Source organism: Coregonus lavaretus (assembly GCF_964263955.1).
Source record: "Coregonus lavaretus genome assembly, chromosome: 2".
Lineage (NCBI taxonomy): Eukaryota > Metazoa > Chordata > Actinopteri > Salmoniformes > Salmonidae > Coregonus > Coregonus lavaretus.
The window spans coordinates 46504829-46646022 of NC_139989.1; the positions used below are offsets into that span (position 1 = coordinate 46504829).

The window sequence follows — 141194 nt, forward strand, 5'->3', positions numbered from 1 at the left end:
GTATGACCTTGACAACTTTATCTTGGCTGCCGTCAAAATTAGCACATTTTATGGAAATCTCAAAAGAAGTGTGTGTAATTATTAATTATAAATTTTGTGAGTTTGACATTAAAATTGTTTCTAGTAAGTGAATATCTCAGGAATAGTTAAGTGAGTTGGCAGGACTGTAATAATTTTGTCACATTAAATAAGAGCTAAATAAGAGCTTATCAAGAAATGTCCTCTGTAGTGGACATCCGGATGCAGCAACTATGTTTTTCACCTACTGTACCCATTGACTGTAATGTTCATATTTACGTCCTAATGACCACTACAGAAGACAATTTAGCATTTACAATCAAAGATAAATAACTATATATATAGTTCTTGGTAACGTTTTTTTTCACCCCAAACACTTATGTTATGTAAAAATAAATACATACATAATAATAATAAAGGAGGGTCTCAGGAGGATATTGAAAGCAGGTGCTTCCACACAGGTGTGGTTCCTGAGTTATTTAAGCAATTAACATCCCATCATGCTTATCGTGTACGGTACCAGTCAAGAGTTTGGACACACCTACTCATTCAAGGGTTTGTCTTTATTTTTACTATTTTATACATTGTAGAATAATTGTGAAGACATCAAAACTATGAAATAACACATCTGGAATCATGTAGCAACCAAATAATTGTTAAACAAATCAAAATATATGTTATATTTGAGATTCTTCAAATAGCCACCCTTTGCCTTGATGACAGCTTTGCACACTCTTGGCATTCTTTCAACCAGCTTCACCTGGAATGCTTTTCCAACAGTCTTGAAGGAGTTCCCACATATGCTGAGCACTTCTTGGCTGCTTTTCATTCACTCTGCCGTCCGACTCATCCCAAACCATCTCAATTGGGTTGAGGTCGGGGGATTGTGGAGGCCAGGTCATCTGATGTAGCACTCCATCACTCTCCTTCTTGGTAAAATAGCCCTTACACAGCCTGGAGGTGTGTTGGGTTATTGTCCTGTTGAAAAACAAACGATAGTCCCACTAAGCCCAAACCAGATGGGATGGCGTATCGTTGCAGTGTGCCTTGAATTCTAAATAAATCACAGTGTCACCAGCAAAGCACCCCTTACCATGCTTTATGGTAGGAACTACACATGCGGAGATCATCCGTTCACCCACACCGCGTCTCACAAAGACACGGCGGTTGGAACCAAAAATCTAAAATTTGGACTCCAGACCAAAGGACACATTTCCACCGGTCTAATGTCCATTGCTCGTGTTTCTTGGCCCAAGCAGGTCTCTTCTTCTTATTGGTGTCCTTTAGTAGTGGTTTCTTTGCAGCAATTCGACCATGAAGGCCTGATTCACACAGTCCCTTCTGAACAGTTGTGTCTGTGACTTCAACTTTTGAAGCATTTATTTGGGCTGCAATTTCTGAGGCTGGTAACTCTAATTAACTTATCCACTGCAGCAGAGGTAACTCTGGGTCTTCCATTCCTGTGGCGGTCCTCATGAGAGACAGTTTCATCATAGCACTTGATGTTCTTTGCGACTGCACTCCGTATTGACTGACCTTCATGTCTTAAAGTAATGATGGCTGTCATTTCTCTTTGCTTATTTGAGCTGTTCTTGCCATAATATGGACTTGGTATTTTACCAAATAGGGCTATCTTCTGTATACCCCCCTACCTTGTCACAACACAACTGATTGGCTCAAACGCATTAAGAAGGAAAGAAATTCCACAAATTAACTTTTAAGAAGGCACACCTGTTAATTTAAATGTATTCCAGGTGACTACCTTTTTATTTATTTTACATTTAGCAGACACTCTTATCCAGAGCAACTTACAGGAGCAATTAGGGTTAAGTGCCTTGCTTAAGGGCACATCGACAGATTTTTCACCTAGTCGGCTCGGGGATTAGAACCAGCGACCTTTCGGTTACTGGCACAACGCTCTTACCCACTAAGCTACCTGCCGCCACTACCTCATGAAGCTGGTTGAGAGAATGAGAAGTGTGCACACACACACACACACACAAACATACATTTACACAAGGCAAAGGGTGGCTACTTTGAAAGAATCTCAAATATAAAATATGTTTTGATTTGTTTAACACTTTTTGGGTTACTACATGATTCCATATGTGTTATTTCATAGTTTTGATGTCTTCACTATTGTTCTACAATGTAAACAATACTAAAAATAAAGAAAAACCCTTGAGTAGGTGTGTCCAAACTTTTGACTGGTAGTGTATAAAAATGTCGCCCAGTTGCCCATTATTTTGGCTACCATGGCTAGAAGAAGAGATTTCAGTGACGTTGAAAGAGGGGTCTCAAAGGAGCATAGGGGACTTAATAAAGGGTGAGTGCGCATGTGTGTGTGTGTCTCAGTCACCAGAGACACTTGTAGAATCATTGAAGCTGTTCTGGCAGCTCGTGGTGGCCCAATGCCCTATTAAGACACTTTACGTTGGTGTTTACTTTATTTTGTCAGTTACCTGCATATAAGGATAGAGATGAATTGGACATGAATGTAGATGCACTGCAGAAAACCTGCTTATCAGATGAGGCAGAATAAGCTATAAAATCCACCTCTGTCTCTTTCAGCTGCGATTCACACTGTCATGAGATTTTCTCTCTCTCTCGAGTTCACACATCCCTTTCACATCCGCACTGGTTCCCATCACTGCAAGGTTGCACCCATCCAGTCCCAGCGTAAGCTTTTCTAACCTCTCTAGGCCATCACGAATAGACATACACACTAAGAAACACACAGCTGTGTTCAATAGGCTACATCATTTTGGCGATCTCCCTCCATTTAGTTACTGTAAGCGTTCTAAAACTCCACCTGACCCAGATACCACACACACACACCTACAAAATGGAACAAATAGAAGTTCAATAACATAAAACAAATGGCAAATCCAATAACCCAATCACATGCTATTACTGCACAGTACCCTATATCTGACCACCAGAACAAGACAATGGACCAATAAATAAATTTCCTCCCACAATAATTTAGTGACTCTTCAACATAGTTAGAAGCCTATAGTGGTGGTGATTGACACGCTGGTAGTCTTTGCCTTATCATCAATGACCCCTGGTGGATATGGAGCATCAATGCATCTTATTATTCATCTTATCGTGTGTCAATACTATATTTGTGAGTTTGTACGCATTAAATCACCCCAGATTCGACCAAATAGAGAGATTTTATTTAGATTGATATCTTTGCTAGAGGCTAAATATACGCTCCGTTATGGAAAATAAGATATTCTTGGGTTGTGGTGCATGACATACACACACACACACACACTGGGGTTGTGGTACAGCGGATCTGTCTCACACAGAAGGCATCTTGCCGTGAACCCGGAAGCGATACACACATGTGTATTCCTGGTGACCCCAGTTGCTGAGGATGCGAAGCTCCACATAGCGATACACACTGTTAGGGTTCTGAGAGAGAGAAGTCCAATGTTAGAATCGTTTTGACACTTTTATCATTTCAGCCCGCCTGTTGCATAAACAATCACCCCAAAAGTTAAACTGCTTAAATCCAAATTAAATTGGAATAATCTGAGTCATGGTCTGGAATCATGTTATCTGTCTCTCTACCACGTGTATCTCTACTATGTGTATCCCCACTGGGCACAGACGTCAATTCAACGTCTTTTCCACTTTGGTTCAATGTAATTTTATTGAAATGAGGTGGAAACAACGTTGATTCAACCAGTGTGTGCCCAGTGGGTCTCTACCATGTGTATCTCTAATATCTCTTTGTTAGTATCTGACTCACAGGCAATTTAAATGTCTGGACAGGATCCCCAGCCTGGTTATCCATGAAAGTCCCGAGCAGGGTTCCCTCTTCTCTGTCAGTAGTCATGCCCTACACACACAGAGAGAGAGAGAAAGAGATAGAGAGTTAATTAAAGGTACTCAGCATAACACTCCAAAAACATCCCTGTGTGGTTCTGATCAAATATACAGGGGTCAGAGGTGACTCACGTAGACGGCGAAGTCCTTGGGAGCGCTGTCGATGCGTCCGGTGGGAGAGACGGTGGCGGAGATATGCTCCACAGTAACGTGGGTGACGTGGACAGGGTGAGACAGGGCCACGGTCATGGTGCCCTGGGCCCCGTGGAACGGCCAACACTTACCAGGCTGCACCAGCTGGCCCTTTCGAGAGGAGAGAAGGGGAAGAGTAGGGCGAAGCAAGGCAGAGCAGTGTCAGGTTCAGTGGCGGCTCCTGAAAAAATTCTCAGGGGGGGCAATTTTTCTGATGATTTAGGTGACCTACACACATTTTCAAAAAGATGCATCTTATGCATCTTATGTCCAGCAACAACATGAAGACAGGGGCAGCATATAAGTCAATGCCAGAAGCATTTATTGACTGATCTCAAAAGTGTTGGCTTACAAAAGCAAAATAAGTTATCACAGTAAAAATAATCAAGGGTGTTCTTTCACATTCCTCAACACTGCATAAACAATATTCATTTCCATAAACAAATGAAATATCAGCTGAAAATACAGCATCTTGGTATTTGTTCAGATTGCAGGATCAACAAGAGCTTTTACCACATTTTTTGCCTCATGGTTGAATTGGAAATATGTGCACCTGAGCATAATTCACAACAAGCAAGCAGGAGCTTTTGATAGAGGCTACTGAAAACATTGATGCAAGTTATTGGTAATAAGAAATTTTTATAGACTTCCATATTCTGCCCTCTTGTATATATTTGTGAAAATGAACAGTGATAGACATTTTGCCTGAAAACAGAATTTGAAAATAATTTCTAGAAAAGGTAAACACAGCTATCTGTATGGCTTTGTAAAAATGAACAACCATATTCTGGCCAATTGTATAGATTTGTAAATATGAACAACCATATTCTGGCCAATTGTATAGATTTGTAAAAATGAACATGAACAGATTATTTTTTTTTTTTTACTTTTTTTAAAATGAAAAATAACTATTTTAAACAACATCAACTGTGAACTGATTTGGGCGTGTGTGTGTTAAAGAGACAGACAGGGAGGGACAAAGAGAGAGAGAGGCTACATTACTTGTACTGAAACTGTTCTCTTCTCTCTTTCAATGCAGCAAAGCGGTCAATGACTTTCTCATTGAAATCAGGCATGCTGAGGACTAGTTCCCTCTCCATGGAAAGCATGGCCAGTGCATTCAGACGTTCCTGGCCCATTGAATTTCGCAGGAATGTCTTAACTCGTGTCAAAGTTGAGAAACATCTCTCAGCTTCAGCTGTTGTCATTGGAGTAGTTATGAGGATGTTCAACAGAGTCACAGTCTCAGAGACCGTCTCCTGGAGGTTGTAGCTCATGAGAACCTGGTACAGTGCCAGTGCACCACAGTTTGACTTTCTCGTCGTCGGCAAAAATACTGTTCAGTCTCTCCAAAAGCACACTGGCGATTGAGACTGAGGTTGATTCCGAGATGGGAAGGAACTCAAAAAAGCGCTCCTGCACTTTGTGGTTGCTATCTATGTACCTCAGCACAAGCACCAGCTGTGTCTGTGTAGAAACGTCCGTGGTCTCGTCAGCTTGGATAGCTACGAAGTTCGCCGACTTCACCTCCTCCACAATATGTTCCCTCATGACCGCTAGCATACACTCCAGTAGCTCGTTTTGAATGGTCTTTGATGTGAACTTCTTTCAAAGAGACAATCGAGTTGCACTGAACGTTAGCCATCTTGATAGTAGTACGTGAATTGATTGACGCTGCTACCCGCTCTTTTCTTAGTTACGTTCATGGTTATGTTACGTATGACGAAAGCGCGTAAGTGCAAGCCCTCAGAAACCCATAGAGATTGTATTGAAAGCTCTGATATTAAAATTTTTTTTTTTTTACATGAGAGTCTATGAGAGACTTCTGGGGCGATTTTCAACCTGACTGAAATCGCCCCAAAAGGGGGGGGGGGGGGGGGGGGGGGCATTTGAAGCACGACTTTAGCCTGATCGGACATTTAGTGGCAGATCAGACGTCTAGATTAGAACACTGATAACTACTGTTGCCGTGATATAATTGATTAGAAAAAAATCCCTTCCTTTTCCCGTTTGGCAGTGCGTCGCCCATATCGCCCTAATGAACACACCGCCCCTGGTCAGGTTGATAGTGATCTTTAAAGTGCATTCAATCATGGCCACATTACATTACAGTTTAACAAACAAGGCACAAGCAGAGAGAAAAGCTAACGCTCAGCTAATGCTAACAAACAAACTACGAGCATAGAGACCAGGTGTCTCTAATGTTGTCTCTCATTCACAAACACACACACACTGCACTCACTGCAGCTAGCACCGGTCCTTGTGCTGATGCCACTAGAGAAGCTCCTGCTGGAGCGTGTCCTAAGCCTTGGTGGCTCTTCAGAGCAGTAGCCAGAGCTGTAGCTCATGCTGGAGAAGCTCAGGCTGGGCTCCAGGGCCACACTGGGGGCCACACTAGAAGGAGACAGGAAGGTCTGCCTTCTCTGGGTGGCCCTCAATGTCGGAGCCAAGCCTGACATAGGGAGGGAGAGGGGGAGAGGCAGAGAGAGAAGGGAGGTTGAGTATTTTAGACATTTACAGTATATTGTGTATACATATCCAATTATTTCCGATCGACAAGTGTCGGGGATAGGGGGTTGGGGCTTAGCCTGGTCCCAGATCTATTTGTGCTATCTTGCCAACTCCTATGGCCATTGCCATGGCGTGACAATGACCACAGGAGCTGGAAGGACAGAACAAACAGATCTCAGACCAGGCTACTAGTCGGCACAAGGGGCTAATAGAGGTTGTCAATGTGAACACCAACTAGCTAGGACAGGAAGTGATGTCTGCAGTACCAATGTCATCGGCATTGATGTTTCACTCATTGGTGACGTTGGTGGCACTGACAGTGCCGCTGGCCTGACTGGATCGGGAAGAACCGCCCTTACGCCCCCCAGTTCTCTTCTTATTGAAAACCCTGAGAGGGACACACACAGTTTTAACATTGTTCTAACACTACCGTACGATACAAAAAAGATCACACACAAGATGAACTCATAATCACCTGACGGGGCTCTCCCTATAGGAGATGCTGGAGGAAGACTCATCATCGGAGGACTGGTTATAGTACCCTCCGGTTACCAGCCTCAAGCTTCTCCTAGGCATGACAGAGAGAGAGAGAGAGAGAGAGAGAGAGAGAGAGAGAGAGAGAGAGAGAGAGAGAGAGAGAGAGTGAATGTCAACTTCAATGGGGTTTGTCCCAAGGATCCCAGATAGCGCGGGCCCTTGATTGACAGCGGTCCTCCCGCTCATTCGTCTCCAAATTGATTGTTCGAATAAGTAACCCCATGAGTTTATTTTATTTATTTATTACGTTTATTAAAAAGGGACCATCTACAATTAATACAAATCTCACAAGAAATGTGATGCATTGTAATTTGTATTAGATTTAGCCTAGCTAAACAGCTCATTTAGGTTTCATCTCTAGTCCCTGGCCCGGGCAGCTGAACGATAGCCTTCATATGTTAGGTCTATTGGAGTCTCATGATACAAACTGTAAGCCTATAAACTACTGTAAGAGGGAACTTGTGCCAGCCAAGGTGAAATAAATAAGCACAATAGATATTGTATATCTTTGTAATAATACTTTTTTAGGGGGGTAGGCCTAGGCTGCAGGCAGAGCCTTCTATTGCAATAAAAGGCTTTGGCTACGGACTGTGCTGAAATGAATTAGATTTCTTCTCGACTTCGTCATGACAACCGTTAAAGAGCCAAAACCCTGTGTTTGTCACCACTGCGGCGGCGCTCCACTCGCAACACCAGTCACCGCCCGCAATAGAAAAGTTTTTCATGAAGTTTCATTCTTGAGAGAACCGGACCGCACCGGACTAGTCACCCCAGAGCGATGCACCGCGCAATTCACTGTTGTTTTTCTAGACACCGCTTGAGCAGCATACTGATAAGAAAACGTTTTTGTGAAAGAAAAAGCTGTCTGACAAACGTGCTGTGATTGCAGGTACGTTTTATTATTTTTGCATTGTGCTATTTAACAACTCTTGAGAATACTTAACGCATCTGATTTAATAATTGATCAACTTTAAATGTAAATCTTAGCCTAAATATATGCTACTGAAATACTGCAGTCCAATGTCACACTCACATAAAGATGTAACACAATGCGAATGACACTTCCAATATTCTGTTGTCCACTTTTCCTCTAGCCTACCCTACTTGTCATAACCAGGGAACACTGGTATACTGACTAGTCTACTGCCTCATATCTGTATATGGCAGTGTCAATTAAATCTGCAGTCAACAAGATGTCACATATTACTCGGAACCATAGTAGCTCAGTTGGTAGAGCATGGCGCTTGCAACGCCGGAGTTGTGGGTTCGATTCCCACGGGGGACCAGTACGAAAATGTATGCCCTCACCACTGTAAGGCGCACTGAATAAGAGCGTCTTCTAAAATGTAAACTATTTTAGGCAAGTGTTTTTTACGCATATTATCTTTCAGCAGGGTAGGGTAAGCACTTTAAGTTTGTTTAACAAAGCTCTCTGGAACAGTTCTACACCACAATACTTGCTGGTTGGGGAAAAAACATACTGGGTTGAACAGGAGACCAGTCTTATAAATGAGTCTGTCTCCTATATAGTGCTATTTTTCCTCTCACTTCCTTTTCTGAATATTTTGTCACTTTCCCTACAGTCAAATATTTTACACCAATGTTTGGTCTGATCCCACTGAAGGGCTGCAACTGATTCCTTTCAGGTCTGCAATTAAGTCAGGATCCTGGCACAAGAAGCAGTGGAGTTGGTGACAGCAGAATCACGATTCCACCATTTTGTTAGCCAGCCCTTCACCCAGCATAAGCCATGTTCAGCCTGTCAGAGCTGGCCTCTCTGAGTGAGCGGCAGGGCAGCTCCAAGCTGCTGAAGCCCTGGTGGGAGGTCTTCATGGAGTACCTGGTAGTGCTGATGCTCATGGTGTCTGTGTTGTCAGGCACCCTGTTGCTGTCTCGAGACAGGGTGGTGTGTCTCCCCCTGGACCTCGCTACCACCCCCACTAACCAGAGCACCTCCTCCAGCAGTGGTGCCGTCCCTCAACCCCACCCACCTAACAGGCCCCCCACCAAGCCATCCCCCCTACCAGCCAACCCCTGGAGCCCTGCTAGGGGCAGGCGCACCCACCTGGACTACCAGCAGTACGTCTACATTAGCCAGGTGTGCTACCACGAGGCCCTGCCCTGGTACTCCCGCTTCTTCCCCTATGTGGCTCTACTCCAGTCCCTGGTGCTATTGGCCAGCGGATGCTTCTGGTTCCACTTCCCCCTCACCTCTGCCCGCATAGAGCACTTCCTGGCCATCCTGGCCAAGTGCTGTGAGTCGCCCTGGACCTCCCGTGCCCTGTCCCATGCCGCCCGCCAGGAGGAGGGAGGGGAGGAGACAGGCCCCCAGGATCTCCAAATGCCTCCTCCTACTCTCCTGTCTTCACCCTCCATACCCCGCAACCGCCAGTCCAGCCTGGACTCGGGCACAGACAGCCCCCTGCTGGTGAGATCGGATAGCACGTCCACTGCCACCCCTCCCTCGCCCTGCCCCTCCACTCTCTCCCGGACCTCCTCCCTGTCCTCCGTGTCTCTGTCCCGGGCCCGTGTCCCGGCTTCCAAATCCCCTGTGGTGCTGGATGGTTCACGGCGGGTTGCCAGTTTGGACCGGAGTGACGGGGAACAGGCCAGGGCACTGTTCGAGAGGGTGCGCCGCTTCCGCTCCCACTGTGAGAATTCTGAAGTAATCTACAAGGTCAGGGGTCATTTACTGAATGTCTCTGAATTATTTTTTTATGTATCTGTTTATCATACCACACCTCCACATTCACTATCCCTATTTCCTCCTCTCTCCTGCTGTAGGTGTACTTGGCCCAGACGGTGTTCAAGCTGCTGCTGGTGGTGCTGATAGTGGGCTACACCACCCCTCTGATGGGCTCGATCTCGTTCACCCACACCTGCCTGCCCCAGGCCCATGCCCTGACTGGCTACAGTGCCTTTGAGTGTACCCATGCCCTGGCCTCAGTCCTCCACAAGTTGCTGTTGGCCTACATTAGCCTGGTGGGGCTCTTTGGCCTGCTGAGCCTCTACACCCTCAGCTGGATCCTCCACAGGTCTGGATAGCAGATTAGTGTCATGAATTTTATGAGTCTTGTGTCTGTAATTTGCATTTTATTTTCCCATCTGTTTTAATTGGCTTTGCTCTGCAGCCAGTGGTGTAAAGTACTTAAGTAAACATACTTTAAAGTACTACATAAGTAGTTTTTTGGGGTATCTGTACTTTACTTTACTATTTATATTTTTTACAACTTTTACTTTTACTTCACTACATTCCTAAGGAAAATAATGTACTTTTTACTCCATACATTTTCCCTGACACCCAAAAGTACTTGTTACATTTCTAATGCTTAGCATGACAGGAAAACAGTCAAATTCACGCACTTCTCAAAATAACATCTCTGGTTATCCCTACTGCCTCTGGTCTGGCGGACTCACTAAACACAAAATGTTGCATTTGTAAATGAAGTCTGAGTGTTGGAGTGTGCCCCTGGCTCTCCGTAAATTAAAAAAACAAGAAAATTGTGCTGTCTGGTTTGCTTGATATAAAGAATTTGTACTTTTTCCACCACTGTTTGTACCTTTGCTGTTAACTATACAGTGCTCTGTTTGTGGTTGTCCACCCCTCAGCTCCCTGCGTCAATACTCCTTTAACAAACTGAGGGAGCTGGGCTCCATGAGGGATGTCCCTGACCTGTGTAATGACCTGGCCTTCCTGTTACACATGGCTGACCAGTACGACCCCCTGCTGGCCCAGCGCCTTTCCGTCTTCCTGTCACCCGTCAGCGAGACACGCCTGCTGGAGGAGAGCCTGGAGAGGCGCTGGGGGGCCGAGAGGCTGCGCTCCATGACCACGGTCGACCCCGAGGGACGGCCCCTGCTGCAGCTGGTGGCCCTGCCACGCCTGCCCCCCGCCCTCTTCACCCTCAGCCAGTTGGTGGTACTCAAGCTGGAGCTCATCACGGACGCCAAGCTCCCAGCACAGGTGGCCAACATGACCTCACTCAGGTGAGCCATATAGCCAACAATGAAGCCACGAAATATTGAAATAATGTTCATGAAATATACACTTTATACAAGTGTTTGGCTTGGTGTGTTCTAGACAAGGATCTTCAACTGTTTTATTTGTCACAACAGGGAGCTTCATTTGTACCACTGTACTGCAGCCATACAGCCTGGTGCCCTGGTGTTTCTGCAGGAGCGTCTGGAGGCCCTGCACCTCACCTTCACCCAGGCTGCAGAGATCCCCAGCTGGGTCTACTCTCTTCGCGGCCTGCAGCAGCTGCACCTGTCTGGCCGGTTGGGCTGCGAGGGCGGGGTGGGCCGTGGCTGGGCCCTGGGAAACCTCCGGCAGCTCCGTCACCTCCGGGTGCTGGTCCTGAGGGGCATGCTGCAGCGTGTACCCGGGGAGCTGGGGGAGGTGGCGGGAAGCCTGGTGAGGCTGGAGATCCACAACGAGGGCTCCAGGCTGCTGGTGCTGACGGGGCTGCGGCGTGTGGCCGGCCTGACCGAGCTGCAGCTGCAGGACTGCCACCTCGAACGCCTACCCTCGGCCCTGCTGGCCCTCACCAGCCTGCGCACCCTGGACCTGCAGCACAACAGCCTGCGCACCTTGGAGGAGCTCCTGGGGCTGGCGCACCTCCGCCGCCTCTCCTGCCTCAGGCTGGCCCATAACCGTATTCTGGCCCTACCGGCTAGTGTTGGTGTGCTGCGTGCTCTGGAGCTCCTGGACCTGGGGTACAACCAGCTCCAGAGCCTTCCCCCGGCCCTCTTTAACCTCCACCACCTACGTCGCCTCCTACTGGCTGGCAACCTGCTGGACAAGCTGCCGGCAGAGGTAGGGGCGCTGACATTTCTTGCCGAGTTGGACCTGAGTGGGAACAGGCTGGAGAGCCTGCCTCCAGAGCTTTTCAGTCGCTGTTTGGAGCTGCGGAGCCTGAATGTATCCCACAACTCCCTAGGTTCCCTGCCTCCAGGGCTGAGCAACCTGAGCCAGCTGTCACGGCTGGACCTGCGCAGCAACAGTCTGGAGGAGCTGCCCATGGAGCTGGGCTTCTGTTCAGGATTGCACGGAGAAGGTCTGCTGGTGGAAGACTGGCTGCTCCATGCACTGCCACGCCATGTGAAGGAGTTCCTAACCCAGCCTGGCTCTCCTACAGGCAAATCCTTAGAATCACACTCCCGTCCAGACTCAGATAGCTTCCCCTACTTCTCAGCTACCCAGTGGAGCTTCTCCTCCGCTCTGGAATCACGGATATAGAACTGGAGATGAATATTGTCTAACCAGTCATTGAATACATTCAACATCTTGTAGTGTTTGTATTGTTTCGGACAATTCATATATTTTTTACTGCTTATTTCTGACCACTTCTTTTCTTTTTTACCACCTCTTTTTCTTCTTGACCACTCTTTTCTATGTTTATCACTTGTTGAGATTGTGAGGTACATCACTGCAGTGCTGACATCCACAATCTTCCTAGACAAAAAGTGATTTTACATGAAAGTTCATAGACTTTGCTGCAGTGAAATGTTCGATGCCTTATGTCCCTGTACTGTTTATATAACATCAATATACCGTATGTAACCCTATGGAAAAACGGAGAAGTCTTTGCTTCCACTATGAGAGTCCTCTATTCATTCACTCTCAAGGCAAAAACAGTATTTTGGAGGAGGCTGCATAAAACTGGATGAATGCATGTGCTGCTGCACTGGATTAGACATTGACATGGAACAATCGTTAGTATCCCCAAGGCAGAGCTCAGAGATCCCTCCACAGGCTTACTGAAACTTGTTTGTCTGAGGAGGACAATACCCTCAGGGCCTGAGCTCCAATGAGCTTATGAAGTTCAATGGCCTAAACTGCACATGTGGAAACAGACTGAAATTGGACAGACTGAAAGGATTTAAACGACCAATAAGATTAACATTAACATTTGTTTTGCACATATTTAATCTTCAAAAATCTCAAATTAATCTTACTAGCATTGGGTGCAACTTTTTGTGAAACTAATACTGATGTGAAACTAATACAATAGTATGCTTGTTCAGAGCATTAGCACTTTATTGTGACTACCGAAATGATTAAAACTTGTTAAACTTTTTTGTACGGCTAATAATAGTAATTACAGTACATGCCCTTATTGGTGCTGATTGGGACTATGTTATCATTAGACCTACAACGTAATACAAAACACATTCCAATTAATCATTGCAAAAACATTTGACCCTTGAGGACAAATAAAGTTTATTGAATAAATTAAGTGTGTGTGTTCTACTGTACACAAGACCATGGTCAATCTTAGTGACTGAATTAATTTAATATACTAGGAAAGTCCCGCCTACTTCCTGGATCATGTCCCATACTGTTTTTGAATGAGATTCAACATTATATCATAAAATTCATAAAAAAACGTGATCATTTAAGATATATGTCAAATTATATTCGTATTCGTGGATTACTTTACTTCTACCCAATATGTTTTATAAGGTATTAGATTACAAAATAGAAAACGCAATCGAAAATGTTCATGAAAGACATCAGGTAGAAGTATCATTGCTATGTGGATGACACTCAACTACTTTTGTCCTTCCTTCTTCTGACACCCAGGTGGCGACACACATCTCTGCGTGCCTGGCAGATATCTCAACTTGGATGTTGGCCCACCACCTCCATCTCAACCTCGACAAGACGGAACTGCTCTTCCTCCTGGGGAAGGCCTGCCCGCTCAAAGACCTCTCCATCCCGGTTGACAACTCCACAGCGTTGCCCTCCCAGAGTGCAAAGAACCTTGGCGTGACCCTGGACAACACCCTGTCGTTCTCTGCAAACATCAAAGCAGTGACCCGCTCCTGCGGGTTCATGCTCTACAACATCCGTAGAGTACGACCCTACCTCACACAGGAAGTGGCGCAGGTCCTAATCCAGGCACTTGTCCTCTCAGGTCTGGACTACTGCAACTCGCTGTTGGCTGGGCTCCCCGCTTGTGCCATCAAACCCCTGCAACAGCCCGCCTGGTTTTCAAGTTCTCTGATGTCACCCCGCTCCGCCGCACACTCCACTGGCTTCCAGTCGAAGCTCGCATCCACTACAAGACCATGGTGCTTACCTACGGAACAGCAAGACGAACTGCCCCTCCCTACCTTCAGGCTATGCTCAAACAACAACAGTGTTGGTCCCATGTTTCATGAACTGAAATACAAGATCCCAGAAATGTGCCATACTCATTTCTCTCAAATTTTGTGCACACATTTGTTTACATCCCTGTCAGTGACCATTTCTCATTTGCCAAGATAATCCATCCACCTGACATGGCATATCAATAATCTGATTAAACAGCATGATCATTACACAGGTGCACCTTGTGCTGGGGATAATAAAAGTCCACTCTAAAATGTTCAGTTTTGTCACACAACACAATGCCACAGATGTCTCAAGTTTTGAGAGAGTGCCGCAATTGGCATGCCGACTGCAGGAATGTCCACAAGAGCTGTTGCCAGAGAATGTAATGCTAATAAGCCGCCTCCATCTTCGCTTTAGAGAATTTGGCAGTACGTCCAACCGACCTCATAACCGCAGACCACGTGTATGGCGTCGTGTGAGTGAGCAGTTTGCTGACATCAACGTTGTGAAAAGAGTGCCCCATGGTGGCGGTGGGGTTATGGTATAGGCAGGGATAAGCTACGGACAACGAACACAATTGCATTTTATCGAGAATTGCTAAAAATATATATATGTGGAAAAAAAGGGTCACCTGGATTGGATGTTTTTGTTTATGTGAAAATAAATAGAGCCACAATAGAGTATTGTTGGACAGAGACTGCATTTAGTTGAGAGAAGAAAAAAAAGGGAAAGAAATGTGTGTTATTGAAAATTGCATGTTATGCAGGTTGAGTAAACAAATGTGATGTGACATGTTTAGTTACAGAGAAAAAGTAGTTTTCTTTCAAAGGAAGGAAGATGTGTTGTTATGTGTGAATAACATGAAGACTATGTTACACAGCAGGCTATGCAAGGGGGGGAAGTTGAAGTATGCCTTGCATGGCTACACAAGGAGATTGCTAGCTAAGGTATCAGTTTATTAAAAGTAGTTCAACCTACGCCCCGGTTTGTCATTATTCAAAGGAACAAACATAACAGTATCTGTGACCAACAGATGCATATCTGTATTCCCAGTCATGTGAAATCCATAGATTAGGGCCTAATTAATTTATTTCAATTGACTGATTTCCTTATATGAACTCAGTAAAATCAATGAAATTGTTGCATGTTGCATTTATATTTTTGTTCAGTATAATATAATTGTACATAGCTATATGACCGCGTGTTCATGAATTTGACGCCATTATCTGGAAATCTCATTGAAAAACATTATGGGACATATGCCACGTTCATGTGCTAGTCAGAACTAGGAAACTCAGAAATGTCAGACTTGCTAACTGGTTGAACATGGCACGTGTATAACTACAAACAGCAAATCTGAAATGTCTGAGTTTCCTAGTTCCGACTACCACGTTAGCTGTGTTTCGTGTAGGCTTACCCTGGCGTGGCGTTTTGATAACCATGCAAATCTCTCTAGGACAAGGTGACTTATCTATATATGCGCCTGTATTTACTCCCCACCAAAAAAAAGAACTACAAATGCCATGATGATCTGGATGAGACTGATGAATCGAGGCAAAGTTAATAAGCTCTGGATTAACTATCTCATGTTAGCTAAATGTAGTAATGAATCATTTGGCTATATTTCTTTAAATGGACAATTCTGTGAACTGTATTGTGCAAGTTTTAAATTGACACAATACCTGTTAGCAAAGGTGTCAGCTAGAGATGACGTGCAGGAGCTTGCAGGGATTTGTAGTTTTTCATGATGTCTGCTTTGATGCTAATTAGCATTTTCGAATCTGAGAGTAAATAGAGCCAAATATATTGAAAAATGTCACCTTGTCGGAGAGAGATTTACATGGTTATCAAAAAATCACGCCAGGGTAAGCCTACACGAAACACAGCCCTTATTTGAAGTGTTTCTAAAATCCCCTACAGGAAAAATTAATGGTGGAAAAACGATTGGAACCATTTCCCTGTTTGACCCTTAGGTTTTATGGGTATTATGACACCTCCACTGTGGGGCTCTATAGCAGGTGTAGAAAGACGAGAACTTCCCACTTCCGCTTACCAGGGGAAACTGTAGTTAGGTTGAAAATACTGGGCGTGTTTGAGTGGTAAGCCGAAAGTAGAGCACTGTAGAGGGAAGTTGACCAGTAAAGTCGGGGGATATGCATACAGTACGCACTGCTGTCTGACAACTTCTGCTGTTTCTAGGAAACGCGACAATAACCACGTTTCCATCCAACCATTTCATGCAGATGAATTACCTGACACATGAAAAAAGTCAAGACCGGGGTGATGGAAACATGAAATGCCGGTACAATTTTATAAATGCTGACAGACAATTTGTTCGTTTGACATGGTGTGATCTTTTTGCGTCAGTAAAATCCATTATGCGAGAAATGGTGGTGGAAATGCCTTTATGCTCAAATATTGATATAATAACCATCATATCGAAGTAAACTTGGAGTCACGCAAAGCTATGTTATTTGGTCCTCCCACTATGACTTGGGAATCAATGCAGTTTATTAGGCTACAGATTAAATGAACTTCACAGGGTGATGAATGTGGAAGGTGATGAGCTTGATGTTCCTTTCCAATAAATATTGAGGGTCTTATTCTGGTGTTTGACAAATAACATTGCTCTTATCCATAATAATCTCATAATGTAGGTAGCCTACCCACACTGTATCTGGGAGCACATGTGCCAAGACCAGAGTGGGTACATTTGCTATATAACACAACAGTTTTTGTGACAAAGCTATCAGTAGAGTTGATAATGCGACGGAAACCCATTTAACTTGTATTTTGCATTTGGTATATGGGAATTTAATGGTCAAAGTTATTTTTATGTGCGCTATGTCATCACGCACAGCCTTTTATCCGCAAAAAGTCAGTTTGATGGAAACACAGCTCTAAATAGTCATCCACCCAAAACAGTAAACATAATAACCAATGATAGGTGGCGACATCAACCATTTATGAGCATGTAGTGCCTTTTCCTTACAAAAAACTGAAGGTTGTCTCCCACAATTCTTTGGTTCCAATTCAAGTTGGTAAGTAGCAACTGCAGAAATGTCCAGCCTACTGCACTCGAAAGTTCATGCATGTGGCAGTGCTAGCTGTGCCACTAGAGATCCTGGTTCCAATCCAGGCTCTGTCGTAGCCGGCCACGACCGGGAGACCCATGGGGTGGCGCACAATTGGCCCAGCGTCGTCCAGGGTAGGGAATGGCCGGCAGGGATGTAGCTCAGTTGGTAGAGCATGGTGTTTGCAACGCCAGGGTTGTGGGTTTGATTCCCACGGGGGCCACTATGAAAAAAATGTATGCACTCACTAACTGTAAGTCGCTCTGGATAAGAGCGTCTGCTAAATGACAAAAATGTGGTTGTTCTAAAGGTCATGTGGCAAGTTGGACAATTTTTATACACATAATGCAACACACTTTGAAAGGTGGTGTCCAATGTTGGTCAACGTCTTGACAAAAGTGACATGCTGGAACGCGCCCACTGTTTTGCGCTTTCAAGACAACTTGGAACGCAGAAAAAAACAGGTCAAATCATGACGTCAGTAATCTTCAGGTCGGAAAGTCGGAGCTCTAGAAAGATGCCAACGTTTCGGACTTGCAATTCCGAGTTGGATGACAGTTCTAAACGATTTTCCCCAGTTGGAGCTCGTTTTTTTCCGAGTTCCCATTTATCTTGAACGCAATGAAGTCGGAAGTCAGAGATTTCCGAGTTCACAGTTCTCTGTTTTGAACGCCGCATAGTATCCCTGAAAACCAGACACATCCGCTTTCTTTCAACGCCACTAAGGGTGGCAGCGCTTATCGTCACTGATGATTGACAGGTTGACTTGGCCAATCGTGATAAGGTTAGGAGTAGTTTTGTCAAATTGACGCGTAAACCAACCAATGATATTTATATATTTAGTGGAGGCGGAAGTTCCGGCTAATCGTATAAACTGAGGCCTCCTCCCCATGTGGTTTGAGGAGCATTTTTCGGAGGTTGAATTGTAATATCACTGTAAGGTAAGACTGTAGATAATGTTGCTTATTTGTGTCATTTTGGAAATATTCCGGTTCTCGTAGTTGTATTAGAAATTACGAACTTATTTTGATGGTTTTCGGATGAGCAAGATATTTGTACATTAATTTTAAGCGGCGTTAGTTCTGAGAAGGCTAGTTTGCTAACTAGGGCTAATGTTAGTTAACCAAAACCGGTTCAAGTCGTGCAAAACATTGGAATTAGCCACATGTGAATGAACAGGTTGTGTAATTTGGACAATAGTCTGTTTAGTTCCATAGCTCGCTACATCGTTAGTTTTATTAGCTAACGTTAGCTACCAGAACTGCTAGTAATTGAGCGAACTAGGTTGGCCTGAACTGTGTGCGGCCAAAGAAGGCGGAGGCTATTCATAACATTGTTTGCATTACGGATTTAACGTTACCAGCGGTATCTCTGACTTTACTCGTTAGTTAGCTACCGAGCTAGCCAATCCCCGACTATTGTTGACGGAACCTTTATTGTAACTTGCTATCCATTTATTACAAATTGCTAGCAACCATGGCCCCTGGCTTTGTTTGTAATAAATAGTTGAGTGGTTTATTTTGCTGTCGAACGTGGATAGTTGGCAGGCTAACTAGCTACTTAACTGGATAGTCATGGCTTAGCTAGTTTGACACTGTCATCGTCATTATTTATTTAAATGTTATGATTACTTGGTGTTACTGAATGCTACTCGTTGTACACTTTTTTTTTTTATAGAGGGCTCTGATGTAGACTGTTACCAAAGATTAGCGGATGACCTCTTATTTCCACTGTAAATAGTTAGCTAGTGGCGATGTTAGTCTGTTAACCACCAAATCTCCTAATTGAATACATTTAGGTAGAAGGATTACTTTATCCTATCCCAGGTATTCCTTAAAGAGGTGGGGTTTCAAATGTCTCCGGAAGGTGGTGAGTGACTCCGCTGTCCTGGCGTCGTGAGGGAGCTTGTTCCACCATTGGGGTGCCAGAGCAGCGAACAGTTTTGACTGGGCTGAGCGGGAACTATGCTTCTGCAGAGGTAGGGGAGCCAGCAGGCCAGAGGTGGATGAATGCAGTGCCCTCGTTTGGGTGTAGGGACTGATCAGAGCCTGAAGGTACGGAGGTGCCGTTCCCCTCACAGCTCCGTAGGCAAGCACCATGGTCTTGTAGCAGATGCGAGCTTCAACTGGAAGCCAGTGGAGTGTGCGGAGGAGCGGGGTGACGTGAGAGAACTTGGGAAGGTTGAACACCAGACGGGCTGCGGCATTCTGGATGAGTTGTAGGGGTTTAATGGCACAGGCAGGGAGCCCAGCCAACAGCGAGTTGCAGTAATCCAGATGGGAGATGACAAGTGCCTGGATTAGGACCTGTGCCGCTTCCTGTGTAAGGCAGGGTCGTACTCTCCGAATGTTGTAGAGCATGAACCTACAGGATCGGGTCACCGCCTTGATGTTAGCGGAGAACGACAGGGTGTTGTCCAGGGTCACGCCAAGGCTCTTCGCACTCTGGGAGGAGGACACAACGGAGTTGTCAACCGTGATGGCGAGATCATGGAACGGGCAGTCCTTCCCCGGGAGGAAGAGCAGCTCCGTCTTGCCGAGGTTCAGCTTGAGGTGGTGATCCGTCATCCATACTGATATGTCTGCCAGACATGCAGAGATGCGATTCGCCACCTGGTTATCAGAAGGGGGAAAGGAGAAAATTAGTTGTGTGTCGTCAGCGTAGCAATGATAGGAGAGGCCATGTGAGGATATGACAGAGCCAAGTGACTTGGTGTATAGCGAGAATAGGAGAGGGCCTAGAACTGAGCCCTGGGGGACACCAGTGGTGAGAGCATGTGGTGCGGAGACAGCTTCTCGCCACGCCACTTGGTAGGAGCGACCGGTCAGGTAGGACGCAATCCAAGAGTGAGCCGCGCCGGAGATGCCCAGCTCGGAGAGGGTGGAGAGGAGGATCTGATGGTTCACAGTATCAACGGCAGCAGACAGGTCTAGAAGGACAAGAGGAGAGAGAGTTAGCTTTAGCAGTGCGGAGAGCCTCCGTGACACAGAGAAGAGCAGTCTCAGTTGAATGACCAGTCTTGAAACCTGACTGGTTTGGATCAAGAAGGTCATTCTGAGAGAGATAGCAAGAGAGTTGGCTAAAGACGGCACGCTCAATAGTTTTGGAGAGAAAAGAAAGAAGGGATACTGGTCTGTAGTTGTTGACATCAGAGGGATCGGGTGTTGGTTTTTTGAGAAGGGGTGCAACTCTCGCTCTCTTGAAGACGGGACATAGCCAGCGGTCAAGGATGAGTTGATCAGCGAGGTGAGGTAAGGGAGAAGGTCACCGGAGATGGTCTGGAGAAGAGGGAAGGGGATAGGGTCAAGCGGGCAGGTTGTTGGGCGGCCTGCCGTCACAAGTCGCAAGATTTTATCTGGAGAGAGCGGGGAGAACTGTGACAACTGGTGTGAATGACCAGTCATTATTTCCCCCCCCCCCCCCCCCCCACCCCCATTTTTTTAAATCTCTGTAGACAGAATGGCTGAGAATGACGTTGACAATGAGCTGCTGGACTATGAAGAGGACGAGGAGCCTCAGGGAGCCCCAGAGACCGTTGCCCCAGCAGGCAAGAAGGAGGTGAAGGGCTCCTATGTCTCCATCCACAGCTCTGGCTTCAGAGACTTCCTGCTCAAACCAGAGCTGCTCCGTGCCATCGTAGACTGTGGCTTTGAACATCCATCTGAAGGTGAGTGCAATGGGTGGATGAGTGCTGGGAGTGGCATAAATGAAGTCATGAATAGATGAGTGGCATGTCTGTGGATACAATGGAGTGCATGTCTAGGAAGACATAGAAGTATAAATGGTCATTGGGTGTTGATGGACCACTTGTCAATTACAATGCATGTGTTGTCCAAGGTGTGATGGCAAATAATGCCTCTTTTGTTCTGATAAAGATGGTGAAATTGCATTCAGGCACACTGACCAAATGTCTAATTGTTTTCCAGTTCAACATGAATGCATCCCTCAGGCCATCCTGGGCATGGACATCCTGTGCCAGGCCAAGTCTGGTATGGGCAAGACGGCAGTGTTCGTTCTTGCCACACTACAGCAGATTGAGCCCGTGGATGGACAGGTCAGTATCTGCACTCTGAAAATGTCTCTGGAATGCCAAGTTTCAAGTATGTGTTATGCATAACCCACAAGTGATCTATTAGCGTCAAATCCTCCTCTCTCCTCCAGGTGTCAGTTCTAGTAATGTGCCACACACGAGAGCTGGCCTTCCAGATCAGCAAAGAGTACGAGCGCTTCTCCAAGTACATGCCCACAGTCAAGGCAGCCGTGTTCTTCGGAGGCCTGTCCATCAAGAAGGATGAGGACGTGCTGAAGAAGAACTGCCCTCACATCGTGGTGGGAACCCCTGGCCGAATCCTGGCCCTCATCCGCAACAAGACCCTCAACCTAAAGAACGTAAAGCACTTCGTCCTGGATGAGTGTGACAAGATGCTGGAGCAGTTGGGTGAGTCCTGCTTATTATCCCTCTTCCTATATGGAGATGCTTTTCATCCAACCAATTTTTGTAATTTTACCCCCCCCCCCCCCCCACACTTGGCTGTTTGGGGGGTAGTTTGAAGCTGGGCCGTTTTATCCCTGGTCCCATTGCTCTCGTCTTTCAGACATGAGGCGTGACGTACAGGACATCTTCAGGCTCACACCCCATGAGAAGCAGTGCATGATGTTCAGTGCCACCCTCAGCAAGGAGATTCGACCGGTCTGCCGCAAGTTCATGCAGGATGTGAGTACAGGGCCAGCAGGGGGTAGCAATGCCACTTCATGAGGTTATGGACTGCAAATGCTGTTTTACAAACAACTATCTTTGCATTGACTTCATAGAAAAGTTGATTTTGTGGTTCTGAAGTGACGTTCTGTCTCCTGTAGCCCATGGAGGTGTTTGTAGATGATGAGACCAAGCTGACTCTGCATGGTCTGCAGCAATACTACTGCAAGCTGAAGGACAGCGAGAAGAACCGCAAGCTCTTTGACCTGCTTGATGTGCTGGAGTTCAACCAGGTAATCCCACAGACTAATGGTATCGTTTTTATCCCTGTAAAAAATAGTAGTATTTGTGCTGTTTGCTCTAGGTTTTAATGTCTTCTGTGTGCCTCTAGGTGGTGATCTTTGTCAAGTCAGTGCAGCGCTGTGTGGCGCTATCTCAGCTACTGGTGGAGCAGAACTTCCCTGCCATTGCCATCCACAGGGGCATGGCTCAGGAGGAGAGGTCTGTCGCTCACACGCACACCTTTCTCTCACACATCTCCAATTAAATGGAGCCCCAAATGCTGACTGTTTATGGAGCTGAAAGCCTCTTCAATTAACTCAACACATTGTTGCCTTCAAAGGGCAGCCTCTACATCCAGTAATACCTATAGCAGCTGTGTAAATCCTCTCTGGCTCGCTATCCCCAGGCTGTCCCGCTACCAGCAGTTCAAGGACTTCCAAAGGCGGATCCTGGTGGCCACCAACCTGTTTGGCCGAGGGATGGATATTGAGCGGGTCAATATTGTCTTCAATTACGACATGCCTGAGGACTCAGACACCTACTTACACAGGGTGAGTCACATAACTGAAGGAGCCTCAAACACCAGTATTCTGGTTGTAAATGGTATTTTCAAATACCCATTTCAATGATTGATGCATCTATGACTATTTCATTGACCTCTGTAGATCTCAGATATAGGCTCTGAGTTGTCACTCCCATCTGACCATCTTGCCCCTCAGGTGGCCCGTGCTGGCCGGTTTGGAACCAAGGGTCTGGCAGTGACCTTTGTGTCAGATGAGACAGACGCCAAGACTTTGAATGATGTGCAGGACCGCTTCGAGGTCAATGTGGCCGAGCTGCCAGAAGAGATCGACATCTCCACTTACAGTAAGGCTCTCTCGATCCTTATACATGCAGCCTCCCATGGAGTCTTTCTCTATTCAAACTGACATCACTTTTTATTCTTACAAGTTGAGTCATATTTAAGTATTTCTGTCACTGTCTGCTGATACTTGTTTAATTCAATTTAAAAGGGAATGTATGTAGAATGTAGTGAAGAGGGGCTAAAATTGACTTGGCTATCATAATAAACCTCAATGTGCCCTGTGTTGTGCCTGGGGCATGCCACCTCTGTTAATCATTAGTACTCTAATGCTGGGCCTGGAAGGCCAGGGGGATATTGTCAGCTCATGGTAACCCCCAAGATAATTGCCTGGTATAATAACTCCCTGAGTAATGGTGGTGACAAGAGACAATTGGATTGCCATGTAGGGCTGTCCTCCACACAAAAAAAATATTTGCCGCCTGAAAGTCGTCTCCTCTTTCCACCAATCAGTTGGTCAACATGTTATTTTTTTTAAGGTGTATTTTTCTATAGATACACCCTGTGTGTTTTAATAAAATCAACTATGCACTGCCCTTGTCTGATGCTTTAAGCCAGGGGTGTCAAACTCATTCCCTGGAGGGCCTAGTGTCTGCTGGGTTTTGGTTTCTCCTTTCAATTTAAGACCTACACAACCCAGGTGAGGAGAGTTCCTTACTAAACAGTGACCTTAATTCATCAATCAAGTCCAAGGGAGGAGCGAAAGCCCTTAGACACTCTGACCTCCAGGTAGCCTAGGAATGAGTTTGACACGTGCTTTAAGTGCACAATTTGATGAAATAAACAAATGATTCGGGAGCCAGAGATCAAGAAACTACCCGACCACCACGTCATCCTCCTGCTGGTCTTCACAGATTCTGCCGTTATGCTCCTGAAGTTGCCAATAATAGGCTACACCAGGGGTCGGTAAGTTTTTCATGTGGAATGCCAATTTAATCAATTTCTACCGATTTGGGTGCCAGTTATGGTTTTCATTTGCGCATTTTCGTGGAACAGTGGTAATAAATTATATGAAAATGAGTTATAAATCGAATAGTAACTTCTATTGCTATGTAAAAATAGCCTACATAAAGCCACCATTGCAGCCTGCAGATAGAAAATATCATGATTTAAAAATAAATATCCTATAAATCACATTGGCTACGCATAGCCTGTCTGCAACAAACTCGAAACATTATCAACTGGGTCCAGCCCGACGCTAGCAAACTTGCAACATTATATGAAATATTCTTGCCTCCGTTTCCTGCACCAGTGAGCTCCAAACAGACACAGCTGTAGGCTATTTGCGCAAGGGATAAGAAGTAATCGGGACAGCCTATTTTATGACGTTTCCACTGGATCAGAGCATTACATTTTTCCCTTTCACTCAGTGGTTATCAAAAGGGAGAGGGCTGGAAATATTTTTCAAATACATTAAGGAACTATTGTCAATCTCAATGTATGTAAACAGACTTTGTTTACTTGCTGTTTGAGGTGATGAAAAAGTTACTTTGAAGCTCTACACCTCATTAGTGGTGGTGAGTTAAGCCAATCAGAAATACTATCATGTCCCCAAATGGGCACGTTTTATAGGCCTACATTTGCGTGTAGGCCAGGTAGCCTAGGCCTACTTCTATACGTAGTCAGGTGAGCGTCTTTACTCAACATTGACAGGAGCGCTTTAAACCAAAGACAATTAATAAATTGACAACTAGTAAATGGAATTAAATGTCTCTAAAGTTGTTTCAAGTGTAGCATTGGTTGTGCACTCTGCAAATGTGTCCACTCTGACGATGAATGGTAAGACCGTTTTAATGTAATTTCTGTTAATGCATTCAATATTATTACAAACATTGTAGATGAGAAATTGTGAATCAATGGAAAATGTACTACTGGTGACGTAATGGGGAATTGATAGACACTAACAAAGGGCAAACAATTGACACAGTTATGGAACAATTAATTGACGGGAGAGCGCATTCTGGAGAGAGATGTGTGTTGTGCATCTTAGCCACGAATCAAAGGTTTCTCGTGCCATAAAGAGAAAAAATTGTACATATGACTGCTCAACCAAAAAAATATTGGTTGACCGACCAGTCGACTAAATGGGATCAGCCCTAAACTGGGTAGGTGTTAGCGAATGGAGACCCCTTACATATTTAACCCTGCGATGACAAGCTGGAATGCCCAGCTGTTGCTTATGGAGATGGTCTTCAGAAGTCTCTTCTCTCCTTCCTCACCCACCACTTTTTCTTTCTCTCTAGTTGAGCAGTCCAGATGAGTCCTCCATCCCAGAAGAAATGTCCCCTACCACTGAATCTGTCCTTGTTTGGATGAAAAAACCCTCCTTGCTGTTTTATTTTAAAGCTCTGTTCCTTGACTATGTTCACCGTGTTTTTTTATTTTTAATGTATCTCATTGGGGGTTGTCCAGTTTTTAATTGTTATTGTGGTTTGCTTTTGGTCAATGAAATTAAAACTTTTTATAAAACTCATTTTAACTGATTACTTACAATGACGTGCACATTATGCAATTCTTCGAATGACTTTAAATGGACCATCAATCCCCCCTCCGACCAGCATGCAAGCTTACAAAATGTTGGGCGAAATCTAAAACGCAACATCAGGAAAGTGTATAGAGCTTTTTGGAAATTACTCTTTACTGTGTGTCCCAAGCAAAATGATTGTACTTTGGCTCACTGTCAAAGCTGGGAAATCTAGGCACAACTTCATTCTCTGTAAGGGCTCGTAAAAGGAGGGACTATCCCAGCTAATTAGAAAGCCCCATAGTGTCTGCTGATGCATGACTGACATCAGTGATCATGGCTCTAATATGAGCGGGCATCTGCGGCATCCTTCCATTGGGTAATTGCCTAATGGAAAAAGTATTTATACAGGAATCAAAAGGTTATAAGCATCTGCTATCAAAGAAAACAATCCATTCATGCTAATTGGCCACAGCTTGGTGTAGTGTTTGAACCATACTTTCCCTGCTATCTTTAGTGAAAAAGGGTTGTGACTAAAGGGAGTATAGCCCTTAACCATGACCTGGTTTCATTACAGAAGTCATTGGACGAAGGTGTCTTCTGTAAGCGGGAGTTTTGTTAAGAGCCCTGACTCTGTCTGAACATTAACACGCATCGCTTGCGGTATGGTTTTGAGTGAAACAAATACTTTATTACAAATGCAGCATGAACTCAATAAGCCTGTAAATCAAAGTTAGGACAAAACAACCAGATGTTTGCCATTTTACAAGTTTTCATCAATCATTTGTTCAATAAAGCGCAGAGATTTCCAAATGGCAGTGTGTGCTGTGCTCACATCACAGAACCCAGACTTGCTCAGTGCTAGCTATACATGGTCTGGTTAATTGGTTATAACTCAAATGGATTGGCCTGTATACAGCAGCAACTCTACAAACAAAAGGATGCATCTGTACATAGCTGCTCTATAGTGTCTAGTTATAAAACCAAATACTTTTCTCAAACCACAATCTATATAGGCAGCAGTGATGGCAGTGTCTAACCAATCAGATAACGTCACTTTTTTCTTTTTACAAAGTCAATCACCCTAACAGGCTGTGTGAGGCAACTATCAAAGCCTGTCCCAATCTAGAAGTTGTACAAAGTTTAATCATAGAAGAATACAAATCAACACTTAAACAAATACAAATAAAACAAGGCAGGTTAAAAAATCTCATGGACTACAATGTAATATGGGCTTCAGTTCTTGAATCCTCTAATACTTTTCATGGAGTCAGAGGGAAAAGCATGTGAATTACACATCTTTTAGTCTGAGATATACCCCTCCGATTCAGTCATGAACAAAGCTGCTAAGGTGCATGAATTATTAACCTGTCCTAATAGGGAAGAATTTGGCATTTTAGTAATTCTAAAGAGGTCCATGTCTCACCAATACGGAATCTTAACCTCCATCTTCAGACAACTGTTATGCTTATCTCTTCGAGGTGCTATAACAGACTACTGACCCATGTCCTTGTAAAGGAGGCCATTTGTAACCCCACCCCTGACCCCTTTGTAGTGTCCTCATGTCCGCTTCAGTCGCTAATGAGCATGATGTAATCGTCGACATGTCAACCTTCAATGGCAGAGAGCAGAATTAGACTCCACATAAAACAACATGAGTAAGAGTATTGTGGATTAGTTGCTAGATTTCTTAAAATAACAAACCAGAGGGTGGCTGAGGCTCTTTCTACCCCTCAGTCAGGATTGTAATTTGCTTCGAATTAGCGACATTACTTCTCGATGCCAGAATCCTAGGCTTGTTCCGCTGGCGCTAGGTTAAATGTCTCACTGTTTCAGGGCTGAAGCATAGAGGAGTAAGAAATGGAGACTGGTCCAACTGTGTAAATGACCTTTGACCTATCACGCACACATAAAGCCTCTCTAACCATAACATCTCTCCTTGGGGAGTTGTCTTCGTCCACTATTGCTCAGGTAATGTTGCTGTTTGATTACAGTAAACACTTGTGTGACCAGGGGTCAGGTCCCAGACCTCCTGGAACTTCCCTCTCTGCTGACAGCTCTCAGCTGTTTTGTCTCTCTCAGGGCCCTCCGGTCATGCCTATCCAAACATAGCAGCATCGCTTCTCTCATTGGCAACCACTGTGTCATCGTCTCTGTCACAACAATAAATACCTTGGAATAAATATCATTACAAATAAAAAATGTCCCTTCCAGAGCATTCTGTGGAGGCTCCATCTTTTGTCCCACCAAAATGTTGTCTTTTAGTGTTTTCATGTGGTTACACAAATAGCAGGTATTGGAAATCTACTGGAGAAGTCATTCCGTTTTTTTGCGAGTCTGATTCTCCTTCCTCTCAAACCAAACCTGCTTGCCATTGACAGGCCTACTCTATGCTGGCAGTCACCATGAAATGTAACACCTTACCATCCCACGTCCACAAGTCTACTGGGTGTGTGCATCAGTTGGGTTGGAGTCTGCATTGGGTGAGTCCCACCTTTCTCTATCGTCCCCACAGTGCGGGTTCAGTCCCAGAGTACAGGAGTGCATGGTGAGTGACAAAATGGTGGCCGGTCAAATCCATGTTTGTCTATTTACACACTTTGGCGATTCCGGTTGGTGAACCACAATGGACCAGGTGTCTACTCTAAGGCCGGCACTAGTCACTCATCTCTGTCCAGAGTGCAGATCAACGTATCAGTTTCCTTCACCCAGGTCTCCCAAAACATGCTCCAGGAGGGTGGTGGGGGATTTGTGCATCTGGCTAGCGTCTACTCAAAGATACACTTAGGACTGCTACTCTATCAGGGACTTGTTTGGGGGGTAAAGTGATGGGGAGCGAGTGAGGGATTTGAGGGGGACGCTAGTCGGTGAACTTGTGTGTGTCTCCGTAGAGCCACTGCTGGGGCGGGAGGGCAGCCTCGTTCAGATGACTGCACTTATCACTGCACTTGCAGGACTGCACGAACATGGCGGAGCGGTCAAAGCGCTCGCCATCAGGGCAGGCGAAGGTCACGGAGACGGTGCGTGTGCGGCGGGGCGAGCAGCAGCGGCCGTCCACACACACGCCGCAGTAGTTGGGCCGGTAGAGACGCGTGCTGCGGCAGCCAGCATAGGACAGACGTAGGGGCTCTGGGGCCTTGTGGGTACGGGAGCACTTCCTCCCTTTCTGTGGAGAGTAAAAGAGAAAGACAGTGTGGGTTAGTCACTGTACAATCCCAGTGAACCACAACTGCAGTTATTATGCTGGCACAGGGAGAGAAACTCTGACGAAAGGTAAAAACAACAAGACTAGGGCTAGAGAGGGGCACGGTGATGGTATGGGTGGGTGGGCATCCAACACCAACAGTTATGAGGTGGCATAGTGTCACATTAACGCCCCAACAACTCTCAAAAGACAGGAAGAACATACTAAGACAGGTGCCTGACAACCAGACTCATCAGGGAATCACTGCTCTGGTGAGATGTAGAGGGGGAGAGCGTTTTCAAGGGTGTTACATGAAAGGAAAGAAAGCGAGGGAGTGGGAGAATAGAGAGCGCTTTGCGTCATACACACAAGGGCCTATTAACACCTCACGGAGACCTGGGCAGAGTGGGAGAGGTTGGTAGCATGGTGGATGTGGCTACATGTTAGCTACCACAGAACTCAGGGATAAGAGTCTCTACTTTCCACTGTCACCTGACACAACTATTTGGTGCCTTGTACTGTTGGTCTTTAGGTCTTACACTCCCTACACCCAAACGAGGGCACTGCGTTCATCCACCTCTGGCCTGCTGGCTCCCCTACCTCTGCGGAAGCATAGTTCCCGCTCAGCCCAGTCAAAACTGTTCGCTGCTCTGGCACCCCAATGGTGGAACAAGCTCCCTCACGACGCCAGGACAGCGGAGTCACTCACCACCTTCCGGAGACATTTGAAACCCCACCTCTTTAAGGAATACCTGGGATAGGATAAAGTAATCCTTCTACCCCCCCCCCAAAAAAAAAAAAAATACATTGTAAAGTGGTTAGCCCACTGGCTATAAGGTGAATGCACCTATTTGTAAGTCGCTCTGGATAAGAGCGTCTGCTAAATGACGTAAATGTAAATGTCTTCTAATGATGCCTTTTGCATTCACAGTTCAGTTGAACTTGTTCCACAGCAACAGTAATGTGAATAGAGTGGGCTCAGATCCACACTGGGTGAGCTTGCCAGAGGGAGGGGCACTTAATACCATGATGTTAATATCGATGTGACCTCTTGTGGGCGCACCCCTGTCCACACAGTCTCTTAAGGTTTAGACTGGGATGCAGGCATAGACCTAAATACATGTATCTGCAATGTATGAAGGCAGGGGGACCATAAAATGGTTGCCACACCAAAATGGTGACCACTTCCTTACAGGCGGGCTGAACTTCCTGAATTAGCCTCAGTTTCAATTCTCCTCATTAGGAAATGCGACTGAGAACAAGATTTGAGTCATGGAGGCATGCTTTGATGTGGGTGCCTCTTTGTGTGTGTAAGAATATGGGAAGCGTTTGTACTTTCACTCTGCCAAAACAGTACACAGTCACTCACTCTTCTAGATCAAGGGTTCCCAACCTTTTTTTCACGTAAAAAAAAATGTCAGGCCTCCCCTTTATTTTTTTGAATGATTGTTTAATGATATAGCCTATATTAACTACACAACCAGCTTGATTTGGTTTAATGTGAGGGATTTAGGAAAATGCTGTTCTTTGAAGCTCATTTCCTGCAATTCTACGTAGTTTAACAAGACTCTTGACATCTTTTGATGATAATAATAGATAAGGAAAATAAGTTCTAGACCCCATTTCCCCAAATGTTATTCCGCTACCAAATGTGTTTTATGATATTTATATGAACTCTCAATTGAATTATACATATTCTCTTTTACACAAAGTGAATAGATCAATTGATAGCGACAGAGTCACACATTGTATAAGATTACTTCTCAAGCAAAGTCCAATTTCTTTGACTCCTCGACTTTAGAAGGTCGTAGCTCTGCTTCTGAATGTCATAGAGCCAAACCAAATATATTCCCATGTGTATCATTCGAGTGTTCCTCTGGCATTTTACTACTTGTTTCTAGCCTAAAGCATCACAGATGTATGCGTCATCTCAAATCAAGGAATGTCCCACACCCCCCCACGAAATGTTGGCGCCCCCTTTTGGGGCCGTGACCCATAGGTTGGGAACCCCTGTTCTAGATAAGGTGAAACAGTCTAACCAGGTCTTGTCTGAAAGTAGCCTAGATTAGCTAGCAGGCTAGCCAACTTATTTCGCCGATTAGCTTCAGCCGGCCAGTGTGCGACCGTGGCAAAGTTGGTTTGACTTTGGATAGCCTATCTGTGTGGCTAGTTAGGGACAGTCAATAAATTACACAATGTAAATGGGACAATATTTTTATGTTACACATCTTTCAGTTGTCTCATTAAATGCTTTCAATATTTGTATATGAATTTCTACAGCTTATAATGAAATCAAATTTGGAGCGGTTGACATTTTTAAATATTGTCCTATGTACATTGTGTGATTTATTGATGGTCCTTAGCTAGCCCCATAGTGATATTGAATGTCAAACTAAATTTACCATGGGCATTACGATCGGGGATGCGTGCAGCTGGGTTCCGAATTGATGATTACTTGGGTGCTGTGGGCATGTGGGCAGGCTTGAAATAAACCCAACCCCAAAAACATGTTACGGTACCCTTCATTCCTTGACATACCATTTTTTTATTATCTCGCAAATCTCCATTTGGGAGGAGACTGACTTAATGACCCAAATGATCCTATTTACACTTTGTAGTCAATTTTGACCCTAGAGTACATGTTTCTGACTCATATTGATGCCACATAGGCCGATTACTACAAGATAAGTTGTTTATTACCTTCATTTGCTCTTTACGGTTTCTAGACCCTTCACACACACACTTTACCTTGACAGGGATGGACATGGAGCTGCAGGGCCGGATGTTGCACAGACGCGTCTCCTTCACTAGCTTACACTGGGCGTTGTCATTGGTGACACGAGAGGACACGGCCATCCCACAGCTGCGTGAGCACTGGGACCAACTTGTGGTCTGGACCACACACTGACCTCCAAACTGCCTCCACGCTGGACAGAAGGAGAGGAAGAGAAGGATAGAGTGGGGGGGAGAGGACCAGGGAGAGGCAGAGGCAGAGAGAGATGTAAGCACACTGGCCTCATTCACAGAACAGGCAACACTGACGCATAGAGAGGGTGATTACAGAGAAGGAAAAGCTGGACGACAGAGGTATATGCTGTGTGAGAGTGGTGTGTGTGTGTGCCTCTGGTGCGCAAGTAGTCAGTGGAAACCATGGCGCACTCAAACACTGACACACACACAGATGCAGGGGAAAGGGGTGCACAGTGGGTCTGTTTGAGTCGGGGGCTAAAAGGCTAAAACACAAACATGGCGTTTTACTGTGGGGAGGAAACAGACGGCGCTCTGAGGCGACATCAAGGCGCCCTCTCTTACCCGCCAGGTGCTTGTTCCCGCGCAGCTTGTCCCACTTCTTCTCTACCTCCAGTAGCTCATTTCCTATGGTATCCTTGGGCTTGTAGTGGTACGGCTTGGGGTATGGTTTGTAGGGGTAGGCAGGGTAGGGCATGAAGGGGAAAGGTGGAGAAGCTGGAGGCAGTGGGCGTCGGTGTACTGGGGGTACAACGGATGAGCCCTTGTGGCAGTCGATACTGAGGCAGCACTGCCCAGGCACCTTGACCAGGCGCGGGGCAGGGCAGGAGGGCGATGCCAGGGGCACGTGGCTGGGGCACAGGGGCACGCAGCCCACTGCCCCGTCGATGCACGTACACTGGTGTTTGCAGCCAGCCCGGAAATTCTCCCCATTCTGGTAGATCCGGCCGTTGTATTCGCAGGAGCGACCCTCGAGCTGCGCTGTTAGGGGAGACAGATAAAAAAGGATAGACTTAATGATGTCTGTATGTAGAGGGCTCTGAGGTATCACTAGCTAATGGCCATGCCTTTGGTTGTATTGCTTAAAACACAATGAGTTCAGGTTGAGTGAGGTAATAAACAAAGTGGAGGAGAGGGACAACAATAGAGACAAAGGAATAGAGAGAGAGAATGGGAACATCAACAAGAAAGGCCCAGAACTAATTGTGTATGAGAAGTAGGAAGTGAAATGACAGAAGAGGGGGTAGAGAGAGAAAGAGAGTGAGAGGGGAGCGAGACACTCTATCCCCAGTTTTATGAAGGAGCCTCTATTCTTAGTCCAGGGAGGAATTTTGACTTGTTTACAATGTCGTTCTGCTTCAGTCCCTCTGCGGGACTCCCATACAACACCCCCAAATACCCCCCTTTATATAGAACCCCCCCCCCCCCCCCACATAAAAAATACCCCTGTGTGTGTGCGCGCACACAGAGCTAGATAAATAAATCCTACCCCCTGCTCTCAGTAGTGTGGCTCATGAAGGTGCTCTCTCTTTTAAACATGGCACCAGTTTCAAACCCCAGATCCATATCAAAGACAACCAACATTCACTTTTCATTGAATCCATACAACCCCAGACTAAACTCAACCCTCATGAACCCTGACAACCCCGCTTGTATTGTGTACATACCCCTGCAGATGCCATGAGTGTGGCCCACGTCGTTGCCATAGTTACACTCCAGCCCCTTGTGGTGGTCACAGGGGCGTGAGTCGTAGCAGTCCTCGTTGAGCTGGGCAGCACACACCTTACAGCAGCCACAGCCGTCAGGTACAGAGCTGACCCCCGGGGGACAGGAGGGGGGGCCAGCCGGGCACTCACACACCACAGGGCAGCCAGCACTCACCTACAGGGGGCAGCATGGAGACAGACAGGTTTGAGGGAATGGCGCAATACAGAGGATTGAAAAAAGGATTTCAGTGAGGGCCGTTCATAGCCTAAACATTAATAGAATGAGAAACTGTTTGTTTCAAGTGGAGTCAGGCTACACAGAGCACAGAAGATCTTCAAAGTGTTTGGCTTAAATATTCACTAAATATCCAGCATCACCAACCCCCTGGGACATTTTCCCACCCTCTGTCGCTGTCACCTTCCTCTTGGCAGAGACGAGCAGGTATGAAAGATAAATTAAATGTGACCCCCTCCCCAAGTCCCAACACCACAGCCCCCCATAACCCTGCTAAAAAGGTTTTGGGTCTGCCTGTCGACAGTTGGATAAGATCGTTCAAAGGATCCCTCTCCTGCCATGCCATCCTGGGTTCAGGGGGATTGGGTGGTGGGGGCTAAATGGTTTCGGCACAGCGGGCTGCATCTATTTCCAGACCTGAATGTGTCACTTTTCATCTCTGTTTGGGAACCCTAACTGGGTCCTTGTGTGCCACTGGGGTTTAAAGGGCAGCAGTGGTCCAATATTCGAATGGTATTCAGGAACCCAGGTAAAATATGAGCACTTGAGCCAGGTTAACGTTATCTGTCATGTAATCAATGTCATGCATTGGAGTCAGATAACTGCACTGTTCCTTTCTGTCTCTATCTTAGTGTATAGAAGACACTGTGGTCAACATCACTTTCATTACAGAGTACAGTACCCTACTTTTCTTTTCTGGATTCTAGTAGTGGGGTGCCCCCATCTGGCCATAAATGTACACTGTAAAGGTAAAACGACTGCATTTCCTCAACTGTAACTTCAAATTCACAGTGCCTTCACATTAACGCAATATTCAGAGACCCAATGGTATTTATTTAACGGTGCAGACAGAGGACTAGTAAGCTTGTCGGTGGTGCAGTCTGTTGACTACCCGCCACTGTGCTGACAGGAGACCTACCCGACACGTGAACTTCTATTTTCAATGTTTACACAAGCTTGGCTGAAGCCAAGATAGTACAAAATCATTGCATACACTTACCAAGGAAATAGTCGCCATTTGAAACAGAACAAGCCATTTTAACGTCCTCATGTTGTCAAATGACAATTGAAAGAAAAAAGAAAATAAAGAAAATGTGAAATAATTGAAGGTAATTGTTGTTTTAATCCACGAACAAAACCCCACAAAGGGAACTGTCCAACAAGGCGCAGTAATTCCACAGTTAATGTATAGTGTTCTTCATAGAATATCAAAACCTGCACATTTTCATCTATTCATTTTTGCAGCTCGGTTATATATTGCCCCTGTGCTTTTTGTTGCAGCTCCGCCTACCACAGTCGGTCTAGCCAATTAAGAGGCGGGCATGAGGCCAGGGTATTCCAAAGGGGGAGGAGAAAGGCGGGCCTTGGATCTCCAAAACGGATAGCTGGGAATTGAGGCGTGGCCAACGATGAATGCGTTCATTCATAAACATTCAGAATTACTACATTCCAAAGAGGACCTGGCTTTTGGTGTTTATTTATTTATGTTTGAATTAAAATAATATTATTGATGCTTTTAAGTTGTTTTCACAGGCATACCTCTGTCCAGATGTTGCTTTGTGAAAGGCAAGATACATATACTCAGCTGGCTAGTGTGTGCTACATTAATACTGGAACAGCCATAGAAAACAGCTAGGAATTTCGTCCCCTTTATAAAAAAATACTTAACGAGGAGAGCGAGACATATAAAGTATACATATAGATGGGCGTGTAGACGTTTCAGCAGAATTAGCTCTGATATACCAAAATATTGCTCAAGTCTACGAAGGTGATGGTGGAAATGATAGCGATAACTCCCCTTTCAATCCATCACTCTCTCCTCCCATATCCTGTCTGTCGTCAACATCAATTTTACCTTCCTCATAGGTTCCCATGGTGCCCCTCATTCGCCGCTCTCTCTCTCACAGACATGTTTTGAAGGAGGGAGTGTGCTAAAGGTCCAGTGGTGGTGAGTGCAGACCAAAGCAGAGCGGAACGGAGGTGAGAACAGTCGGGCTAATCCAGGGCTCGCTGCCATTGACACGAACACAGGAAGCTATCGGTTTACCTGAGCTGGAACACACTTTGACCGCATAGTGTGCCCTGTTACACACTGATACTGTGCTAGGGGCAGACACACATACCACAATCCATTGACACACTGTTAAACTGTACAGTATATCATGCAAACACACTGACACGAACTGTGACCACAAAGTGTGCCGCATTACACGCTGTTTTAGTGAGTAAGACACGTAGACTGTACACACACACTCCTTTATCCTCTTCCCACTCAATCCATCTCTGTCTCTCCCTGACTGTGTAATGAGGTGATGTAATTGGTCAAGGTAAGAAGATCCCCACCAGCGAGAGAAAATGGAGGGGTAAGTAATAGATGGACACACTCACAGCCGTGTTGTTGTTTTCATATTTCCTCGAAGCTTAGGCTACCATGACTCATGAAAGGACATGTCCTTTCCACTGTAGTCTGTACTTGTCCCACCCAACGCACACATACACTATCCAATATATAACACCAACAGACACACACAAACACCTCTCTCTCTAATGAGATGGATATTCACACATGGACATTGGCATTGCAAGTAAGCAATGACCATTCTGTTGACCTTTGCATTCTATGTTGACACAAAAGTCAACTGGTAATAGCTAAAGTGACACTGGTTTGTCAGAACATTGACTACTTTAGTGGAAATCCCTCTATGTTGACAGCAAAAGTCAACTGGTAATAACTAAAGTGACACTGTTTTGTCAGAACTTTGACTACTTCAGTGGAAATCCCTCCCTGTTTATGATCAAATGGAATTGACTGCGGGAAGCTAAAGGGGGAGTGGAAGGAGCAGGGAAAAGGTGGGCGGTGGCAGCTGAGAAAGACATCAAACATGATACTTTCATAAACAAGTCTGTGGAAATCAGTGGAGGCTGCTGAGGGGAGCACAGCTCATAATAATGGCTGGAACGGAGCAAATGGAATGGCATCAAACCATGTGTTTAAAGTATTTGAAACCACACCACTCATCCTCCCCAATTAAGTTGCCACAAACTTCCTGTGGTGGAAATAGAAAAAGAGAGGGAGAGAGACTGAGAACAGAGAGAGAGTAAAGAAGGGAGGATAGTTCTGTGAGATCACTGAAAAGACAACGAGGTCTGCCATTTCATCACTGTCAGTTCAGACCTAATTCCTCCATTACCAACTTTTATTCCAAAACAACAAAACAAGTTGGTTCCATGAGAAACGTAAAAAAGAGACGGTCAGCTTAAAGGGAAGGCATGGGGTGTGTGAGAGGGATAGACAGTGTGTTTACACCACAGGAGGTTGGTGGTACCTTAATTGGGGAGGACCAGCTTGTGGTAATTTTTGGTGCGGAATTGGTGGAATGGTATCAAATACATCAAACACATGGTTTGATGCCATTCCATTTGCTCCATTACAGCCATTATTATGAGCCGTCCTCCCCTCAGCAGCCTCCACTGGTTTACACGTGCAAGGCTAAGGGGGAGGATTAGAAGATAGGGGGACAGGTGTGGAGTGTTTGTTAAAGTCAGGAGGGAGCTCTTGCTTGCCACACCTGTAAGCCACACCTTTGAGGTGCATTCTGTTACACAAACACATTTTTGTGCACTAAAACTGTATGGATATGGCCTGTGATTGCTGACATCGTATCAGCATTGGGTGTGTGTCTCAATGCTGGCACATGGGTAGGGTGACTGGGAGCGAGAGAAAGAACACAGCCTGTTCCAAAACAAGTGAAGAGAGAGAGGTTATGGGAGTGGGAGGGAGAAAAGAGGGAAGAGAGAGAGAGGAATTTAAGTCCCACAGTTATTTTAAAACCTAGAACAGGAACTCTTCTGTTGACTTCCACACAGATTGGTACAAGAGTAGAGCAGCACAGAGGAGAAGGAGGGCAGGAACACATACATATGTTCCTCATGCACTAACACACATGTGCACGCCTCTACTGCTACACACTATCAGGTTTAGCTCCCTCCATGCATTTACATCCTTATGCAGGTACACTTTACTACACTACAGTGTGCATGCACATAGTCACACTCACTCTCAAACACATGCGCACATTAACATTATACTGTACGTGTAAATATGCTTTCCTATATATCAACAGTCTGTGTACACTTTCATTCCTCACACTAAACATAGACCAAGTAGTCATTCATTTCAATCAAACAAAGCTCTTTTCAAATATATATGCATTTGAAATCAAACAATCTCCTAATTGACGATAATTGAAGATGTATTGAGGGAAAATAAAGAGCAGAGGTCTAAATTAGAGAGCTTGCATCTTGACAGAGAGAAAGGCTCTGAGTCTGTATACAGCACAGATGACAGAGCAGAAACAGTGCAAATGAAGAGACTGAAAAAAATAGGACTTTGGTTTCTGTTTCACTTTAATTTAAGTAAGTACAAGGCCAATTACTGTACTTGCCCTAACAACAGGAATTTTACTGTGCCATTTACTATATGTGTCACCAGGCCATTATGAGTAAGGACATTGGGGTTTGGCGAGGACGAGGCTAGGACAAAACCCAGATAGCACCCTGTGAACAAAAAGCATACACTTTCTCATTCATTATTCCTTTGTCTGGGGCTGACATAAAATCTCAGCCTCATCAATGGTTGTACTGGCCCCACTGTCCTGTCTGACCTGTGGAATGAATGGGCAAGGAGGGAGAAGGAATGAGAGGAAACAAGATGGACCAGTTAGCAGTCCAAAAAAGAGGTTGCTGCTACATGTGACACAGGCCTTATAACAGCTACGTCAATGGTTACCATTAGCCTAGCGCTTGGGTCAGCTTGGTGACGAGCAAGGTCAGGGGTGGCTCGCACTGTGGGCTCAAGGAACGTAACAAGGTCAAAGGGCATCGGCACCTGTGCCTGTTGATCAGCCGTGATGAAGCTTACTGACTCTCCCCACCCCCCTGCCACCCAGCCTCGGTCACACCCTCCCTTTTGGCCCACTACCCCCCCCCCCCACCCTACCTCACCTCCAAGATGTCACAGAAAGCACCCTTGTTCTCGACCTCGCCCCCTGTCCGCTGGGACCCCTCAAAAATCCCAGATATCCATGCAATTTCCGGTGCAATGTTTGTTTGGCGGCTAATGGGAGAGGGGCGAGTGGACTTTTTTTTTAAGAGCCTGACTCACAAACATTTTGGGCTGCGTTTGAGGGTAAACACATAAACGGCAGGCTGTGCGAGGCGAGCAGTGAGGAGGACTGAGACGCCGGTGTTCTGGCCCTGACACGCAGCTCCCACCACAGGCTGCACACAGAGCACAGCACTGTTCAGGCCCCAACCGACACCTCAAAAACATGGGCCTCCTCTCTGATCAGGGGAGGGGGCCCTCTGCGGGGGATATCTGGACACGGTCTATAGACAGAGAGGGCAGGGCACACACACTTACCTAAAGCTGAGGTTGGTTCACTTGTTGACCTGGGTCTTTCAAACTATACATGCTGAATTTAATGCAATTGAAATGTGACAGGACAACATATCCTTAGAAACTATTCCTGTGATTACTTGTAAAGGATATACAGTATAATAGGCTAGAGCAACATACATTATACCTGGATAAGCCTTGTTAAGGATGTGTATGCGTAAAGCGCTATATACAAATACATAAGCTAGGTGTCAGTCAGAATATGCCGAAGTAACAAGACAAAAAAACGCATATAGCATAAACACAAATGGCCTCGAGTTGAGAGACCCCTTTCCTTTGCTGGACAATATCACTTCCTCCTGAAGGGCAGAGGGTGGAGGAGGGGTACAGGCAGGGGGTGGAAGGGGGCATGTGGGGAGGTGCATGGCGAGGGTGGCGGGGAGTTTTCGGGAAGCAGCAGGGGTACATGTAGGAGGGAGCCAGACTGACAGATAGGCGGGAGGAAGTGGGGGCGTCTGTCTCTCCTGTGGTTGGCTGCTGGATGTGAATACCCCTCTCTGCGTCCAGCCATCCTCTCTCTGAACCCACTCTGCTGCTGTTTACTTCTGTTGGGGGAAATGGCCTCCTTCTCCCTATCTGTAATCCCCAGACTCTGTAACCACTGGCACAGTCCACCATCTCCCTCTGTCTCTGGGGTGAAGAACGGGGCCACATATCTGTCATTGGCATGGTCCTCTTCTTTACAGTCCACCCTCCTTCTTCTCCTCTTCCTCCTCTTCACCTTCTGCTTCTCTTTCAATCCTCCCTCTCCAGTCCCAAGATCCTCTCGCATTTTGAGAGGAGACTCTGCTCTGTCCCATCTTGCCATGCCTTTGATATCTGTCCTTAGGGGTGGGGAAATCTGAGAAAAAGGCTGTCCGCCCTGCTGTCTGCTTTCAGCACTGATTATGAATGAGAGTGTATCTTTGAGAGGTCCTGTTGGTGGTTCTAATACAGTGAGCCCATGTCTCTTGGGCTGTGTTTGTGTCTCTGAGACTGTGTTTATGTGAACGTCCTTCTCTGACACTACGTCATTGTGAGTCAGTGGATGTGGGAGCGTGTTGATGTGGGTGCCTGACAGTAAATCTTGGAGGGTGTGTGTTCCTGAAACCTCACCGGCGTGTGTATTTGCAGGCAGCACCGCTCTGGACCTGCGGAATATGGAGCGGAGACGTCGGTGGGGTGGCAGGCTGGCCGACAGCCCCGACGATCCGATGCTGCGGAACAAGGGTGGGGGGCGGAGGGTGACCGAGGGTCTAATCTCTTCACCTGTCCTCTGGAGCATTACATCTGCTCCTCTCTCCTCCTCCCACTCTTTGAGGTGCCTCCAGCAGTCATCAGATCTGTCCCCCCGTTCAAACTGCCAGTGTCGGGAAGGCTGGCACATTCTCCCTTGTTACAGGTGGAGGTAGATGGGAGTCTGTGTTTAATGGTATTGGATGGGGTAAAACATTTCACTTGGTAAGATGACCACCTCTGGTTGATATGCTCTGTGAAGACCTCTTGTTAGACTTTTCCTAAATGTACTTAGTATTTTAAAATCCTGAAGTCACTTCACCAATGTCCGGATAGGTCATAAACATCCCGTTCAACAAGGCACCCTATAAGTAGACAGTGGATACACATTTACAGAGTTAACACAGAGCACAAGAGGTTGGTGGCACCTTAATTGAGGACGGGCTCATGGTAATGGTTAGAGCGGAATTAGTGGAATGCTATCAAATACATCAAACATATGGTTTCCATGTGTTTGAAGCCATTCCATTTGCTCCGTTCAAGTCATTATTATGAGCCGTCCTCCCCTCAGCAGTCTCCACTGACAGTTATTCAGAGTTAAGTCATCAAAGCTATGGTATTGCACTGCAGCCAAAGAAAACAGTCCATGTCCAAGAAATCAACATGACATAATACAGTAGTTGTGAAACAGAGGAGGCTGGTGGGAGGAGCTATAGGAGGACAGGCTCATTGTAATGGCTGGAATGGAATAAATGAAACGGTATCAATCATATGGAAACCACATGTTTGACTCCGTTCTATTAATTCCATTCCAGCCATTACAATGAGCCTGTCCTCCTATAGCTCCTCCCACCAGCCTCCACTGTTGTGAAAAGACAGAATAATAAACACAGAAAGAGGAAAGGACAGTCAAAGAGAAAACAGTGAGTGCAGTGCAATGATTGTGTACAATAGCTAATTAATGGTAAGAAGTACTACACTTCTACAAAGAATATGTGAAAGCCACTCACAGGGTCAGCTGTACTCTCTGTGTTCTCCTCAGTCTTCAACTTCAGGAATGAGCTGGCTTTTATTGAATATCCATTCATTGTTAATGCAGCAGTCTGGTCCTCCTGTCCATCTGTCCACATCATAATCAGTAATGCCTTGCCCCCATTTCTGAATCCATTGTCTGTCTGTCTGCTGTCTACTCTACTCTACTCTCTCCTTATCTAGTCTGTCTCTGCACCCTTCACACCCACATCGCTCTACCTTTCATCTGGTGGCCCTCTGACATTAAAGGTGGTCGAGACTGCCTCACTTCTCTCTTTCATTTTAGTCTCCCCATCAATTATGAATGAATGGCTCTCTGAAGAGCAAGCGCAAGCATCGTACCCATATTGATAATTTAGCTTAGGTGAATTTATAGATGCCTGAGCTCAATGCAGTGACCTTTGTAGGCAGGTAGCCTATAGCGGTTAAGAGCGTTGGGGCAGTAACCGAAAGGTCGCTGGTCAGATTCGCCGAGCCGGCAAGGTTAAAAAATCTACGGTTCTGTCCTTGAGCAAGGCAGTTAACCCCCAACAACTGCTCCCCGGGCGCCGATGACGTAGACGTCGATTAAAGCAGCCGCCCGTACATCTCTGATTCAGAGGGGTTAAATGCGGAAGGCACATTTCGGTTGAATGCATTCAGTTGTGCAACTGACTAGGTATCCCCATTCCCTTTCCATCTGTTAAATCTTCAAGATTGAAAGCAGCTCCTTGGGGTAGATTTGTATTGGTATCCGCAGGTAGCTTAGTGGGTAAGAGCGTTGTGCCAGTAACCGAAAGGTCGCTGGTTCTAATCCCCGAGCTGACTAGGTGAAAAATCTGTCGATGTGCCCTTAAGCAAGGCACTTAACCCTAATTGCTCCTGTAAGTCGCTCTGGATAAGAGCGTCTGCTAAATGACAAAAAAATGTAAAAATCCGCAGTATTTTGCACCGTATGATTCATTGACAAAGGTAGAAAATAATATCTCCCTCTGTGTCAGATTCCATGTGGTGGGGTCTCCACGATTTGCAAATCCACCTCACCTCCTCTATCTCGAGGTCTCCCTATTGTTTTGCCAGATAACCTTTCATAACACTTCAAGCGCATTGGCGCCACTGTAGTTCTGAATTTGAACTCGTGGCGGCGCTACTCGCCCAAACGTAAACTTGAGACGCACAAATAATCTGTGCGGCCTCTTTTATATTAACTGTAAACGGAAGTACTTCATATAGAGACCAGAACGGTAAGTGTTTTGTGTCTCTATCACTACAATGATATTCTGGGTGACATTGGCACGTAATGGCAGTAGTTGTGCTCCGGTTTGTGGATGTGGGCGTTTTATAATGGGAGGACACAGGCGCGAGGAAGGTGAAGGGAGACGCGGGCAAAGTCACACGGAGGTTATTCGAAGAAAAAGCTGAGCCCAGTTCGTAAATACGCACACTGTGGTTGCGAAACACGACGCCGTTAGTGAAGTTCGCTAGCTAGCTAGGAATCTGTTTGAATCTAGTTCCTTGCTGTTCGTGTTATGCATAGCCACTAAGCCAGCCATCTCTCACACACCTACATGTTACTGTATGGTGGTAAACAAGAATGTCTTGTATAGGTGTCCTCCCCCTGATGTCACAGTCCAACCATAGTAGCTCTGCCTGAGTAGTGGCCCTGTTTTGATTATGGTGCCATGAAATTACATTTATTGATCAGACTTCTGTTCTCTTCCCCAATTATGTAATCTTTCAGATGGCTCACCGGCTGCTAGTCCGTAGAATTTGGACCCTCTCTGTAAAAGACCTCCGCTGTCTCCCGGCCTCCACCTCATTCTCTACCTCCCTGCGTTCCTCCACTGCCCCTCTATTCTTCCTTTCCCCCAAACGCACTCTGTCCCGCTCCCTGCCCCACACTTCCCGCAGAGAGGTCTCCTTCAACGTGCAGGACCATGAGGACTTCACAGAGAGAGTCATCAACAGTGAGCTGCCTGTGCTCATTGACTTCCATGCCCAGTGAGTAGCTAATAGATGAATGAATGAATATGCTTCATGGACCCGCAGAGGGGATATTAGGCTCCACTTATAGAATTTACAAACTACCCTCTAATGAGAAAGCAAAGGCCCTAAGAGACAATACATGGAGAAGCATCAATGTCTGCCTGTTGAAATTACACTACTGAGATAACAGCAGGAAACTTTATTTTACTTTATAGCTTTTTCAGCTATGTACCCAACAAGTGCATTTATTTATCAATCATATTGAATTGGCATAACATGCTCAACAGCTTTCCCATTGTAAGAAAAAAGCATAACAGTGAAAGTTTTGACTGAGTGCATATCATGTTTGATAACAACACCTTACCCATACTGTATGTGTCTGGCTGCATGGCTTGACATCTGATGGTGTTTCCTTTCGAGGTAGATAATTTGAGGTTACACAACAAGAGGCAATGCCAGGACAGCCACATTGGGTTCATGCTCTACAACACGTGTCAAACTCATTCCCCGTAGGGCAGAGTGTCTGCGGGTTTTCGCTCCTCCCTTGGACTTGATTGATGAATTAAGGTCACTGTTTAGTAAGGTACTCCCCTCACCTGGTTGTCTAGCTCTTAATTGAAAGGAAAAACCAAAACCCAGCAGACACTAGGCCCTCCATGGAATGAGTTTGACACCCCTGCTCTAGAAGATCACATACATAGCCTGGATATATACAGTAAACATGATCTTGATTTGCATAGTGGTCAGTGTTGCCCTGGTCATTGTCGGTTTATGTTTTTGCCAACTTGTTGACATTGTCTTGCTAGGCAACAATTTAATGTTATTATCCAGGTTCTATTCTGTACTCTATGCTTCACAGCTATACAGTGGGGAGAACAAGTATTTGATACACTGCCGATTTTGCAGGTTTTCCTACTTACAAAGCATGTAGAGGTCTGTAATTTTTTATCATAGGTACACTTCAACTGTGAGAGACGGAATCTAAAACAAAAATCCAGAAAATCACATTGTATGATTTTTAAGTAATTAATTTGCATTTTATTGCATGACATAAGTATTTGATACATCAGAAAAGCATAACTTAATATTTGGTACATAAACCTTTGTTTGCAATTACAGAGATCATAAGTTTCCTGTAGGTCTTGACCAGGTTTGCACACACTGCAGCAGGGATTTTGGCCCACTCCTCCATCCAGACCTTCTCCAGATCCTTCAGGTTTCGGGGCTGTCGCTGGACAATACGGACTTTCAGCTCCCTCCAAAGATTTTATATTGAGTTCAGGTCTGGAGACTGGCTAGGCCACTCCAGGACCTTGAGATGTTTCTTACGGAGCCACTCCTTAGTTGCCCTGGCTGTGTGTTTCGGGTCGTTGTCATGCTGGAAGACCCAGCCACGACCCATCTTCAATGCTCTTACTGAGGGAAGGAGGTTGTTGGCCAAGATCTCGCGATACATGGCCCCATCCATCCTCCCCTCAATACGGTGCAGTCGTCCTGTCCCCTTTGCAGAAAAGCATCCCCAAAGGATGTTTCCCACAAATGAATTACTTAAATCATCTAATAACTTAGATTCCATCTCTCACAGTCGAAGTGTACCTATGATAAAAATTACAGACCTCTACATGCTTTGTAAGTAGGAAAACCTGCAAAATCGGCAGTGTATCAAATACTTGTTCTCCCCACTGTATGTGGAGACTTTTGATTGAAATTTCACGGATACATTCAGTATTATTAGTTCTAACCAGACATCCCATGTTTGTTCTATAAAGGTGGTGTGGTCCCTGCAAGATACTGGGGCCAAGATTAGAGAAAGCTGTCGCCAAACAGAAAGGCAAAGTTGCCATGGCAAAGGTCGACATAGACGATCACACAGACTTGGCCATTGAATATGGGGTAAGTGGAAGCTGTTGACATTATTGATCGATATTGCAATTGTTAGGTCCTGTTAGAAAATGTGACCTTTCCTCCCTTCCTTGAAGTAATTGATGATCTAAAATGGTTGGATTTGTGAAAGCAGGGATTCCACTACATAGCTTACAGCAACCCAGTCATATCAGATCAGTGATTACTTTGAGGAAGGAAGGATGCATTTTGTACTGGAACAGTGCCTTTGACTGATGTCATTGCGGTTACTGACCTTTACCTCTCTCTACAGGTATCGGCGGTCCCCACGGTAATCGCCATGCGAGGAGGCGACGTCATCGACCAGTTTGTGGGAATCAAAGATGATGAGGCGTTGGACTCGTTTGTCAGAAAGCTCATTGGACAATGAACATGTCGATCACATCCCTGTGATCTAACCCCTTATGACCCCATTGTTATCTGAGCCTGGCCTGGTCCTCAGCACTACACGGCCATGTTGAACCTGTTAAAACAACAACCAACCACCCACCCACCCCCCCACCTGACCACAACCCCACCTGACAAACACGCACACGCTCACACCCATCCCTAAACTCTGCTCTGTATTATTCTGTCTGTCTCTGTCTGTCTGTGGTCTAGTTATGGGTGTGTGCTTGTGTGAACTTCAATTCCCCTCATTTACTCATATATCGCTCCCATCTTGCAGCGGTTCCCTCCCTCATCAACCTGTAATATAATGGCCCAACCCTGTGGAAACTGGAAGTGCAGCCTGAGCCAGTGTGTACCAGTTTACTACAATAGATTGTTCAGAGTGGGCAACTACACCGCTGTACTTTACTGCATAGTACAGGGACAAGTCGTTTTAGTATTAAGTGGGGAGAGACGTTAACAGGAAATGTGATATTGGTGAATGAGCGGTGATGTCGCTCTCTGCAGTTCCTGCTTTTGTCCACACGAGGGTGGCCTTCCCCTAGCATTGTAGGCTGCACAGTCATTTTACACCATTATGCCTAATAATGTGAGAGTGGAATGTGTCTCATGAGTGTGTCTGTATGGATGTATCTGTGTATAAGTTTCTCAGTCTGAATCGGTCTGTCTCTTGGTTTTGACTGAGAGATTTGAGATAAGCGGGAAACACAAATATGGTTATATGGGTTCGATTTAGATTTTATTTCTATAAACTATGTAATATGACCAAGCAAAGTAATAAATAAAGGATATTAAAGGTGTTCTATATTTGTGAATTGGTTTGTGGTATAATTCGAGTGTGAATTGGTTTGTGGTATAATATTACATGTGGTAAAGGTCAAGGAGAATCATGAGGAAGTGGTTTCATAGTAATATTGGAGGACTTTAGACCTATATGACTTTAGCAGTAAAATAATATTCTTTATAACTATCATTTTGTGTTCGGTGGTATGTAAACTATGAAGTTAACATCGAAATCAGTTGTGGTCATATTTCAGCCATGTGATTCCCTTGTGTTAATTATGTGGGCAGTCTAGTTAGCAGAGTGGTGATGGAATGTTGACGTAGGATGATGGTGTGATGTTTGTTTGCCTGGGAGGTAGGAGGCAGGGATGTTTTCTGTCACGCAGATTAATTTACATATTTCTTTCTAGTAGAATGAGTGTGATGTTCTCACCGTTACTGACAAACTTTGGTATAGACCTAATGAGCTGGAAGAGTCTTCTGTCTGTATCAATCCACCATGTTACATTATTTTCCATCTAATTTATCCCTCATTCAGTTTCTTCCTCTTTTCCCTTTCATGTCTCTACATCCTGTATTTTCTCTATCAGTTTTATCATCCTTTACCTCACTGTTTCTATTTAATCAGTATCTCGCTCTCTTTTTATTTCTCTCTGTTTCTCTGTCTGAACTTGTTTCACCCCCCGCTCATCAGTGTAATGGTGTGGAAGGCTGAAGCACGCCCCACGCCAGCTTCCCCTTAACACCTCTCTAAATTACCCCTCTCTCTACCTCCCCCCTATTTATTTCCACCCCCCTTCCCTCCATGTCAGTGGCTTCACACCAGTTCTCTCACCTACACCCTAACTCACCAAGCTGTCTAGGTAGGCACCTGGGCTCTGACTCCCCATCTCCAGTTATCATTCCGTCTCACATGACGACACACAGGGACATTCCCACACTGCATGCCTCACGATCATAGCGTGTTATTACAGAATCACCACTGACATAGTCATGGCACAGGCTTCCAAGCTACCCTTAAACAGCGTACATTTGACATGTTCCGTCTGTAGTTTTAATAGCCTTCGATTAGATCGTTGCCACACAAATAATGGCCCCCAAGAAATTGACTGAGTGTTGAGCTGTTCAGTAGCCAGTTATAGAGGATATAGACATCCAGGGATTTTCAACAAGGAATTCCATAGGTATTACATAAGCAGGTGTGAGTAAGCAGGAGGTACAGTTGGAATAGCTAATGGTCTCGATCTATAATCCAGACTGTTATTGTACTCAATGAAAGACATTCCTCTTTGGACTCTATCACATATTTGAAATGGCTGGAATAGTAGTTCAGCAGTACCTTTGTTAATCATCTATTTTTAACCAGTCCTCCCTCTCCCCTCATGTTCTCTCTCCTCCCCCTCCCTCTCTCTCTCTGTGTGTCCAGTGTCTAGACCACAGTGCTGATGATAGGTATAGACTTATGTAGGCGTACTTGTTGTCGCAGCTTCTTTAAAGGACCAGTGCAGTCAAAATTATTTCCTGATAGTTGCTGGTTGAAAATACAATCTACACAGGTCCTTCTAATCAGCAGGTTTGCAATAGGTGGGAGTTTCTGACATCGTTATGCAGTAAATTGGTTAATAGACTAATAACAAAGAGAGTTTAAATAAATCTATTACAGGGATTTGATATCGATATAAAAAAACGGCTACATTGGGCCTTTAACTACTCTTTGTCTGACTTATGCTACGTTTGTAACCAAGTGGGAAGTGAGAATTTACCACATAGGACTGGGAAAAATCCACTTGAACGCCCCTCCAACTGGTAATCACTAGTGGGAAATTTGTCTATCATCCTGAGCTCCCACTTCTCCCACATGCTGACCTCTGATGTAACCTACTAAGGAAATTACCTTGATAACAGCATTTTCGGCAGATAAATGCAATAATTGCAATAAAACATTATTTCTAAAAAGCAATCTACTAATATGGTTTTTGAACACTGTACTTTCTTTACAAGCATGATAGCTGTACTTTTAGTTTATGGTTTATGCAGCTTGTTGGTCATTAGCCAATCAGCGTTTCTCAACGAGTTCAACGCAAATGAATGCATCAAACTTGTATTTACTTCTTCACAACTGGCCAATTCCCACCTCCCACTTGGTTATGAACGCAGCATTAGTCATAGGAATGAGGTGAAGAGATGACGGAATGCTGGAAAGGTTCATGAGTAGCGTAACCCTACACCTCTTCCGCCAAAAACAATAGACCACACCTCCATCCTCGCTCCTGCTGTCTCTCTCTCTCTCTCAACCACTCTGTTACCATATAAGGCAAAAACGACTGGGGAAGCCAGTGACTGTTGAACAAACGGGCTGAGAAGGGAGAGTTGCAGAATTCCTCTGCCATCTCTCTCTCCCCATCTCTCTCTCTCTGCTTTTCTCAGACTCTAAAACTTGTAATGTTTGTTGTGTGATTATTTGACTGGCCCTGCCTGTGCCACATAGTCAAAATGCCTTTGGAATGTGTGTGGGTGATGCTGTAACAACAGCCATACCTGACACAGCCCAAGAGTATTGTGTTTATAGTAAATACATAGCTCTATCTATATTTCAAACACATACTGCCCTCCAGCTTGTTGAATCTCCATTCTGTTCCAGACAAATGTCAATTTAACATACACAAAGCAGACACTTTCTCTTTATCGCTCCCATCTTTTTCCCATCATGTACATACAGTATACATGATCTGAACGTATATTTTGGCTATGAGAGTTGATTACTGCTGAGTGGGAAAGAGAATATGAAAGAAAAGAAGGAACCCCCTCCCCCCTTTTCCCTTTTCTCTACATTCCAGACTTTTGTGAGTCAACATGGTTCTTATCACCCCTTCCTGTGTACTGATTACTAGGGGAGGGGGAGGTAAGAAGCGAGGGATGCTGAAAAGGACAAAAGAAGGAATAAATTGCCATGTGTTCTACTACTATAATTTCATTACAGCATATTTGGCATGCTGGAGCTGTTTTTAATTACTTTGCGGTTGTGTTTGGACATTGCTGTAAGGGATGCTCTATGCCATTTAAGGACATACAAAAATACTTTCACACAGCCATACTCTGTCATGTCAAGACAAGCTGGCTAAATCTAAGTGAGTTGCGTAAATAGTCTTGGCAGGGAGTTTGACATGATTGGTGAATGGTGTAGAACAACAGCAAGGTGCAGGATGCTGACAACCAAAACAATGTGTTTCTACTGATAGCCATTAGGCTCATATTCAAATGTGGTGTATGCTTAATATGTGTCACACCATGTTTAGATAGGGGTTTTATCTGGAATGAACAGGATACAGCACCCCAATCACTTACAGATCTGACACACATGCAGGCTGGCCCATACACATTACTCTCACATATACATGCACACACATGAAATCACAGAAGCTATTGGTGTGTAAAAGAGCTCAATGAACTCATACCAGCCTGTTCACATAGTGCGAGTCAGTGGGTCCCTTTCTTTCTGAGCAGATTATATGACTTTACACACCCAGAATTACAGACACACCCTGTTGCTATTACAACTGCAGGAGAGCGAGAAAGAGAGCGAGAGAGAGAGACTGTCATAGCAAGGGAGAAGGGACGGATTGAGGTCAGGAGTGTGTCTCCATATTTGGTAATCTACTCTTTTCCTCTGTTTTAATCCCTCGTCGCTGCCCTCTGGGCCCAAATAAATTTGTTGTGTCCTGTCACTACTGTTGTGACTATGATTGAGCGGAGTATGACGTACAACTCAGATTAGGTCTGGATGGGTGGCTTCACATATCTTTCCCAAATCCCTTCCTGTCTGCTACCTCAGCATCTGGTACTGCTCAGAGGTGACCCTTGACCCCTGGGCTAGATTCCTTGTATTTCCCAACCAGCCCTGACTGGGCGATGTATTGATTTTTCCAACTGCATGGCATGTTCGTCAGTGTCGTCGTGTGCTATATGTGATGCACAGTTGCTAAATATGCAGGAACAAACACAAACACATTCCACACATATTGACACAATGAACAGTATAACGTTATAATGTATTTCTGCTTTAAAAAATAATACAATTAGGGTGTAGATAAGCTTTAATATTGCAGATAGATTGTGGCTTCTATCAATGTAATTGTCTGCATAATTTCCAATCCCCTATATATATTTTCTGTAAATATATATATATATATATATATATATATTTTAAAATATATTTTCCTTCTTTATAATTTTTCCCCTTAAACACAGACACATTCCACACATACTGACACATTGAACAGTATAATGTTGAACATGTTGAACATTGAACATATTTTTCTGCTTGTTAACAGACATTATACATTAATTGGCTCATACTTTTAGTTAGTTATAGGCTATAACTATGGTCCTGAGTTTTTGCTGATCATATTGTGTGGTCTGGAAAAACTCATTTCCCTAAAAATCGTTATGTCATCTTACGGTTATGATAAAGCTGTTTACCCAGACTGCCTCTGTTAAGTGCACATGAGATATAGGTTGTGTATGTCAATATGTTGATGCCACCTGTGTCGAGGATGTTTTTGACAGTGTTGGTTGTGTTAACCCTTGTTTATCCGATGAGGTCACAACATCATCTGTTTCACGTTCAGGTCCTTTGGAACGCATACAGAGCCGGCGTCACCCCTAGGAGAGAGTGAAGATGAGAATGAGTGAGGTCAGGAGTGCAAAGTATTAAATGGCCTCATTCTTCCTCTTTCAGCTTTATTCTATCCCTTTTCTCCTTGTTCCACCATACTCATTTTCACCTGGGCATTTATTCAATATATTTCCTTTGTCACGTTTCTTTTCTCACATGAAAAATATTTTTGTTTCCTTTGGAAAGGGTATTGTCTCCTTGCTGTTAGTGGCCTGTATACTGGTCCAATGCCTTTGTTCCGTCAGACTGTCTCTCACCTTCTCCAGATCTCACACAATGGAATGAGCAGGTAGACGTGGTACTGAACAACTCTATGTACTTTCGCTCTCTATCCTCTCAGCATCCATCAGCTCATATCATCCCCTCTTTCGTTTTCATCCTTTCATCTTCTCATTCTTCACTTCTCTTCTGCTACTCTACCCCAATACCAGCCCTTCCCCCATCGCTTAGCCATGAAATTGATATTGTTGTCTTGTGTTTTCCAGTATTGTTATTTTAAGGTTCCTTTCTAGGCGAACTTGTCCAGAGCTGCTTGTCCAGTCTGCAGGTTTTATCTCCATCTGGATGTGCTGAGGCTGTGTAGCCTTGGTAGGGTACGGTACAAACACACACACACACACACACACACACACACACACACAAACACACAGCAGTTACTCTACTTGGGAGTGAATCTGGTACTCTCCACTTTTTCAGCCTGCTGTCCATAGTACATCTACAGCAATAGTTTTACCAATCTCAGCTATTGTATCTAGACTTACGATGAAAATACATATTTTCCAGACGTTGACATCACGTGCATTTCAGGTGCTGAATGAAAGGTTAGAAGACATATATTCCAGATGTCAAAAATAAACATTTTCTGGACGTTGAAATCAGGTGCATCTTATGTGCTGAATGAAAGTTAAAAAAATGGACTTTTCCAGATTCCATTGATTCTATGGCTAAATTTAAACTGCTATACATTCTCAATTAAGTAAGCAATAAAACACAATTTTTCACACCTCTAAATGGGAAAGAGGAGAAAACTGAAGTTTGCCACTAAATATTTGTTTTATTGCTCCCATCTATCACATGCACTTATGTTAGAGTTTTCAAAAGCTTTAAAACTGACAGCGATGATGTTCAAAGTAGTCATACAAAATAAACCAACAGACAAATTCAACTACAATAACATTCTGTGTAACGGTTACAGATATATATTTTTTCTTGCTATTACTGTGATATGTTGTTGTTTATCTACCTTAGTTGAATGCACTGACTGTAAGTCATTCTGGATAAGAGCATCTGCTGAATGACTAAAATGTAAATGTCACAACACACTTGCAAAGCATTCTGGGTATTATTCTAATGAGCTCTGCCCCCAAACAAGTACAAATGTGGTCAGTGTGGACCAGATCCAAATCTGAACGAATCATAGACCTGTTTCACAGGTTTGAACATCACAGTACAGTATGGCAACGTTTAGTACAGTAGAGCACAGTAGAACACAGAAGAGTACAGTACAGTACAATCAAGTACTGTATGGTACAGGACAGTAGAGCTTGATTCAGTAGAGTACAGTACATTACAGTACAGTCTGGTACAGTACAGTAGAGTTTAATTCATTAGAGTAGAGTACAGTAGAATACAGTAGAGTACAGTAAAGTGCAGTAGAGGACAGTATAGTATAGTTTAATTCAGTACAGTACTATACAGTAGAGTTTAATTCAGTAGAGTAGAGTGCAGTTTTGTTCAGTAGAGTAGAGTACATTAGAGTTAAGAAGGGTAAAATACAGTACACTATACTTTACTTTCTTTACTGTACTGTGTACTGTAATATACTTTACTCTGCTGTGCTCTACTGTATTGTGCTGTACTGTGCTGTCCAAACTTGTGAAACATACAGTAGATGCCGATGATTGGTTCAGATTTGGTCTGGTACGGGCCGGACCAAATCTTTACCAATTATAGACGTCTATGTTTTGGCTAAATATAGGCCGGTCGGGACCGGACATCTGTGGACGTTCAAATTAAGGCCGGCCCAGGTCAAATCTGAACCAAACATAGACGTCTACATTTGGCCCAAATCAAGGCCTGTATGGACCGGAAACAAATCTGAACCAATTATACACGTCTATGTTTGGCCCAAGTAACAGCTTCTACCCCCAAGCCATAAGACTCCTGAACAGCTAATTTATTTATTTATTTTTATTTATTTTTTATTTAACCTTTATTTAACCAGGTAAGCCAGTTGAGAACAAGTTCTCATTTACAACTGCGACCTGGCCAAGATAAAGCAAAGCAGTGCGATAAAAACAACAACACAGAGTTACATATGGGGTAAAAAAACATAAAGTCAAAAAAATACAACAGAAAATATATATACAGTGTGTGCAAATGTAGCAAGTTATGGAGGTAAGGCAATAAATAGGCTATTGTGCAAAATAATTGCAATTAGTATTAACACTGGAATGCTAGATGTGCAAGAGATTATGTGCAAATAGAGATACTGGGGTGCAAAAGAGCAAAATAAATAACAATATAGGGATGAGGTAGTTGGGTGGGCTAATTTCAGATGGGCTGTGTACAGGTGCAGTGATCGGTAAGGTGCTCTGACAACTGATGCTTAAAGTTAGTGAGGGAGATAAGAGTCTCCAGCTTCAGAGATTTTTGCAATTCGTTCCAGTCATTGGCAGCAGAGAACTGGAAGGAATGGCGGCCAAAGGAGGTGTTGGCTTTGGGGATGACCAGTGAGATATACCTGCTGGAGCGCAGACTACGGGTGGGTGCTGCTATGGTGACCAATGAGCTAAGATAAGGCGGGGATTTGCCTAGCAGTGATTTATAGATGGCCTGGAGCCAGTGGGTTTGACGACGAACATGTAGTGAGGACCAGCCAACAAGAGCGTACAGGTCACAGTGGTGGGTAGTGTATAGGGCTTTGGAGACAAAACGGATGGCACTGTGATAGACTACATCCAATTTGCTGACTATTTTGTAAATGACATCGCCGAAGTCAAGGATCGGTAGGATAGTCCGTTTTACGAGGGCATGTTTGGCAGCATGAGTGAAGGAGGCTTTGTTGCGAAATAGGAAGCCGATTCTAGATTTAACTTTGGATTGGAGATTCTTAATGTGAGTCTGGAAGGAGAGTTTACAGTCTAACCAGACACCTACAGTGGGGAGAACAAGTATTTGATACACTGCCGATTTTGCAGGTTTTCCTACTTACAAAGCATGTAGAGGTCTGTAATTTTGATCATAGGTACACTTCAACTGTGAGAGACGGAATCTAAAACAAAAATCCAGAAAATCACATTGTATGATTTTTAAGTAATTAATTTGCATTTTATTGCATGACATAAGTATTTGATCACCTACCAACCAGTAAGAATTCCGGCTCTCACAGCCTGTTAGTTTTTCTTTAAGAAGCCCTCCTGTTCTCCACTCATTACCTGTATTAACTGCACCTGTTTGAACTCGTTACCTGTATAAAAGACACCTGTCCACACACTCAATCAAACAGACTCCAACCTCTCCACAATGGTCAAGACCAGAGAGCTGTGTAAGGACATCATAAAATTGTAGACCTGCACAAGGCTGGGATGGGCTACAGGACAATAGGCAAGCAGCTTGGTGAGAAGGCAACAACTGTTGGCGCAATTATTAGAAAATGGAAGAAGTTCAAGATGACGTTCAATCACCCTCGGTCTGGGGCTCCATGCAAGATCTCACCTCATGGGGCATCAATGATCATGAGGAAGGTGAGGGATCAGCCCAGAACTACACGGCAGGACCTGGTCAATGACCTGAAGAGAGCTGGGACCACAGTCTCAAAGAAAACCATTAGTAACACACTACGCCGTCATGGATTAAAATCCTGCAGCGCACGCAAGGTCCCCCTGCTCAAGCCAGCGCATGTCCAGGCCCGTCTGAAGTTTGCCAATGACCATCTGGATGATCCAGAAGAGGAATGGGAGAAGGTCATGTGGTCTGATGAGACAAAAATAGAGCTTTTTGGTCTAAACTCCACTCGCCGTGTTTGGAGGAAGAAGAAGGATGAGTACAACCCCAAGAACACCATCCCAACCGTGAAGCATGGAGGTGGACACATCATTCTTTGGGGATGCTTTTCTGCAAAGGGGACAGGACGACTGCACCATATTGAGGGGAGGGTGGATGGGGCCATGTATCGCGAGATCTTGGCCAACAACCTCCTTCCCTCAGTAAGAGCATTGAAGATGGGTCGTGGCTGGGTCTTCCAGCATGACAACGACCCGAAACACACAGCCAGGGCAACTAAGGAGTGGCTCCGTAAGAAGCATCTCAAGGTCCTGGAGTGGCCTAGCCAGTCTCCAGACCTGAACCCAATAGAAAATCTTTGGAGGGAGCTGAAAGTCCGTATTGCCCAGCGACAGCCCCGAAACCTGAAGGATCTGGAGAAGGTCTGTATGGAGGAGTGGGCCAAAATCCCTGCTGCAGTGTGTGCAAACCTGGTCAAGACCTCTGTAATTGCAAACAGGTTTCTGTACCAAATATTAAGTTCTGCTTTTCTGATGTATCAAATACTTATGTCATGCAATAAAATGCTAATTAATTACTTAAAAATCATACAATGTGATTTTCTGGATTTTTGTTTTAGATTCAACTCACAGTTGAAGTGTACCTATGATAAAAATTACAGACCTCTACATGCTTTGTAAGTAGGAAAACCTGCAAAATCGGCAGTGTATCAAATACTTGTTCTCCCCACTGTAGGTATTTGTAGTTGTCCACATACTCTAGGTCAGACCCGTCGAGAGTAGTGATTCTAGTCGGGTGGGCGGGTGCCAGCAGCGTTCGATTGAAGAACATGCATTTAGTTTTACTAGTGTTTAAGAGCAGTTGGAGGCTACTGAAGGAGTGTTGTATGGCATTGAAGCTCGTTTGGAGGTTTGTTAACACAGTGTCCAATGAAGGGCCAGATGTATACAAAATGGTGTCGTCTGCGTAGAGGTGGATCTGAGAGTCACCAGCAGCAAGAGCAACATCATTGATATACACAGAGAAAAGAGTCGGCCCAAGAATTGAACCCTGTGGCACCCCCATAGAGACTGCCATAGGTCCAGACAACAGGCCCTCCGATTTGACACATTGAACTCTATCTGAGAAGTAGTTGGTGAACCAGGCGAGGCAGTCATTTGAGAAACCAAGGCTATTTAGTCTGCCAATAAGAATGCGGTGGTTGACAGAGTCGAAAGCCTTGGCCAGGTCGATGAAGACGGCTGCACAGTACTGTCTATTATCGATCGCGGTTATAATATCGTTTAGGACCTTGAGCGTGGCTGAAGTGCACCCATGACCAGCTCGGAAACCGGATTGCATAGCGGAGAAGGTACGGTGGGATTCGAAATGGTCGGTGATCTGTTTGTTAACTTGGCTTTCAAATACTTTCGAAAGGCAGGGCAGGATGGATATAGGTCTGTAACAGTTTGGATCTAGAGTGTCACCCCCTTTGAAGAGGGGGATGACCGCGGCAGCTTTCCAATCTCTGGGGATCTCAGACGTTACGAAAGAGAGGTTGAACAGGCTAGTAATAGGGGTTGTAACAATTTCGGTGGCTAGTTTTAGAAAGAAAGGGTCCAGATTGTCTAGCCCAGCTGATTTGTTGGGGTCCAGATTTTGCAGCTCTTTCAGAACATCAGCTGTCTGAATTTGTGTGAAGGAGAAGCGGGGGGGGGGGGGGGGGGGGGGGGCATGGGCAAGTTGCAGCGGAGGATACCCGGACTGTTTCCCTGTGGAACCATTTTGACACCTTGTAGAGTCCATGCCCCAACAAATTGAGGCTGTTCTGAGGGCAAAAGGGGGTGCAACTCAATATTAGGAAGGTGTTCCTAATGTTTTTTACACTCAGTGTAGACGTCTATGATTGGTTCAGATTTGACAGGTAGACTTGATACACAGGGAAGTGTCTATTGTCAAAAATCGACGTCCGTAGACATTGAAATCAAGGCTGGTCTGGACCGCACCAAAAAAAGAACTAAAAAAGACTGTCTGTCCGGACAGGTCCAAAAAAGACGTCCAAAAGATGGCGCCTGACGGTAAATGCTTAGTGGGCTTTTGCACCTCAACAGGAAAGCACCTGTATTTGTTGAATCTACCTTCCTTCTTTCAGTCGTTATTGTTTTTTGGTCTGTGTCATTAAAACTTGTTTTTCAACCACTCCACAAATGTATTGTTAGCAAACTATAGTTTTGGCAAGTCGGTTAGGCCATCTACTTTGTGCATGACACAAGTAATTTTTCCAACAATTGTTTACAGACAGATTATTTCACTTATAATTCACTGTATCACAATTCCAGTGGGTCAGAAGTTTACATACACTAAGTTGACTGTGCCTTTAAACAGCTTGGAAAATTCCAGAAAATGCTGTCATGGCTTTAGAAGCTTCTGATAGGCTAATTGACATCATTTGAGTCAATTGGAGGTGTACCTGTGGATGTATTTCAAGGCCTACCTTCAAACTCAGTGCCTCTTTGCTTGACATCATGGGAAAATCAAAAGAAATCAGCCAAGTCCTCAGAAAACAAATTGTAGACCTCCACAAGTCTGGTTCATCCTTGGGAGCAATTTCCAAATGCCTGAAGGTACCACGTTCATCTGTACAAACAATAGTACGCAAGTATAAACACCATGGGACCACGCAGCCGTCATACCGCTCAGAAAGGAGACACGTTCTGTCTCCTAGAGATGAATGTACTTTGGTGCGAAAAGTGCAAATCAATCCCAGATCAACAGCAAAGGACCTTGTGAAGATGCTGGAGGAAACAGGTTCAAAAGTATCTATATCCACAGTAAAACGAGTCCTATATCGACATATTCCTGGAAGGCCGCTCAGCAAGGAAGAAGCCACTGCTCCAAAACCGCCATAAAAAAGCCAGACTACGGTTTGCAACTGCACATGGGGACAAAGATCGTACTTTTTTGAGAAATGTCCTCTGGTCTGATGAAACGAAAATAGAACTGTTTGGCCATAATGACCATTGTTATGTTTGGAGGAAAAAGGGGAATGCTTGCAAGCCGAAGAACACCATCCCAACCGTGAAGCACGGGGTGGCAGCATCATGCTGTGGGGGTGCTTTGCTGCAGGAGGGACTGGTGCACTTCACAAAATAGATGGCATCATGAGGAAGGAAAATGATGTGGATATATTGAAGCAACATCTCAAGACATCAGTCAGGAAGTTAAAGCTTGGTCGCAAATGGGTCTTCCAAATGGACAATGACCCCAAGCATACTTCCAAAGTTGTGGCAAAATGGCTTAAGGACAACAAAGTCAAGGTATTGGAGTGGCCATCACAAAGCCCTGACCTCAATCCTATAGAACATTTGTGGGCAGAACTGAAAAAGCATGTGCGAGCAAGAAGGCCTACAAACCTGACTCAGTAACACCAGCTCTGTCAGGAGGAATGGGCCAAAATTCACCCAACTTATTGTGGGAAGCTTGTGGAAGGCTCCCCGAAATGTTTGACCCAAGTTAAACAATTTAAAGGCAATGCTACCAAATACTAATTGAGTGTATGTAAACTTCTGACCCACAGGGAATGTGATGAAATAAATAAAAGCTGTAATAAATCATTCTCTCTACTATTATTCTGACATTTCACATTCTTAAAATAAAGTGGTCATCCTAACTGACCTAAGACAGGGAATTTGTACTAGGATTAAATGTCAGGAATAGTGAAAAACTGAGTTGAAATGTATTTGGCTAAGGTGTATGTAAACTTCCGACTTCAACTGTATTTCCTGGAAGATTCTTGATCATTCAGCAACACACTACTGACAGCGCTTTCTATGATATCAGCAATGTACATTGTTTTTGTTTGACAAGAGACACTTCCCTGTGTACTAGGTCTACCTGTCAATAAACTGAAACATATCAATTCACACAATCACACAATAAGTGCTTAGCACAGGTCAAGTTTCTGTCGCGTGGGTTGCAATTGACCTTTTTTTTTCTACAATTGACAATTTTTTTCTTAGGGTGGAAAAATAAGCTGAATAGTTGTTTGTCTGTTTGGTGTGTATTTTTAGATACACATACACCTACATTTATTATGCTGCAGTGTGGTTTTAGTTTCAGTATGCTTCTCCAGACAATAGTGTCTCTGTGTCCTAAATAACGCTATTATTAGTGTGGTGATGGTAATACTATCACTAACTGAAAATGTGTTCTCAGTTAACTTACCTGTCAAAATAAAGGTAAATGGATCAACAGTAAAACAGTAGGCTATAGTAGTAGCCTAGTTGGTGTAGTGGTAGATTCCTTGACATGAACCTTGGTAGGTTCTCTCTAAACGGTGTCTGTGTGCTTCAAAGCAGACAGTCTAGCCCCAGTCTAATGACACATGGGGATAACCTGGATGATGTAGCCCATCCTGAATGGACTGGTACTTATATGGTCATAAAAATCCTTACAGTGCACATATCTCTTTCATTAAACACCACCTTATCTGTGCCCCCGTTCTCCTCCCCTCAACTATTTCAAGTTCTCCACTGGGAAACGCCCCATCAATAACATTATTGGGCCAGACAGTAAGGATTATTATAACATTGGCTGGGAGAAGCTGGGAGGGCGGAGACATACCATATAGGCCCCTCCTCCTCTGGACCGCACCCCGACTGACTACGGAAAGAGCGAATTTAACTAGCTAGTGGAAGAGAGAAGGAAAAAGAAAGACATAAAAAAAGAAAGAGTGAGGGAGAGCAAGAGAGGGAGGAAGCTAACACTATAGTTTGATCCGAGCTCTTTGCGAGGCTGCTGTCGACTGAAAAGGAGTTTGTTTCGCGGCGACACGGAGACAGACTCAGCCACCGGTTGTAGCTAGCCAACCCCAAAAGCGTCTGCATCTCAACAGCAGGTAATATTCCAGCTAGCTAGATACCTCTTCTAGCTACATTCTCATTTCCTTCAGCCTTGGCTCTTCACATGCTTGTGTCTAGCACCCGCGGTGAGCAAGTGTACCTAACCAGGAAGGACGAGAACTACAACTTCATCACCTCAGTTGGTGGGACCTCATAACCCAGATGTATTAATTATTGTAAACTTTTCAACATGCAACTGTATCAACTTGCAACTGTCTATATAGTTGATACAATTCAGTTGGATAGTAGTTTCATTGTAACAGGCACGGTGTCAAAGCAACATATCAGCGACTAAAGAAGTAATGGCGAGAAAAGACGTAGCAAGTCACGTATGCTAACTTGCTAGCTACAGGAAGTCATTCGCATGAATGAGTTGTAGAAAGGGAGGGAATGAAAAGTAACGCAAAATAATTGAATGTGTCAACTATGAGCACGGGCCTGTCAGAGCACTTTTGAAGTGTATTTAATCGTGGATTAACTTTTCTAACATGTTGTATAGTTTAGGTCTCGCTGTGTGGTCAGCCGCCGGGCAAGCAAACAAGTCTGTAGGCTACCCGTGTTGTTGCACACCATTACGTCACTCTTTAATTGATTCGCTGTGTACTGTCGACGCTTCATGTTCTTCGATTGACCGATTTAGGTCTACGTCATTGAATTTTTCTTCCGTTTGCATTTCTAATGTATTTCATCCTACACTCCAATGAACCCATGATCATGCGTGAAATGGCAATGAAGCCAGTCGAATGCATTTAATGTATTACTTCTCAAATTATCCTAACTCTCAATTGTTATCTTTCTTGGCCTAAGTAATTTAACTAAATTGGACTTGATTCACCTTTCTCGGTAGGCCTAGTGAACCTTGTTACACTATCAGACATTTATATATGCAATGACACCAGTCTATTTAAGAAGTGCATTGTCAGTAATTTGGTTTTGGATAGAGTCAGTGTTTTGTGTTGTGAGATTATAGATCACTGCGTTACTTTGATTTCGATTATTTCGACCTCAGGGACTTTGCCTGGCTACCCAAACTCCTTGCTCCGGCCAAACGCTACGCCACGCCCACGGACGTTAGTTTCTTCCCCACAATGAGTCTGGATCTGAATACCTCCACAACGCAGAGGCTAGCGCTCTAGAAATCGGAGTCCCCAACAACCGGATGTTCCGGTTTTCAGGGGAAATGGAAATAGCCTGTGACTCGACTTCTGCTTTTGGACATTAACAATATGACACTCCAGCTTTTACTTATTTTGTATTTATTTTACCTTTATTTAACTAGGCAAGTCAGTTAAGAACAAATTCTTATTTACAATGATGGCCTACACCGGACGACGCTGGGCCAATTGTGCGCCGCCCTATGGGACTCGCAATCACGGCCGGTTGTGATACAGCCTGGAATCGAACCAGGGGGTCTGTAGTGGCGCATCAAACACTGAGATGCAGTGCCTTAGACCGCTGCGCCACTCCTCCGCATTTATCGGATTGTTGAACAATACAGAAGAGAACCTACCCCAAGTTTATTTTTATTTTTTTCTCATCAAGACCAGTATCTAGGGGATCTAGTTTCAGGGGTATCTTTCACACCTGCTAGATAGGTTAATAGAACACAAACCCATTCTAACCATTCTGATTGGTCCCATAAACCAATGGTTTGGGCCAGAGCCAGAACACACGTGGGTAAAGCAGCATTTTGGAAATGTCATTGGCTTTGATACTCTGATTGGTTAGAGATGATCCAATCACTAATGACTTTCATTTTGACGTCACCACAAACGACTTCAATGATGGCAGTATCAAACTGAACTGTAGCAAATATAGAGCAGAAGAATTCAGTTTGAGTCGTCAGGCAATCCGGGACTCTCAAATCACAGTAAATTGCACATGGTTCTCCAGTCAGCTTGGGCAATTCTCCTGATATAGGAACATGGCTCAGTCTAGACCTGTGCAAAAGTCTGTTCCCACTAAACTGAGTGAATGTCTGTCCTACAGATATGGCCACATTTGAATATCATGCCCATTGATTCAAACTTGTTATTTCAAGTGACACACAGGCCAATGTTTTTCTGTCTTTTGAAGGAAATAGTATGCAAAGTCAAGTTCATGACTGTCTTGCATACAGCCTTGGTGTCTCTTTGTTGGTGTCTTTTGTTTCAATAACGCAGGGTGTTGGTCCTGTGAGAATAACAATTTCCTGTTTGTGCTTTCACTGCACTAAACTATGAATCAAACCCATGGCAACATCTGAAACTAATCCTCTGGATTTCAACATTGCTCATTGGAAAGGCTTTCACCATTATTATTAGATTGAGTTAAAATGACCTGGTGGATATAAACTGATTAGTCTTACTTGTGGTGATCCTCTTACATTCTACCCACTGTGTTTCAATGATGTCCCTACTAGAATGTATCCAATTCATGAACAGTGGGTCGACCACATTTGATTAATATGTAGCCTAGCCTAAAAATGTGCTTAAAATCATACAGGACAAATGAAAATGCCTGTTGTGTTGAAGGCCAGCTAGGATGCAGACATCCTGGCTAAGGAAGATTACTGTTGGGTATCAACTTGCTTTTGTTTCAATGAAAAACATGATTTGGGGCAAGGGCACTGTGGCACCCAAAAGTGTCCCACAGTTAGCCAAAGTTCAGTGGTAGCTGGGATTCTTGAGTTGACGCTATCAGTCAGTCCCAAGGCTCACTTCACAACCCCAAGGCGTTTCTGTCAGGTGAGGCCCTCTGACCTAACTAGATTTACAGGACGAGAGTTGCCCTTTCAGAGATGAGGGACAGTAAAATGGGAAAATGCTTGCTGATAATCCGGACAATGGAAGTGTAAAAAAAAAAAAGAGGCCTGCTTTTTTTTACCATACCATCACAATTAGGCCATTTCCCCAAGTTAACAATCCTCATAATTTTATATTCATCTTAGACCCTATGTCCCAGCTAGATACATCAGATCAGATGTATTTGATCAGATGAAAGGTCATAATCTGGACAGGACTGCAGTTTGTTTCATTGATATTTATGAGCCTTTTCATATAATGTACAGTACATCTCCAGTCAAAGGGGCAAGTAGAAAGCAAAGATCAATCATCCACATGAGTCAATATCATTCTAGTAATGTACACAGACCTGCTCATAGCCACAGATTGCACGCGTGATAGAACAGCAGAATATGTACTGCAATCTTTATTTACTACACTGCTCCACGCACCTCACCTCTGTTTCGTCCACAAAACAAAAACGGTGACGGCGCTGGGGCGGACAGTGGCGCTGTTTCCCCTAATACGGATTCCATCTTTAAACTAGGGCTCGGAATTGCCAGGGACCTCACAATATTTTCATGATACTTGGGTGCCGATACGATTTGTATTGCAATTCGATACTGTGATTCTATTGGGATTCGATGTTCCAAACATATTGCTCACCATATGTCTGCTGCAGAGAGACGAGAGCGCATGAGAAATACATCATGGAAATAAAATGCATCATGGAAATAATAAAAGTGCTGAAAACAAATTGCCTCCCTATTTAAAAAGATGGAGAACAAGCTATGAAGGAAAAATACTGGATAAAATAACGAGTATAACTAACATGGCTATATACAGGGAGTAGGAACTAACATGGCTGTATACAGGGAGTAGGAACTAACATGGCTGTATACAGGGAGTAGGAACTAACATGGCTGTATACAGGGAGTAGGAACTAACATGGCTGTATACAGGGAGTAGGAACTAACATGGCTGTATACAGGGAGTAGAAAATAACATGGCTGTATACAGGGAGTAGAAAATAACATGGCTGTATACAGGGAGTAGAAAATAACATGGCTGTATACAGGGAGTAGAAAATAACATGGCTGTATACAGGGAGTAGAAAATAACATGGCTGTATACAGGGAGTAGAAAATAACATGGCTATATACAGGGAGTAGGAACTAACATGTCTGTATACAGGGATTTGAAAATAACATGGCTATATACAGGGAGTAGGAACTAACATGGCTGTATACAGGGATTAGAAAATAACATGGCTGTATACAGGGAGTAGGAACTAACATGGCTATATACAGGGAGTAGGAACTAACATGGCTATATACAGGGAGTAGGAACTAACATGGCTATATACAGGGAGTAGGAACTAACATGGCTATATACAGGGAGTAGGAACTAACATGGCTATATACAGGGAGTAGGAACTAACATGGCTGTATACAGGGATTAGAAAATAACATGGCTGTATACAGGGAGTAGGAACTAACATGGCTATATACAGGGAGTAGGAACTAACATGGCTATATACAGGGAGTAGGAACTAACATGGCTATATACAGGGAGTAGGAACTAACATGGCTATATACAGGGAGTAGGAACTAACATGGCTGTATACAGGGAGTAGGAACTAACATGGCTGTATACAGGGAGTAGGAACTAACATGGCTGTATACAGGGAGTAGGAACTAACATGGCTGTATACAGGGAGTAGGAACTAACATGGCTGTATACAGGGATTAGAAAATAACATGGCTGTATACAGGGAGTAGAAAATAACATGGCTGTATACAGGGAGTAGAAAATAACATGGCTGTATACAGGGAGTAGAAAATAACATGGCTATATACAGGGAGTAGGAACTAACATGGCTGTATACAGGGATTAGAAAATAACATGGCTATATACAGGGAGTAGGAACTAACATGGCTGTATACAGGGATTAGGAACTAACATGGCTATATACAGGGAGTAGGAACTAACATGGCTATATACAGGGAGTAGGAACTAACATGGCTGTATACAGGGAGTAGGAACTAACATGGCTATATACAGGGAGTAGGAACTAACATGGCTATATACAGGGAGTAGGAACTAACATGGCTATATACAGGGAGTAGGAACTAACATGGCTGTATACAGGGAGTAGAAACTAACATGGCTGTATACAGGGAGTAGGATTTAACATGGCTGTATACAGGGAGCAACAGTACAGAGTCGATGTGCAGGGGTACGAGGTAATTGAGAAAGCGTAGTTCCCTGACCGGGAATTGAACCCGGGCAGTGAGATGTACAGCCAACTAGCGCAAAAAGAATAATGCGATATTGTCAAAACAATACAATATCGCCAAATTATTTATTTATATATATATCTCTGTATTCGGTTACATTTCTTTCCCATCACTACTTTAAATAACATACAGGTTTGATATCATGGATTCTAAGTAATGCAGACATCAAACACAGGATATTACGTGCGCGTACATCTGTGCTGTCTGATTCAGACTTGAGTCATATTTCACTGCGGCTGGCTTGCCAGTCAACCTCTTTCAAACTTGTATTTTAGTGCCATTACTCTCACTATCAACTCCTATCTATTTATATGTAATAAACTCATTCCTTAGTTCAGTCTGGCTTGAACAATGTGATTTGAATTGGGTCAATCAGATTGGTCGAGTTGGCAGGGACGCCCAATGAATCAGCTAAAAAGGCCTAGTGCAAATCCCACTACTAGGTGTATTCTGCTGTTTGCTTGCTTGTTTCTTTCCTTCCTTCCTTCCTCTACTCCATTCTGTCCATTTCTCCCTCCTCTCCATCCCTCCTATTTGAGGCCACATCCCATCGTCCCCGTCATAGCGCACACCTATAGGGTTCCACTGAATGCAACAATGGCAGGAAATGACTTCTCTATGGCTGATGTTCCAAACAAACAAGGCTTGTTCACTTCTCTGGACTTTCTTAATCGTGGCAACACTGATTGCTGCTTGGTTTATGATACATGCTAGGCCTATGCTCTTTGGTAGAGGGATGAGATCATCAAGCTTGCTCTTGCCCTGAAAATCCAACCTGATGTAACTTCCTGTTGGAGCTGGAATAAAGCTGGCACACCAGAAACAAATGTTTATGCTGCCCATGTCTGTTCCCTAATGGAAAAACCTATTGGACTACTTCCTGTAGGCCTATTGATGTGGGGTATAGTGAACAAAAATATAAACTCAACATGTAACAATTTCAAAGATTTTACTGAGTTACAGTTCATATCAGGAAATCTGTCAATTGAAATAAATTCATTAGGCCCTAATCTATGGATTTCACATGACTGGGAATACAGATATGCATCTGTTGGTCACAGATACCTTTAAAAAAAGGTAGGAGCGTGGATCAGAAAACCAGTCAGTATATGGTGTTACCACCATTTGCCTCATGCAGCTTGACACATCTCCTTTGCATAGGATTGATCATGCTGTTGATTGTGGATTGTTGTCCTACTCCTCTTCAATGGCTGTGCGAAGTTGCTGGATATTGGTGGGAACTGGAACACGCTGTTGTACACGTCGAGCCAGAGCATCCCAAACATGCTCAATGGGTGACATGTCTGGTGAGTATGCAGGCCATAGAAGAGCTGGGTCTTTTTCCGCTTCCAGGAATTGTGTACAGGTCCTTGCGACATGGGACCGTGCATTATCATGCGGAAACATGAGGTGATGGCTACAGATGAATGGTGCGACAATGGGCCTCAGGATCTCGTCACGGTATCTCTGTGCATTCAAATTGCCATTGATAAAATGCTATTGTGTTCATTGTCCGTAGCTTATGCCTGCCCATACCATAACCCCACCACCACCATGGGGCACTCTGTTCACAACGTTGACATCAGAAAACCGCTCGCCCACACGATGCCATACACGTGGTCTGCGGTTCTGAGGCCTTTTGGACGTACTGCCAAATTCTCTTAAAAGACATTGGAGGTGGCTTATGATAGAGAAATGAACATAAAATTATCTGGCAACAGCTCTGGTGGATATTCCTGCAGTCAGCATGCCAATTGCACGCTCCCTCAACTTCAGACATCTGTGGAATTGTGGTGTAACAAAACTGCACATTTTGGTGGCCTTTTAATGTCCCCAACACAAGGTGCACCTGTTTAATAATCATGCTGTTTAATCAGCTTCTTGATATGCCACACCTGTCAGGTCGATGGATTATATTGGCGAAGGAGAAATGCTCACTAAGAGGGATGTAAACAACTTTGTGCACAAAATTTGAGAAGCTTTTTGTGCGTATGGAACATTTCTGGGATCTTCTATTTCAGCTCATGAAACATAGGACCAACACTTGACATGTTGCATTTATATTTTTGTTCAGTGTAACTAATGGAGAGAAGCAGATTACTAGTTAGGTAGAGGTCTTTTATAAGAAACCATGTCGGTGGTAAAAAGCTGCCTTGCATGTCAGAAAATAGACTTTGTTCCGGGTTGGGTGTGATCTGCACACCTGGTGTGTGTGTGTCGTTTGTAGGCAGACTGGCTATTGCACCAACGCATTCAACTTGAGCACTCAAACACCATTTCACACTGAACTTTGAACCGCTCTCTGCACAAGGACGTCCCTCTGACTCCCACTCCATATTTTATTTCCCTGTCAAGCCAAATGCAGTTCAGGTACTATATGCCCCACTATTTTGAATACAGCACATGTTCAACTGGCCCTGAGTGCTTTTTGTTTGTTTGGTGAATAGCCTCCTTAAACGTTACACTCAATTTGTTGTCTTCATGTAGCCTGGACTGTAGAGCGTGATTCAAAGGGAGTGCCCTTATACTGTAGATAAGACTTCTATTCAGAGATAAGGAGAGAGAGGAGTTGGCAGACAAAAGGGAGTGGATGGTTTAGTGTAAGTGATAAGAGATGAGAAGGAAGTGGTGTTCACAGTCTGGTGCACGCTGTTTTATGTCCTGAGTAGTGTTTAGAAGGACATGTTTTTTTAAGTGACAGAGGAAGCAGGCATTTATGACTCCCTCCAGCATTCTTTCACAACTGTTAAAAGGCTTATGTAACCATTATCTAATATCCAATGCACTTTCACTTGTTCAGCAAGCGGGTGCAATATCATGCCAAATTTAAAGCCAACTGTGTTCAATATGGCTGTCAAAATGCCAACAGGAATATGAGCCATTTCATAAGCCCTTTGACCCCAAATCATTATACGTTTGTAGGTGTATATATGTGCCAGACTAACACCTACTGGCTGTCAACCTGTACAGTTAATAGAATAATCCTGAAGGAAATGGCTGTTATTAGATCTAAACTGGACAGTTAAAATCAATGATTCACTTTATTGTGCTGCTAGACTAACAGGTTGCTTAGAGTTACATTTTTTATTTTTTATGTGCATCTCTAGCGAGGAATGTGGAAAAATGGTGGATAAGGGTCTGTCATGGAGTGTGGTTAGTTTCCAGCATTTAATTTACTGCACAGTCTGCAAAGTTGCTCAGCAGAGGGCCGAGAACTTCTCGTTTCAACGGTGTCTCCTGGCGCACTCTGTAAGAATTCACACAACAAAGTTCCACAAATGGCAAAATAGTTTTCCCTCTTTGTCATTTCCTCTTCCCTCTCTCCTCGGCTCCCCCTCCCTCCCCTGTTTTAGGCAGAGAGACTGTGTCTGAGTCCATAATGAACTTAGACTCTCCTGCCTACTCTGGCCTCGTCTGGCGCGCTCACTCTCCCTCAGGGCGTCAGACAGTGGAGAGGACAAGGAGAGCCAGAGGTAAGGTCAGAGGGCGAGAGAGGGAGGGAGATGGAGGGATAGGCCGTTTTGAAGCTTAACATGCATACAAGGCTGACCCTGCTAGACTGGACCCAACAAGAGACCATCTGATGACTAGAGTAGGGACAGACAGGATGGGGTAGGATGTGATATGAGAGGAGGATGTATTAACAGTTGTGTACTATTAATATTCCAGTCAATGGAGCCATACACCATGGCCAGTTGGCCACAGCTGTTTAACGGCTTTATAATGTGGCTGGTGGGATACAAGGCTTATTGTACATGGTGGCTTTGGTCTCTGACTGACGAGATGGAGGATCAAGACCTTGTCTTTTCCAGCTACTCAGCATAGCTCTGGGTGAGGTGGAGCAGGGGAAGGCACTGAGCTGGAATGGAATGAGAGTGGAGAAAGGAGGGAGGGAGTGAAGGATGCCTCTGAAGAGCAAGCAGCCCTTGGTGTGTCTTTTTAACGAGGGGGCCAGGCGTTGACAAGGACACTCCTTACTTCCTCCCTTTGTGCCTACATTCTAGTCTCTGTGATGTTGGTTTGAGACTGAGTCATAATAAAAGACGGAGGCCTACTAGGCTTACCCAGTGTTATCTTAATGCCATGTACAGGCTAGGCAATGTCTAGCAATGGCAGCGGCAGACCATCACACTTAAGGTTCGCCTTCACCTTTTCAATGTAGAGCACCTTCCATAGAATGACTGTGAAAAGAATAGATGTCGTTATAAATGTAGCCCTGTGCTGCTCTCAGGAGATGATTGGAGGTGATGCAAGTATGTCACTGACTTATCTGTGTCAAGAAGACGTGTAGAACACCAGCACAGGCCTCTCTGCTCCCTCCCTCCCCAGGGCCGTCCAAAACGGCTGCATGCTCTCCTTTTTGAAGTCTGATTTTATCCTTGTTATCTCTATTCAATATCAGTGGGTTATATTCCTATCCTGCTGGCTTATCTATGTCTTGCTGGTAGACAATGCAAGCTAAACTCTCTGGCAACTAACCTGCCTACACTCACCAGATGGCCTGTGTATGTTTGAGCTTGTTTTCATGCTGCACGCCCACACGTTAGCCTAGCTGACACTGATAAGAATCCATGCCAGAGCTTTGGGTGTGTTGAGGCTGTACCCCCTACTGCTGGTTTTTGCCAAGCAGGGAAACAATACAGATAACTATTGCAGTCAGGCATTAGCTGTGTTAGGCCTGCATGGAACTGACCAGACTGCCTCCTGGTGTGGTTGCTGGTTGTGTTTGACTAACGTTGCAGATGGTCAGGCCCTACCACAGTCAAGCGACTGTCTGAAGGCCACTGGCTTCACCACTGCACACAGTCTAACTGTTCTACTGTACAGCCTGTGGGGCATTACCAGGGCTAGGTGATGTTGATGTATCGTGAGTGTTTTAATGGCTCAACCCTTAACCCCCCCTCGGGCTCGACTGACCCGGTGATGGGGAATAGAGGCAGAAAGACAAGGAGAGACTGATGGGGATAGAGGCAGAAAGACAAGGAGAGACTGATGGGGATAGAGGCAGAAAGACAAGGAGAGACAGATGGGGAATAGAGGCAGAAAGACAAGGAGAGACTGATGGGGAATAGAGGCAGAAAGACAAGGAGAGACTGATGGGGAATAGAGGCAGAAAGACAAGGAGAGACTGATTGGGAATAGAGGCAGAAAGACAAGGAGAGACTGATGGGGATAGAGGCAGAAAGACAAGGAGAGACTGATGGGGAATAGAGACAGAAAGACAAGGAGAGACTGATGGAGAATAGAGGCTGAAAGACAAGGAGAGACTGATGGGGATAGAGGCAGAAAGACAAGGAGAGACAGATGGGGAATAGAGGCAGAAAGACAAGGAGAGACTGATGGGGAATAGAGGCAGAAAGACAAGGAGAGACTGATTGGGAATAGAGGCAGAAAGACAAGGAGAGACTGATGGGGAATAGAGACAGAAAGACAAGGAGAGACTGATGGGGAATAGAGACAGAAAGACAAGGAGAGACTGATGGGGAATAGAGGCTGAAAGACAAGGAGAGACTGATGGGGAATAGAGACAGAAAGACAAGGAGAGACTGATGGGGAATAGAGGCAGAAAGACAAGGAGAGACTGATGGGGAATAGAGACAGAAAGACAAGGAGAGACTGATGGGGAATAGAGGCTGAAAGACAAGGAGAGACTGATGGGGAATAGAGGCAGAAAGACAAGGAGAGACTGATGGGGATAGAGGCTGAAAGACAAGGAGAGACTGATGGGGATAAAGGGAAAGAAATGTGCAGCATTCCTTTGCTCTCTCTCTGATAAAGGGTCAGTATGGGAGGAATGTGACCCTGGAAGACTGGATAAACAGAGGGGGGAGGAGGAGGAGGAAGAGGAGGGGTGGGGAGGGAGACGAGCTGACTGAGAGGGGTCCGGGGGGACTAAGTTGTGGGGTGCCTCCCACTCTACAGCAGGAAACTGGGGAGTAAGGGTTGAGGAACAGAGTTGAGAAAGGGAAGGGTGTAGTGATGGAAGTCAGCTGTAGAGCTCTGAGGGGGGAGAGGGGCGTGAGAGGAATGGTGCTACAGCCCTGGTTCCCTCCCTGTGTGCCTAACTTAGAGCAGGGTTAATGTGCCATTTAGTGTTTCTCATAACCCTTTCTCTGTCTGTAATGCCAATATCCAATGCAGTACAGCCTTTCTCAATACATTCCCAAACATCTACTTGCCCTAACCTAGTCTTTGTGTGCAGTAGACTGCACTGCCCCCGGTGTAGGCTAACTTACCTATAAAATATTTTTTTGCCATTCTACAGCAGGGAAACCGCACACTCAATGATTTTGCTATTTCGTAAGAATAGCTTTATGTTGGCAGGCACCGTAAGAGAACTTGCCACCTGTGAAATCCCCCCCCAAGATTTCACAAATTGCATTTCCAAATTATCCAAACAGAAACTCTGCCAACAAACAAAGCTCATAAGTATGGTAAAGTTGAAAAATATCCCGAACTTTTAACCTTTTTGAGTGTTTCTTTTTTGCAACATGAATATGTAAACAAAACGGAGCCAGTTGTTGTAAAATTTCAACGTTTACTTCTACCCTGGGGAGTAAAGGAAAGTTTTAGGCTAACGACCTTGGCGGTGGTGGGAAAGCACTACGTTCCCGTTGTTGGAATGATGATAATTGGGATTTTAAAGGCTCCAGTGCCTGTGAGAAGCACAACGTGTTCAGATAATGGCCTTCCCTTTTCTTTGTCCCTCTGTCTATAGCCGAACGTTATGAGACACCCTTCCCTTTCTCCCACTGGGTTCTGGTAATACTTGTCTAGTCACTCCATATGGGTTACGCCATGGAACTGACTTCAATGACTTCGAGATGTTGTTCATGAGCTGTGAGGCATGCAAAAGCAAAGCCGCACAAGCTGAGCCGGTCCTGTTTGGGCCTGCAAGCGATGTCGCTCACCTCTGGCATTGTGGTGGTGTTTTACACAAAGCTTTGTAAACAAGCTTCAAGACTGAACATTGTGTTTAGGCCTTTAACCCCATTTTTATGGAATATTTAGACTTGAAGTCCCTTGAATGTTCTTTAACTTTTGTTTTTGAACATTGGAGGTTCCTCAGGCCTCATTATGTACAACAATCAATAAACCTCCCACTCTGACCTGCTCCTCCTCCGTAAAAAAAACCAACGTCGCGAAATGCAAATTGTTTTGCGTGTAATCAACAAAGCGTGTAATCAACAAAGTCGTTCCCAAAACCACGTATTTAGATGAAATGGTCCGCACATGTTGCACATTACCACGAATGTACGTTTTACAGCACTGTGACTTACAATTTGTTAGTGAGGCCTTCTTGGCTGGAGAGGGAGAGCGCCCCGTAGTTTGATTAGCATCCGTAGCGGTTGCCAGGAACGTGGGGGCCTAGTTGACATTAGTGTGTTTTATGTCGACCTGACTTGACCTTAGCACTCTCCCTGTTGTAGAGAAACATTGGCGACCCCTGCGTTCCTCAGACATTACATAAAGACAAACGGCCAGGGACCAGACCTCTCTGACAGACACCAACTCACAACCCAACAAACTTTCTGGGCAGTGGCTATCTTTAGGTCAGAACAATCCCATGGGTATTGAGGATGTAGATTGATGCGAGGGTGAAATGAAATTTCTTGTTTTGGGTATAGATAATGCTTTGTAGTTTAAGGGAAGTCTTTGTTTACTTGGCTCAGTATATGTCAGGACTGTTGCTCATTTACATCAGGTTTGTTTGTGGGTTGAGGTTGAACTAAATTGAATTGATACTACAACTAAATGCTCAATTTCCTAGCCCTAACCAACTTCCGGGTCTCTTTCCACAGCAACCATGGCGACGGACGCAGACAAGTTCCTGTACGTGGACCGCAACATGGTCAACAACCCTCTGGCCCAGGCAGACTGGGCCACCAAGAAGCTGGTGTGGGTGCCGTCGGAGCGGCTGGGCTTCGAGGCGGGATCTGTGAAGGAGGAGCGCGGTGAAGAGTGCCTGGTGGAGTTGGCAGACTCTGGCAAGAAGGTGAAAATCAACAAGGACGACATCCAGAAGATGAACCCGCCCAAGTTCAACAAGGTGGAAGACATGGCCGAGCTCACCTGCCTGAACGAGGCCTCAGTGCTGCACAACCTCAAGGAGAGATATTACTCTGGCCTCATCTACGTGAGTATTTTACACCAGGCACACACTGAACTGAAGGACACATTCCCAGCCTGTAGAACCTGAAGGAGAAATTCACTGATACTACAGCTCCATGCCATAGGTCCAAGTCATATGTGGCACATTGAAGGACCTCCCCGCATTGTATGACACAAGTGTGTCAATCATTACTCTGTGTTCATGTGAACACTCCTGACCCCTACATAGGCGAGCTGAAAATCTTTGACTTTTTTTAAATGTTATCCAAGGTCTTGCTTAATGGTGGTTACGAAAGCACTGTTTGCTCATATCACAACTTGGCTTGGTTCCAAACCAGGTAGTCCTTCTATCCAGCCTCATTACCCCATTAAGCCCATTGTTTCAGATGACCCATTGTGTGCAGGTTGTCAGCCCAAACAAAAGGCTGTAATCTGTTTACCAAGCTTTAAAAAAAAAAAAATCAGAACTAGTATGTTCAGTCCTCCCTTTCTGGCTCCCTTCCCTCTCTTACTCTCTCCCTCTGTGTTTGCAGTGCTGCTGTAAACAGGAATCAGCAGGGAACAATACTCTCCTGAGGGGGGGGCGGGGCGGGGAGAGTAAAGCTGTTCAGAGTTGAGTTTCAGGCGGAGCTGGAAATGAAATGGATATGGAATGTAAATCGCGCTCCAATTGTTATTGTTCCCCCATAATGCCACTTATGCCTCTGTCCACAACTGGGAGTGACTTGGTGCCTGCTACACTGGGCTTTGACCCGGACAAGTCAACACACCCTGGCCCTCTTGGGGTTCGGGTATTGCTGTGTTGCGCACAACTGGACCAGGTACCCTTCAGAAAAGCCCCTCTCCTGGGAGAGGCAGAGACAACTACCAGACCAGAAGCAAGGGCACAGAGCAATGGGGAGGGGAGTGCAGGAATGTAGCTGAGAGGGAAGGAGACAGAAATATGGATGGCGGATGAACATAAATGAAGTGGGGAGGAGAGATGCTCCAGATTCCCATACCAAGATGAGGGGTATATGGAAAGGGACAGAGGGGGGTGGGGTGACATCACCTCGGATGATGTCACTGTTTGGTAGAAGGTCTTGGCGATTGTGAAACATGACTGATCTAACCCAGACTCTAGCTGTAGTCAGGGAGGGGGATCGGGATATAAAGTATGGAGCTGGTGTTGACAAGGGACTTGGAGAGGGTTAGATTCAGAAGATAATGTTCACTATGATTTCCCCATTCACAGCGTGTGTTCTCTCCTGAAACATCTGTCCACTCTAGTTCTCGGCTGTAGACCATAAGAGGGTCATATAATATGCAGTCAGTTGAAACTATTACATTGGCAGGTCCGAGTGCATCTACTGCAATCTCTCACTGATATAGACAGTAGAATTTTGCTTGAAATGACATCTCTAGACTAGCTAAAATCCAATGTAAGAAGGCCAGTCAAATCCCACTGTATAATCCCTAGTGTTCTTGGTTCAGGCCATGGATAGAGGAGAACATGTATGCTCAGTAGTTAATATTAATAAGCATTTCTCTTTGTATCACAGACATACTCTGGCCTCTTCTGTGTGGTTATAAACCCCTATAAGAATCTGCCCATCTACTCAGAAGAGATTGTGGATATGTACAAGGGCAAGAAGAGGCATGAAATGCCCCCCCATATATACGCCATCACTGACACGGCCTACAGGAGCATGATGCAGGGTAAGTGAAGATCCTTTTTATACCACAACATCGTAAGTAACCTAGCAAATGTATTCAGATGAGACTGAGTAAAAAGGTTATTGGTAGTATTTTAACATCCATGTTTAGTAAGATAATTTGTCTATAAGATATGCATCGGTTTAGACTCCTCCAGGCAGACTTAGCTCTGAAAGTTTGCATTTAACTAGTGAAGCATTGGCCTCAATTTCTGAGGGCTCCTGCCTTCCTTAACCAAGGAAAGGCCATTAGTCAGTCTAAGGGGATGTAGGCTACCTACAGTACATTCTCAGTACTCTCTTTCCCAGACCCATTATCTTGATGTACCGTTGGGCATTGTCAGGCTGTCCATTCACTCCCTCTTGTCTTGTTAGTCCATTGTTGGCCCCCATTGAAGTAAAGGGAATCATTTAACTCTAGGAGAGAGGGAGGGAGTTACCGCGCAGTATGTGCAGGGGGATAGTTAATTGACTTGTTGGTTAAAAGGCAGCACCCTTTCCAGTCACAGGAAACCGGATATTGATTTCCTGTGACAATGCACTTCCTGTTTCAGACACACAAATGTGGTGCATGTGCTGTAGAATTCACATTTTATATAAATACAGCTGGCAACAACATACTTCTGTTATTCTGACAATGGAACTGTGAAGTTCCTCTGCACAACAAGCACCCATGATGGGCTGCAAATAACAACAGAAACTATTGTCACTTGAATTCAAACGAACCGCATGTTATTCAATCCAAACTTAATGCATGTAATATGTACCTTTAAAAAAATCATGGCTCCACCTCTTTTCACAGACCGTGAAGACCAGTCCATTCTTTGCACGTGAGTCTTGAGCACAAAACCCTATGAACAGCAAATCTTCGTCTCTCAACATGACCTTGAAATATCTTAGTTGTGATGTTGCTGACAACTGATTGACTTCCTTGTTACTTTTTTGGTTCTGTCTTTCTCTCCTCTTTCTCCTTTTCTCTTCCACAGAGGAGAGTCTGGTGCTGGGAAGACAGAGAACACCAAGAAGGTCATTCAGTATCTGGCCCATGTGGCCTCTTCCCACAAGACCAAGAAAGACCAGGTCAGTCAGTCAGTCCTCTACCTTCTAACCTTACCTCAACTACTTTACTATTCTCTCATAATTCCCTCTGCTCTTCACCCTCTCCTCTGCTCTTCACCCTCTCCTCTGCTCTTCACCCTCTCCTCTGCTCTTCACCCTCTCCTCTCTTTCCTATACCTGTTTTCTTTCTCTTCACCATGGTCTCACACTCTGAAGTGGGCCTGGTTTCCTATGGTCCTTTATCAGCTCGGAACCAGGCGGTTCCGAGTCATCAGTGCTCAACTACTTGTACTGTGATTGTGTGTGAGAATAGTGGTGCCAGTGGTACTTAACATTACATCATTGTCAAGCCATCACCATATTGTTCCACGTCTTGGATAGGTGCGTTTTCTACATCAGTCACACCGCTCTATGGTACCAGAGCCATAGAGTACCACTAAATAAGGGTTGGCCAGTCCTGGTTCTTGAAGACTGACAGTAGCACAGCACTGCAGGCTGTAGATTAAACTCCCTTGGTAGCCGGTTCATAGTGTGATATCTAAACCACAGTGGACTGACGTCATTATTCCTTTTGTTGACATTTCTCCTCCAGCAGCTGAGCTGAATCAAAGTGACCTCCGGTCAACTCTATAAAGCCATGAGACAAAATAAAACCCTGCAGTGCTGTAGTTGGCCACCCCTGTGATAGATGCAGCTGTAACTACAGGATTCAAGAGAGGCCCAGTCTTTTCTGAAAGCAGACCAGTATCCGTATCTATCATTCCTTTTGAGGTTGTGTATTTCTCTTTTCCCATCAACAGACCAGCTCGTTCCTGTCACATGTGAGTTACCCTCTCCCTTCACCCCCCACCACCCCCTTCCTTCCTCTCCCATCACATCTCTGGATCTCCTCCTCCACACCCTTCCTCCCTCTCCCTGGCTCTTGCGCTGTCTCTCTCCGTCCTCCCCCGTGCTGCTGGAGCGTGCTCTGTGGTGGGCTAGTGGGTCACTTGGAAGTGTAGGTCACATGACCAGTGTCGATCAAGAGGAAGAAGGAATGTTTATTATTAAAGGGGTAATTGCCATTTTGAATTCAGCCAGACAAAACTAAGAGCACATCCCTTTTGTGTTGTTGATTTGATCTTCTTTAAATACTAAGTTAAAATGTATTTAATGAGTAACCAACTCTGTAGTTTGAAAAGTCTGGCTGAATTTTGCATAACGCTGTTGATCCTTTGTTTTTCCCCTGGTGGTTCCAGAAGTGTGCTTGATGTGTTTACCTGTGTGTGAGACTCCATGTCTGCTTGCTGTGTGTCTGTTTAGAGATCTGGTCAATGTTCTCTCACAGTTCCCCCTCCATTTCTCACTCTTTGTCCACACCATTTTAAAGATCTCTGGACAAACTCACCGAGTTGCTGTGTGCATTGTGATGCCAGTGGAGTAAACTGTAATTGTATACCTGTATGTGTGAGTGAGTTCACTGGGGATGCTTCATACCAGTCAACAGATCCATTATTCCCTTCTCCTTATTACCGGTTAAGCAAGCTCCTCAGATTGATAACATTGACAACGCCCCTGCTATAGCAGCTACATTTAAAAAAAACAATTTAGTCATTTAGCAGACACACTTATCCAGAGCGACTTACAGGAGCAATTAGGGTTAAGTGCCTTGCTCATGGGCACATTGACAGATTTTACACCTAGTTGGCTCTGGGATTCGGACCAGCGACCTTTTGGTTACTGGCCAAACTCTCTTAACTGCTAGGCTATGTAAGAATATGAGTGTGAGTCTGTATTTTTATTGAGTGGGCTCCAAGCTCCTCACATTAAGAATGTTGATGAAGCCAGCTCTTTAGGGCATCAGTAGTCTTTCCTGTCTACGTATAGATCCTTTAAAAATTGAAATACACTGTAGTATTACTAGTGACATTTTAGATGGATTCATGTGCATGGATCCACCTGTACAACAACAGCAGTCTGAAGTAGAGCTCAGTGTGAACTATGTGCAGGTTTAGGGCTGTAGGGTTTTTGTATAGTTACCAATGTCTGTGTAGTGAATATTGACAGTCAGTTCTCTGCATGGGGTCTGGGGGTTACTCTGCTATGGGTGAAAGGTGAAGGGTTACTGATGAGGGCCACAGGGTCGTCCATTGGGTGTCAAGGTGTGGGCACTAACACTGCGCTGTGTGTGGGGTATTGTATACTTGTGTAAGTGTTCCTGTGTGTGTGAGAGATATTCAATTGTCTGCATGTAGTTTGTTTTATTTTCTCCATAAGTAAGGTAAGGCAGTAGGCAAATGTGTGATTTATCTTACGACTCATGATTTAAATTATGGACTTGGGCGTAAAAAGGGAAAATACAAATACAAATCAAATGTTTAAACAACTTAAATCCTCCCAATGAAGTGATACTAGAGTAAATTAAAGGCAGATGAGCAGTTCTCACAATGCACGACTATGAATTATCCATCGGAATCACCAAAGGTATTCACAGTTTGATCCCACTGCTGAGAAAGGACAAATGGCATGTTCTGTTAGGGTGTCACTATAGAATTTGCACTTATCTAGATAAGTCCTTATAAGGAGGTGGTGATTTTAAAGGATCCAATGGGATAAAGTCATTGGTTGATGGAGGGGTTCTGTGTTTGTCCACTAGGGTGAGCTGGAGAAGCAGCTGCTGCAAGCTAACCCCATCCTGGAGGCCTTTGGAAACGGCAAGACTGTCAAGAACGACAACTCCTCCCGATTCGTAAGACCTTTTAACATCTCTTAGTGATGCTTGTGTTTTGACTAATATTTATTACTTTTTTCTGTTGGACAATTATTGCCTGCTTCCTTAGTCATTCACTGTGTTCTCTCTCCCAGGGAAAATTCATCAGGATCAACTTTGATGTCAATGGATACATCGTGGGTGCCAACATTGAAACCTGTATCCTTCATACTATGTTAACCACACTGAAATTCACTCCCTCATTTGAAATATACAATGGTTTCTCTATAGATTCAACTGTAGTTTAACTTCAGACACCACTGTGTTAACGGTAAATTAGACAATTAAGTCACACACACACACACTCGCCCCGGCCAGTAGAAGCTCATAATCCATTCTGAGTGGCTCCTTGACTCCCTGACCTCCAGACCTGCTGGAGAAGTCCCGTGCCATCCGCCAGGCCAAAGACGAGAGGACCTTCCATGTCTTCTACTACATGCTCACTGGGGCTGGAGACAAACTGCGCTGTAAGCCTCCTTCATTATCACCTTTATCAAGTACAGGTAACTGTGTATATCAGATCTAATAACTCTGTGCTCCCCTCAGCCGAGCTGTGTCTGGAGGGCTACAACAACTACCGCTTCCTGGTAAATGGAAACGTGACTATCCCTGGCCAGCAGGACAAGGACCTGTTCACCGAGACCCTGGAGGCCTTTAGGATCATGGGCATCCCAGACGACGAGCAGATTGGTGAGTGTGAAGACTGGACGCACTACCCTCTCACAGGTTTATTTTGGGGGGGGGTGTGACTCTAACCTCTGGTGTTCTCTAATGCAGGTCTGCTGAAGGTGGTGTCTTCCGTGCTCCAGCTGGGAAACATGAGCTTTAAGAAGGAACGCCATTCAGACCAGGCCTCCATGCCTGATGACACGGGTACAGCAAACCTTTACGTGGGCTGGTTTTAGCCTAAAAGAGATCGTAGTATCTGTCAATTGCACTCTACTGACCATTAGACTATACACCTTTCAGTCCACAATAATTATTTTTGGTTTCAAAGTCTAGTTCCATGCACTGCTGTAGGCATCAAACTCTTATTCCCTTGGGGATCCCTCCCTCTCAACCCCATCTCATCTCTCCGTCCCCTGTCCCTCCCTGTCACAGCTGCTCAGAAGGTGTGCCACCTGATGGGCATGAGCGTGACAGACTTCACCCGTGCCATCCTGTCCCCTCGTATCAAGGTGGGCAGGGACTATGTGCAGAAGGCCCAGACCCAGGAGCAGGCTGAGTTTGCGGTGGAGGCCCTGGCCAAGGCCACGTACGAGAGGATGTTCCGCTGGCTGGTGATGAGGATCAACAAGGCCCTGGACAAGACCAAGAGACAGGGAGCCTCCTTCATCGGCATCCTGGACATCGCTGGCTTTGAGATCTTTGAGGTAAACTGGAGTGGGGGCAAAGACCAAAGGGATTACAATGTCTTGAGTAAGAACCAGTGTATATTTGTTGAAAGCGATTTCCTCTCGTCTCTCTCTATCTCCACTTACAGTTGAAGTCGGAACTTTACATACACCTTATCCAAATACATTTAAACTCAGTTTTTCACAATTCCTGACATTTAATCCTAGTAAAAAATTCCCTGTTTTAGGTCAGTTAGGATCACCACTTTATTTTTAAGAATATGAAATGTCAGAATAATAGTAGAGAGAATGATTTATTTCAGCTTTTATTTCTTTCATCACATTCCCAGTGGGTCAGAAGTTTACATACACTCAATTAGTATTTGGTAGCGTTGCCTTTAAATTGTTTAACTTGGGTCAAACGTTTCGGGTAGCCTTTCACAAGCTTCCCACAATAAGTTGGGTGAATTTTGGCCCATTCCTCCTGACAGAGCTAGTGTAACTGAGTCAGGTTTGTAGGCCTTGAATTTTCTATAGGATTGAGGTCAGGGCTTTGTGATGGCCACTCCAATACCTTGACTTTGTTGTCCTTAAGCCATTTTGCTACAACTTTGGAAGTATGCTTGGGGTTATTGTCCTTTTGGAAGACCCATTTGCGACCAAGTTTTAACTTCCTGACTGATGTCTTGAGATGTTACTTCAATATCATTTTCCTTCCTCATGATGCCATCTATTTTGTGAAGTGCACCAGTCCCTCCTGCAGCAAAGCACCCCCACAGCATGATGCTGCCACCCCCATTCTTCACGGTTGGGATGGTGTTCTTCGGCTTGCAAGCATCCCCCTTTTTCCACCAAACATAACGATGTTCATTATGGCCAAACAGTTCAATTTTTGTTTCATCAGACCAGAGGACATTTCTCCAAAAAGTACGATCTTTGTCCCCATGTGCAGTTGCAAACCGTAGTCTGGCTTTTTTATGGCGGTTTTGGAGCAGTGGCTTCTTCCTTGCTGAGCGGCCTTTCAGTTTATGTTGATATAGGACTCGTTTTACTGTGGATATAGATACTTTTGTACCTGTTTCCTCCAGCATCTTCACAAGGTCCTTTGCTGTTGTTCTGGGATTGATTTGCACTTTTCGCACCAAAGTACGTTCATCTCTAGGAGACAGAACGTGTCTCCTTCCTGAGCGGTATGACTGCTGCGTGGTCCCATGGTGTTTATACTTGCGTACTATTGTTTGTACAGATGAACGTGGTACTTTCAGGTGTTTGGAAATTGCTCCCAAGGATGAACCAGACTTGTGGAGGTCTACAATTCTTTTTCTGAGGTCTTGGCTGATTTCTTTGGATTTTCCCATGATGTCAAGCAAAGAGGCACTGAGTTTGAAGGTAGGCCTTGAAATACATCCACAGGTACACCTCCAATTGACTCAAATGATGTCAATTAGCCTATCAGAAGCTTCTAAAGCCATGACATCATTTTCTGGAATTTCCCAAGCTGTTTAAAGGCACAGTCAACTTAGTGTATGTAAACTTCTGACCCACTGGAATTGTGATACGGTGAATTATAAGTGAAATAATCTGTCAGTAAACAATTGTTGGAAAAATTACTTGTGTCACGCACAAAGTAGATGTCCTAACCGACTTGCCAAAACTATAGTTTGTTAACAAGACATTTGTGGAGTGGTTGAAAAACAAGTTTTAATGACTCCAACCTAATAGTATCTAAACTTCTGACTTCAACTGTATCTAGAAAGACAGAATGGGGGTGGATGCCTACAGGGAATATGTTTTCACCTGTCTAGTTCTTTCACATCACTGCAGATTTAGGGAACGGGGACAAATAAAGAGAAACACTTAAGCCTCTTAGTTTTTGGTCATGATGATGAATGCACTTTCTGACAATTTCTCTTTCTCCTCTAGCTGAACTCGTTTGAGCAGCTGTGCATCAACTACACCAACGAGAAGCTGCAGCAGCTGTTCAACCACACCATGTTCATCCTGGAGCAGGAGGAGTACCAGAGGGAGGGCATCGAGTGGAGCTTCATCGACTTCGGCCTGGACCTGCAGCCCTGCATCGACCTCATCGAGAAGCCTGTGAGTCTACCCCTTTGTATCTCCCTACCTTTCATCATGTACTGAATACTCCCTTTCTCACTCCACCCTTTCCTGTACAGTGAGGGAAAAAAGTATTTGATCCCCTGCTGATTTTGTACATTTGCCCACTGACAAAGACATGATCAGTCTATAATTTTAATGGTAAGTTTATTTGAACAGTGAGAGACAGAATAACAACAACAAAAAACAGAAAAACGCATGTCAAAAACGTTATAAATTGATTTGCATTTTAATGAGGGAAATAAGTATTTGACCCCTATGCAAAACATGACTTAGTACTTGGTGGAAAAACCCTTGTTGGCAATCACAGAGGTCAGACGTTTCTTGTAATTGGCCACCAGGTTTGCACACATCTCAGGAGGGATTCTGTCCCACTCCTCTTTGCAGATCTTCTCCAAGTCATTAAGGTTTCGAGGCTGATGTTTGGCAACTCGAACCTTCAGCTCCCTCCACAGATTTTCTATGGGATTAAGGTCTGGAGACTGGCTAGGCCACTCCAGGCCTAAATGTGCTTCTTCTTGAGCCATTATTTTGTTGCCTTGGCCGTGTGTTTTGGGTCATTGTCATGCTGGAATACCCATCCACAACCCATTTTCAATGCCCTGTCTGAGGGAAGGAGGTTCTCACCCAAGATTTGACGGTACATGGCCCCGTCCATCGACCCTTTGATGCGGTGAAGTTGTCCTGTCCCCTTAGCAGAAAAACACCCCCAAAGCATAATGTTTCCACCTCTATGTTTGACGGTGGGGATGGTGTTCTTGGGGTCATAGGCAGCATTCCTCCTCCTCCAAACACGGCGAGTTGAGTTGATGCCAAAGAGCTCGATTTTGGTCTCATCTGACCACAACACTTTCACCCAGTTCTCCTCTGAATCATTCAGATGTTCATTGGCAAACTTCAGACGGGCCTGTATATGTGCTTTCTTGAGCAGGGGGACCTTGCGGGCGCTGCAGGATTTCAGTCCTTCACGGCGTAGTGTGTTACCAATTGTTTTCTTGGTGACTATGGTCCCAGCTGCCTTGAGATCATTGACAAGATCCTCCCGTGTAGTTCTGGGCTGATTCCTCACCGTTCTCATGATCATTGCAACTCCACGAGGTGAGATCTTGCATGGAGCCCCAGGCCGAGGGAAATTGACAGTTATTTTGTGTTTCTTCCATTTGCAAAAATCGCACCAACTGTTGTCACCTTCTCACCAAGCTGCTTGGCGATGGTCTTGTAGCCCATTCCAGCCTTGTGTAGGTCTACAATCTTGTCCCTGACATCCTTGGAGAGCTCTTTGGTCTTGGCCATGGTGGAGAGTTTGGAATTTGATTGATTGCTTCTGTGGACAGGTGTCTTTTATACAGGTAACGAGCTGAGATTAGGAGCACACTCTTAAAGGGAGTGCTCCTAATCTCAGTTTGTTACCTGTATAAAAGACACCTGGGAGCCAGACATCTTTCTGATTGAGAGGGGGTCAAATACTTATTTCCCTCATTTAAAATGCAAATCAATTTATAACATTTTTGACATGCATTTTTCTGGATTTTGTTGTTGTTATTCTGTCTCTCACTGTTCAAATAAACCTACCATTAAAATGATAGACTGATCATGTCTTTGTCAGTGGGCAAACGTACAACATCAGCAGGGGATCAAATACTTTTTTCCCTCACTGTATATACCTCCCTGTTAACCTCTCACTTCCTGCAGTCCCATCCCTTTTCTCCAATCCTCTCACATATCTCTCTCCCCCTCCCTCCATCTCTTTCAGTTCAGTCCCATGCTATGCTGCAGCTCCAGGCTCCCTGGTCTCTCTGTAAGCCCTGTTCTCTGCTCTCCCTCAGGCTAGCCCCCCTGGTATCCTGGCCCTTTTGGATGAGGAGTGCTGGTTCCCCAAAGCCACTGACAAGAGTTTTGTGGAGAAGGTCCTGCAGGAGCAGGGCACCCACTCCAAGTTCCACAAGCCCAAGAAACTGAAGGATGAGGCCGACTTCTGCATCATTCACTACGCTGGGAAGGTAAACAGACCAGTAATGAATACTAAGTTTAGACTCTGCTTAATCTGTGTGCCCTGGGACATCATGTCCCATGCAAACCTTGTGTAATACTAATGTCTATATGGTGTTCCGTCTCCTCAGGTGGACTACAAGGCTGACGAGTGGCTGATGAAGAACATGGACCCTCTGAACGACAACGTGGCCACGCTGCTCAACCAGTCCACTGACAAGTTTGTGTCTGAACTGTGGAAGGACGGTGAGTGCAGCCAATGATAGTTACCAACCAGTAAGAACAACAGACTTAAGTGGATGAACCCTCATGCTGGGAATTGCTGATATGTTTTCAGTAAAGGGTCTCTTCCTGTCTCATATCTACTTTTCTCTCTCGTCTCGTATCCGATGTCTGGTGTCTGGACCTTTGTTCTTACCCGTTCACTCTGTTTTGGATTCTATCCATCTGCTCCTCTGTATGGCCCATTTTCGTTTGTTCTCCCTCCCTCTCTTACTGGGTCTCAGAGGTACAGAGGTCTCAGAGAGCCTATTTTTATCAGCGTTTTCCTTTTCTCCACTCAGATTCAGGTGACCGTTTTTTCTTTTTCATCATTTCAGTCTCCTTTATTTACTCCTGTTCTGCTCATCCTTCTGTTGTTACACGAATATGAACCTTTTTCTCATCTCAGCATCAACTTTTGCCTATGTTTTTTAACCTGTTTGCTCATACCCCGTTTCCCCTGTGGATCAATGTTGATTTATCAGATGTATTTTTACAAGGGGATGTAATGACCGTTCCCCCCCAGCTCTGTGTGCAGTGAGATCTACCACTTGTTGCTCTTTCATTGGACTCTCCCTCTCTCCCTCTGTGTAATAGTGTGGTTTGGGACCCCTGGTGTTGCTCATGGGTACTGCAGCAATGGGTATATACTGCATGGGTTTGGTTCCGTCGTCACCAATAAAAACATGCCTACAAATGCACAGTTTGTCACCAAACATTGATTTCCAAATAGTATGTAGGTTCGCACCACACATTTGACGTATTAAGATGGTCACATAGTGGAAGCAGTTACACACACACACACACACCCTTCACTCACTGCATCGAGTTGCGTCTCGTTCTAGTGTGATTCCCTCTCCTCCCCCCACGCTTCACTGGCATTTTGTGACCCCTCTCCTCTCATTCCCCAAATCCCCCTTCCTACTGTATTTGTCCTCCTCTGCATTCACCCAGTGTTGCGGTGTCACTGGTTTTGAACCAGTCAGTCATCTCTCTCTCTCCATCCCCCATGGAGAGATGGGATCCCCCCCACCTCCATTATACTCTGCTTCATGTGTTTTATGTTGTGGTTTGTTTTCACTGTGTGGTGTTTGCCTGGTTAGATTTTCCCAAATGTGCAAGCCTGTCTGGTCTCACTTCACCCTCTCCTCTCCTCTTGTTCTTCTCTCCGTCTTCCCCCTCTCAGTGGATCGTATCGTGGGCCTGGATAAGGTTGCAGGGATGTCTGAGATGCCTGGTGCCTTTAAGACCCGTAAGGGCATGTTCCGGACGGTGGGCCAGCTTTACAAGGAGCAGCTGTCCAAGCTCATGGCCACTCTGAGGAACACCAACCCCAACTTCGTCCGCTGCATCATCCCCAACCACGAGAAGAAGGTACCAGTCGATCCACCTCCACCAGTGAAAACATCCAAACAATAGTTTCTCTCAAGATGCCCTCCAAACACAGTAGGCAACAGAGGCACCCAGAACGTATGCTAGTGGTGTTATCTTGGCAGCTGTTTATTTACGCATCTAAACAGGTTCCCTTTCTTCCCTCCCTATAGGCTGGTAAGCTAGACCCCCACCTGGTTCTGGACCAGCTGAGGTGTAATGGTGTTCTGGAGGGGATCCGTATCTGCAGACAGGGCTTCCCCAACCGTATCGTCTTCCAGGAGTTCAGACAAAGGTACCGTAAACGCTCCCATTGTGGCTGCATACGAATGTCTTTTCACCAGTTCCCCAACTTAACCTCATATTATTGTTGCATCATGCTGTGTATGTTGCTTCTGGTGAGTTGAGTCCAACTCTGATGATCCCCTGCATGTGCCTTTTGTCTCTCTCTAAGGTACGAGATCCTCACTCCCAACTCCATCCCCAAGGGCTTCATGGATGGCAAACAGGCTTGTGTGCTCATGGTAAGAGAGAAGGGCATTATTCTCTTGTTCTAGAACATTCTCACTCATTCAGAATGAAACAGAACGAAGAGATGAATATTGTCACAGTTGAACTGATTGTATACCTCACCCTCCTGTCAGATCAAAAGCCTGGAGCTGGATCCCAACCTGTTCAGGATTGGTCAGAGTAAGGTGTTCTTCAGGGCTGGAGTGCTAGCTCACCTGGAGGAGGAGAGGGACATGAAGATCACTGACGTCATCATCAGCTTCCAGGCCTGGTGCAGAGGCTACGTGGCCCGCAGGTAAGGAGACCCCCTGACTCCAACGGTCTTATCATATGGCTGTAGTGAAAAAGTTTTGATTAATGTCTTATAACTGTATTTAGAAGATATGTAAGTGTTTCTCTCTCTCTCTCGCTCTGCAGGGCCTTTGCCAGGAGACAGCAGCAGCTGACCGCCATGAAGGTGATCCAGAGGAACTGTTCTGCCTACCTCAAACTCAGGAACTGGCAGTGGTGGAGACTCTTCACCAAGGTACACACTGTACTTATGCTACTGTTGTTCCTTTACCATGGTACTGGACTCAGCCGAACCCCCTGGGAATACTGGGGTACAATAGCCTTTCTATTCTCCTCTTAACTGTCCCTCTCCCCTCGTCCCCCAGGTGAAGCCCCTGCTGCAGGTGAGCAGGCAGGAGGAGGAGATGCAGGCCAAGGACGATGAGCTGACCAAGGTGAAGGAGAGGCAGGAGCATGCTGAGATGCAGCTGCAGGAGATGGAGGTCAAACAGCACCAGGTAAGATGAGGCCCTCCATCACTGGAGCAGCCCAAAAGTAACATGTTGATCATTTATAATAAAACAATAGTTTGCGCAACCTAACTTGAAACGGCGTTGATGAACCCTTAACACCATATTTTCTCTGTCTCCCCCAGTTGAGTGCCGAGAAGCAGGCCCTGCAGGAGCAGCTGCAGGCTGAGACAGAGCTGTGTGCCGAGGCGGAGGAGATGAGAGCCCGTCTGGCCGCTAAGAAGCAGGAGCTAGAGGAGATCCTTCATGACCTGGAGGCCAGAGTGGAGGAGGAGGAGGAGAGAGCCACACATCTGCAGACAGAGAAGAAGAAGATGCAGCAGAACATCACGGTGAGGACACACACAAACCAACACACACTTTGTGGGCAGCATGGCAGGTACACACTGTGCTAACTCTTTCTCCTCCTGTGTGTGTATGTAGGACCTGGAGCAGCAGTTGGATGAGGAGGAGGCTGCCAGGCAGAGGCTGCAACTGGAAAAGGTGACCACAGACTCCAAGCTGAAGAAGATCGAGGAGGATGTCATGGTTCTTGAAGACCAGAACAACAAACTCATGAAGGTCAGTATCCAACCATCAATGGGCAGACAGGTGTATGGATACAGGTGTATGGATGGACGAGGGATGGATCTGTATAAGTAAAATGTATAGAATTGTGTTGTGAACTCCTGGTTGTGTTGTGGGTGTCCCACAGGAGAAAAAGCTAATGGAGGAGCGTATCTCTGAGTTCACCTCTAACCTGACTGAGGAGGAGGAGAAGTCCAAGAGCCTTCAGAAACTCAAGAACAAGCACGAGGCCATGATCACTGACCTGGAGGGTAGGTGGAGCACACGCACCATGTTGACCAAGTTGCTCTTATTTCCTCCTTAACTCTTCTTCTCCTTCTCTCCCTTAGACCGCCTGCGCAGGGAGGAGAAGGGCCGTCAGGAGCTGGAGAAGAACAGGCGTAAGCTGGAGGGAGACTCTACTGATCTCCTTGACCAGATAGCTGAGCTGCAGGCCCAGATCGCTGAGCTCCGCGCCCAGCTGGCCAAGAAGGAGGAGGAGCTGCAGGCAGCCCTGGCCAGGTGGGATCTCTACAAGATCTCTGAAATCACATATAAACATACATACGTAGTGGCTTTAGTGTGATCACTCTGTAAGAACTCTGTAAATTGTATTTACATGGCATAATGAATGTTATAACACCCTCCATTTTCCCTCTCCTTCTCCCCTCAGGATTGAGGAGGAGGCAGCCCAGAAGAACTTGGCCCAAAAGAAGATCCGGGAAATGGAAGCCCAGCTGTCTGAGCTGCAGGAGGACCTGGAGCTGGAGAGGGCCGCACGCACCAAGGCTGAGAAGAACCGCAGGGACCTGGGAGAGGAGCTGGAGGCCCTCAAGACTGAGCTGGAGGACACACTGGACTCCACTGCTGCCCAGCAGGAGCTCAGGTACTGACACCCAGAGGAGATCAGTTACATAGTCGGCCACTGTGTTTAAATGAAACTGGTTTATTGTGAAATAAGATGACACATAATGGATGCCATCATGTTGACCTTCTAGAAAAAAATGTTCATGAGTTGATGACAATTCCTTGTTTCCCAGTATTTAGCTTAGCACACAATCTGACAATGTCCTATTCCCGCTTTCCTTCGTTTCTCTACTTCTGTCTGTCAGGACCAAGCGTGAGACTGAGGTGAACCAGCTGAAGAAGGTTCTAGAGGACGACGCCAAGGTCCACGAGCAGCAGGTGGTGGAGATGAGACTGAAACACAGCCAGGCCTTCGACGAGCTCAATGAGCAACTGGAGCAGGCCAAGAGAGTGGGTGATATGCATGCATACATACACACGCGCGCCCTCAAGAACTCCTTTGTATTACGGTATCTGTACATGCACTGACCCCTGGTGTTCTATCCCCCTCCCCTAACAGAACAAGGTGTCAGTGGAGAAGACCAAGCAGGCTCTGGAGAGTGAGCGTAACGAGCTGGCCATCGAGCTGCAGAGCCTGATGCAGGGGAAGGGAGACTCTGAGCACCGCAGGAAAAAGGCTGAGGGCCAGGTCCAGGAGCTACAAGTCAAACACGGAGAGAGCGAGCGCCAGAGGATTGAACTGGCTGAGAGAGTGGCCAAGATGCAGGTACAGTACCATTCATCTCCTTTCAGGGACGATTTGAAACATGTGACCTGTACACTAGCTGTAAGGCCCATATTGATGACTGTTTTGGTTATTGTGTTCCTCCCAAGGCTGAGTTGGAGACTGTCAATGGCTTGCTCAGTGAGGTGGAGGGAAAGTCCATCAAAGCATCCAAGGACTGCTCTGCTGTGGAGTCTCAGCTGCAGGATGTACAGGTACAGCACTCCATAGACTACAACAGATCCAAGTATTAAATAATGAACTAGTTTTGTCATGGTTATCTGTAAACGTTGCTATAACCGGACTATAACCGTGCCTGCCTTTCTCTTCTAACTACAGGAGCTGCTCCAGGAGGAGACTCGTCAGAAGCTGTCCATGGGCACTCGTCTGCGTCAGCTGGAGGATGAACAGAACACTCTGAGAGAACAGCTGGAGGAGGAGGAGGGGAGCAAGAGGAACGTGGAGAAGCAGCTGCTCACCGTGCAGGCTCAGGTAAACACACACACACACTTACAGCAGCATACACCTTAAAATTGGATTGACGCAAATGTGCTATTAGATTTGTTCAACACATCACTAGAACCCATAAACCACACCACAATGTTTGAGTGACAGGCGGTGTCCCCCTATAGCTGGCAGAGATGAAGAAGAAGTCTGAGCAGGAGGCGGGCTGTCTGGAGAACGCGGAGGAGGGGAAGAAGAGGTTGCAGAGGGACCTGGAGGGGCTCAGCCAGCGAATGGAGGAGAAGTGCAGTGCCTTTGAGAAACTGGACAAGACCAAGACTCGTCTGCAGCAGGAGCTGGACGACATGGTGGTGGACCAGGACCACCTCAGACAGACCGTAACCAACCTGGAGAAGAAGCAGAAGAAGTTCGACCAGGTTAGTAGTAACACTAGCTAGGTTTCCATCCAGTTGGTGACAGATTTTCATGCAAATATTGTAAGATCTGCATAAAAACAATGTGTTTTCCCAGCAGAGATGTTTCCATCAAATTGACTTGTTGCGGATAAAAGGCTGTACGTGATGACGTAGTGCACATAAAAATAACTATTGCGGATAAATTCCAATGTACCGAATTTTAAAAGTTACGTTAAATGGGTTTCCATCGAATTTTCAACTCTACTGATGGTTTTGTCAGATTATTATTTTTTGCGTTCTATAGCGAATGTGCCCACTCTGGCCTTGATATGTGCGCTTTAGCCAACAGCTCGCAGATAGTGCAGGTGAACTACCTACATACGGTTATTATGGACAGAAGAGCAAGATTTTTATTAGTTAAACGGCAGCCAAGCATCGACCATCATGTCACCAGAATAAGAGTAAGACCCTCATTATTTATTGGAAAGGAGCATCAAGCTCATTACTGTGCACTTTCACCACCCTGTGACATTCATCATAACGCATTTCATCTAACCTAATAAACTGTATGCTTTCCCGAGTCGTAGTGGGAGGACCTCACATGTCTTCACGTTACTCCAAGTTTACTTCGATATGATGGTTACTATATCAATATTTGTGCATAAAGGCATTTCCACCAGAATTAATTTTAGACCCAAAAAGATCCCACCTTGTCTAGCGTATTTTGATTTGTCGCCAGTTTTGCTGTTTCCATCAGGCCTGTCGTGACTTTTTTTTTTTTTTTCACCAGACGTGTACTTTACTTGCATTCAAAGGGTGTAGGAAACCTGGTTACTGTCCACAATTTAATTCACTCAAACTGGGGGGTAAATTACTTGGAAGTGTTGATTTTATGAAAATCCATAACTATTAGGGAAAAATCTGGGTCTTGAAATACAGTATGTTGTATGACATTCCTCCATTTTACTTATAGATGCTGGCTGAGGAGAAGACCATCTCATGCCGCTACGCTGAGGAAAGGGACAAGGCTGAGGCTGAGGCCAGGGAGAAGGAGACCCGGGCCCTGGCTCTGACCCGCGAGCTGGAGTCCCTCATTGACATGAAGGACGAGATGGACCGCGCCAACAAGCTGCTCCGCGCTGAGATGGAGGACCTGGTCTCCTCGAAGGATGATGTCGGCAAGAGTGTAAGACAGCCGAGTGTCATGGGGGGGGGGGGGTGTTGAATTGTTCAAATCAATTAAAATCCTCTGTTTTCATACTGGTCCCAAAGTCCTGCTATTTCTCATCACAATCTCCACTATTTTCCTTCAGGTGCACGAGCTGGAGAAGTCCAAGCGTGGCATGGAGCAGCAGCTGGAGGAGATGAGGACTCAGCTGGAGGAGCTGGAGGACGAGCTGCAGGCCACAGAGGACGCCAAGCTGCGTCTGGAGGTCAACATGCAGGCCATGAAGGCCCAGTATGAGAGAGACCTGGCAGGACGAGATGAGATGGGCGAGGAGAAGAAGAGACAGCTGATCAAACAGGTACACTAGTAGCTACAGGCTTAACTTGGTAGGTAACGGTTCCTTACTGTGTGTTATTTGTCCACTGCATAATGGGACATGTAGTCCAGTGATTGAAAGCTTGAATCTCTCTGGTCCTCAGGTGCGTGAGATGGAATTGGAGTTGGAGGATGAGCGGAAGCAGCGCTCTGTTGCCGTGGCAGCCCGTAAGAAGCTGGAGCTGGACCTGAAGGAGCTGGAGGCAGCAATCGACATGGCCAACAAGAACCGTGATGAGGCCCTCAAACAGCTTAAGAAGCTTCAGGTAACAACCAATTACATTATCACCAGCTTCTGACCTATAGTATGTTTTTATACCATGACCACATTCTATTAAAATCAAGATGCATGCAGATGGTGAGTAGTTTGCTAGAAATATATGTTTTGAACCTCTCCCTCCTCTCCACCAGGCCCAGATGAAGGAGCTGCTGAGGGAGCTGGAGGACACTCGTATGTCCAGAGACGAGATCATGGCCCAGGCCAAGGAGAACGAGAAGAAGCTCAAGAGCATGGAGGCCGACATGATCCAGATGACAGAGGTCAGTCTGCACTGCTGCCCCTCACCTAACATCTCACACTAGTCTGTCTCCTTTTATTCTCACCTGACACCTCACCCTCCCAAACAGTAAAAAACCGACTTCTGTAACTAACTCTTTTTATAAATCCTACCGTGAGAAACTGTATTTGCACATAACTCAAACTTTTGCACAAATCCTCCACAGTTATGAGCGCTTATCTCAAGTTAGGATTTGGCCCTGTGTGTCTTCCATTTTCATGCCACTCCCACACACACTCTTTGGTTCTCCCCCCCTCAGGAGCTGGCTGCTGCAGAGCGGGTGAAGAGACAGGCCCAGCAGGAGAGAGACGAGCTGCAGGATGAGATCAACAACCAGGCCGCCAAGAAGTAGGAACCATTTTCTACATCTTTCATAACCTACTGTTGTTTATCTCTGCCTCTAATGACCCAAATGTCTATCCCTCGCTCTCGTCTCTCCCTCCTTTCTTTCCCACTGTTCCTTTTTCTCTCAGCGGTCTGATTGCGGAGGAAAAACGGAGACTGGAGGCTCGTATCGCACAGCTGGAGGAGGAGCTGGAAGAGGAGCAGTGTAACACTGAGCTGGTCAACGATAGGCTGAAGAGAACTCTGCTGCAGGTAGGACAGCCAAGGACGGCAGTTGACGTTCATGCAGCATGTGTACAGACGGGATAGTTTACGTCTAATGATAAGGTGGGTCAGGCCATAAGTACAGTATAACAGTTTAACCCCCTGTCTCTGTTAGACTGACCAGATGACTGTAGAGATGACGGCAGAGCGCAGTACCTCCCAGCGCCTGGAGGGGGCCCGCTCCCAGCTGGAGCGCCAGAACAAGGAGCTGAAGCTGAAGCTGCAGGAGCTGGAGGGAACCGTCAAGTCCAAGTACAAGGCCACTATCGCTGCCCTGGAGGCCAAGATCGCTCAGCTGGAGGAGCAGGTGGACATCGAGACCAGGTGAGTGGGTCTGAGCCTGACCTTAGACCCCCTGAGGCTCTGCCATCAGCATCCTCATTCAGATAACCCACCTCTCCTGGGCTCTGCATAATTCTAAATATTAACTGAAATTACAGCATGGATGAGATCAGATGGTGAAAATCCCACAAGCCATGGAGAAGTTAAGTAGAAGTTTCAGCCTGTCCATGTGATCCAAATGTTTCTTTCCACAGGGAGAGGCAGCAAGCGTCCAAGCTGGTGCGCCGCACAGAGAAGAAGCTAAAGGAGGTCGTCCTCGCGGTGGACGATGAGAGACGCAACACAGAGCAGTACAAAGACCAGGTCAGGGCTCGGATATCTAGCTTAAACACAAGCCCAACAGCTTTACACCAGCCAACATGAAGTCTCTTTCACTCTGTGTAACTCTAGTTTGTATAAATGATTTAATGGATTACATTTATATAAAGCTTTTCACTAGATTCCAGTGTACTTTACATTGTCTTGGAACCCAATCCACCACCTATGTGTAGCATTCACCTTGGTACTTGAAGCTAATGCTTGTGTGTGTGTGTGCACGCAGTCGGACAAGCTGAACTCTCGTATGAAGCAGCTGAAGAGGCAGCTTGAGGAGTCTGAGGAGGAGGCCCAGAGAGCCAACGCCAACCGCAGGAAACTGCAGAGGGAGCTGGAGGACGCCACAGAGTCAGCCGACGCCATGAACCGCGAGGTCAGCACCCTCAAGAGCAAGCTCAGGTACGTACACTCCTCCACTGCCCATCACCCAAACGGACTAAATGCTGAAGCACTGTACTAGCACCCTACACAGCATACTTGCGTTTACAATGTATGTTTCAAACACATTCCCTCATCTGCTACATTACTGATCATATGTCCTCAGAGGGCCTCCATTTTGATTTGTTGGCCCTCCATGACTCTATTCCATGGTATATGTGTTGTGTCCCTGTAACGACCTCTCTGCCTTACTCACTGATCCCTGCTGTCTCTGTTCCAGGCGTGGAGACCTCCCCTTCACCATGCGCCGCATTGTCAGCCGCGCAGGCATTGAGAGTGACGAGGAGAGTGAGCCAAAGAGCGAGACCCCCGAGCCCAAGCCTGAATGAACAGCCACAGTTTTCCCTGCCGTCTAAAGGATGGAATCGCAACAGTCATACACACACACACACAAAACACACACATACCACTTAAAGTAACGCATGCACTTACAGAGACACAAACATCATGATACTGTATGATTTAGAGGCAGTAAACAGGCTTTCTTCACAGCCAGACCTCAGTCTCTCTCTAAGCCCTATGGGGAGACTTGACAATCTATGTACACATCCATACAAGCCAATACAACATAGTACTTCAGACAATCACCATACTGACATACATAACGCATACAAACTTGTGGGCCCAATTTATTTTCTCATGCTTCATTCTTCATTCTCTGGGAAAAAAATTAAAATGAATGATATTTTTGTAAGGAAACATTCCAATAGAAATAGTCCTGTTTTGGGATCTTTTTTCTAACTGAAGCAAGAACGAACGAAATAAGTATAAATAAATGAAGAAGGATTACTCGAAGGGGACCAAAGTAATATCGCAATCTATAGATTTGTATTTTATTCTAAAGTTTTTATAATGGTTAAGTATGAAAGTACTACATGTCTATTATGGCTCTTGCTCGCTCTCACCTCAGTTTATAATGGAGGTTTATGTGCTCAATTGTACCGGATTAATTTAGCTGCGGATAGTACTTAAAACACATATGCTTTTGGGTTTAAGAAACCGATACATCTATAGACATACACAAAGCACACACAAAATTATTGGAGAATCACAGTAATGTACAAACATTTGATTGTGCTGAAATTTCTAATTTTTGCACTGAGATTTAAGACTCTGGATTAGAAATGATAAACCATTACATAGGTGCATTAAATTGAAGACATTGATAGACAGGGCAGATGCACCTCAAACAAGAAAATACAAATTGAGAGTAACTGCAGGCTCATATGTATTTATGCCAACACACACTAAAGCCTTGCACACACAGTCAAATTCTACTGTTAAAGGGTGTTAATTCCTGGATCCATGTATTGATTTTTATATGCATTTCTTTACTACTATCAATGTTTTTATTGATGCGCAGGGCAAAGGTTACGGGGTGGTGTGGTAGTTTATTACTCACGGCACACTGTATTCTCAGAGCACTACTTGGCGGGGTATAGGGGTGGTTGAACAGAATCAAGCATGTTGGGGTGAGCGGGACGGGGTTACATTTTGCAGCACTGTAGTCTAACACATCACATGATATCCTGATGGTGTCCTTTTACTTTCTCTGACTAAAAGATTGGGAAGATGAGATGACTCCCTGTTGAAATGCCTGGCCAGGTGTTAGTAGTCCCATGTATTTGAGGGATGGGGTGAGGTAGATGAGTGATGGTGCTTTAGGTCTGGGTGAACTATGACCCCTGCAGGCTGTGCTCAGGGTTGCCTTTTTTGCTCACACTGCTGGGAAGTGAGAGGAATTTGTTATTAATGACAGATAACAGACAAAGGATCACTCTCTCTCTCTCACACTTGGAAGCAAAAAATAAAATATGAAAAAAGATATCTACATTTTTTACTGTTCATTTTCTCTGCAGCTCTGAAAATGAAATCATGAGATGAGTTGTGAATTGTTGGTATTATTGCAATAAAAATGGCTTTCTAAACTGCTACCACTGACTCCTGAGACTATTTTTTTTAAATGTCCATATTAATGGTGCAATCAGCAGTTGCTTTTGTACCTAGCTACATTTTTTTTTATTTTGCTTCTTAAAAAATATAACTTATAAATACCTTATGAGCTTAGTTCAAAGTAAATATAAGTAAACAAACAAATAGCCTCAACATGGTTCAAACTACAAAAAATTATATCATGGATGGTCAGTCCTTGCATCCATAGCTTTGTCTATGAATTTGAGTGGTACATTTCTCCAGCCCCATCCCTCAGCTGTTTACTGAAACAGGGGCGGGTATTTCGCGTTAATGTTTCTACTGCTGATTGCTGCTTTAAACTGGCAATACTCTAGACTAGACTATCTGATCTAATATTGTGTAGTGGTCTTTTTAGTTTTTTTTTAAGCAACGTGATCTCAGACATGACCACAAGAGGACAGTCTTGACTGAAAAATCCCAATTGAAAAGGTTCCCCAGGACAAACTCGGCATAATAATGCAGCAAGTCTAAACCGGTTTAAACAGAATATTGCACACAAGGATGGACAGATATGGGTGAGAACTGAGCGTTGTTTTTATATTGGCTACAATATTTCAGCGAATGGCCTTGCTTGATAATAGTTTAATCAAATAATGACATGTGTTTCTGTTCATTACATATTTTGTCCATTCTCCATTTCAATGCTTTTCCCTATGAATTTATACATTTGAGTTCTCATTGTCCACGTCATCGGGTTGTGTTCTCTACAATGTGTTCGCCTGTGTTCTCATTCTAATTAATTTAAATAGTATTAGACATTGCACGATTTTCAGACTGGGATACGCTTCTGACAACTATCGTGCTCATGATAGCGAGGGTATTGTAGTAGAGCTTCCTATTGGTTGATTCTGGTACTTTCACGTTGGAAACTCCGAGCTCAAGTTAATACAAAGAGTTTCAAAGTCGCGGCATTAGCTCCTAAATTCCTGGGTGGGATTCCTGAGATACATAGAGTTCCAAATAAGATCACTGTAGGTCTATGTTTATCATGATTGAAAAATGATCCAGTGTGAGACCTGTGATAAATGTTGCCCATATTTGTTGTAGTTGTAAGAAAGTTAAATCATATTTTTAACTATCTTGAGTGTTAGTCGACATGTACATTAGAGGTTGACATGGGAGTTCAAATACATACTGTCCCGTCTTGACCTGTCAATTTTCTCCTGTACTGTCCTGATCCCGCAACAGTTCTATAACCCCGGATAAAAATCACTCCTGTCCCGTGCTAATTCTTGCGCGCAGAAATATGTAGGCTATTGAAATATGTATACACTGTACATCCTCAAATTCCCTAATGTCTGAATGAGTGTGCTACTAGTCATTTAGCGATGTCTGTGTTACATTAACAATAGTCATTGTATTAATCTGTTTCAGTCTATAACATGAGTATAATGAGTGTGATGAGTCACTTGACTCTCTCACAAAATCAGTCACATAGATGTATGCCCATTGAGATTGAGGGGTTTGTCTGTACCCATTTAAAGTAATGTCTTGAAATGACAGAACATATTCCATAAAAAATGAATATCAAGAGTCTGGAGTATGGACACACTATTAAACCCAGTCCTGGACTAAAAAGCACTTTCAAACTTCATTTTGCCACTGATGCCTCTTCAAAAAGTATTGAGAGCATGAGGCTTCAGGACCCCTCCACATATACACGCACGTGTACACCACACACAGAGACATATATACACACTCACACAGATGTGCACACACACTCATGAGAAACATGTGCAGCATGATCAGGGTGTATGTTTTGCTAATGTGCTGGGTGGTGATCTTTGATTAGTTAATAAGTAACTGTGTGTCTTAAATTGGAACCATAGTGTGAGTCAGGTGATTCCAATAGTAGGTCTGTGCTGTGGTGAGTGTCCCAAACCCCACAGTGTATCAGTCAGTGTCAGAGGCAGTGCAGCTCTCTAGTATCTGCTGTAAGGGACACACTGTATCAACATTGCAAAACCCCTGTGCTGTAAGTTACAGCCTGTAACATTCTATATCAGTTTTGAAATGTTCTCCTGTTTGTGTTCTGTAATGGGGTGCGCAGCTGAAATGTCCAATCTTGAAGTCTTCACTTGTTATCTCTTGTGCAGGAGCGTTTGGGAAAGTTGCTGAATGGACAGCGGTAGAGTAAGGACTGAGAAAGTGATTCAAAAAGAGGAAAATACATAAGAAGATTTTGATCATACAAGGACAACATTATTGGATTTGAATTCATTCTCAACTTTCAAAATAACCATGGAACTGTCTCTGGTGAGTCGGATATTTTTGTAGATCATCTAGTATTTGATCCATAGTGAAAGTCTGAAGGACAATAATTCTAGAGTAACTCCAGTGACTGATGTACATGTACTGTACTGTGAATAGGTGAGTATGTTTTATTGACGTGGTTTCAGTGGTCTAAGGGCTTGGGTTATAATATTTAAGATCTCAGTTAAGATTTCACATGCATTTTATGTCAGGCTGTGATTTTGGATCAGGGTACCCAGCCCAACTTTCTCAATCCAGCCCCTATGTTCATCACAGTACCATCCTGTGACATAGTTGATTGACACAGTTGTCTATCCCCCTCCTCTAACCTGATGGAACTTCAGGCAACTTTCATACTATGCACTTTCTCAGGCAGTTCTAGAATTCAATGTTTTCTGTGTTTACAAGTTCTCTATTGTCCTCTGCCCTGAAGTGGGTCGAACTCCAGGGTGCCACCTTAAATCTTCATAGACATGCCAAACAAGTGGGCAAGGCTTTGCCAAGCCTCCACTGTGCCAACACTGCCATTGGTCAACAAGCACTGTTGGTGGGCTGTTGCCATAGCGCCCTCATTAAGGGAGGGGCAGGGACATTTTGAGAAAGTGTTGTATGTTTCAAGTCCAAGTGAAAGAGTACAGGTTGTCAATGTTACATCACTGTACAGGAACTACCTAGTAATTTACCAGAGCTGAGGACATTGAAATGTACTAAAATTCATGCCCAGTGATGAGGAAATAAAGGCGTTTTTACACACAAGTAGTTCTATAGTTCTAGAGCAGCACATAGCCTAACCATATACGCTCTAGAATGTAAACTGTGATAAGTTGTTTTATGGAAGCCAGAACATACAAAAACATGCGTATGCGCTCATACACACACATACTGACATTTACAATGTATGAAGCATGGCATTTTGCAGAGATGTGCATTAGCTGGAAGCAGAAAGACGAAGGGTAGAGTAGGAGTAGCAGCATTGAGAGGTTGTGTGTGAGAGAGAGTGGAAACATACGCCAGTGGATTAAGCTGCTTTGTGAAGGGAAACTGAGGCAAGTTTATAGAGAAATGAAGCGAGGGATGGAGGCTTTTGCCCTGACAACCCACCACTGTTCATAACAGCGTAGCCAGAGAGGGGAGGAAAACAGGGACAAATGCAGGAAAAACAGGATCAGCCACTGAAAAGTAGCCCGGGGAAGGTAGGGATGTGTGCTGTAGGAGGGATGTGTGTGTTGTTTTGTATATTGTGTGTGTGGCGTCTTATTTTTTGTCTATATTGACAGCATATGAAAATTTGTGTGGGTGTGTGTATTTGTTTTACTACTTTTGTGGGTGTTTATATAATGTGAATTACTGTAGCGAGTGTATGTGCATTTGTCCTATTTCCCAGAACCCACTCTGCCTGATGCTCTCCATCGTAAACAATCATAAAGCCCATCACGCTTTGGGCTCTCACTGAAGAGCACTCTACCATGACTGCTGTGTGATCGGTGTTAACACTCTCCCTTCCTCTCCTCCCTGCTTGTCTCTCCCCTCAGGCTCACCCGGCTCTCAAGGCCTTTATGTGTGGCTCTCTCAGTGGAACATGCTCCACCCTGCTCTTTCAGCCTCTGGACCTGGTCAAGACCCGCCTGCAGACCCTTCAGAGCAACATGCAGCCTGGGTGAGTAGCCTTCAGCTGGCTCAGTCAATACCTCTACAGCGTAGTCCACACACTTCCACATTGTAGTACGTTTTCTGGCTCTAGATTACATGCTTGTACTAGACCATGAGACCCACTAGCATTACATTACTCTATTGACTCGCCTCATTGACTAAGCAATATTGTAGATTGTAGATCTGAACATTGAGAGTCCAAAGAGTCATAAAACTCATGCTGGTTACATATGGCCTGCATGCTAGTACCAACTCAATGTCACGTCAGCTATTTTGAAATGAAGCGTAGTTGCAAGACACTTCAAAATCTATTTTTGATCGTTTCAGAGTACAGTGTGTTACTTGTGTTAATACGTCTTTCTCTCTCTCTTTCGCTTTTTCAGTTCAGCAAGAGTGGGGATGGTGACTGTGTTCTTAAGTGTTGTACGGACAGAGAAGCTCATCGGACTTTGGAAGGGGGTCTCACCAGTAAGTCCGCCTCTTTATGATCAGTAATATAAATAGAAACACATCAGTTGTGTTGAATCTGTGTGTTCAGTATACTGTATGACTCTGACAGCATGTCTGCTCTGCTTCCTCCTCCAGTCATTTGTGCGGACCATCCCCGGTGTAGGGATCTACTTCAGCACCTACTACTCTCTGAAGCAGCACTACTTCCTGGAGCAGGGCCCTGGGGCCATGGAGTCTGTGCTGCTGGGAGCTGGGGCCAGGACTGTGGCAGGGGTCTGCATGCTGCCTGTCACTGTCATCAAGACTCGCTTTGAGGTATGTTCAGGTAGAGAAACGGAGGGGAGGGGCAGGAAGGAAAATATAAATACTTTGTCTTTTCTATATATGATTGCAGTGACTACATGAGTACTGTTTAATGTGTATACTTGTCTGTTGTTTCAGAGTGGCAGGTATAACTACGTGAGCGTGGCAGGGGCTCTGCGCAGTGTGTGTCAGACAGAGGGACCCAGAGCTCTGTTCTCAGGGCTGACCGCCACCCTCCTCAGAGATGCTCCCTTCTCAGGCCTCTATGTCATGTTCCACAGCCAGGCCAAGAACACTCTGCCACAGGGTCAGTATCAGGACACAGGACACACACTACACTAATGCTCAACACTAGTATTTGTTTCACTAGTTGTGTGTGCAATCACTTTGAAGTGTCAGTATGGGGACATTGATGACATAAACATAGAGCAGTAGTATTTGTTACACTAGTAGCCACATTTGATAACTTTGACGTATCTGTCTCAATGTGAATTGTTTGGTGTGGAGTGGAATTTATAGTGTCTCTCTGTTTCTTTCTCCCAGAGATAAGCACGTCTCCCTACGCGCCCCTGGCTAACTTCAGCTGTGGGATTCTGGCCGGGGTCCTGGCATCCCTGGTCACCCAGCCAGCTGACGTGGTCAAAACCCACGTCCAAGTCAGCCCACATCTGTACAAGAGGACTACAGACGCTGTGCGATACATTTACATGGTAACTATCTCTCTGGGTGTTTTATTGAATACAGCGTTGTTACTATGCATAGGGCAATAGCACTGTTGTATAATATACTGACGTTGTTCTTATGTGGGTCAGGCTAAACTGTTGTCTGTATGTGTTTATATACTGACCTCTAGTTTGAACACAGTGTCACACTATGTAATAAAACATCAGGGTTGATTTACAGTAGTTGACATGTGCCATTCTTTCACTCCTCTCTCAGGAGCACGGGTTTCAAGGGTTCTTCCGGGGCGGGGTGCCACGTTCTCTGAGGAGGACCATGATTGCTGCCATGGCATGGACGGTGTATGAACAGTTGATGGCCCGCATGGGGCTCAAGTCCTGAGGAGGGATGACAAAAAGAAGGGATGACAAGTCCTGAAGAGAGAGAATGAAATGAGGAACGTGTGGGGACCGAGGAAGAAAGAGAAAGTCAAGTCACTGAAGGAGGACAAACCATTACAGTGAGGAGTGCCCTGGAAGGCACTGCTGTGTTTTGTGTCTTAAGACTGCCTAGTTGTGTGCCAATGGACTTCTTCACTGACATACAGTATTCTGCCATTACATCATTAACACATTGCATAGATATGATACCTCAAGGACTGGTATGTATACTTTGACAGAGAGATTGGGACTAGTAGTTTTATTAAAACGTCTGTATATTTGAATGGATTGCAATAGTTTTGCATCGCACAATATTATCTGTCTTCATTGTGTGAGGTTACACCAAACAATACTTTAATTTATGGTATCTTATTCTACTGGACTACTTTCAAAATTCCATGTTGCACTATAAGTCGTATAATATTGTTGGTCCCTAACTAGCCACTGGACTCCCAGCCACACTGACTGTTTAAGCTACTCCAGGCTTTAGATATACAGTACCAGTCAAAAGTTTGGACACACCTACTCATTCCAGGGTTTTTCTTTATTTTTACTATTTTTTACATTGTAGAATAATAGTGAAGACATCATATGGAATCATGTAGTAACCCAAAAAGTGTTAAACAAATCAAAATATATTTTATATTTGAGATTCTTCAAAGTAGCCACCCTTTGCCTTGATGACAGCTTTGCACACTCTTGGCATTCTCTCAACCAGCTTCATGAGGTAGTCACCTGGAATGCATTTCAATTAACAGGTGTGCCTTGTTAAAAGTTAATTTATTTCCTTCTTAATGCATTTGAGCCAATCAGTTGTGTTGTGACAAGGTAGGGTTGGTATACAGAAGATAGCCCTATTTGGTAAAAGACCAAGTCCATATTATGGCAAGAACAGCTCAAATAAGCAAAGAGAAACGACAATCCATCATTACTTTAAGATATGAAGGTCAGTCAATCCGGAAAATGTCAAGAACTGAAAGTTTCTTCAAGTGCAATCGCAAAAACCATCAAGCGCTATGATGAAACTGGTTTTCATGAGGACCGCCACAGGAAAGGAAGACCCAGAGTTACCTCTGCTGCAGAGGATAAGTTCATTAGAGTTACCAGCCTCAGAAATTGCAGCCCAAATAAATGCTTCACAGAGTTCAAGTAACAGACACATCTCAACATCAACTGTTCAGAGGAGACTGTGTGAATCAGGCCTTCATGGTCGAATTGCTTCAAAGAAACCACTACTAAAGGACACCAATAATAAGAAGAGACTGGCTTGGACCAAGAAACACGAGCAATGGACATTAGACCGGTGGAAAACTGTCCTTTGGTCTGATGAGTCCAAATTTGAGATTTTTGGTTCCAACCGCCGTGTCTTTGTGAGACGCAGAGTAGGTGAACGGATGATCTCCGCATGTGTGGTTCCCACCGTGAAGCATGGAGGAGGAGGTGTGATGGTGTGGGGGTGCTTTGCTGGTGACACTGTCAGTGATTTATTTAGAATTCAAGGCACACTTAACCAGCATGTCTACCACAGCATTCTGCAGCGATACGCCATCCCATCTGGTTTGCGCTTAGTGGGACTATAATTTGTTTTTCAACAGGACAATGAACCAACACACCTCCAGGCTGTGTAAGGGCTATTTGACCAAGGAGAGTGATGGAGTGCTGCATCATATGACCTGGCCTCCACAATCACCCGACCTCAACCCAACTGAGATGGTTTGGGATGAGTTGGACCGCAGAGTGAAGGAAAAGCAGCCAACAAGTGCTCAGCATATGTGGGAACTCCTTCAAGACTGTTGGAAAAGCATTCCTCATGAAGCTGGTTGAGAGAATGTCAAGAGTGTGCTAAGCTGTCATCAAGGCAAAGGGTGGCTACTTTGAAGAATCTCAAATAAAAAATATATTTTCATTTGTTTAACACTTTTTTGGTTACTACATGATTCTATGTGTTATTTCATAGTTTTGATGTCTTCACTATTATTCTACAATTTAGAATATAGTAAAAGGAAAGAAAAACCTTTGAATGAGTAGGTGTGTTGAAACGTTTGACTGGTACTGTATATCCCGCTGTGGAATTCTACAATGTTAGGTACCTGTTTTGCCTAGACTTTAGCACAACTTGTATCTGCTTGTCTTTAAATTGAAGGCAAAAAACACTAATTGCTTAACATACTGATCTGACCAATCTCCTTAGCTGGAAATGCACTTCAACCACTGCCGTAATCTGAAAACCCTGGAGTGTCTCATACCGCAGTGAGTTGGTTGGAGTCTGCCTGCCTTCCCTTTGTGCCAAACTATTGCCACTGTACTAAGAAATTATTCTGGTAGTGATGTTGTAACAGATAAGCTTTGCTTGCTGTCCATTTGAGCTGTACAGTTGATTTGCCTTAAAATGGTATTATAATTGTTCATGTTTTCATATTTGATATAATTTATTACTGTTTGTAATGGTGAATAATTATGCTGGTGTGTTGAAGAGAACATTTTACTATTTTTAAAAGAAAATGCATGAAATTATATAAGAATACAACATGAGTCTGCTAGTATTCATTATATAAGGTATTTGCTTTGTGCCTGTCATGCATCCCTTTACACCTCTTTTTCTTTCCTTTATCTCTGTGATACAACAGAAAGTGACATGGCATTAGTGCCTTGGGGCACCTTTCCACCACTGCAACCTCAGAAGGAAATGAAATGACACATGACATACTGCATCCTAGCTGAGGCAGTCACTATGACAGAGACAGGCTGACACGCAGGCAGCTCAGTTTAGTCCAGACACATGTTCCAGCAATGCCCTACTTATATGGTCCATAAATCACATGACAGTTGGTCTCAGAGCGTTAATAACTTGTCACGATCGTTGAGAGACGGGTCAGACCAAGGTACAGCGTGGTGTACATGTTTATTAAGACAAATAAACACTTGACAAAATAACAAACCATGACGCTCAAACAGTGGCTACACACAACAAGCCAAACACGAGTCAAGATCCCACAACTAAGGTAGGCAACCAGGCTACCTAAGTATGATCCGCAATCAGAGACAACGATCGACAGCTGCCTCTGATTGGGAACCACACCCGGCCAACATAGATATAAACATACTAGATCTCCACATAGAATTACACATTACATAGAATACTCACACCCTGACCAAACCAACTAGCGCTCTATGTCAGGGCGTGAGATAACTACACCTACAACCCAACATTGCCCTCGTTATTCAAAGGGTTAATATGATAAACCCACACAGTACTTGAGAGCAGTGGATGCTTCTGGCACATGGGTCATTCTCAGTTCCAATATTAGTATGCAATATCGGAGGTAGCTTTTACTTTTCATTTAACCTTATACACACAGCCATTATGCCTACCCACAGTAATAGCAGTGCATGATGATAATGTGCTTATCACAGAGCTGTCAGACAGCGATAAGACTGGGAGAAGGGGACAGGGGTGTGACATCAAAAGGGATAGTTAATGATAAGGTGGGTGAAAGACAAGAGTCAAGCAAAAATAAGTCATTAGGCTATACTGATCTTCAACTGACCTAAACCAGTTTGCTTTGGGGCTGTGTCTGTGTTTGATAATTTTTTTCATCTAGAAACCTTGTACATTAAAACAGTGATATTAGCTAAGTATGCCATATTTCGTATGTTATTAGCTAAGTATGAGTCACATTTCATTGTCTGTGGATTACATGTCTGACTCATTATGTAAAACAAACACTGTTAACCTATTGGAAACTTTTGCACACAAACTGTGGTTATTTTTGGAGCTTAATGACATGTCACCCAGTTCCAACCCAATCAGCTATTCTCATTGGAAACCTCATATCAAAGACTGCAGTGATAGCCTGTGTGTCACAGTGGCCTTTGCCTACTAAATTAGATAGGGAACAATGACATGTGAAGTGAGTTTGACACAGATTATGAGTTTATTGAGGTCGTAGATTATGTATGTGTGTAAACTTGCTGTGGAGGATACATAGATGCACCGCATATATTAAGATTGAGCCACTGAAATGACTTTGAGAACACCCCAGTCTACTTATTAACTTAATTATCCTTTTTTTAAGTGGCCTATTCAATAAGTAATAAAAGTTTGTTGTTTTTTATTCACTCAGTCACATAACCCCACTTCCCGCAATAACATGTTATACCCTCCACCTGTAATTACCCCATGACCTTGACATTGGTCAAAACATTGCAATGATCTTTTCCAGCACCCCAAGAGGTCCAAGCCATCTTGTCTAGCATCCATTCTATCTTTGTATCTGAGGCAAGTTGGCATTTTTGCAATTTATCTTCTCTTATGAAAAAATTTGCATTTTAAAACAAATTGCAAAATCACTATGTACATTTTGTGATACCTTCACCTGGAACTCCGTATCTCTAGCAAATAAAGTTGCAACACAGGCCACTCTAACCGAGAAGTCAACGTCTCCCCATTGTCTTAATATGGTCTTTCCATCGCATTGTCTTAATATGGGCTCCTCGTCCGACCTCTAGTTACCGGCTTCACCCAACCCCTACGCTACTCTGTGCTGCTACTGCGCTGGAGTGTTGGTGCCATCTAGTGAATGGATTATGCAAGTAGACGGTTTTATTTCCAGTCAGCGAAACAACCAATCATGTGCTTGGAAACTTGAGTATATATTTGGCGTAATTTCCTCCAATCTTTCTTTTTGACGCCGGGTGGTGCAGTTTAACGTTGTTTCGTGGTAAGTTTTAAATTACATTTCACGCTTTTTAACTCGTCAAATGTCACTTAAATAGACGAAGTAATCAGTGAATATGTGTAGAATCTCTCACATTAGTCTTTCTAGATGTTTGAATTTGAAGGCTTTATATATATGACTTGAAAGCTAACGCTAACATGTCGCGTAGACACGCGCCTGACATGCTGTTTAGGGCACGATGTCCTGCCAAGTACACTAGCCATGCCATTTAATGCTAGGCAATGGGCCCCTCGCGCTTAAGCGCAACGCGTAGATGGCCCTATCAACTACAATGTCTGGGCCTGGAATAATTGTTGAATACATGTTATTTTTTAAAACCTATCTTTTGACTGTTGGTCCCTTGTTCTATTTCTTCCAACATTCATAACGCAGGGTAAGTGGTCAAGATGTCTGGAAATCTAGATGTCCTTCAAATGAAGGAGGAGGATGTGCTGAAGTTCCTGGCTGCAGGAACCCATCTGGGAGGAACCAACATGGACTTCCAGATGGAACACTACACCTACAAGAGGAAGAGTGATGGTGCGTTGTTGGCAGACCCGAACACTCTGTGGAACAAAACTACTTGTAGTGGTATAAGCCAGTGGTCAACCCACCCTGGTTGTGTAGGGATACTGTCTATTCAGGCTGCTGTTCTGGCACAAGTATACCTGATTCAGCTATTCAAAGTCTTGATGAATAGTTTAAATGGATTTCTGCTTCAATACTGGGCTGGAACAATTGGTTCTGTCCTTTTCAGCTCACAGAACTAGAGTTGGTGATCACTGATACTTTCCCTCACTAGATGGAGCACATTTGGGCAGGGTAAACTGGGCACAGATCTGGGTGTACTGACTGCCCCCTGTCCTCAGGTGTGTACATTATCAACCTGAGGAAGACCTGGGAGAAACTACTGCTGGCAGCCCGTGCAATTGTTGCCATCGAGAACCCAGCTGATGTCTGCGTCATCTCCTCCAGGAACACTGGACAGGTACAGCTCCAACTGGCAGCGTAGTGGACACGGTGAATAATTAATCTAACCTAATACTTGCCATGTGTGTTTACCCATCAATTTGACATCTGTTTCTGTATAGATATGGCTGCATGCATGCACAAATCACAATTAAAGCCTGGCACTGATGTTGGTGTGCAGGTGTTGGAAGTTTGCTAGGGGGATTGGGATGGCTTTTCGTTAAAATCAGTAGGGCTACCGCCCGATGACTGGAGTTTGATAGTGACCTGAGCCACACGTTTTACATTTTAGTCATTTAGCAGACGCTCTTATCCAGAGCGACTTACAGTTAGTTAAAGACTGACTCAAAACTCAAAAGGGCTGACAGTGACTCCTCTGTTTCACTACACTCACCACCGGGTCTGCGTCGCACCAAATGGCAGGTGTCACAAACCGGAATCTTCAACTTCAATTGCTCCACCTCCACACTTAATGATACCCAAGAAATCACTCCTTTTCAGTTGCGTGAAACGGAGCGCCTGCTCCGTCTGATCAGAAGAAAAAACAAATATAAAGTCCTCTACAGGACCTGTACTGATTGCAAATACACCAAACTCCTTTCTCACCCACCCTGAAACCACAAATGGATCCGCCAAAAGGCAAGGATCCACTTTCTCCAAAAATTTCACTCCTACTAACCCTTCTTTAACATGTCCATTGATGCCATGCTCGGGCTCCAAGCTCTTCACCACACCTTCCATCGCATTTAACTCGCCCTCATTCACTTCACACAAATTCTGCATGCTGTCTAGTGCCACTTGCCAAGGGCAGTGACGGGTGTTATACATGCTGTTGGCATCTTGGTCTCTAACCTTTTATATACATTTTGTAGAGAGCTGTGCTGAAGTTTGCCTCAGCCACTGGTGCCACCACCTTCCATGGTCGTTTCACCCCCGGAACCTTCACCAATCAGATCCAGGCTGCCTTCAGGGAGCCCCGCCTCCTAATCGTGACGGACCCCCGTGCCGACCACCAGCCCCTGACTGAAGCCTCTTATGTCAACATCCCCACCATCGCCCTGTGCAACACTGACTCCCCACTCAGATATGTCGACATTGCCATCCCCTGCAACAACAAGGTTAGACTCTTACACCGAACACCTACGTGAGTTTCTTGGTTGGTGTTTGTTTTGCACACCGTTAGAGCCCGGCGCAGTCCTGTCAGTGCGGTGCTGGGTGTAGGATGTGTGCTACATAAAACGCAGGGCCTTTTTTCTCCCCTTACTCCATCCGTGGGTAAGAGGGAGGGGAATTAGGTATAGGCCTTGCTACATATTTCCGTAAAAGGACAGGTGTTCATGTCTCATTGGTGTAGTTGTTCATTGTCTGATCTGTGCTCCAGGGTCACCACTCTGTGGGTCTGATGTGGTGGATGCTGTCCAGGGAGGTGCTGAGGATGAGGGGCACCATCTCCAGGGAGCACCCCTGGGAGGTCATGCCTGATCTCTACTTCTACAGGGACCCAGAGGAGGTAAGAAGCAGGCCTTTTAGACCCATACGTAAGCCATTATACTCCAAATTTACTGGTAGGGCAAGCTTGCCTTATTTCTCAACAGTAATGGATCTTGTATGTTCTGTGTGCCTTGTTAGCCTGACACTCATTGTTTTCCCTGGTAGATTGAGAAGGAGGAACAGGCTGCAGCTGAGAAGGCTGTTGGAAAGGAGGAGTTCCAAGGAGAGTGGACCGCTCCAGCAGCTGAGTTCACCCAGCCTGAGGTGGCTGACTGGTCTGAGGGAGTGGCTGTGCCCTCTGTCCCCATCCAGCAGTTCTCTGCAGGTAAGGAAAGTGAAGATATGGTTTCTGGTTCCACTATGCTGAGACTTGTTTTTAGGTTCTTGACTGATGCACTTGGCAGCATTTTCAAAATATAATTTTGTGTTGGATGTAAATGACTGTCTTGGTATTTCAGGACCTAGCAAATGTGTTTGTCTGAAAGGTCTCATGTTTTGGTGTAATCCTAGTTGAGTTTCCGCTTCACTTTCAGCTGCTGCTCCTGCCAAACCATCTGCTGCAGCCACTGAGGGGTTCACTGGTGAGTGACGTGAGCTTAACATCAGCCTCTCTGTAATTGATGTGCCATAATTGTCATCAGTTGGATTGATTTGTTTAACCTACTCAAATATACCGAAATGAGTGATTTGTTGGTCATGTATTTGCACCTCTAACATTTTCTCTCTTGCAGAGGACTGGAGTGCCCAGCCAGCCACTGAGGATTGGTCAGCTGCCCCCACTGCCCAGGCCTCTGAATGGGGTGGGGAGACTGCTGCTTGGTCCTAAGCAATGGTGGCCAAATGTCTGGCAGTACAATAAATTGCTTTTTTGTTGTACAAACTGACCTGACTGAATTTATGAACACAACCGTGTAGTAGACCTTAACGGCAATACTACATGTATATTAACACAACTGATTGTTATGCTTACATTTCACATTGAAATAATTCACTAACATTTAATTACACAGCCATATGTTGAACCCTCTTATTGCTGTCAAAAGGGGAACATCTCTATAATTGCACTGTTGGGTGATTCTGCAACTTTGGGCACTTTGGCCCTGCAAGATTTCTGAAATTAATACACAATTTTACCAGTATGATTCTTTGATTTATCTAGAAATAATGGCTGTGATTGTACTATTCAGGAATTTATATATTTTTGTCATTTCTGACTGCCATAACTTATTTCCATTGTCATTTAAGATCCATTTTAGGTAAATTTAAATATCATACAATTAATTTAAACCACATTCCTTACATTTGTACAGTAACTTATATTGAATATTTTAAGTGATTTATGGTTTTCCTAATATTGATAATTCAACAATATGCATGAATGTATAAACTTGCCTTTGTGACAGCTAAAAATATGATTCCCACCCAACCTTTTAGTGTGATTATGATAACAACCATATGATTTCCGTATCTAAAACAAGTCAATGTTAATTATACATAATATACTCATTTACATCAAATATGGGTGTGGTGGAAACGACGTGTCATAAAATAAAAGGTATGAAAATATTTTATTGTAAACATTTTGAACAACCGTTAAACATTTAAGACAAAGTAAGATTCCAAAAGTAGTCGATGGGCAGAGCTCAAGGAAGTAGGCCAGTGTTTTTGAGAGATGGCCCCAGATTGCAGAAGGGTCATCCGCATAGAAGACCTCAGTGAGCAAAGTCAAACTATAATTTGTGGTATATCCAACACATTTACATTTACGTCATTTAGCAGACGCTCTTATCCACAAATTGGTGCATTCACCCTATAGCCAGTGGGATAACCACTTTACAAAATTTTTTTTTTTGGGGGGGGGGGGGGGGTAGAAGGATTACTTTATCCTATCCCAGGTATTCCTTAAAGAGGTGGGGTTTCAAATGTCTCCGGAAGGTGGTGAGTGACTCCGCTGTCCTGGCGTCGTGAGGGAGCTTGTTCCACCATTGGGGTGCCAGAGCAGCGAACAGTTTTGACTGGGCTGAGCGGGAACTATGCTTCCGCAGAGGAAGGGGAGCCAGCAGGCCAGAGGTGGATGAACGCAATGCCCTCGTTTGGGTGTAGGGACTGATCAGAGCCTGAAGGTACGGAGGTGCCGTTCCCCTCACTGCTCCATAGGCAAGCACCATGGTCTTGTAACGGATGCGAGCTTCAACTGGAAGCCAGTGGAGTGTGCGGAGGAGGGGGGTGACGTGAGAGAACTTGGGAAGGTTGAACACCAGACGGGCTGCGGCATTCTGGATGAGTTGTAGGGGTTTAATGGCACAGGCAGGGAGCCCAGCCAACAGCGAGATGCAGTAATCCAGACGGGAGATGACAAGTGCCTGGATTACGACCTGTGCCGCTTCCTGTGTAAGGCAGGGTCGTACTCTCCGAATGTTGTAGAGCATGAACCTGCAGGATCGGGTCACCGCCTTGATGCTAGCGGAGAACGACAGGGTGTTGTCCAGGGTCACGCCAAGGCTCTTCGCACTCTGGGAGGAGGACACAACGGAGTTGTCAACCGTGATGGCGAGATCATGGAACGGGCAGTCCTTCCCCGGGAGGAAGAGCAGCTCCGTCTTGCCAGGGTTCAGCTTGAGGTGGTGATCCGTCATCCATACTGATATGTCTGCCAGACATGCAGAAATGCGATTCGCCACCTGGTTATCAGAAGGGGGAAAGGAGAAGATTAGTTGTGTATCGTCAGCGTAGCAATGATAGGAGAGGCCATGTGAGGATATGACAGAGCCAAGTGACTTGGTGTATAGGGAGAAAAGGAGAGGGCCTAGAACTGAGCCCTGGGGGACACCAGTGGTGAGAGCACGTGGTGCGGAGACAGCTTCTCGCCACGCCACTTGGTAGGAGCGACCGGTCAGGTAGGACGCAATCCAGGAGTGAGCCGCGCCGGAGATGCCCAGCTCGGAGAGGGTGGAGAGGAGGATCTGATGGTTCACAGTATCAAAGGCAGGTGTGGAGGGTCACCTGCTTGTGAGAATCACCAAAGTGAACTGCCTGGATTTCACTGATGTACACTGCTCAAAAAAATAAAGGGAACACTAAAATAACACATCCTAGATCTGAATGAATGAAATAATCTTATTAAATACTTTTTTCTTTACATAGTTGAATGTGCTGACAACAAAATCACCCACAAATTATCAATGGAAATCAAATGTATCAACCCATGGAGGTCTGGATTTGGAGTCACCCTCAAAATTAAAGTGGAAAACCACACTACAGGCTGATCCAACTTTGATGTAATGTCCTTAAAACAAGTCAAAATGAGGCTCAGTAGTGTGTGTGGCCTCCACGTACCTGTATGACCTCCCTACAACGCCTGGACATGCTCCTGATGAGGTGGCGGATGGTCTCCTGAGGGATCTCCTCCCAGACCTGGTCTAAAGCATCCGCCAACTCCTGGACAGTCTGTGGTGCAACGTGGCATTGGTGGATGGAGCGAGACATGATGTCCCAGATGTGCTCAATTGGATTCAGGTCTGGGGAACGGGCGGGCCAGTCCATAGCATCAATGCCTTCCTCTTGCAGGAACTGCTGACACACTCCAGCCACATGAGGTCTAGCATTGTCTTGCATTAGGAGGAACCCAGGGCCAACCACACCAGCATATGGTTTCACAAGGGGTCTGAGGATCTCATCTCGGTACCTAATGGCAGTCAGGCTACCTCTGGCGAGCACATGGAGGGCTGTGCGGCCCCCCAAAGAAATGCCACCCCACACCATGACTGACCCACCGCCAAACCGGTCATGCTGGAGGATGTTGCAGGCAGCAGAACGTTCTCCACGGCGTCTCCAGACTCTGTCACGTCTGTCACATGTGCTCAGTGTGAACCTGCTTTCATCTGTGAAAAGCACAGGGCGCCAGTGGCGAATTTGCCAATCTTGGTGTTCTCTGGCAAATGCCAAACGTCCTGCACGGTGTTGGGCTGTAAGCACAACCCCCACCTGTGGACGTCGGGCCCTCATACCACCCTCATGGAGTCTGTTTCTGACCGTTTGAGCAGACACATGCACATTTGTGGCCTGCTGGAGGTCATTTTGCAGGGCTCTGGCAGTGCTCCTCCTGCTCCTCCTTGCACAAAGGCGGAGGTAGCAGTCCTGCTGCTGGGTTGTTGCCCTCCTACGGCCTCCTCCAAGTCTCCTGATGTACTGGCCTGTCTTCTGGTAGCGCCTCCATGCTCTGGACACTACGCTGACAGACACAGCAAACCTTCTTGCCACAGCTCGCATTGATGTGCCATCCTGGATGAGCTGCACTACCTGAGCCACTTGTGTGGGTTGTAGACTCCGTCTCATGCTACCACTAGAGTGAAAGCACCACCAGCATTCAAAAGTGACCAAAACATCAACCAGGAAGCATAGGAACTGAGAAGTGGTCTGTGGTCACCACCTGCAAAACCATTCCTTTATTGGGGGTGTCTTGCTAATTGCCTATAATTTCCACCTGTTGCCTATTCCATTTGCACAACAGCATGTGAAATGTATTGTCAATCAGTGTTGCTTCCTAAGTGGACAGTTTGATTTCACAGAAGTGTGATTGACTTGGAGTTACATTGTGTTGTTTAAGTGTTCTGACCTTTTTTGAGCAGTGTCTTTACACAGGTAGTTCTCTGCAAAGTCAATATGCACGATGATCTCTTTTCGCAGATTCTCTTTTAATTCACTCAGTTTGAAGGATTGGTGTCAAATGTTGTACACGTGTTTCCCCAACTTCTCTTTCAATCCTTTGGAGAAGTCCTCCAGGATAATCTGCAGTGTGCCACGCACCTTTTCTTTTACTATCAAATGTACAGTGAACTTCTCCATGTTTCCCTCTGTTTTTCTTCTCTCTTCAGCGTTGTGTTTCCACTCAAACCACCATGTCTGCTCACCAGCATCAAAGTCAGATGTTTTAAGCTCTTTTGCTTGGCCAAGGGAGCGCTCTGTGTACATGCACTCTTTCTTTAGGTTCTCACAGCACAAAGACTCAAGGTTCTCAATATTGCTGCAACTGATCACTTTGTGATACTGTAGTTTGTCTGCCATAAACTGGAGGTTGGCCTGGGTTTTGCAGAGGCATGTGTTCCTATCCTGGACTGTTGGCTTGACAACCCAAAAAGGATGTACAGTGCATTTGGAAAGTATTCAGACCCCTTGATTCTTTCCACATTTTGTTACGTTACAGCCTTATTCTAAAATGGATGAAATAAATAAAAATCCTCATTAATATTCACACAATACCCCATAATGACAAAGTGAAAACATGTTTTTAGAAATCTTTGCAAATGTATTAAAAATAAAAAACAGAAATACCTTATTTACATAAGTATTCAGACCCTTTGCTATGAGACTCAACATTTTGCTCAGGTGCATCCTGTTTCCATTGCTCATCCTTGAGATGTTTCTACAACTTGGTCCCGTGTAGCTCAGTTGGTAGAGCATGGTGCTTCCAACGCCAGGGTTGTGGGTTCGATTCCCACGGGGGACCAGTATGAAAAAATGTATGCACTCACTAACTGTAAGTCGCTCTGGATAAGAGCGTAGCAGACTAAAATGTAAATGATTGGAGTCCACCTGTGGTAAATTCAATGGACTGGACATGATTTGGAAATGTACACACCTGTCTATATAAGGTTTCACAGTTCACAGTGCATGTCAGAGCAAAAACCAAGCCACGAGGTCGAAGGAATTGTCCGTAGAGCTCCGTGACAGGATTGTGTCGAGGCACAGATCTGGGGAAGGCTACCAAAACATTTATGCAGTATTGAAGGTCCCCAAGAACACAGTGGCCTCCATCATTCTTAAATGGAAGATGTTTGGAACCACCAAGACTCTTCCTAGAACTGGCCGCCCAGCCAAACTGAGCAATCGGGGGAGAAGGGCCTTGGTCAGGGAGGTGACCAAGAACCCGATGATCACTCTGACAGAGCTCCAGAGTTCCTCTGTGGAGATGGGAGAACGTTCCAGAAGGACAGCCATCTCTGCAGCACTCCACCAATCAGGCCAGACGGAAACCACTTTTCAGTAAAAGGCACATGACAACCCGCTTGGCGTTTGCCAAAAGGCACCTAAAGACTCTCAGACCATGAGAAACAAGATTCTCTGGTCTGATGAAACCAAGATTGAACTCTTTGGCCTGAATGCCAAGCGTCACGTCTGGAGGAAACCTGGCACCATCCCTACGTTATAGCATGGTGGTGGCAGCATCATGCTGTGGGGATGTTTTTCAGCGACAGGGACTGGGAGACTAGTCAGGATCGAGGGAAAGATGAACGGAGCAAAGTACAGAGAGATCCTTGATGAAAACCTGCTCCAGAGCGCTCAGGACCTCAGACTGGGGCGACGGTTCACCTTCCAACAGGACAATGACCCAACAGGACAATCATACCTTTTTTTTGTATTTCTCAGCTTTCCGTAAAGCTTTATCAAGTTTGACATTTGTCATGCAAAGATCTCTGTATGTTTTTGAATGACCTCTTCCAACCTTTTCACTTCCAGCAAGTATTCAACTTCTCATTCCTGTTGCAGACAATGAGGAAGGGGTATCAGGGCGTGCATCAGGGGTAGGTAAGTTAGGGGCAGGTATGTTGCCCTCTGGCTGCAAGTAATCAGGTGACTAAGGTGGTGTGTTGCCTGATAGGTAGGGCTCCATTGCAACTGTTCTCTTTCAAATCTGTCTTCTATTCTGTTGGTTGCATTTCCATTGCCTTCTCTTGCTGCTTTGTTCTCACTTTGGAAGCTCAGATTTCACTTCTCCCTTCTCTTTTTTTCTTCCAGTATCTCTCCCTGTCTTTTTGCAGATGTTCCTGGTATAGGATCATTTTTTATTTTGTTTCTATGTCTGTGACCTCTGTGCTGTTTTATGTGGCATCTTCTAAAAACAAAGAAAAATACTACTAAAAAAAGTTTAAACTAGTAACATAATGGACGTTTGAAATTTCCACCACGTTCTGTCATTTCCACCACAGTTAAGTTTGTGATGGAAATGACTGTGATGGAAATTACGCTTCTACAGTTTTTGGAGAAAAATGAAAGACTGCTTAGCATGCTTTGGCTAGTATTACAGCTAGCATATAGTTTACACTAAACACATTTTTTATAAACAAAATCAAAATTCTACCACAATTTAAAGAAATTATAGACTGTTTGGAAATGACTGACAATAAAAATATTCTCTACACAAGCAATATTTTTCTTTAACTTCTGGACAACTGTCAGCTGCAGACATGTGCTTCAGTGTCACTACGTTTCCATGGTAACTAAATAAACATTCTCTTGACAACTTTATTAAGGAGGAATTTGCCCTCAGTGGTGGAAATGACACCACTACCAAAGGACAGGTATATTTTGTGTAAATAAGAAGGGCATACTCACAATACATATTGATATAGATTTTATTTAATTGACTCTTTCTCTAGTAGATAACATTATATCATGTGTAATTATTCATGTTTTCACACAGAAAAACATAGTAGAAGCTCAAAAGGCTGGGTCAGGGACAAGGTCAAAATAGTGAAATGTAGGTATAAAATGCATCTGAAAAGTAGCTAAAATACTTGATAGAGAGGTGTTAAAAAAATCTGGGGTGATTGCAGTGTGAACTTAACAAATAAAGAATAAAAATATATTTTGAAAAATAAAATCCAAAAATTGACCCCGAGGACATATTGTGCCTGTAGTTGCAGAATCACCCTGTTACATCCTATTGGGAGAAGTGTTACAATTTTCAACCACTGAGGAATCTGGAATTCCTCATCTGCTGGGATGATGAATGGATGTGAGACCTTATGTGCATTTATAAAACAAGCGTGTGTAATAGTGTTAGCAGTATAAAACCTTAATGTTTTCTGGCATAATCGCCATGCGTCTATAATTCCCTTTCTACAACTCCAGCTCTAAACACAGTGATAAACCTATCAGTAGGCTAGGGGGGCAAAGAGGGGTGGAGACGTTGCTTGGCGACCAGAGCTTCCATGCTTGTCAACAGCTATCTGTTACACTAGCTAGCTGGCTTAGCATATATTTCTTGATTAGAAAAACATTTATCTTGTCTCATTATCTGAGAGCTGTTACTGTGCTTTCGTGAGGACTAACGCCACTGGCCATGGTAAGTTTATGTTTGCTGTACTGAATGCAGCTACGCTAACGTAATGTTCGCTAACATTCACATACTGTTAGCTAGCTAGCTATTTAACCTTTGCTTAGTCTATGAAATTTAGCATTAACGTTAGGTTAGCTACCACACTAAGAAGTCTGTAAACATTGCCGTGCTGGATGAATATATTTTTTAGCAGATATCTAACGTTACCTAACACACCAGCCTGGTCTCATAGACTAGAGGTAACAGTAAACTTAAATCCGGGATACTGAAATTAGTATGTGAAGTTTGGTATGGTTACTTAGGGTGGTCAAGGTTGAAGCAAATTCGTACCATATTGTATGTTTAGCAAATTCGTAATAATTTATTTTGTACATTTAGCAAATTTGTAACATAATACGAATTCTAATTCGTAACATATTATAGAAATGGGTGATGGACATCCACATATTAATACATACCATACGACAAACAACATATCATACGAAAAACAACATATCATACTAAATGGAGTTCTCGGATTTACATACAGAATAATACGAAATACTCTGAGACCAGGTTGCAGCCCAGCCACAGGTTTGAGACAAGTAACTAGTTGGATGGGCCCTTACTAATTATGGCTGGCTCTGTTGTGGACAGCTGTGGAGTTCTACCCAAATCATCAAAATGATTATAATTTTCATGTTCATTCTCTCAGATTCTGTCCAGAGTAAAGCCAGCAGCTGTTGGTAGGGAGATCCCAGTAAATAAGAAGATCAAAGAAAAAAAGTCACCCCTTGTGGAGGACTTCCTAATCCAAAGAGACTATCTGGGGGCCATCACATTGCTGGAGGTAAATGCCACTCTGGCTGCATGCCTCCTGAAGTGTGACATATAGGTTTATAGAGCTGTTATATACACACTACCGTTCAAAAGTTTGGGGCAATTTTTTTGTCCATTAAAATAACATCAAATTGATCAGAAATACAGTGTAGACATTGTTAATGCTGTAAATAGCTATTGTAGCTGGAAACGGCTGATTTGTAATGGAATATCTACATAAGCGTACAGAGGCCCATTATCAGCAACCATCAGTCCTGTGTTCCAATGTCACGTTGTGTTTGCTAATTCAAGTTTATCATTTTAAAAGGCTAATTGATCATTAGAAAACCCTTTTGCAATTATGTTAGCACAGATGACAACTGTTGTGCTGATTAAAGAAGCAATAAAACTGGCCTTCTTGAGACTAGTTGAGTATCTGGAGCATCAGCAATTGTGGGTTCCATTACAGGCTCAAAATGGCCAGAAACAAATTACTTTCTTCTGAAACTCGTCAGTCTATTCTTGTTCTGAGAAATGAAGGCTATTCCATGCGAGAAATTGCCAAGAAACTGAAGATCTCGTACAACGCTGTGTACTACTCCCTTCACAGAACAGCGCAAACTGGCTCTAACCAGAATGGAAAGTGGAGTGGGATGCCCCGGTGCACAACTGAGCAAGAGGACAAATACATTAGAGTGTCTAGTTTGAGAAACAGCCGCCTCACAGGTCCTCAACTGGCAGCTTCATTAAATAGTACCCGCAAAACACCAGTCTCAACGTCAACAGTGAAGAGGCGACTCCGGGATGCTGACCTTCTAGGCAGAGTTGCAAAGAAAAAGCCATATCTATTTTCTTTTTATTGGCTTGTCTGAGATATGGCTTTTACTTTGCAACTCTGCCTAGAAGGTCAGCATCCCGGAGTCGCCTCTTCACTGTTGACGTTGAGACGGGCAATTTCTCAAATGGAATAGCCTTCATTTCTCAGAACAAGAATAGACTGACGAGTTTCAGAAGAAAGTTATTTGTTTCTGGCCATTTTGAGCCTGTAATTGAACCCACAATTGCTGATGCTCCAGATACTCAACTAGTCTCAAGAAGGCCAGTTGTATTGCTTCTTTAATCAGAACAACAGTTTTCATCTGTGCTAACATAATTGCAAAAGGGTTTTCTAATTATCAATTAGCCTTTTAAAATGATCAACTTGTATTAGCAAACACAACTTGCCATTGGAACACAGGACTGATGGTTGCTGATAATGGGCCTCTGTACGCCTATGTAGATATTCCATTAAAAATCAGCCGTTTCCAGCTACAATAGCCATTTACAACATTAACAATGTCTCCACAAAAGCAAAAAAAAATGCTTTTCTTTTGAAAACAAGGACATTTCTAAGTGTCCTCAAACTTTTGAACGGTAGTATATATATATAAATATATACAGTGGGGGAAAAAAGTATTTAGTCAGCCACCAATTGTGCAAGTTCTCCCACTTAAAAAGATGAGAGAGGCCTGTAATTTTCATCATAGCTACACGTCAACTATGACAGACAAAATGAGAAAAAGAAATCCAGAAAATCACATTGTAGGATTTTTAATGAATTTATTTGCAAATTATGGTGGAAAATAAGTATTTGGTCAATAACAAAAGTTTCTCAATACTTTGTTATATACCCTTTGTTGGCAATGACACAGGTCAAACGTTTTCTGTAAGTCTTCACAAGGTTTTCACACACTGTTGCTGGTATTTTGGCCCATTCCTCCATAAAGATCTCCTCTAGAGCAGTGATGTTTTGGGGCTGTCGCTGGGCAACACGGACTTTCAACTCCCTCCAAAGATTTTCTATGGGGTTGAGATCTGGAGACTGGCTAGGTCACTCCAGGACCTTGAAATACTTCTTACGAAGCCACTCCTTTGTTGCCCGGGCGGTGTGTTTGGGATCATTGTCATGCTGAAAGACCCAGCCACGTTTCATCTTCAATGCCCTTGCTGATGGAAGGAGGTTTTCACTCCAAATCTCACGATACATGGCCCCATTCATTCTTTCCTTTACACGGATCAGTCGTCCTGGTCCCTTTGCAGAAAAACAGCCCCAAAGCATGATGTTTCCACCCCCATGCTTCACAGTAGGTATGGTGTTCTTTGGATGCAACTCAGCATTCTTTGTCCTCCAAACACGACGAGTTGAGTTTTTACCAAAAAGTTATATTTTGGTTTCATCTGACCATATGACATTCTCCCAATCCTCTTCTGGATCATCCAAATGCACTCTAGCAAACTTCAGACGGGCCTGGACATGTACTGGCTTAAGCAGGGGGACACGTCTGGCACTGCAGGATTTGAGTCCCTGGCGGCGTAGTGTGTTACTGATGGTAGGCTTTGTTACTTTGGTCCCAGCTCTCTGCAGGTCATTCACTAGGTCCCCCCGTGTGGTTCTGGGATTTCTGCTCACCGTTCTTGTGATCATTTTGACCCCACAGGGTGAGATCTTGCGTGGAGCCCCAGATCGAGGGAGATTATCAGTGGTCTTGTATGTCTTCCATTTCCTAATAATTGCTCCCACAGTTGATTTCTTCAAACCAAGCTGCTTACCTATTGCAGATTCAGTCTTCCCAGCCTGGTGCAGGTCTACAATTTTGTTTCTGGTGTCCTTTGACAGCTCTTTGGTCTTGGCCATAGTGGAGTTTGGAGTGTGACTGTTTGAGGTTGTGGACAGGTGTCTTTTATACTGATAACAAGTTCAAACAGGTGCCATTAATACAGTTAACGAGTGGAGGACAGAGGAGCCTCTTAAAGAAGAAGTTACAGGTCTGTGAGAGCCAGAAATCTTGCTTGTTTGTAGGTGACCAAATACTTATTTTCCACCATAATTTGCAAATAAATTCATAAAAAATCCTACAATGTGATTTCCTGGATTTTTTTTTCTCAATTTGTCTGTCATAGTTGACGTGTAGCTATGATGAAAATTACAGGCCTCTCTCATCTTTTTAAGTGGGAGAACTTGCACAATTGGTGGCTGACTAAATACTTTTTTCCCCCACCGTATATATATATATATATATATATATATATATATATATATATATATATATATATTGAACTATGCAGTGCTTACATTACTGTCTGCAGGAAGATGACGCTCATCCTATCAATATGGTTGAATTTGCTCAGTTTCAGCGCAATGTTGGTGAGCGAGGGGAGGATGCAGACCTGTGGTTGGCCTACTGTGCTTTCCACCTTGGTGACTACAAGAGAGCCATGGAGGTTTGAAAACCTTTATTGAACTGAGTAACATTGGTTTGGGTGTGTGAAAGTATTTTCCTGTTTTTGATTATGTGAGACATGTACTAATACCTATGTGTAAATTTCTTCCTCAGGAATACAAGGCCCTGACAGAGAAACCAGACTGCCGCCCAGATGTGTGGGTCTACCTGGCCTGTGCTCTCTTCTTCCTGGGGCTTTACAAGGAAGCAGAGGAGGCTTCACTCAAGGGTACCTCATCCACCTTGTTCCCCTTTCTCACATTTTGTTGCTTTATTACAAAAGGTGATATGGAAAAGTAAAGACCTTTTCTCCCTGACCTTACGTGCTTCTTCTGTCTCTTTCAGCCCCTAAATGCCAGCTGCAGAATCGACTACTGTTCCACTTGGCTCACAAGGTCAGCTTTCGCCTTATTGCTAACTCATTCATACAGTGCTATGGTACCAAACAACTTATATAACATAATTTGTTCTATTATACCCTTATTTCTGGTCTATTTTCTTTTTAAAATGCAGTTCAATGATGAGAAGCAGCTGATGGGTTTCCACCAGGAGTTGGAGGATGTGACAGAGGACCAGCTCAGCCTGGCCTCCATCCACTACATGCGCTCTCACTACCAGGAGGCCATCGACATCTACAAACGCATCCTGCTGCAGAACAGGTGACAGGCAACAGAATGCACCACAGAGTGACAGAGACACCATGCAACACTCCAAGTGGAGAGGGGGAGTTAGAGAGTGAGTGGAGGGAGGGAGAGTGATAGTTTCCCTGTGTTGAGACAGAGAGAAGATAACAGAGACTGGAGAGGAGGATAGTGACTGCTTATGCAGGTGAGAGGGTGGGAAAGAGAGATGTATTAAGGATTAGAAAGGACAATCGACATGCACGTAGAGTCAGTCCATACATATTATCACGAATGAGTGGATTCGAGGGAGCTCATGCTGTGTTCATCCTGTGTCTGCTGCAGAGACTTCCTGGCCCTGAATGTGTATGTGGCTCTGTGCTACTACAAGCTGGACTACTACGATGTGTCCCAGGAGGTGCTGGCTGTTTACCTGCAGAGCGTCCCAGACTCCACCATCGCTCTCAACCTCAAGGCCTGCAACCACTTCAGGCTCTACAACGGAAAAGCAGCAGAGGTAACGCAACTCGACACGAGAGTCCTGAGCAAATCATTCTCAAAATTAAACCTTGTTTGGCTATGAATGTTGCTTTGTTAATGTTTGTAAGGCTTCAGTCAGTGACTCAGTGATGTATAACAATGTAGTATTAAACAACTAAAATCACATTTTCCTTCTCTCAGACTGAGCTGAAGAACCTGATAGATATCTCCTCCAGCTCCTTTGAGTTTGCCAAGGAGTTAATCCGACACAACCTGGTGAGAGTCATGATTTATCAACCTAGGGAACATAGGGAGGCTGAGCAGTTTTGCACCTCACATGTGTAACAGCATGCAAGCAAATGATTCTTTCTTTGGTGTTCAGGTGGTGTTTCGTGGCGGGGAGGGAGCATTGCAAGTGCTGCCTGCACTGATTGATGTCATTACTGAGGCTCGTCTCAATCTGGTCATCTACTACCTCAGACAGGGTAGGCCTCCACTTTTATCACTGACTAATGCAATGTCAATCTAATGATTACTAATTGATAACTAAGTGTGTTGTTTTACTATTAATATATGGACAGTAGTTGTATTTTTCTATCTCTCTCAGATGATGTCCAGGAGTCCTACCAGCTCATCAAAGACTTAGAACCCACCACACCACAGGTTAGTTCCTCTATTTCCATTCACCATTTCCAGATTTCTCTCCATCTTTTAAATTTTTCAACCCACCTATCATTCGTCTCATGCCCCTCAGCTCTTTTAGGGAACAGTAATCTTATCCTCTCTTCCCTGCTCTCCCTTTTCCTCTTCCTCCTTCTACCAGGATAGTGTAGTTTGCGGTGTAGTTCTACGTTTGCAGTGTAGTCATTTGTGGTAGGCGTTTGTGTATTAACCTCCCCCTTTCTGTCTCTCTCTCTCTCTCTCTCTCTCTCTCTCTCTCTCTCTCTCTCTCTCTCTCTCAGGGCAGTGTTAGACTTAATGTACATCAGCGTACAGTAAGTGTGTGTGTGCGGCCAGTTCTCTCTTTCCCTATCCTCCTCTTCTCTTTGCCAGGGTTAGTGCAGTCTTAGCCATAAACTCAATGGATTGGGGTGTATGGTAAGTGCATATGTGCTCTAACCTCTCCCTGCCTCTTTTTCAGGAGTACATCTTGAAGGGGGTTGTGAATGCTGCACTGGGACAGGAGATGGGGTCGGTGAGTACCAGAGATACATTTAGATACTACACTGAACAAAAACAAGTGTTGGTCCCATGTTTCATGAGCTGAAATAAAAGATCCCAGAAATGTTCCATACGCACAAAAAGCTTATTTCTATCAAATTTTGTGCACAAATTTGTTTACATCTTAGTGAGCATTTCTCCTTTGCCAAGATAATCCATCCACCTGACAGGTGTGGCATATCAAGAAGCTGATTAATTTAAACAGCATGATCATTACACAGGTGCATCTTGTGCTGGGGACAATAAAAGGCCACTCTAAAATGTGCAGTTTTGTCACACAACACAATGCCACAGATGTCTCAAGTTTTGAGGGAGCATGCAATTGGCATGCTGACTGCAGGAATGTCCACAAGAACTGTTGCCAGAGAATTGAATTTTCATTTCTCTATCATAAGCCGCCACCATCATCGTTTTAGAGAATTTGGCAGTACGTCCAACTGGCCTCACATCCGCAGACCACATGTATGGCGTCATGTGGGCGAGAGGTTTGCTGATGTCAACGTTGTGAACAGAGTGCCCCATGGTGGGGTTATGGTAAGGGAAGGCATAAGCTACGGACAATGAACACAATTGCATTTTATCGAAGGTAATTTGAATGCACAGAGATACCGTGACGAGATCCTGAGGCCCATTGTCGTGCCATTCATCCGCTGCCATCACCTCATGTTTCCGCATGATAATGCACGGCCCCATGTCGCAAGGATATGTACACAATTCCTGGAAGCTGAAAATGTCCCAGTTTTCCCATGGCCTGCATACTCACCAGACATGTCACCCATTGAGCATGTTTGGGATGCTCTGGATCGATGTGTACGACAGCGTGTTCCAGTTCCCACCAATATCCAGCAACTTCGCACAGCCATTGAAGATGAGTGGGACAACATTCCACAGGCCACAATCAACAGCCTGATCAACTCTATGTGAATGAGATTTGTCGTGCTGCATGAGGCAAATAGTGGTCACACGAGATACTGACTGGTTTTCTGATCCACGCCCCTACCTTTTTTTGAAGGTACCTGTGACCAACAGATGCATATCTGTATTGCCAGTAATGAGAAATCCATAGATTAGGACCTAATGCATTTTATTTAAATTGACAGATTTCCTTATATGAACTTTAACTCAGTAAAATCTTTGAAATTGTTGTTTCTATTTTTGTTCAGTGTATATATTTTCTATAGATTAATGTACAGTATATCTATAGTTCTGCCTTGATACCCGCCTGATTTTGTTTGTGTGACATTATCATGTTATTTTTCCATTACAGAGAGATCATCTGAAGATTGCTCAGCAGTTTTTCCAGCTGGTTGGTGGCTCAGCTAGCGAATGTGGTGAGTGCTCCTCAGATATTTAATATACTCTTGAATTTTATTTTTGTACTGCACTAATTCAATGGTAAATACGTTTTTATACTGGTGCTTTCTTTAACAATTCCTCTCCCTGTGTCTTAGACACCATCCCTGGCAGACAGTGCATGGCCTCTTGTTTCTTTCTGCTCAGGCAGTTTGAGGATGTGCTCATCTACCTCAACTCTGTCAAGGTAAGCACAGCATAATACCCTGACATATACAGTGCTGCTTGAAAGTACGTGAAACCCTTCTGCAATTACACTTTTTTCAGTTTTTACCATGAAATCTTCATTTAATCAGAACCAGTCTTTTTGATCTGACATAACAGGTTTATATTTACCAATACCATATGTTGGTGTAGAGGAAATCATGCGTGTAGTAGAAAAACAAAATTAAAAAGGAATTTGTGCAGGTGCAAAAATAAGTGAACCCCAAGTTGCATTGGTTAAATCAAGTAGGTAAGTAGAATCAGGTGGGTAAATAATTAGCTACCAAATGAACCAATCAAAGGAGAGATCGTTAGGAAAGAGTTTGGGCGGGACTCTGATAAATAGAGATAAGAAACCTGGTCAGTTTGGTGTTCCCCATCCGGGGGAATGCAAAGCACACCATGCCGAGAGGAAAGGAGATCTCAGAGGACATCAGGACGAGGGTAGTGAGAGCACATCAGTCTGGGGAAGGCTATAAAATCATCTAAAAAAGATTTGAGCTCCATCAGTCCACGGTGATGTAAATCATTTACAAATGGAGAACATTTAACATGACAGAAACTCGGCCTAGAAGTGGACCCTCTTCCAAAATAACCCCAAGAGCCACAAGAACAATAATAAATCAGGTAAAAGCCAACCCAAACATAACATCTAGAGATTTGCAGACCTCCCTTGCTGCATCTCAGGTAACTGTGCATGCTTCAACAATAAGAAGAACACTGAATCGAAATGCCATTCATGGGACGGTTGCTAGGAAGAAGCCTGCTGTCAAAAAAGAACCAAACTGCTCGTCTTAACTTTGCCAGAGACCACCTGGACAAACCTGAAGGTTTCTGGAAGTCCATTCTCTGGACCGATGAGTCCAAAATTGACCCTTTTGGTCACAATCAACACTGCTATGTTTGGTGAAAACCGACCACCAAAATAACCTTATCCCAACAGTCAAGCATGGTGGTGGGAATGTCAAGATCTGGGGCTGCTTTTCCTCCTCTGGACCTGGACGACTCCACATCATTAAGGGAACCATGAATTCTGAGGTATACCAGGAGATTCTTGAACAGAACGTCAGGCCATCAGTCAAGGAGCTAAAGCTGGGCCGAAAATGGGTCTTCCAACAAGACAACGACCCAAAGCATTCAAGCAAATCTACCAAAGAATGGCTCAGGAGAAAGAAGATCTGTGTTTTGGATTGGCCAAGTCAAAGTCCTGACCTAAATCCAATCGAGATGCTGTGGCAGGACCTGAAGCGGGCAGTTCATGCCAGACACCCCTCAAACCTCACTCAATTGGCTGAGTTCTGTAATGAGGAGTGGGCAAAAATCCCACAAAACAGATGTCAGACTGATTCCAGGCTATAGGAGACTTTTAGTCCAAGTTATCGCTGCTAATGGAGGTGACACAAGCTATTGACTGAAGGGGTTCACATATTTTTGCACACATCAAATCTGAGTTTCTGTTAAATGAACCACTTTTGTTAAATAAAGAATGAAAATATATCACTTTTTTTTTGCTTCGGTCATTTACTTGGAATATCTTTATTACGAATTGGGGTTTAGATAAGGAATTTAATATTTTATAGCAAAATAATGACCAGTCCTGTAGGGTTCACATACTTTCAAGCAGCACCGTATGTGTCCACAGAATATTGATGTTCTATAATTATTATTCTTCAATGGATTCTAAATACTCAACTCTCATTGCACAGAGTTACTTCTACAACGATGATGCCTTCAACTTCAACTATGCACAGGCCAAAGCTGCTGTTGGCAACTACAGGGAGGCAGAGGAGGTAAAACCTTGACACGTAATTTTGGGATTATTTGATATCATTTTGTTACCTTTTTCACTGATACAAATGTATGTGTTTTAGTGTCTGTTAAAAGTGTGTGCTTTCTCTTTGTCTCCCAGATCTTCCTGTTGATTCAGAATGACAAGAACAAGAGTGACTATGTGTACCTGAGCTGGCTGGCACGCTGCTGTATGTTCTCCTTCTCATTTAAAAGATGTAAACATTTGCTGGTATAACACTGTGGTTGTTCTATTGTTGTCAATGAACCCTGTTGTCCTATTTTAGACATCATGAACCAGAAGGCCCGCCTGGCCTGGGACCTCTACATGAAGATGGAGACCTCAGCAGAGTCCTTCAGCCTCCTGCAGCTCATTGCCAATGACTGCTACAAGGTTGCTCTCCTTCAATAATTCTAAAGTCACTCAACTTCCTAAATGTTTCACTTCCCCTTCAAGACAGAAGTTATTTCATTCTGAGAGCATTTGCACCATATGTAACTCTTCTCTCTCTCATCTACAGATGGGCCAGTTCTACTACTCAGCAAAGGCATTTGATGTCTTGGAGAGATTGGACCCCAACCCTGAGTACTGGGAGGGCAAAAGGGGAGCTTGTGTGGGACTCTTTCAGCTAATTTTGGCCAGCAGAGAACCCAGGTAGGTACCATGTCTACCTTGGCAATCTATTGGATTGATATGGGATCATGAATGTCACCACTTTGAATAGCGTTTAAATAATCTGTCCTCCGCTCAGTGACCTACACATTTTTGTGACATGATGGGCTGTATTTTGCATTGCTGAGGTCTAACAATGTGAGTGTTTGTTACTATAATGTGCGCAATTGTGTGTATTTTACAGGAAGGCTTTGAGGGAAGTGCTGCCCTTGCTGAGAAACAATGGGAACCCTCAGGTGGAATACATCATCAGGATTCTGAAGAAATGGGCCAAGGACAACAGAGTTTCTCTGTGATGTTATAATTCCTTACTTAAGAATGCATAGCATAAATGAAGAACAGGGTCCTTTGGGCAAACTGACAGTCAAGTGCAATAATTCACCATAAGTGCCAGTTTGTTCAGTATGCATTTATCGCTTTCCTGTTTGTTATTTTGTAAGTACACTTGTATGGTGTTTTTTTGTGCACATTTATTCTGTACATATTTGCCTATGTGAATAAATATTTTAATCTTATACTGCATCTGTGCCTACAATATCTCTGGTTTTGACATAACGTTTTAGAGCACATAAAGACCAGTGCTTATCATGCATACAGAAATATAAAACATTCGAATTTGTTGGTTTCAATGCATATTTTCTATTGAAAGGTAGTCGTGCGTTGTTCCAGTGCGTTCAGTCCAGGGAAAAGTGTTCAAGCAACCTCGTCAAAACATCCCGCGTGCCAGAGCCAGGGAACAATCGATTCTCCATATTCGCGCTAGTATGCGAAGTGGGCGGTTCTTGAGGGGCGTTCTCGCTCTATAATTGGTCAAAGACTGCCCCTGACTGTTCTGCTTCCTCTTTCTTTTCATACGCACGCCCAGTTACTACTCTCACTGAATAATGATAATAATGGTCAAGATGGCTACTTCAGATGCCTCTTTGCGGTAGCTACGTAACAATTTCATTGAAACAATTATAACTACTCTTCCTCGTGATTTAAAGGCCCCGGAGCTAACCTGGGAGGTACAGAAGATACCACTGTGTGGTTTAAGTAATTTTATTAGCTGACATAGCTTACCAGCTAGCTAGCTAACGTTAGTTGTCGAACATTCCCAATTTTAGATAGCAAGCTACAGTAACGTTAGTTCAGTGAAATCTCGCCCTCCCTTGTGTGTTCGTAGCGTGGGGCTCTGTGACGGTCAGCATCAAATGGCCGAGCCGAGAAAAGTACCGTTTGTCACAATCTCTTCCTTTAACAACAATGCACCGCCTTCGGAGTCCAAGAAACGCCGCCGGGAAGATGAGGCCGAAATCAGTTTGGGGGAAGATGGAGGGGGTGGAAGTGCAGCAACCGGGCCAGGAGGTGGTACGGGTGCTAGTCCATTCGGTAACGTGAAAGCCGGTGACGGGGATTCAGCGGAAACAAAACGTGTAACAGTGCGCTTGAACCTCTCCTTGCCCGAACCCAGCGAACGGGGATCTGCTGAATTCAACTACAGTGAACTGGTTCAATCTACTCAGGTAAAGTCGTGAAATCAGTCAAGGCTACAAGTGTTAACACAGGCCGGGCCGGTGAACGCGTAGGCAGCTTGAAGTGTAAGCTCTCGAGGCTTTGGTGCTGTTGTCAACAAGAGCGATGTTGGCCAACTGTAGCTACAGTATTCTTAGATATGATGTAAGCATGCCAACTTCATGTAGACTATAACATTCTAATTGTGATATGCATGTTTATATTACCGTTATATAAATCATATAATATGGTAATGACACATCTAGTTCCCATCTTGCTGGATGTACAACTTCTGTAAGATTAAATAATAAGCTACTAAAAACCCACATTTGAACCCATTTTACCTACTCTCATTTTCTGACATGCATGATTGTCTCTTGAAGGTGAAGAAGCCTCCTGCTCCAGGACCTCCTAAAGGCCTGACGCCAGACCTGGACCCCAACTACACCTTTGCAGACAACGAGAAGGAGAGAAGAGAAGTAGAGGCGCTCGCCAATAAATTTGAAAGCAAATATGTAGGTCCCTTTACTTTGTGGTGGAAACAAATAGGCCTACACATAGATTTAATTAGTTACATTTGCATTGTATATTCTCACCTAATCAATTGTAATCGTTTGTTTCCTCTAGTCACAGGGCAATACAGGGAAAAAGAAGAGGAAGGACAGGGTGCAGGATCTCATCGACATTGGTTTTGGCTATGATGAGACTGACCCATTCATTGATAACTCTGAGGCTGTAAGTACCCTCTTCAGACTCATGTAAAAAACAACATATGCTTGAACATATTTGCACTTTACCCCTAGCCACTGTATCATAGATACTTTTTCATTGACACATTGCATTCCTCTCCCCCATACCATAGTTTCTACGCTGTTTGTAACCCGTTATACCATGGCATTGTTGAATAGTATTTTCTGATTGGCCTGAAGGGCATTCTAGAGTGTGCATTATTTCCCTATAACGCACATTATATCAGCACGGTAGAATTCAATGGCTATAGTTCATTCTTACATGTTCTATGTTTGAGCTGCATTTGAAAGCAAAAGTCGAATTGAGAACATTATTGCCATTGTTGAATTCAATTTTCATAATAGCAAGCTAGGACTGATTGTTTGGTTAGCTAAACTAGCAAGTCTGTTTGATTGGTTACCAAGGCAACTACTGTAGCTACTATATCTAGTAAACTTGCTAGCTACTTCAGTGGATGTTGAACACATTTCTACTTGCAAATGAACACATTTCTAACTGTAACTTTGTAAAATTATAGCCATGGTATAAAATGGATAATCAACTAGGAAAATAATGCACTCCATGGAAGGTTAGTTCCACTCCGCTAGCGCGTCGTCGAACACACCTTCCACGTCGTTTATTATTTTCCAGAGAATGCATAGACCTTTGTTGATTATCCCTTACCTACTCTCTCCCCCTCAGTATGATGAGCTGGTGCCAGCCTCCCTCAACACCAAGCTGGGAGGGTTCTATATCAACACTGGCACCCTGCAGTTCAGAGCAGCCTCCGAGTCAGAGGGAGAGGACTTCAAGGTGGGTTACACACACACATGCATTTTCAATATATGAACAAATGTTATTCAGCGTTAAACTCTATTTCTATATCATGTGACAAGCTCCGTTTTTGTTCCTCTTGTCTGTAGAAGTTGAAAGATGGCGAGGAGCATGTGATAAAGAAGCGAAGGAAAAAGCAAGATGGCAGTAACATGGATGAGAAGAAGCCCAGGAAGATCAGGATGCCAAAACAAGGGTGAGCAATGTTATACGTCTGTTGTGCCACTTCTGAAGTTATCTGATGTATAAGCTCATATTTGATGTATGAACTTATTGCCCAACTTTGACTTGAGCCGTGTGCTTCATATTTATTCTATATGTCTATGGCTTGTAACAAGCTCCATGTATCAACGCAACGGTCTTATGTTATCTTCCAGAGTGTCTGGCCTGAATGTCCACCGGCCAGAGAAGAAGAAGAGGAAGAAGTTGATGAAGGACTCTCTGAATCTGGCTGCCATGCTCCGCCGCTTCACGCGGGAGAAGGAGGAGAACCGCAAAAAGAACCCCTGTCTGTCCCGTGGCCAGCACAACGCCAACAGTGCCCTACTCAATGCCCACCCTAAACCCAATGACATCAGCATGGCCGACCTGGCCAACGACCCTGCCATGATGTCACTGCTGGGCTCGGCCAATAACAACGACATGCTGCAGGACATGATGGGCGACCTGGACTTTGGGCTGCTGGACTCTCCTCAGCCCTCCAGCCCTGCACAGGGGGAGAATGGTGTTCCGGGTAGGGTCCAGGGTAGGGTCCAGGGGGCACAAGGAGGTCTCCTGCCCCCTCCTCCTCTGCCCAATGGACTGCCTGCTCCTCTCAGTAAGCGCATTGAGGACCTCCGAGTGGTAAGTGACTGACATCTTCAATCATATCCAGCTGCAGATATATTTCATATTTAGAGATATTTTAGGTCTTCAGTCAGTTTCTTTGTTTGATTTGTAGGGTCTAAAGGCCCTCGCTGCTCGTTGAAAACGTTCAAGCACATTACATGGAATGCATTGATTTTTTTCCTTAAAAATGGAAAGTGATGATTGTCACCATTCTGATATTTCCTTCCATAAAGAGACAAGAGTAACACAGGCATTCTCTCAGGGGCACAAGTAGGAGTGAGAAGTAGAGGTTGCTGTGGCAACAAGAGAGCAGTGATGTTCTTTGAGGGAGGTGATGAGGGGAAAACAAGTTCCCACTCTTTATCTGACAGAACGGTGAGGGTGAAGGGAAAGGGCAAGAGAGGAATATCAGGAAGAGGAGAGAAAGGTAGAGATGGGAGGAGTGGAGGCAGGGAGGAGAGGAGGCCAAGAGCGAGAGGTACTGAAACGAAGGGAATCAAAAAGAGAGGCTTAGACAACAAGGTGAGGCTTGGATGAGTGAAAGGGAAGGTGATTGATTTATCCAGTGATATAGGTAATCTAAACTAAAGAAGCAAAGTTGTATTACGGTGCATTACATTTCAGTGTCCATTGAGCATCATTTATTTTGTTTTAGAGAATCTCTGAATTTAAATTATTCTCCAACGAACAGGCTTCTCATCAGTTTGATCAAGAGGGCAGGAAAAAGTTCTTCACGCTGGACATGAACAACATCCTACTGGAGTGAGTCTCTGTTCTGAGTGTCTTTACAACTGTACAAACTGTCTCTCCTCCCCTGACCATCTCTCTGCATGTGTTAGTCAGTGTTTATCTTAATATTTAACCCTCTGCCTCTGTGTGTTGGTCAGTATTGAGTTGCAGGTTCAGGAGCAGCCGGCAGCAGTGCGCTCTTCAGTCTACTCCCATCTCGAGGCCTTTGTGCCCTGCAATAAGGAGGCTCTGCTCAAACGCCTAAAGAAACTCAGCCTCAATATCCAGGTGTGTATGCACTAAAATGTTTGACATTTTATGTTTGTGTGTGCACATATGCCTGTTCTTGGCTTCTGTCTAATTGTAGATGATGTTTGTTAACGGGGTGTGTGGCGTGAGTGTCATCTGGTGTGTGTGATTGTTACCTTTTCCATCCGCTGTCATCCAGGATGACCGTCTGCGTTCCCCTCTACTGAAGCTGAAGCTGGCTGTGTGCAGCGTGATGCCAGAGCAGATCGCCAGATACAACATGGACTGCATCGCCAAAGTGGCCAAGTAAGGCCTTCTCCTCTGGCTCCTTTCTTCTCCTGCATTCTGTTCACCTCTTATTTCCTCTCCTACCTCCCCTTTTGTCCTCACCCTTTTGTCCCTTGCTGTCTATTTTTCCATGCCTCGTCAGTGTTCTCTCTGGGTTGTGTATTTACAGGCAGCAGTCAGAAGAGGGGGAGAAGAACGGATCAGAAGAGGAGGATGAGGAGAAGCCTGGGAAGAGAGTGATGGGACCTCGCAAGAAGTTTGTCTGGGATGAGAAGCTCAGGTGAGCTCTCATTTGTGAATGTAATGTCATACAATTATGTTATACAGGTGTTTTGGTTTAGTGTAGTGATGGGAAGTTCGGCTCTTTTTACTGACTGAGATCTTTTCGACTCGTTCAGTCAAATGAATGAATCTTTCGACTAATTTCGTTCATTTGAGTCAGTAATGCCCAGAGCACGCAGGACCCCAGGCGAACTCGAAATAGTCATGATTCTACAAGCCTCTCGTTCATAGGTCGTTCACCATAAGGGGCTTATTGGAGCTGTCATTTGTGACAGACTTGTAAAAGTGTGCTTTAAACAATGTATATTTGTTGATTGCTAGACATACAAATGCGATTATATATTGGTACATTTGAAACAAGGTCTAGTTGTGGCCGCAACCGGACTAGATTGTGAAAAACTCTTGCCAGTCAAGCAATGCATTCCGCCGTGAGGGTGATAAGCACAATATCGTTTGCAGTTCACAACGATTCGTTCTCGAGTTCGTTGAGCAGAAGCTGTGTATCTTTTGGTTCTAAAAAGCTGTGTCCATCATAGAGTTCATTCTTGCACCATGCAATCAATTATCAGTTCTAAACATGTCTTTTTTCTTCACTATGCTGCTTGCAGCATTATCTATTTTGCCTGCGCGCATATGACGAACAGTTGTTGGTCGGAGCACAGTGAAGAAATTAAATGCAGCCAGCAAGTCAAACGAACAACTAAAATGAACAAGTCACTCAGAAAAGCGAATCATGACTCAGTAAAAATAACGAATAATTCGCCAACAGTGGAGCTGAAATTGTAATGCATAGTTGGTGAAACGTGTGTTGGTCTGTAGGATGTTGCTGTGTAACCTGGTGAGGGTGAAGCTGGGCTGCTATGAGCTGGAGGGCCAGAGCTCCCTGTCTCCAGAGGACTATCTCAAGATCTTCATGGAGACTGAGGTGAAACCACTGTGGCCCAAGGGCTGGATGCAGGCCAGGTCAGTGTGTGTGTGTGTTTGCATGTTGAAGTATAACATTTGACCATTTAACCTAGTTTGCATTTCACCACATCTCTCCATGTTCTTCTCCTCCTCAGGATGCTATTCAAAGAGAGCCTCATGGTCCATGGTCACCTCACAGGCAATCCGTGAGTCATTACTTTGATATACTTTGCTTATTTTAAAAATCACTATATTTAAGTGAAGGTTAACACTGGTGTTCTTAATTATGCACTCATTTTCCTTTTAATTTCACTGTTATCCAGTGCAAAGAAAAAGATGGTTCCCACTCCCAAGTCTAAACCCAAGGTTAGTGTTTTGCAGTCTACTGATGCATGCTTGTCATTTCAATACCATTGTTGTTTGAATAGATTTAGATCATCACACTAATTGTTTGCTCTTTCTATCTCCTATGTTGTTTGGTGTTCCAGGAGGGTGGTTGGGTCCAGAGAACCACCCCCTCAGTTGGTGCGACCCCCTCCCCTGCAGCCCCAGTGGCCTGTCGGCCCTCCCAGTCCCCCGCAGAGCCCATCTGTCTGCTGGACTCCCTGGATGAAGAGCTGACCGCCCCCGCCCTGGACTCCATCTCCCAGGCCCTGGCCCTCCTCAGCAACGCAGCCAAGGGCCTGGTCCAAGGGGACAGCCCCCCCTCCCCTGATGGGCCCAAGACTGCCCCGTCCTCCCTCCACGCCTCACCTCTTCTCCAGAAGCACAAGAAGAGCACCATCAACACACCCAGCTCCAACACACCTCTCTACGTTTCTACCTCCTCCTCCCCCTCCCGGCCTCCCACCGTCTCCCCTTCTCTGTCCTCAGTGAGGAGCGAGGGGTTGGGGTCGATGAAGGGTGGAGGTGCCCTGGCTCAGGCTCACAGACAATCAGTGTTGAGCACTCAGAGGCCTGCTGGGATGGGCCTGAGTAAAGCCAACGCTCCCGGCTCTCACTCCCAGCCTAAGCCGCGGCTGCCCCCCAATCAGAAGGGCTTTGGCAGCAATAATACTAAAGCCAACAGTGGTGACCCCCCCCTCTCCTCACCCTCTCCCTCCTTTTCCCACTCTCTCTCAGGAGCCCAAGCTCAGCAGCAGTCCAACTTCATCACCCCCATGCAGGCCACTCTCACCAAGTCCTCCCACAGCAGCACCTCACCCATCATCAAACTCACCCCTCGCCTCCCCAACCCCTTAACGCCCACCACCTTCTCCTCACCCTCCCCCAATCCCAGGCCTCAGGCAGCTTCCAGTATACACCAGTACTCGTCCAAAAGCCCAGCAGGGTTCCGCCCACCTTTCTCAGGTGCTCTGGGAGGGCCAGCCAAAATTGTCCAGGGCAGCTACACCCCTACAGGAGGGCAGAAGACCCCCTCTCAGATCATCAGCAGCAGCGCCAACACCAGCCTTACCAACACCTCATCCATCAGCAAGCATTCGGGATCCAGTCCCTCCCCTACCACAACCTCGACCAGTCAGCGACAAAGGCCGGCAGGTGGAACCATTCAGGGGGCTAAGCCTATTCAATCTGTCTCCACACAGTCTGTCTCTTCTCAGTTGCCACAGGTAAGTGAGAAGTAGGAGAGGGTAGCTGGGTGGGACAAGGTCATGGTGCAGCAAATATTCAAAATGAGTTTAGCGTCTACTGTGTGGTTTGTGTTATCTGTGTATTTATGTATTTTATCTGTGTGTATGTTTGTATATATATTTGTCTGTGGGTCTGGGTCTGTAGTTGTAATTATAAACTGGGTGGTTCGAGCCCTGAATGCTGATTTGGCTGAAAGTCATGGTATATCAGACCACGAGTATGACAAAACATTAATTTTTGCTAAACTAATTACGTTGGTAACCAGCTTATAAAAGCAATAAGGCACCTCAAGGGGTTGTGGTATATTGCCAATATACCACGGCTAAGGGCTGTATCCAGGCACTCCGCGTTGCGTCGTGCTTAAGAACAGCCCTTAGCTGTGGTATATTAATAATAATATAATAATAATATTGGCCATATACCACACCCCCTCGGGCCTTATTGCTTAAATATATGCCTTTGTTCTCCAGGTGTCCTCAGCCAGCAGCAGTCTTCTTGGCTCTGCTCCGTCTCTCGCACTGGGTTTTGGGATGTTGGGGGGGCTGGTTCCCGTCTCTCTGCCCTTCCAGTTCCCTTCACTCTTAAACCTGCCCCCATTAGGGGGCAATGCCGGCTCCAGCACCGGGGCCAGTGGCTCATCAGCCAGCAACAGCTCAGCATTCTCCCTGACCCAGAGTGAGTGACACAGCCAGGCCACAGAAACATGAAAAAACTGAAAAATGTACAGTGCTTTTGGTAAGTATTCAGACCCCTTCACTTTTTCCACATTTTGTTACGTTACAGCCTTATTCTAAAATTGATTAAATTATTAATTTTTCTCATTACTCTACACACAATACCCCATAATGACAAAGCAAAAACAGATTTTTAGAAATGTTTGCTAATGTATAAAAAAATAAAAAGAATACCTTATTTACATACAGTGAGGGAAAAAAAGTATTTGATCCCCTGCTGATTTTGTACGTTTTCCCACTGACAAAGAAATGATCAGTCTATAATTTTAATGGTAGGTTTATTTGAACAGTGAGAGACAGAATAACAACAACAAAAATCCAGAAAAACGCATGTCAAAAATGTTATAAATTGATTTGCATTTTAATGAGGGAAATAAGTATTTGACCCCTCTGCAAAACATTACTTAGTACTTGGTGGCAAAACCCTTGTTGGCAATCACAGAGGTCAGACGTTTCTTGTAGTTGGCCACCAGGTTTGCACACATCTCAGGAGGGATTTTGTCCCGCTCCTCTTTGCAGATCTTCTCCAAGTCATTAAGGTTTTGAGGCTGACGTTTGGCAACTCGAACCTTCAGCTCCCTCCACAGATTTTCTATGGGATTAAGGTCTGGAGACTGGCTAGGCCACTCCAGGACCTTAATGTGCTTCTTCCTGAGCCACTCCTTTGTTGCCTTGGCTGTGTGTTTTGGGTCATTGTCATGCTGGAATACCCATCCACGACCCATTTTCAATGCCCTGGCTGAGGGAAGGAGGTTCTCACCCAAGATTTGACGGTACATGGCCCCGTCCATCGTCCCTTTGATGCAGTGAAGTTGTCCTGTCCCCTTAGCAGAAAAACACCCCCAAAGCATAATGTTTCCACCTCCATGTTTGATGGTGGGGATGGTGTTCTTGGGGTCATAGACAGCATTCCTCCTCCTCCAAACACGGCGAGTTGAGTTGAGCATTCCTCCTCCTCCAAACACGGCGAGTTGAGTTGATGCCAAAGAGCTCCATTTTGGTCTCATCTGACCACAACACTTTCACCCAGTTCTCCTCTGAATCATTCAGATGTTCATTGGCAAACTTCAGACGGGCATGTATATGTGCTTTCTTGAGCAGGGGGACCTTGCGGGCACTGCAGGATTTCAGTCCTTCACGGCGTAGTGTGTTACCAATTGTTTACTTGGTGACTATGGTCCCAGCTGCCTTGAGATCATTGACAAGATCCTCCCGTGTAGTTCTGGGCTGATTCCTCACCGTTCTCATGATCATTGCAACTCCACGAGGTGAGATCTTGCATGGAGCCCCAGGCCGAGGGAGACTGACAGTTCTTTTGTGTTTCTTACATTTGTGAATAATCGTACCAACTGTTGTCACCTTCTCACCAAGCTGCTTGGCGATGGTCTTGTAGCCCATTCCAGCCTTGTGTAGGTCTACAATCTTGTCCCTGACATCCTTGGAGAGCTCTTTGGTCTTGGCCATGGTGGAGAGTTTGGAATCTGATTGATTGATTGCTTCTGTGGACAGGTGTCTTGTATACAGGTAACAAACTGAGATTAGGAGCACTCCCTTTAAGAGTGTGCTCCTGATCTCAGCTCGTTACCTGTATAAAAGACACCTGGGAGCCAGAAATCTTTCTGATTGAGAGGGGGTCAAATACTTATTTCCCTCATTAAAATGCAAATCAATTTATAACATTTTTGACATGCGTTTTTTCTGGATTTTTTTGTTGTTATTCTGTCTCTCACTGTTCAATAAACCTACCATTATAATTATAGACTGATAATTTCTTTGTCAGTGGGCAAACGTACAAAATCAGCAGGGGATCAAATACTTTTTTCCCTCACTGTAAGTATTCAGATCCTTTGCTATGAGACTCAAAATTGATCTCCGGTGCATCCTGTTTCCATTGATCATTCTTGAGATGTTTCTATAACTTGATTGGAGTCCACCTGTGGTAAATTCAATTGATTGGACATGATTTGGAAAAGCACACACCTGTCTATATAAGGTCCCACAGTTGACAGTGCATGTCAGAGCAAAAACCAAGCCATGAAGTCGAAGGAATCGTCAGAGACAGGATTGTGTCGAGGCACAGATCTGGGGAAGGCTACCAAAAAAGTTCTGCAGCATTGCAGGTCCCCAAGACCACAGTGGCCTACATCATTCTTAAATGGAAGAAGTTTGGGATCACCAAGACTCTTCCTAGAGCTGGCCGCCCTGCCAAACTGAGCAACCGGGGGAAAAGTGCCTTGGTCAGGGAGGTGACCAAGAACCCGATGGTCACTCTGACAGAGCTCCAGAGTTCCTTTGTGGAGATGGGATAACCTTCCAGAAGGACAATCATCTCTGCAGCACTCCACCAATCAGGCCTTTATGGTAGAGTGCCCAGACAGAAGCCACTCCTCAGTAAAAGGCACATGACAGCCCGCTTGGAGTTTGCCTAAATGCACCTAAAGGACTCTCAGACCACGAGAAACAAGATTCTCTGGTCTGATGAAACCAAGATTGAACTCTTTGGCCTGAATGCCAAGCGTCATATCTGGAGGAAACCAGGCACCGCTCATCACCTGGCCAATACCCTCCCTTCGGTGAAGCATGGTGGTGGCAGCATCACGCTGTGGCAGGGTCTTGGAGACTTGTCAGGATCGAGGGAAAGATGAACAGAGCAAAGTACAGAGAGCGCTCAGGACTTCAGACTGGAGCGGCGGTTCACCTTCCAACAGGACAACGACCATAAGCACACAGCCAAGACAACCCAGGAGTGGCTTCGGGTGGCGCAGTGGTCTAAGGCACTGCATCGAGTGGCGCAGTGGTCTAAGGCACTGCATCGCAGTGCTAGCTGTGCCACTAGAGATCCTGGTTCGAATCCAGGCTCTGTCGTAGCCGGCCGCGACCGGGAGACCCATGGGGTGGCGCACAATTGGCCCAGCGTCGTCCAGGGTAGGGGAGGGAATGGCCGGCAGGGATGTAGCTCAGTTGGTAGAGCATGGTGTTTGCAACGCCAGGGTTGTGGGTTCGATTCCCACGAGGGGGCCAGTATAAAAAAAAATAAAAAAAACATAATGTATGCACTCACTAATTGTAAGTCGCTCTGGATAAGAGCGTCTGCTAAATGACAAAAATGTAAAAAATGTTCGGGACAAGTCTCTGAATTTCCTTGTGGCTTAGCCAGAGCCCGGACTTCAACCCGATCTAACATCTCTGGAGAGACCTGAAAATAGCTCTGCAGCGACGCTCCCCATCCAACCTGACAGAGTTTGAGAGGATCTGCAGAGAAGAATGGGAGAAACTCCCCAAATACAGGTGTGCCAAGCTTGTATCGTCATACCCAAGAAGACTCGAGGCTGTAATTGCTGCCAAAGGTGCTTCAACAAAGTACAGGGTCTGAATACTTATGTTTTTTTTTTTGCTAAAATTCTAAACACATGTTCTTGCTTTGTCATTATAGGGTTTTGTGTATAGATTGAGGGGGGGGGAAACAATTTAATCAATTTTAGAATAAGGCTGTAAATTAACAAAATTTGGAAAAAGTGACGGGGTCTGAATACTTTCCGAATGCCCTGTATCCTCCCGTTAAGGATTATGACATTTGGTGAATGGAGTTGATGAATGTAGAACAGCTGTTGATTGAGATGGGGTTGCTTTAATCTAGTCTGTGTGTATGTTGATGTCTTGGTATGTGTGTAGAGTTTGTTTTTGTGTTGTTTGACCATTGTGTTAATTCCCCATGCTGTGTCTGGAAGCCTGCAATGTTTTTCTCCATTGTCTGACATTCTCACATATAGTTTCTTTGGTTAATTTCTCCCCTTATCCCTCTGTGCCTCTTCTTTAAAATGTCATTCTTCCATGAATCTACTGCTCTCCTGTGCTTTTACATCCATTTACTATTTGACCTGGCTCATCTTTTTTCCTTTCATCTTGTTTTCTTGTCTTGACTCCCATTCTTGTTTAGTCTACACTGCCTTTCCTATCCCACCATGCCCTTGACCTACACTCTCCTCTTGTGTGTCATCTCCTCCCTCCCATGTCCTCCTGTCTCTCCTCAGATCTGATAAAGAGTCTCCAGTCAGGGTCTCAGGTTGCTCTGCCTCCTCACTTACAGCTCGCTTTCTCAGGTAAAATCTGCCCCTCCCTGTGACCCCGCTCTCTGCCCGCTGTCACTTCAAATGTCTGGTGTTTTCTTTCTTTCTTAGGGACATCTTCCCTGTCTGTCCCACCGTAGTCTCTGTGCTTGTCTGGTGGTGGGTTGCATGCCTGTCGCTTTAGTCATGTCAGTGGTTGTTATTTGTGTTATCTTATGTGTTTAAATATTTGTTTTTGTTTCCTATCCATATTTCAAGAACTCTACTCTTCCTGTCCAGATGTCAATCAAACCCAAGGAGGGGATGTGAAGAGGAAGTCTCTTTGACCACACCGGTTTGGAACACTGAGGACATCTACTATGATGTGACAGCTATCAGGAACTAGGACTACTTTGAATGACTGACAGATGAACTGCCCAAACACAGGATGGGACTGAAATGGGGAATTGGACCCTCTCGATAATCTTCCGGCTGTGTTACTTATTTTAACAGCAATTTGATATTGGTTTTAATATTGTAAATTGTAAGGCTTAATGACAAGTTTGTTTTTGTCAATGTTTACAGAACAGACCTTTATCACTGTGGTCAGGGAGGGAGAATGAATGAGTGGTCTGCTTTTTGGTGTGTGTGTGAATACACTATTCTTTAGGGTCAGTGTGCAAATATGTTTGTGTAACCCTCTCTGATACCTGGGTTAGTGTGTCTATTTGGTGCTTCTTTTTCAGTGTAATTATTATCAAGACCTGTAAGAAAGTATACTGAATGCGAACATTGTTGAATTTGTTTAGGGACCGGAGCTGTATTTTCTGCTGTACATAACTCCACCAAATTCATTAAAACAAAAAGCCATGAACTATGCAGGATTATAACAAAATGGTATATTGGTGACTTTCTATGGTCATCAGCATGGGTAAGTCTGTTCCCTCATGTCTTGTGCCTTCACTCGCTTTTATGAAGTGCTACAACACTACATAACCTATAAAAATGGAAAACAAGCCAGTAACATCCACATAGTGGAAAGTTAGTTCCACCCACTCTGATATACTTTTACTAAGTCTCAATATCGGCTCTTAAAATCCACAAATGGTCAGTATTGCCAAGAAACACTTTACCATGCTACCTGGAGTAAAGGAATGGAGTCTGATTAATCAAAAGTTTATTTGACAGGGGTAACAAACAGGAGAAACTGCCTGACGGTTGCTTATCTGAAGCAGCCCAAAAAGGCAAACGAATCAACACTCAAGGCTGCACAACTTTCTGTGCTTCCTCCAGACTGAGGTTGAACCAGCAGAGGTTCTTTAGGGTTAGGGGTCCAGACAAAGCCAACACACCCAAGGCACAACACACAGGTCAATGGGCGGTGCTTATAATTTCAACTTTGATTTAGCTGACATCAAATGCCATAT

At 44.7% G+C, this 141194-nt stretch overlaps 10 protein-coding genes across 12 annotated transcripts in view; 8 read left to right on the top strand and 2 right to left on the bottom strand.

Annotated features, from left to right (window-relative positions):
• Positions 1-8848: 8848 nt before the first annotated feature.
• Positions 8849-12337, top strand: LOC311137459 (volume-regulated anion channel subunit LRRC8D-like; the record flags this gene model as incomplete). The annotated part of the gene is made up of 4 exons (XM_084171977.1): positions 8849-9775; positions 9883-10133; positions 10708-11085; positions 11215-12337. The coding sequence occupies 4 exons, from the start codon at positions 8849-8851 to the stop codon at positions 12335-12337; spliced, it is 2679 nt and encodes an 892-aa protein (XP_084028103.1).
• A 5801-nt stretch (positions 12338-18138) lies between these two features.
• Positions 18139-25584, top strand: LOC311147803 (ATP-dependent RNA helicase DDX39A-like). The gene is made up of 10 exons (XM_084184594.1): positions 18139-18212; positions 20726-20938; positions 21198-21325; positions 21433-21709; positions 21867-21985; positions 22129-22260; positions 22359-22468; positions 22656-22800; positions 22969-23116; positions 25355-25584. Exons 2-10 carry the CDS (start codon positions 20731-20733, stop codon positions 25369-25371), a joined length of 1284 nt encoding a protein of 427 aa, XP_084040720.1. The 5' UTR covers positions 18139-18212; positions 20726-20730; the 3' UTR covers positions 25372-25584.
• A 2323-nt stretch (positions 25585-27907) lies between these two features.
• LOC311142906 (CCN family member 1-like) lies at positions 27908-34514 on the bottom strand. Its single transcript, XM_084178624.1, has 5 exons — positions 34449-34514; positions 33175-33388; positions 32072-32488; positions 31508-31686; positions 27908-28741 (listed from the first exon to the last, which is right to left on the bottom strand). The coding sequence occupies exons 1-5, from the start codon at positions 34497-34499 to the stop codon at positions 28436-28438; spliced, it is 1167 nt and encodes a 388-aa protein (XP_084034750.1). The 5' UTR covers positions 34500-34514; the 3' UTR covers positions 27908-28435.
• Positions 34515-42292: 7778 nt separating this feature from the next.
• Positions 42293-46210, top strand: LOC311145392 (thioredoxin, mitochondrial-like). The gene is made up of 4 exons (XM_084181618.1): positions 42293-42376; positions 42874-43133; positions 44888-45011; positions 45274-46210. Exons 2-4 carry the CDS (start codon positions 42874-42876, stop codon positions 45388-45390), a joined length of 501 nt encoding a protein of 166 aa, XP_084037744.1. The 5' UTR covers positions 42293-42376; the 3' UTR covers positions 45391-46210.
• A 13331-nt stretch (positions 46211-59541) lies between these two features.
• Positions 59542-95526, top strand: LOC311149898 (myosin-9-like). 2 transcript variants are annotated; one of them, XM_084187131.1, is made up of 41 exons: positions 59542-59749; positions 72618-72952; positions 74469-74625; positions 75424-75451; positions 75608-75701; positions 76481-76501; positions 78316-78408; positions 78525-78588; positions 78798-78896; positions 78976-79119; positions 79207-79302; positions 79531-79802; positions 81687-81860; positions 83708-83881; positions 84002-84116; positions 85318-85505; positions 85676-85797; positions 85957-86026; positions 86147-86307; positions 86430-86538; positions 86669-86800; positions 86938-87144; positions 87236-87373; positions 87507-87630; positions 87709-87880; positions 88032-88244; positions 88471-88615; positions 88725-88931; positions 89039-89143; positions 89268-89420; positions 89561-89809; positions 90762-90974; positions 91102-91314; positions 91436-91597; positions 91743-91871; positions 92148-92236; positions 92362-92485; positions 92613-92821; positions 93034-93142; positions 93381-93553; positions 93813-95526. In XM_084187131.1, exons 2-41 carry the CDS (start codon positions 72623-72625, stop codon positions 93919-93921), a joined length of 5886 nt encoding a protein of 1961 aa, XP_084043257.1. In that variant the 5' UTR covers positions 59542-59749; positions 72618-72622; the 3' UTR covers positions 93922-95526. The 2 variants fall into 2 exon arrangements, with proteins under 2 accessions (XP_084043257.1, XP_084043258.1); XM_084187132.1 differs by lacking the exon at positions 76481-76501 and having other exon boundaries at positions 59544-59749.
• A 486-nt stretch (positions 95527-96012) lies between these two features.
• Positions 96013-102445, top strand: LOC311102472 (mitochondrial glycine transporter B-like). Of its 2 annotated transcripts, none has more exons than XM_084143829.1 (8): positions 96013-96081; positions 97663-97822; positions 99352-99476; positions 99853-99937; positions 100055-100234; positions 100361-100529; positions 100766-100932; positions 101162-102445. In XM_084143829.1, exons 2-8 carry the CDS (start codon positions 97808-97810, stop codon positions 101282-101284), a joined length of 864 nt encoding a protein of 287 aa, XP_083999955.1. In that variant the 5' UTR covers positions 96013-96081; positions 97663-97807; the 3' UTR covers positions 101285-102445. The 2 variants fall into 2 exon arrangements, with proteins under 2 accessions (XP_083999955.1, XP_083999954.1); XM_084143828.1 differs by lacking the exon at positions 96013-96081 and adding an exon at positions 97442-97541.
• A 3556-nt stretch (positions 102446-106001) lies between these two features.
• LOC311150058 (small ribosomal subunit protein uS2-like) lies at positions 106002-109637 on the top strand. The gene is made up of 8 exons (XM_084187304.1): positions 106002-106043; positions 106434-106580; positions 106910-107028; positions 107882-108127; positions 108391-108519; positions 108666-108825; positions 109034-109081; positions 109232-109637. Exons 2-8 carry the CDS (start codon positions 106448-106450, stop codon positions 109324-109326), a joined length of 930 nt encoding a protein of 309 aa, XP_084043430.1. The 5' UTR covers positions 106002-106043; positions 106434-106447; the 3' UTR covers positions 109327-109637.
• Positions 109638-121211: 11574 nt separating this feature from the next.
• Positions 121212-127347, top strand: LOC311137463 (intraflagellar transport protein 56; the record flags this gene model as incomplete). Its single annotated transcript, XM_084171992.1, has 13 exons — positions 121212-121336; positions 121643-121814; positions 121979-122053; positions 122160-122262; positions 122385-122440; positions 122919-122972; positions 124266-124329; positions 124450-124538; positions 126262-126345; positions 126465-126534; positions 126631-126737; positions 126865-126998; positions 127201-127347. The coding sequence occupies 13 exons, from the start codon at positions 121212-121214 to the stop codon at positions 127310-127312; spliced, it is 1245 nt and encodes a 414-aa protein (XP_084028118.1). The 3' UTR covers positions 127313-127347.
• A 545-nt stretch (positions 127348-127892) lies between these two features.
• On the top strand, positions 127893-140655 carry LOC311147813 (ubinuclein-2-like). Its single transcript, XM_084184604.1, has 17 exons — positions 127893-128521; positions 128894-129025; positions 129138-129245; positions 129942-130052; positions 130163-130269; positions 130451-130916; positions 131593-131663; positions 131789-131918; positions 132079-132185; positions 132337-132447; positions 133269-133412; positions 133511-133561; positions 133679-133721; positions 133844-134965; positions 135458-135662; positions 139753-139821; positions 140047-140655. The coding sequence occupies exons 1-17, from the start codon at positions 128210-128212 to the stop codon at positions 140112-140114; spliced, it is 3357 nt and encodes a 1118-aa protein (XP_084040730.1). The 5' UTR covers positions 127893-128209; the 3' UTR covers positions 140115-140655.
• Positions 140656-140927: 272 nt separating this feature from the next.
• LOC311147823 (telomerase RNA component interacting RNase-like) overlaps positions 140928-141194 on the bottom strand; it is a 2056-nt gene continuing 1789 nt past the window's right edge. Inside the window, exon 3 of the mRNA XM_084184616.1 lies at positions 140928-141194. This exon is cut by the window's right edge and continues 429 nt beyond it. The gene's annotated coding sequence lies outside the window, so the exon portion shown is untranslated.

Excerpts from the sequence above, each read along its gene's own strand:
- LOC311147803 (XM_084184594.1), top strand. The coding sequence starts at position 20,731 with ATGGCTGAGAATGACGTTGACAATGAGCTGCTGGACTATGAAGAGGAC. Across the intron at positions 20,939-21,197 it reads CTTTGAACATCCATCTGAAG|TTCAACATGAATGCATCCCT; the intron begins GTGAGTGCAATG and ends ATTGTTTTCCAG. Across the intron at positions 22,469-22,655 it reads GGCATGGCTCAGGAGGAGAG|GCTGTCCCGCTACCAGCAGT; the intron begins GTCTGTCGCTCA and ends CGCTATCCCCAG.
- LOC311142906 (XM_084178624.1), bottom strand. The coding sequence starts at position 34,499 with ATGAGGACGTTAAAATGGCTTGTTCTGTTTCAAATGGCGACTATTTCC. Across the intron at positions 32,489-33,174 it reads CACTCATGGCATCTGCAGGG|CGCAGCTCGAGGGTCGCTCC; the intron begins GTATGTACACAA and ends CTCCCCTAACAG. Across the intron at positions 28,742-31,507 it reads CCATGTCCATCCCTGTCAAG|AAAGGGAGGAAGTGCTCCCG; the intron begins GTAAAGTGTGTG and ends TACTCTCCACAG.
- LOC311145392 (XM_084181618.1), top strand. The coding sequence starts at position 42,874 with ATGGCTCACCGGCTGCTAGTCCGTAGAATTTGGACCCTCTCTGTAAAA. Across the intron at positions 43,134-44,887 it reads CTCATTGACTTCCATGCCCA|GTGGTGTGGTCCCTGCAAGA; the intron begins GTGAGTAGCTAA and ends TGTTCTATAAAG. Across the intron at positions 45,012-45,273 it reads ACTTGGCCATTGAATATGGG|GTATCGGCGGTCCCCACGGT; the intron begins GTAAGTGGAAGC and ends CTCTCTCTACAG.
- LOC311149898 (XM_084187131.1), top strand. The coding sequence starts at position 72,623 with ATGGCGACGGACGCAGACAAGTTCCTGTACGTGGACCGCAACATGGTC. Across the intron at positions 88,245-88,470 it reads GCTGCCCAGCAGGAGCTCAG|GACCAAGCGTGAGACTGAGG; the intron begins GTACTGACACCC and ends TCTGTCTGTCAG. Across the intron at positions 89,810-90,761 it reads AGCAGAAGAAGTTCGACCAG|ATGCTGGCTGAGGAGAAGAC; the intron begins GTTAGTAGTAAC and ends TTTTACTTATAG.
- LOC311102472 (XM_084143829.1), top strand. Across the intron at positions 99,938-100,054 it reads TTTGGAAGGGGGTCTCACCA|TCATTTGTGCGGACCATCCC; the intron begins GTAAGTCCGCCT and ends TTCCTCCTCCAG. Across the intron at positions 100,530-100,765 it reads CAAGAACACTCTGCCACAGG|AGATAAGCACGTCTCCCTAC; the intron begins GTCAGTATCAGG and ends TCTTTCTCCCAG.
- LOC311150058 (XM_084187304.1), top strand. The coding sequence starts at position 106,448 with ATGTCTGGAAATCTAGATGTCCTTCAAATGAAGGAGGAGGATGTGCTG. Across the intron at positions 107,029-107,881 it reads CCTCCAGGAACACTGGACAG|AGAGCTGTGCTGAAGTTTGC; the intron begins GTACAGCTCCAA and ends TACATTTTGTAG. Across the intron at positions 108,826-109,033 it reads CATCCAGCAGTTCTCTGCAG|CTGCTGCTCCTGCCAAACCA; the intron begins GTAAGGAAAGTG and ends CTTCACTTTCAG.
- LOC311147813 (XM_084184604.1), top strand. The coding sequence starts at position 128,210 with ATGGCCGAGCCGAGAAAAGTACCGTTTGTCACAATCTCTTCCTTTAAC. Across the intron at positions 132,448-133,268 it reads GTCTGGGATGAGAAGCTCAG|GATGTTGCTGTGTAACCTGG; the intron begins GTGAGCTCTCAT and ends GTTGGTCTGTAG. Across the intron at positions 133,722-133,843 it reads CTCCCAAGTCTAAACCCAAG|GAGGGTGGTTGGGTCCAGAG; the intron begins GTTAGTGTTTTG and ends TTGGTGTTCCAG.